General features: G+C 42.8%; 2 long non-coding RNA genes across 2 annotated transcripts; both read right to left on the minus strand.

Annotated features, from left to right (window-relative positions):
- Window positions 1-12,719: 12,719 nt before the first annotated feature.
- LOC143836804 (uncharacterized) lies at window positions 12,720-61,823 on the minus strand. Its single transcript, XR_013230752.1, has 3 exons — window positions 61,756-61,823; window positions 59,663-59,753; window positions 12,720-12,852 (listed from the first exon to the last, which is right to left on the minus strand). It is a non-coding gene; the product is annotated as an uncharacterized LOC143836804 (long non-coding RNA).
- A 56,659-nt stretch (window positions 61,824-118,482) lies between these two features.
- LOC143836805 (uncharacterized) lies at window positions 118,483-129,832 on the minus strand. The gene is made up of 4 exons (XR_013230753.1): window positions 129,727-129,832; window positions 124,298-124,358; window positions 119,927-119,994; window positions 118,483-118,584 (listed from the first exon to the last, which is right to left on the minus strand). It is a non-coding gene; the product is annotated as an uncharacterized LOC143836805 (long non-coding RNA).
- Window positions 129,833-144,179: the final 14,347 nt, after the last annotated feature.

Below are 144,179 nucleotides of genomic sequence, written 5' to 3' on the forward strand. Positions count from 1 at the left end.
GGCAGCAAGGCTTCTTAGTCAGTCTTGTCTCTTCCTCAGAGAACCATAGAGAGAAGACCTCAGTGCTGACATTTTGTCATTGCTTATCCCCCTGAAATTGTATCATACAGCTACAATTAACCAGGTACACTTATTGTACTTGTATCTTTATAACATTAAGGTAAACTGACTGGGCAGCCAGGATTGGTGAGTGTACACTTGGAAGCAAATGATTCCTAAAATTACTTCCTTCACTGCACTTTGTGTGAGGAACTCTGTTCTCTCAGCTGGTTTAGATTAACAGAGAATTACAGCTCACTTCAATGCAATTACATCTAATGAGGTGCACATGGAAACTACTGGGGCCACCTTGTAACCACATTATATGGGCTGTGCTAGTTGATATTTTAATCAATTGGTTTGACCTTTGCTAGGTTCTTCAAGTTGGAGTTCAAAGCCAAGCTAGCTAGTTACCTGATCAGACTGAGAGGAAAGACATTAGCCACTGGATTAACCACCAATAGACACTTGCAAGGAATGTATGCCAGTGTTAAGCACAGGAATGCTGGCAAGAACAGGCCTATAAACCACAGTCTAAAATCTCCTCCCCTCCTTCTCCTAGTGTTGCCCAGCAACTAAAGGGATCTTCACAAAGGGGACCTATGGGGGCGCTGTCTGCAGCTATGATAGCACTGACATCACAACACAGAAAACACCAGCTTTCAAGTTTTTCTCCTGATGCCAATCCAAGTAGTACCAGGCAAAGATGGGCACCAAGAGAATTAGGGTCTGTGAGCCCTAATTCACCACCTCTATTTTTTTGGGTGGGGTGGGGGGAGAACATCTAGTCTGAATAAGAGTTCAAGTGAACTCAAAAGCTTGCACAATATTTTATGTCTTTTTGATTTGTCCTTACAAGAGATATTATATAGACTGTACTTCCCTAGACTGCCTTTGTAAACAAAAATCTTTGTAAAGGCTCTGATGTGATTGGCTGTTTTATAAACCAATTAAAACAATGCAATTCTTCCCCTCCCCCCCTTGAGATATTATTATTTGCATTCTAACATGTTTACTACAGAAATAATCTGAGGCAATTCTGGGAGCAGGAGTGACATTTTACCAAAAGCAGAACTTGGTAGTAGGTGCCAGATTGCCTTGTTGTAAATGAATTTTAACATTGATTTCAATGACATTTCTGAGATTATGCAGACTTCCTAAATGGCCTGTCTAACTGAAACTCAGTTTTGTTTTGCTGCAGAGTAAGGAAGAGAGAGGAAGAAATATTACTCACCATCATTTCATGCAGGAATTCATGGTTTCTGATTGTGTGGGAGGCCCAGCAAAAACATACATGCACGAACACATACACATACACACATATATACATATATCCAGTATGTCACTGTGCATTCAGTGGTTTGTATCTCAGACCCACAGAAGTGCAGTTACATCTCCTATTCCCCAAAGAAAGCTGATGGAAAGGGTCAGAGGAGCCTCATGGACAAAATTTAAGGGGGCACCAGGAGCAGAAAAGCCTCTTGTGGCGCAGAGTGGTAAGGCAGCAGAAATCTTGTCTGAAAGCTCCGCCCATGAGGCTGGGAGTTCAATCCCAGCAGCCAGCTCAAGGTTGACTCAGCCTTCCATCCTTCCGAGGTTGGTAAAATGAGTACCCAGGTTGCAGGGGGGTAAACGGTAATGACTGGGGAAGGCACTGGCAAACCACCCCGTATTGAGTCTGCCATGAAAACGCTAGAGGGCGTCACCCCAAGGGTCAGACATGACTCGGTGCTTGCACAGGGGATACCTTTACCTTTAGGAGCAGAAAAGGAACAAAATTGAAGCTCTGCTGGAGACAATGTTGTGAAGTAAAATATAAGTGCTGTCTTATAGATTATTCACAAGTTGCCATTACTTGCTGTTGTAACGGAGAGAGAAACATATATGAGTACTCCAGCACCTTGAATATCCAACCAGGAGTGTAAGTAGTTGCCCTATGGATTTAACCTTAATGTCTGACTGATGGTTTTCATTTTCAAATATTTTATTATTTCAGTTCTGGTTTGATTTTCTGAATTTGGTATTTGCCCTTGGCTGATGGCCAGCATTTGTATGTCAATAGCGTACATATGAAAACCATCACATTAGACTATATTTAATTATGTTTGCAACCTGTGTGCCATTCACAACTAATAATATAAACTTTGACCCAAGGTGTGTAGTTCCTAGCAGAAAATGTCTAATCTGTTTGCCTCAGGGTGTTCTAACAGTTATTCTCACACAGATATTTTGCACATAGGATCGCAAACACCTGACCTTGGAATTAATTCCTTCTGTAGCTAGGATAACTTCAGCAAATGCAACTTTTCTTATCTGTGTAGTAGTAACAAAACCAAATCTTTCCTTGTCACAATTCTACTAAAAGAACCAGAATTCTCAAGGGATCAAAAATTGGGAAGCCTATTCAGACTTTTCAAGAGCAGTGTCTGGTATCTGCTGAAAAATATCTTTGTCCTGCAAAACAGGATGCTGAGCTAAATAGAATATTGGCCTGATGCAACAGTGCTGCTCTTATGTTCTTGTTTTTTATATCCCTTCATCTATAAAATCAGTAAATATATGTCAATGAGGGAATAGTAAAACACAATAACCTACTCATGTTTTTTTTTAACCTGACCAGCTCTTTAGTCATCTTCTGTCTTTAATAATTGTCATAGAATCATAGAATCATAGAGTTGGAAGGGGCCATACAGGCCATCTAGTCCAACCCCTGCTCAACGCAGGATCAGCCCTAAGCATCCTAAAGCATCCAAGAAAAGTGTGTATCCAACCTTTGCTTGAAGACTGCCAGTGAGGGGGAGCTCACCACCTCCTTAGGCAGCCTATTCCACTGCTGAACTACTCTGACTGTGAAAAACTTTTTCCTGATATTTAGCTTATATCGTTGTACTTGAAGTTTAAACCCATTACTGCATGTCCTCTCCTCTGCAGCCAACAGAAACAGCATCCTGCCCTCCTCCAAGTGACAACCTTTCAAATACTTAAAGAGGGCTATCATGTCCCCTCTCAACCTCCTTTTCTCCAGGCTGAACATTCCCAAGTCCCTCAACCTATCTTCATAGGGCTTGGTCCCTTGGCCCCAGATCATCTTCGTCGCTCTCCTCTGTACCCTTTCAATTTTATCTACGTCCTTCTTGAAGTGAGGCCTCCAGAACTGCACACAGTACTCCAGGTGTGGTCTGACCAGTGCCGTATACAATGGGACTATGACATCTTGTGATTTTGATGTGATGCCCCTGTTGATACAGCTTTAGTAGCCCTGGTGAATTTCTTGCATCATGGGATGGACAGAGGGAATTATAATATCTTAATTGTCTTGTATCTCTCAGACTTGTTTCTAGTATCCCTGATAGATAAGATAGATAGATCCTCCTTTGGGTCTTATCTGGACCTTAGAAACTGTATGTTCTCATTGGGAGGGCCTGCAGTTCTTTTTCCCTTGTGACAAAACAATTGACCTTTGAACAGTGATAAACTAGGGCTTCCCCTCTGTCTCTAGCTGGTGCAGGAAGATACATTTTTTTCTGAGAGAGACAGGCAAATTTTGTGCTACTTAGAGAAGCATAGAAGATTCTAAAAGGGCTACATTTTGGCCAATAGGAGGGCCTAGCTGAAGCAGGAAATGATACAGAAAATTTGGGGGTGTTTTTTATTTTTGTCAAGCTGCCCCACTGTCTGAGGCTGAATGGATGGCAAACCTAAAAGACCCAAAGACCCAGCTTGGTGTAGTGATTAAAAGTGGCAGCTTCTAATCTGGAGAGCCAGGATTGGTTTCCCACTCCTCCACAGCTGGGTGACCTTGGGTGACTGTGACCTTGTCAACTTGTCTCAGTCCTGTTAAAGTTCTTATCACAGAGCAGTTCTGTCAGCACTCTCCCAGCCTAGCCTTCCTTATAGGGTGTCTGTTGTAGGGAGAGGACGGGAAGGTGAATGTAAACTGCCTTGAGATTCCTTTGGGTAGTGGAAAGTAGGGTATAAAAACCAAGTCTTCTTCCAGACATGCTATCAAAACTTTGTAATTGAAAGTCTATCCCTTTGGCAGATTCATTTCTCTCCCTTTAGTTCTGTCTTCCACCAGCAGATGAAGTCTTGCGGAGATGGGGTTTGGCATGCTTCCAATAACTGTTATTAATTTTGGTATTTGTCTCCCCAGGAACCCTATTTGGACAGAACAGTGGCACAGAAATACTTAAAATAAATAAATAATAATTTAGTAGTTAAGAATTCACATCTCATCACTACATACTGAAAGTGCCAGTAGTTTCTTATGTACATATTAAAGGTAGGCGAGTCTGTCTGGCATTCAGTTTGTTTACTGGTTGCTTTTTCACATCCAAACCTCAATCTTACAGTTTTCCCTACAGACAATTTCATGGCAACTTCTTGGATGTGTGAAGTTGCATTCAGATAAATATCTAGCATAGTGACGCTAGTACAGCTCTTGAGTAGGCAAAGTTTTCCCTGCATGATTACTAGTTGAAGGCTCAAATGCATCTCAGAGAAGAGTCTGACACAACACAGATTTGAAATATTTACCAAAAATTGGGGAAATCTTATCTTGATAATTGACTTCAGCATGGAAGAACATTCAGTTTACTGACATGCAGGCAGGCGATCTTGGCTTCAATAAAGATGCGGAGACTCTTCTTTGATTTAATGGCATAACTTGGCCACCGTTTATTTATTAAACCTAGGAGCGTTGATTTGGCATAGCAAGGAGCCTGTGGCCATAGTCAGCCAACCACACCACCCCATTTTAATGATCCTGGCAGCCCCAAAGGAATCCCTTCTTATCTCCCAGCCTAGAGCCCAAGGTCCTTTGCCTCCTGAGTTCCTTTGCCACCAGAATCTTTCCTCAGGGAAGTGTCCAACTCAAGGTACTTCTGGGGGCGTGCACCACCACTAGGCCACCTTGAGCCATGCGGCTGTGTGAGCCCCATGCCTGCCCACTGGGGGCAGGCCTACTCACACCCAGCCGCCTCTTAGAAGGCCCCTAAGCTTGGGAGTTCAGGATGCAGGCTGGACCTCGCCCAAAACACAGGCTTCCCCTATGCCATCCCGCAAGCTGTGATAGCAATAAATGCAAAAGACAACCTTAACAGCACAACATGATACATCATACAGTAAACCACGCTCACTAATTCCCCTTAACCTCAGGGCGGGAAGGCGGGACAACCTCTGTTGCCAGCAGCACAAGCTAAAGTGACTGGGCCAGTGCATGTGGCACTATTTAATGCCTGGTTTCAGCCCTGCCCTGATGCGAATGTGTCAGGGCGCCTTTGGGACATGCGAGCTGCACATCCCCTCTTTGTGCCTTTCTCATGTGCCTGCGCCACCGGTCAATGGGGTGGCTCTGGTAAGACAGGCTGCTTATTACCACGCCAAAGACTCCTGCTATAGCAGCATCAGTACGGTAGTTATTTCTCTGTATACACCACCAGCACCTTTAAAATCTGATAGGATCATCTCCCAAGGCCCAGTATTTGTACTTGAAGCACCTAATCCTATACCCAGTAAGTTTGGCCCTAATCAGTCACAGATGGGAGCCCCATGTGAATCGCTCAACTCCCTCGAAAAGGAAGAACATTACTTGAAAATAAATTATCAAAGCTCTCAGAATAGGTTTTTCCATGCCGCACCTTTTAAAAGGCGATGACTCAAATGTATATTTCAACAGGAATTATGTATGAATTCCTGCCCATGAATCATAATAAGGAACAATGCTTTTCTTTAGCTGAGAATATTTTAAACTTCCTTTTGTTTACTAAGCCCATATTTTTTAAAAAAAGATTAATATCTTAAGGACAATAGACAACTTAACTACATTGGCTTACGATCAAAATGATAAGAGCACAGCAATTTTTCTACATTAGTTTTTGACTTTGTATGGAGTCCCAAGCTAAACCAAAATTTTTAATTCACTATATTTACATCATTGTATGTTATAAGAACCAAATATTGATCTCATTCTGCATACTGGCTTGTGTTTTTAAATCCATTTAAGAAATAGAATGAAACTGGGTTCCCCTGCTTGTGTATGCTAATATATGTGGCTGGGGAGATCACCCCCATGCCGTCATTGAAGAAGCAGCAGGGCGGGAAGAGGACGCTCTACATCCTTGGAGAGGGGAAAGGCGAAGGGCGGTGTGCGCGAGGAGCAAGGGAAGCGTGTGCTCCTGTGGTGCCTTATTGAAGGCGCTGGCTGTGTCACACTGCCCTCTTTCCCCATCCCTCCTGCCGAGCCGCGAGCAGCTTGCTACCAGCCGCCCTCCCTGTTATTGTTTGCTGGTTTTTAAGACACAACATGTTTGGTTTGTATTTGATATGGAATTATTGTTAAAAATCTGTCATAGCTTTGGGGGGCGGCTAGGGCACAGGCAAAGAGCCTAAGGGACAGGTTTGTGAGTGAAACGGAAAGCTATACTGTAATTTTGAGAGCAATCTTCCAGATATTCCCGCAGGAGAAGTTCTATTAATTGCAATTGGGGCTGGTGAAAGAACATTGTGGAAGCCTTCTCATCATGAACAGAATGATGCTCCATGGAATTGCCAGCATACTTATAGTATGGTTGAAATTTCAACCATACTATAAGTATGCTTGCTTGTTTGTATATTATATTTGTTTTCTGACTTGCAGAAGACTTACTGCTCATTGTTAATGAGTATTCCTGTTTGGTTATTGCAATGAACCATATTTGAAACATGGAAGTATGTAAGCAAATTAAATCTATTTGACATTTATATGAATAATGAGAACAACCAGACATAGGGTTAAAATATTTTTATGAAAGCTCTAAAGGTGCAGATTTCGGGAGAGAAGTGAGTATTTTTGATGCCTTGAAAAGAACCTATGATGAATTTAGAACAGGAGATTCAATTCTCTGTATTCCTGATTTCAAGGGTTGGCTGGACAGTGAAAATAACTCAGGAACAAACCACGTTGAGTCGCTCTTGCTGCCATATAAGCCACCACTACAGGCCACTCAGCTTAGTGGGGGCAACAGTGGTCATTGACCCACCATTATATCCTCTGAGGTGTGATATTAGTGATTCTGGAACTGTTGGTAAAAGTCCAGGATCAGGTCTCAGAATGACTTCCATTTGAAGAACAAGGAAGGGATAGCTCTCACCTTATGCAAAGTTGGAGGGAGCCATTGTTGCCACTGGAAGCCAGCTAAGCCTGCCCCAGGTAGGGCAGGTGCAACTGGTGACAAGAGCCTGTTTTTCTGTTTCTTTCTTTTTGGCAGTGGGATCATGGAGAGTTGGAGGGGCCCTAAGCATGGGGCCTGGGCCAGCTGCTCTAGTTGCCCATTGGGGAACCACTCTTGCCTCTACTAGCAAACTGGCAGGAATACATAACAAGGCAATGTATGAGCTGACACCCATTAACATTATCTTGGAATGGTCTGAGTGAAGTTGCCTTGGAGACCCTGGCAGAGTTGTTGGGCTCGGCTCTTGTTGCTTCTTGTTGCCAGTAGCCCTGTACCGCAGCAACCCACCTGGAAATTTCCTTGTAAATTAGATGTGCAGTCTGCACCTTGTTTGCATTTTCTTCAATCTAGATTCACACATTTTGCAACTGGGATAACTTGTGAACATGTTTATTATTGTTATAATATTATTACTGTTACTGTTACCTCGTACATGTGTTAATTGTATCCTTTCCTGTTTTCTGTAAACCGCCTTGAGCCCTTGGGGAGGGCAGTATATAAATATAATAATAAAATAAATAAATAAATAAATTTTTATATATTGACTTTCTCAGGTTATTCGAGAAGCACAGACTAAGACTCTGAAAGCACTGTGCAAGCATATGAGGAGGATGGATTGCAATATGCATGCAGGAAGAAAAAGCTGGAGGTGATTGAGGAGAGATAGAATGCAGAAGACCTGCTATTTCCATAACCACCCTTTGCCTTTTGCCGATATTAGTAGTTGCTGTCCATAGAAGTTCAAGCAATAACTATAGCAACAAGTCCAAATGATATATATTTGTTCCAGTTTGGAATGAATACTGAAATTTTAATCCAGATTTTATATATACTGTGTGTGTATTATGTACTATGCCTGATTAAATACTAATACCCTGTGTGCTGATTAAAGCTATGCAGATTTTTAGAGCCCTTGTCTATTTAAAAAAAAAAAATTCTGGAGCATCTTTTTCAAACCACTGCCAGAAGCATGGAATTAGATGGACTTCATGGACTTTTGGATTTCGTTATGATATTTTCTATTTTTTAAAAAATTGTATATCCCTATTGTTTGGGATTAAATGCTTCTGTTTCACAGGCTGCATATTTTACATAACATTGCAAACATATGGAATTTAATGTTTTGTATTTTCATAGTCTGAATACAGATTGTACTGGATTTTGTATGAATTAGGCTAGATTACTATATTCAAATAGAAAGGCTGATTGGAATTTGAAGTAATTATTGCCATTTCCTTCATTTTTTCTGAGGAAATGAAGTCAAGTACCATCTGTTTCCTGGTACACAATAGTCATGAAGGCACTGGGAAGACAAGCTTTTAATAACTTCCTTTAAAACGTTTAAAAAAATCTTTCACATCAACACTACAGTTTGTTTTGTGTAGAAATAATACACAATCTGTTGAAAAGCTAAGAAAATAGCCACAAAATGTCCATGCATAGAGTTTAACTAGTTGAGTTGCAAAGCCATAGCAATTACTAACAATTTCCATAACAATTACTAGTTAAAATTAGTCATTATAAGGGCTGTGTGAGTACTGAGTTCATCCTACTTTTCCCTAGTAACATCTGATAAATACAGTATGTGGTAGATGTCATTGTGACCGGTGTTCCATAACCTCACTGTGATTCATTTTTGGCTGCAAAGGATGATGGCGCCATGGTCGCTTTTATTAGATATAATTAGAGAAACATGAGTCTATACTACCACCTATGCAAATAATACCAAGTTAGGAGGGCTTTAGTTTGTCAAAATGTTGATCCAGTTATACTGGTAAAAAAAAATGAGTTTCAGTACCCTGCATCATGCTACAAACAGTTATGTAGCGTCTAAGAGTTGTCATATGCAGTTAGTCATTTGAAACAACAATTAGTTGTACATTCACATCTGAATCATCAGCTGCATCCAGTCACTTCAGTAAAGACGTACGCATTGTGATATGCATGCAAATATTCATCCAAGTGTGATACACATTGACTGGACATAGCTGCTAAGAGTTACTAGGAAACACTTTCTCCCAGTCCTCAACCTAAATGAAAGCACACAACACACTTCACCCAGATTCATGAACCCACAAGGCTCCAGGATTTTGTCCTATTGGTCTCCCCCTCTTGGCAGCTCCATGACTATACCCATGGATTCCTCTAATACTCTTGCGCACTATGTTTGACACCTTTCCTACCTGTTCCATTCCTTCTGAGAATGAATAAAGACAAATTTTTATCAACTGGAGTGTTTTAAATGTCCCCCCAACTCATTTGCATAGCACAAAACACATCAGAATGATTGCCTCACTGATCTAAACAACATTGTACTCAGGATTCTGACCTAAAATGGCATAGATAAAAAATGAATCTTTTTTTTTAAGCTGTCACAATTACTTTTGTTGTGTTATGATTCTCATTATTTTGTTTACATGATTTGTCTTTAAAACTAGTCATAATAAACTAATACATCAGGAACATTTGCTCGATATTTTGTTTGAAACCCAATTAAAACAAAAAAGCACAACAGCGCATTACAATATAAATTTGACATGTAGTTTTCCTTCAGGAGATATTCAGTTTTTAGTTTTCAGCAAATCCCTTAGAAGCTTTAGGGTTCTTAGGATGCCAGGAGTCAATTTTGAACAATTTTGCAGTTTTCTACAGGGAATCTTAATTCAAACTCAACAAAACACTGAAAGAGGTAGTGCTGTGGGCTACTTAGTTTCTTCAAAGGCACATCAACAGGGGATCCCAGATGGATGGAAGCAAGATGTAAATAAAACGTGTCATCTTGCAAATAAGCAGTAAATAAGACAAATAACTTAACATTTCAACACATTGTTTTGCTAAATGAAGAGGATTTCTATATTCTATCACAGCAAATCTGGGCTTCTCTTCTGAAAAATGTCACTAGTAACCAAAACTGCATTCACAAGACTAGCAATATTATCAGTGTGGGATTTCATGATGGGATAGCAGCTTCTACAGTGCTAGCAATCAGTATAAGATCACTATGACATCACAACATGTACTTCACAAAATTAAATCATATACTGACCTTTTACCAAGACAAGCAAAAACATTTGAGGAACATTGTCCTAAATGTTTTATGGATCATGCATGCAGGTATTTGATTCTATACTACCCACTCTTCCTTTCAGATGTTCACAGAAGCACTATTGCATCATCTACAATGATTAAAAGTGCCATTTGAGAGTTTCACTATCTGGATCACCAAAATTAGCATATATTCTTCCATAATGTAGTCCACTCCATTAATCTCTGGTATGTACAATGGTGCTGGTGCCACGATCAGAAACTATTAAAGACAGTATTAAATATGAACTTGCATGATGTCCCTAGCTGAGTTCCACTGTAGCTAAATGGGAGATTCTAGAGTCACACAAATGATCTTTGTTTTATTCCTGAAATCTTTAGGATACTTACTTTCCTGCAAATTGTAATAATGTCAGATATGCAGCATTTTGACTTGAGTGAAGTGGTGTAAAAAAAGAAAAAGAAAAAGTTGCACACATAGCATTTCCACAACCTTTTGAGACACTGGTTTGCCAAGCAGTGGTTGGTAATAGCAGTAACAGAATTATAAGAATTAGTATGTGAAGGTCACCTAGTACTTGACCCTCAAAGTGTGATCCCACTAGATTAGTTTGCATCACATTCTGTTTTAAAAAGCCAGATTTTGGTTTCTTTCTGTGCTAATGAAGGAATAATTCTTATTCTTGATAATAAACTTTATAAAAGATCCTCTGATATAAAAATCAACTTGACTGATAGATTCAGAGGTGGAGATGTTTCATTGCTTGGCCAATGCAAAGTTTTATATAATTTTAAGGTGTGCCTAGGAAAATCAAAAGAAGTCTCTACGAGAAGGATCCAATGATGTACACAGCCTATTCAGCCCTTGGGACAGGTGGGTGAATGGAGCTTGGTGATGCAGGGGGTCTGCCTCCTCCTTCCTCACTGTTTACCATCAGTGCATACCTGGCGCCCCACCCGCTGTGCCCCCTGGAGGACACTGGAGGAGATTATTTGAAAAACATCAAGAAGTTCTTATTCTATATTAAATAAACATCTCCTCCAATAACCCCTGTAGGATATACTTTACATGCCCTTGAATTATGCACATTATAGATCTTGGATATTCTAACATCCTTTTCCACCCTCGACAGAAGTTTCAAGAATCCATTTTTCCTGCCTGCCCGCCCAGCTGTTTCTGGCTTCTCATTCATCTCTGGCTTGTTGCCAGGTGCAGCCTGTCGCCCAGCCCCTAGCTGTCAAGCCCTAAAGCTGTTGCTGGGGCTTTTCTGCATGTGATCTTGGCCTTCTCCTTTCCCTATTTCATCAGTGCTGGGGCAAGGCTATCCTGGATTCTCTCCTGGAGTATGTGGGTATGGGGTTGGGGCTGTTTGGTTCTGATGATCAAAAGTGGCCATTAATTAGGCACCCCAACCACATACAGCTACTATTTAGAGCAATTTTCAAATGGAGTTTCTCTCAGAATAGAAATTGATTGGAATGCCATAGTGGGTAGAGTGCTGGTCCAAGATCTCAAAGACCCAAGTTTGAATACCCACTTTGCTTTGGAAGTCTACTTGGTGACTTGGGCCAGTCACTTACTCTCAGACCTACACTGGTTCTGCACTTACTTTGTTTTTTACCGTTGTTGATCCTGCTGAATTCAGATTTATTGGAACATGGGTGTTCCTCCTTCCTATCCTCTGAATTGAAACAGAACGTTCTCTGCACTATTGGGGAAGCTTAGAGCAGGGAGGGGAGTTGTGGACATCAGGTTGCTTATTTATGTTTCTTTTCCTGAATGAGCGAGGGGGGCTGGCATTAAAGGACAGTGGTTTATTTCTTGACTTTTGATTTCAAGCCAGAGAAAGCCGGGGAGTACAAGGTGCAGTACAAGGCTGCTTGTGTCTCTTTTTTCCTGTACTGGGGGAGAGGGGGGTAGAGGCTGCAGCAGCCTCACAGAGAATGAGGCAAATCTCTGCTGAGAGCAGTATGAACTTCTGGAACTCAGAGCCCCAAATGGGGGCAAAAATAAGTCTTGGGAGGGAAGACTTGCAACCTGGAAGTCTTTGAACTGATGCACTGGTCAACCAGGGAAGACTGCTTTGCTATGTCAGCACTGGAGGCACAGGGCAGGAAGTTAATCCGGCAAAATGCAGAAGATCTACACTTATACTAGGGGCTTTCAAAGCTGGGTTTTCAAATATAGAGACTTATATCCACTCCTGGATATCACAGGGGAAAGGTAGGGTCACCACAGAGCAATCATAGATATTGCAGAGGGAAAATTTAAAGCGCCCAAAATCAAAATGGAAATAAAATACAGTGCAGAGGGAAAGAGTTCATTCAGGCTGGGACAGGATAAAAAGCCAAGTGCAAACTCTACCCTGATCTGCCTCACAGAGGCTTTTGTGAGGAGACTAAAATAGAGGAGACTGGTGTAAACTGTTTTGAGTTTCCATTGTAGAGAAAGTGCAGTAAAATGAAGTAGAATAAATGAAAATGAATTACTGTACCTGAAACTGCTTGAATAGTGCTTTCACATGTTCTTTGGATTCTCTTAACTTTGCAGTGCCACCTGGAATTAGGAAAATGGAACAAATAAGATTCACTCCCAAGAATCTTGTTCCTCCTCAAGAGAACAATGATCATGGTCCCAATAGTAGATTATCATTGCCTTGGTGATTGCTAGAATAGAGCAGGTTCATTCTGTTTCTGCACTATATATTGCCAACAATGCATCCTGTGTTCTTTGAAATTACACTTAGAAATGGAATAACTACCACATGCCTCTATGCAAGAACAGCCCAATCTCCCTTTTCTAGCTGTGCATACAAGGTCAGATGGAGAAAATAATGGTTCTGGCCCTCCATCAATTGTTCTGCAAAGTTGTTCACAAAAGCTTCTGAGTTTAGGATATCCCGTTTCTTTATGAACACCACTTCCCACCTCATCCCTAGTCTCATCTATCAATTGCTGCAGAAACCAAAGGAGTCTCGAAGATCCAACTTTCTTTTAGTTCTTCCCTCCTTGTTTGCCTCTTCTCTTTCTCCTCTGGTGCTGGCCCAGGAAAGTATGTTAGTAGACATACTTTCAAGTGGGTAGCCAGGTTGGTCTGAAGTAGCTCAACAAAAAAGCTGTTTTAGCAAAGAATTATCATACAGCATATTATGGCATAATTTGGATATTATGACACGGTCTAATAATTTGCCATGAAATTACCTTTGCTTTATATCTGCACTTTTATTATCCTTGTTCCATTTTGTCTGAAGAAGTGTGCCTGCACACAAAAGCTCACACTTTGAATAAATTTTTGTTGGTCTTAAAGGTGCTATTGGACACAAGTAGACATACTTGTTTGTGCAAGACCACAATGACCTTGGTATTCTTTTTGGAGGATCAAAAGATGTACAAGAATCACAGGCATAAGGCTCAGAAAAAAAGAAAATATATATTCTTAAAAGAAATAGATTACATTACACCTATACAAGGAAATAATACTCTAAATCCACAGCAATGCAACATTTCCTATTTGCATTATTCTTATTATTTTTTGCACTAAACGGTTAAAACTAGAATCTGTCAAACATTTTTCTGTGTAATGCATTGGAGTTCCACCCCCCCCCCCTTCAACATTTCTTACAAACCAAGCCCCTGGGGCTGATGGCTATTTAGCTGATGTCTTAATAACTTCCTCTGGCAATTGCAAATTCCAGCTTATCACTAGATCATAGAGTTTGGAATAGTTTCAGAGGAGATAATGAACAGAAGATTTTTAGCTTGACATATAGATTGTTTTTACTAATCCTAGCTGTGCCTTACCTTCCAGAAATGGTGCCTGTTGGTGACTAAATAATTCTGCTATGTGTAACAAGAAATCCATTTAAATAAATATAACTAAATCACCACCTCCGGTGCATGTGATAAGCAAAACAGAAGGTGCATGCTGTATACTGTACCACTCATCTAAAGATGCCAGTTTATCAGTGTTTTTAAACAGTAGAACCTCATGCTGTTTAGCTAGGCTTTTGGCTGCTTTGTTCATTTCTCCTTAGGAAATGCAATCATCCCTTTTATTTCTGAATTTGTATATATCTCTCCGAGGCGAACAGTATAACCATCATTTAACCTGGCCCATTTTTGCAGGGCTTTTCCAGTCTGCTGATCGGTCTGTTAGAAAAGTCAATTTTCCACTGCATTTTACCCAAAGTTTAGGTAAAATAGAGTCCACTGCTTTTTACCATTACATGATGTTGGCTCTGCTTGGGGCAGTGGAACCTTATAAGTTGTGATGACAGTTACTTGATTTCCACTGTTAAAACATAATTTATTAATGCAACCATAATTTTAAGCCCTGACCTGAATAGTCCAGGCTAAACCAATCTCATTACATCTTGGAAACTAAGTAGGGTTGTCCTGGCAAGTATCTGAATGGGAGACCTCCAAGGAATACCAGGGTCATGATTTGGAGGCAAGCAATGGCAAACCAGCTCTAAAGGTTTTTTGCCTTGAAAACCCCATAGGGTCACCATGAATCAGCTGTGACTTTATAGCACTTTCCACCAACATGAAGCTGATCAGTAGAAGGAATATGACCACATGTACAAGATTTATTTAAATCTCTCTAAAGATATGGTTGTCAATATTTAGTCATATCCAACAGGGACATAACCCTACTGAGTAGGAATATGAAGATGGGCACAAGTTTGATTCTCAGTGCCTAGATCACCAGGGTAGGAAGTACAGTTAGCCTATTGTAACTTTTAGGACATAACTGGTGACCCACCTCCATTTTTGTAGAGTGAGTTCTTGAAGTGCAACTCCTTTTAACATGATTGGAAGGCCCTGACTCTGGTCAGGATCATAGTAGTGCAGAGGGAGGATTTCTACTTCTTCCGCCTCTGTTTTAAAATTCCAAAATGACATCAGGGAACATATAATTGAATAACATACCAGGACCATTTTGGGCTTCTCTTTCCCTGTCATCATGGTGCCAACTAGAATTCAGACAATGGGGGGAAGCAAAAAATAATTCATCAATGAGAACTCACTCTACAGTGTTGAGATGCATCCACAGAACGAATCTAGAGATTTTGCCTCATCTAATTTGGCCCTTAGAGTATGCTGTTACTGCCCATTTGCACTGGGAGAATACCCTACTCCTACTCTTTACAGACCAACACTGGATATCTAACCTACAGGCTGATTACCCTTCAGGACTCCTCTCAATAAACATGCCTTGCTATTTATATGGTAGCAATGATAATGTATGTCAAAAAGACATAACCAAAGAACTTTTTCATTTCCTCTTACTAGGGTAACCCCATGTGGTTTTACTTACCTTTCTTTGAAGTATGCAAAAATTCAGTTTGGTTTGTTTCTAAAGGTTCATCATTCATATGAAACACGGTGCACAGCTGTCCTGTTCCTGCTCAGTTTGACACTCTACAACCTCTAAATTATCATCCTTGTTATAGATTTAGCTGTCAACTGGAGCAAACGTGACAAAAGTTGCAGTCATTCACCTCCAATCCATTCTTCTCATGCAACAAAAACTTTCCCTGTGTTTTCCATGTTTTTCTCTCTCTAGTCTTTCTACTGCAGTGGCTCCCATAGCCTGTCTGTGCTACTGTTGGAGTAAGAGCCCAAAGCATCTGTAAAAGGTCTGCCCCAATTCTGTGTTTTACTGCCATTGCACAAAACAGCAAACAGTGAAATGTACAAGTTTTGATTTCCCTTTCTTGAAGAGATGCCAGAGATGAACCCACAGAAAAGATGAGTGTGCTGCCTTGCTGTGAATTTAAAGCTCCCTTCTCATTTCACCAAAAGGTTCTGTAGCACCTCAGACTAAGGTTTAAGAAGTAAAGTTGAATATACAACATTTGTCCATAGCAAATGGCCTGGGAACTCCTCTGTTTCAAGATGTTGACATTAATGGCTGAGAGATCCTTCATTAGTACTTCAAAGAGAATTTTATGCTTGCTGTTGGAAGAGGGCAGATGGCATACAAGGGGGAAATCCAAAAGGAAATGTTCAGATTACAGCTAGTGGAGCTCAGTCGTGTGTGTGTCTGTGTGTGTGTCTGTGTGCGCATTTTTGAGGTTCTGACAAATTCTCTGTGTGCACAAAAATAATTCCAAATGCCTCAGCTTCAAAAGATTCTTGGGGAGGGGGAAAATTGGCATTTGAAACAGCAGGTTTGGTTGTGCAATTGCACACTGAAAAAGATGTGGCTCATCCTCACTTGGCAGCAGAATGTGTAATGGCTAATGACATATGGGCCACCCTCTTCAAAAGGAGTGAAAGACATATGGGTTGGGTGGAAAGAATCCATTCTGAGGGATGCAATGATGGCTCCATTCCTGTCAGTCTGACTGGATTATGACTGTGGGGGTTTCCATCCCCCAGTCTCACAATGTAAAAATTTTATGCACTATGGTTAGTGGCTAAAGCCATCATTCTTAGAAATATTCCCTGTGACTAAAGTAAGCGATGAGTTACAGTCCATGCTTCTTGCAAAGCCACATAGCCATAACTCTCAAGCACAATGCTGTTCACAATGATGGATAGTCCACATTTCATTTTCATATTTTAAAGAAGACTTGCCTTCCCTCATTGGCATTACCTGTACATAACTCTTAATATTTGGAATGCAAGTGAGACTTCTCCAAAAGTGAGATTTCCTCCATGCTGAGTGATATATTAGGAGCAGATTCACAGTTTTTCTCTAATCCAAAACTGACTTTGCACCTTCAAATTTTATCAGGTAGTAGCCTGGGTTTGTGCAATGGCTGGTATGGATGGCAATTCTTGCCATTTTGGCCTTCCAGCTAGCCTGACAACTAAAGTACTAGGACAAGGATCTAGACTTCCTCCAACTGAGAAAGTAATTTCTCATCTCCCTGCAAAGCTTGGAATGCTTAGGTATACTCATTTGTTTTAGGGGTCCCTCTCACCCAACTTACTTAAGGAAGCAAGAAGAGACATTCACAAACATAAGAAAGGTTAATCTAATCCACAGTGGCCAACCCAATATCCCCAGATGACTTTAACACTGGGTGAGGAATCGAAGCCTCCCCCTGCTGCCATCACCTCCACCAGCAACTGATATTTGGAGTCACACTGCCTCTCAACAGAGGGAAATGACCTTACCATTCCCACCAGTGCAATCTGACAATCTTCCTTTGGGTAGGGCAGCCAGACCAAGGCTGGCAACCAGTGGGAGTTTGGGACAGGTGACCTACCAGTTCTAGTGTCCCCTGGCATCATGACATCACTTGCCATTGTGAAGTGAAAGCAATATTAATGTGTTGAGGCAACATTTTACTGTGAGAGTGTTGGTCCAGCGCATTGGAATCACCAGTTTTTTCCTGCCCCACTAGAAAGTAGAGGCTTTGGACAACTTACCCTTGAAACAGAAGAGCTCTATACTTTACATACACAGGCAAGGAAACCACCTCCAGCCACCATGGGTCAATTATTGTAATAGCCTTAATAAGGGACCGCAGGTATGGCGATAAGTGGCAGACTATTGTCATATAGTCCCCCATTAGGAAAACTAGGCTGAAAGCACATGACTGGTGCGAAGTCACCTAGTAAGCATCATGGCTGAGCAGGGATCTGAACTTCCTAGCATGACACTTTCACCAGTATATCACACTGATTCTAATCATTCTTGATGGGCATGTTGCCAGTTCAGTTATAAGCATAGTGCTGCAAATGGAAATCCGGGTTGAAAAGGGCATCCAGTCTGGACTTGTAAGCAGCTTAGAAATGAAATTATAAGAATGGAAAGCAAACATTTAATTTCATCAGCACTCTGAATAAAGATCTCTATAGAATAGAGCTATTAAGCAATATTGGTGGGGGGATTAAAGGATGGCATTTGAAGACACATGAAAAAGCAATTGCATGAAGAGGAGCACGGTTCCCAAGTGCTAAAGTGGCCCTATGGCTAACACAAGAGAAAGACAACGATAATGTGGGGCCACTTCTAGGGGAATGCATATAGAGCTGGCAAGTGCCAGAGTTTCACAGAGCAAATGAGGAGCAAATAGTCTCACATTACATTTTGGGCAAATGGTCTCACAATTATAAACAAATTAGGCAGGAGACATAATTATGAAGAGTAAATTCATATTAGCTGTTAAAGCTTTCTGGTTTCATTATGCTGTGTATGGTCAGGAAACAAAATGATGGGAACTGGATGGGTGGAGAAGAAAGACATAATGTCACAGAAGGTGAAAGCAGCTGATACACTCCCATAACCCTGAATACAACACTTGCAAAGTGGGAAATGATTGGTGGCAATTTGGTAGTCAGGCCAGGAAATGGGAGAGGACTTGACCTGTTTCTTCATTTCAAACATCAATACCAGGGAATTACACTGGCCTTTCCCAAGTTCTATAGTAGTAGTCCATCAGAAGAGGAAGAAATGCATACTCTTCTCCATTTCATCTCTTGTAATAACAGGAGTAACAATAAAATGATCATTTTTGAATATTTAAAGCATTTAACTACCTCAACCATTCTTATGACAATCCTGTAAGAGATGTCATTATGTATTTTAGTAAGTTTTATGCTACTTTTTTGTCCAATATAGGGTTTGCAAGGGAGCTTACAACAATTATACATCATTTAAAAATCTGTTTATCAATATTAAAACTTTGTTATATGAATCAACCAAAGAATTCAATAATAGATAACATGGGGTCATCACACAGCCAACACACACGGAGAGATGCTTTCCAGAATAGGGAAGTTTTGAATTTTGTGTTGGAGACTTGTAAAGATGATCCCAAACATATCTCAGAAAGGGAATTCTACAACAAAGTTTAAAGAACCTTCCTATGAGTCCTTACAACTTAATTCAAAATAAAGTGTGTTCCCACTAGAATAGTTCCCTCATAGATTTCAAGGCTCAGACAGGTTAATAATATAGAATGGGTTTCTTTGAACTTAAACTTTGAATTTAAACCACGTAACACTTAGTGTTAAAAGCAGCATGTAGGATCCTAGAAGCAAATGGGAAGCTGGTGCAGCTATAAGAGAAATATATGCTTATTACAATGGGTTCCATTAAGGACCCTGGCTGCTTTGTTTTGTATGAGATAAAAGCTTCAGATCTGCCTTCAAAGGCAGCTCCAGGGAAGATGTGTTGCAAATCTGTATATTTCCATCTAAGTCCAAATGCCACCAAAATGAGTTCATGGCAAGATCTGAATTGGATGTGTTCTGATATGCTAGTCTACAAGATCTCTTCCACTATCAAAAACAGATGGAATAATCATTTCACAAATCATTACTAAAAACTGGCAACATTTGTACTACTTCCAGTGCTTTCAGTAAGTTTAGATATTTTCCCACTAGATTTTTCCCTCTCCAGTCTAAAATGATGGACAGGCAACAATACTATCCTTTTCCTGTGCCCAGTCATAAACAGCAACCCCATAAACCTGCCTGCATGGATTTTTTCTCTTCACCTTTTCAATAAAAGGTGAGCCAGATGATGTGTTAAAGTGACTTAATGCTGAATAACAGAAACTTGCCATGTAACACAAGTTAACACATATATAAGAACAAAAAGTTTGTTTTTTGTTTTCAAGTTAACACATATATAACATTTCAAGTTAACACATTTATAACATATAACATATAGACATTTCAAGTTAACACATATAAAAACAAAAAGTTTGGTTCATCTGCTGCTGTTAGTTGGATGTTTGCTATGTGATCCTTCCCCCCAAAAAAAGATTTTACATTGCATTCAGGGCATTTCAAAAAGAAGGAATGTATGCATTTGTTATTGATTCTTTCAGTTTGTGAAATGAAATGGTCTGAATTTTCCAGTACTTTGAAATTTGGCACAACTCTCCTTCTCTGCTTGCATCCCATAAACCACAGGCAAAAAGAATCTTTCCCATGAAACAAAGATGCAGTGAAGTTTAAAAAGGAAACAAATTATACTGGGCTGCAACACTTCATTGAAGAAAGAGCTCACGCTCCATACAATGCATTGCAGCTGGTCTGTTTTACTGGGCATGATCTGAGAACTGTCATAATGCTGAATATATACTGAAATGCAGGTGAGCATATGGAGTTCTCTTACCCTGAGTCTTACTTATGTCCACCTTGCCCATAACCATGCACTCTTACCAACACCAGCAATACTAAGGAATGGTCAGAGGTCTCCGAATGCTACTGGGGACCTTTCAATTGAAGAAGACAATGATTTCATTTACAAGTTGGATGCATTGCATACAAATCCTATGCCTACTACCTATGAGCAGTCTATACCCGTCTCCTACGTCAAACCCAACAGTATAACTTTTTTGTCATTGTGAGATCATCGATGAAAATAGAAACATGTCTTCTGAAACCAAAAGCATTGTAGTTGAGGAAAGTTCTGTACTAGACCGTTCAGATGAAGCAGTTCAATCATTGTTGTTGTTGTTGTTGTTGTTAGCTGCGAAGTCATGTCTGACCCATCGTGACCCCATGGACAATGATCATCCAGGCCTTTATGTCCTCTACCATTCCCCAGAGTCCATTTAAGCTCGCACCAACTGCTTCAGTGACTCCATCCAGCCATCCTAACTCAGCGTACGAGTACCAAAGTTACTGTGTGATAAGGCAAACCTTGACCACATGAATTCACTAAGTAAAAAACCGAAAAGATTGAAACTTCTGGCACTCAATGATATATATGATAAGGTTTTCCAAAGATGTACTATTACTGCTGCTGCTGCTGCTGCTGCTGCTGCTGCTGCTTCTACTACTACTACTAGTTTTCCTGTGGTCACAAACTCCAGAAGTTTATAACGGTTTTACAGAATCAAAAATTCAAAACTCTTATGAACTTCTGTGTGTGTGTGTGTATATATATATATCTTATATAAAGTAGTTTTATACGCCAGCATATATATATACATTATTTGCTGGCGTATAAGACTACTTTTCCCCCCGGAAAAATATGCCTCCAAGTGGGGGGGTCGTCCTATACGCCGGGTGCACTTCAGTTGGGATAGACATAGTTGCCCATATTGGCCAATAGTACTGTATTTTGAGTGGAAATGTTGGGGGGTCGGCAAATACGGTATATATATATATACACATATATACACATACACACACACACACACCAGGAAGAAATATAAATCCCACTGAATCTTGGATAACTCCTTTGTAACTGAATTCCCAGAAACACTTAATGGAATTTCAAGGATGAATTAAAACCGACAACAAATTATTTGCTATAATGTTTTGTAAAAGTGGGACAACTGTGAGCTAAAACAAATAATTTATTGAAATGTATTAGACGTTGCTGGTTTTTAGCCCCTCAGTAGCCTTTGGGACTGATTCAACAGCCACATACATTGCACCAAACCCTTTAGTGTACATGAGACTGCTACACAGAAGGCAGCCATTGGCTTTTCCTCTTGTGTATTCAACAGCAAGATAATGAGGCTTCTGGATTTTTCCTGCAGTTTTTCTGATGCTGGAAAGGTCATATTAGCTATTCATCAGTATTGGTTTTGGGTTGAGCCCAAGTTCCAGATGATTTAACAGATCATAAACCTTTTATACTGGAAGGTGGCAGAATAAACTCTAAAGAGATGGATGGTGTTTCTTATATTATGCCAAAGAATCCTCTGTTTTGTGTAAAATACAACACAGCTAAAAAATGTCTACTGTAAACTTTAAAATGGAGCCAGAATATTCTGTCTGAGGGAAAGCAGACCAATCTAGATCTTTGCAGGAAGTCTGAAATTATGTTTCAGGGAACTGTACAGAAGGTTGTATAATAAGGTGAAACAAGATGCCTCACAGCCTGTATAAGAAAGGATGGTCAAACAAGACTATACAGCAGTTTCAAACCTACTTTTAAAACTCATATGGATGGCTTAAAATATATGATAGATATCACTAAATGGCACTGAGAGCCAAAGTTTCATAGTGGTTAGAGCAGGGGTAGGCAATATTTGCCAAAATATAGACCTAAGAATTTCATACTGTATAAATAAATATCTGATATGTTTACATGTTCAAGTGCTTATTGCAATGAACATAAAAAAGAGATAAAACTTCAATAATAAAAGAAATAAGATCCATGACATTTGTTCTTTTCGATTTTTAAATCAAGATCGAAAGATGTGACAGCAGATGTGCCATAGAGTCACCAAGAGTCCGACATGACTGAATGGCTAACATCATCATAAGTGTAACATCATAAGTGTAAAGTTCTACATCTGGGTCAGAAAAATGAAAAACATGCCTACTGGATGGGGGATACGCTTCTAGGTAACACTGTGTGTGAACGAGACCTTGCCTGTTAAACAATTCCAAACACCTCAAAACAAAGTACCCTTAAGTTTTGGAACAGTGTGATTTTATTTTATTTCATTTAGTCATTATTAATTCATGCATTTAACATATTTATATCAACTTGTAACCTACCACGAGCTGGCCTTGGGAGTGGCAAGAATTTTTTTTTAAATAATAACAACAACAATGATAATGATAATATGCTATCTCTTTAGAGTGTACGTGATTAGCAACACTACTACAAGCTTCAGAGACACTGACTGCTGCCCACAGCCTCAGACCAGGTTGGTGGTCATTTCACCTGGGGATCCTCCTGGTACAAAGTGCCAGAATCACTATTGCCTACAGAGGTCTCTGGGAAGCTTTTCAATCCCCATGCCCTGACACCTCCATGCCTTCCAACCAAACTGTTTCTTGATTCTCCAGAGTTATCTTGAAGGCTAATGTCCTTGGTCCCTACTGCCCTGGCAGGTATGCATCTCTAAGAGTTCTAGGGCTGGGCATTTCTCCTGGCTACATTCTTTAAATCCTCCTTCCTTCCTTCCTTCCTTCCTTCCTTCCTTCCTTCCTTCCTTCCTTCCTTCCTTCCTTCCTTCCTTCCTTCCTTCCTTCCTTCCTTCCTTCCTTCCTTCCGTCCGTCCGTCCGTCCGTCCGTCCGTCCTTCCTTCCTTGGCTCTTTCCTTCAGCAGGAGAGCTCAGCTGTCATCTTGGACTGCCCTGCTGATTCAACCAGGCGGCTTGCTTTCCCAACTAGGTGCTGTGACCTTCTGCCTGTAGCTCCAGCACCTCTTCCTTCACCCCTCCCCCATTTTCCTTTGTCTCTGGCTGCCTTTTGACCATTCTGCACTCAGAATGATCACCACCTTCCTGCTGGCATCCCCACATTCCTTCTGGACCAGGCCTGTTTTCTTACAGCTGTGTTCTCAGAAGGGTTGCCAACTCTAAATTGGGAAATAATAGGAGACATTGGAGGTGGAGCAGGGAATAGGCAGGATTTGGGATGGGGAGGACCTCAGTGGAGTATTTTTGATTGTCCAAAGAAGAGGAAAAAGAGGAAGAGGAAGAGTTGGTTCTTATATGCAACTTTTCTCTATCCAAAGGAATCTCAAAACAGCTTACAGTCGCCTTCCCTTTCCTTTCCCCACAACAGACATCCTATGAGGTAGGTGAGGCTGAGAGAGCCCTGATATTACTGCTTGGTCAGAACAGCCCTATCAGTGCTGTGGCAAGCCCAAGGTCACCCAGCTGGCTGCCTTTGGAGGAGGATCAGGGAATCAAACCCGGCTCACCATATTAGAAGTTTGCTCTCCTAACCACTACACCAAGCTGGCTCTCTAAAGTGTCCCTGATTAGTGTCCCTGGTTTATGGAGTCTACTCTCCAAAGCTTCTATGTTCTCCAGGGAAACTGACGTCTTTAGTCTGGAGATTAGCTAGAATTTCAGGGGATCCCTAAGTCCCACCTGGGGATTGGCATCCCTAGAACCTGTCAGGATTGGCATCCCTAGAACCTGTCACCAATGACTATGGAGCCCGGAAGAGCCATGTGAATGGCCACAGACACAAACTCATAAGAGTCTACTAACAAAGAACAATAACACAGAGATTAAAAAGGCAGCCAAATATGCCCAGTTTAACCTCCACTGAATGCCATTTGAAATAGAACTGTCTTGCACGCCTTTCTAAATCTAGCAACTGTTTTCTGTGCCTACTTACATAGACCATTCCAAAGGAATTCACTTACCATGGAGAAATCCCATGACCTAGCTTTTGTTGTATGGATAGTTCTAAAAGAGGGCACCACCAGGAAAAGGTTATTTGAGGAATGCAGCTGGCTCATAGGAGTACACTGAGAAATGTGGTTCAGTGAGGGCCTTAGGCCAAGGAAGGCTTTCAAGATAATAACCTGCACTTTCTATTGGGCCCAGAAGCAAAGCTTAAAAGTGTGCAGTCTCTGACCTGAAAAGGTAAGGGTAGATTTGAACATTTTTATTATTTCTTTTAGTCCCTGAAACCATAGCTTTTTAAACTTCTTATTTGGAACATTTTTGAATGCCACCTTTCCACTTTCTTTAGGGGACTAACAAAATGAAGAAACAAAGTAATAAAGAGAGGTTAAAAGAGAGGCAATAAAACCATGCCAGCACAAAAAAAATAGGCCTTAAAATTATAAGCACTCTGTTTTCTTAAGCTGCTGATCATCATTCCCATACACATTGAAGTCATCATTATCAATGTCATCACGGAGGTAGCAATAATAAAGCAGCTCTCTGAAGCCAGCCTAAATAAGTGAATAGGTTTTGCAAACAGCTGTTCTGAGACTCAATAGGTAAGTTGGCCTAAGGCATAGAACATCCTCTTTCATCTATCGAGGAGTTAGACTGCAGTTCATTCTCTGAAGGAACAAACCATCTGTTTGCTTTGGTGAGGCTTAAACAGGGATTCAAATAAAAAAGCACAATGATGTTGCTAGACCTAAACCCTATTGAAGAGGTGAAAGGGGGGGGGGGAGAGAAGTAGAGTAAAGTGGTGTTTGTAAAAAGCCACAATTAACTATCACAGTTCCAAAGGACCTGTGATGCAATCTTCCATGAGGACTATGGTTGAAGTCAGGCAGTTAAACACCCTATGTACTTTTGATAGCATCCTAGAGCATCTCTTAAATCTTAGATCTGAGGAAAATGCACAGTTCTACATTCATGCTGTTAGAAAATGGTATACATTCCAAGCTCTTTTTACAGGGCATGTGAAGGAACAAATATTAAACTCTCTGGCTGTATCTGCACAGAGCATTTTTTTTCTGCTTTCGATTCTGCTGAATTCAGATCAATCTGAACCCAAGTCTTTATGCTTCCCCCCCCTGACTTGAAACAGAAGCCATCTGCATGAGGCTGTGAGTGAGTGAGCAAGCGGGCAGGCAGGGATGCCGAGATGAGCGGAGATGAGGACCCCTGATTTTATCCTCCAGAATTACGACGATATGCTGATCTCTCAGCATCCCCTATCTCACAGGGTCTGAATCTGCAAGCGGGTGGGTGGGCAAGTGAATGAGAGGGCAGGGGCAGTGGGTGGGCATTTTAGGGGGGGGGAGCCAAGACAAGCAGAGATGAGACAACAGCAGTTTCTCACAGAATGAGGCACTTCTGCTGTGAGAAGTGGAGCACAGTAATCTTAAACTTGCAACCAGGGACTAGGAATTCTTTGAACTGGCACCCAGCCAATCAGGGACAGACTGCCTTGTTCCAGCATTCGAGCCACAAGGCAGCAACAAATTATTTTGGGGAAAGCAGGCAGCTGCACGCTTACTCATGCCGTTTTTTCAAATATCGAGGATTATATCCACTCCAGGATATTGCAGGGGAAAGGTAGGGTCACCCCAGATCAATCATGCTTGTTGCAGATGAAAAATTTAAATCTCCCAAAATCAAAATGGAAATCACATTTATTGTAATCGGCAGGGATTGAATTGGCCTGGGATAAAAGCTCCATGCAGATTCAGCCTCTGTGAGTCCAGCACACAAGCCATATCAATAAAGTTATCATCAGACATACAGTAGCATACCAAGGCCAAGGTAGAAGGTGCATTCCACTCCGTGTTCAGCTTGATGAAAGCCCTTAAAATGGGGTGCTTGAAGCCAATGTCATGCAAATCAAATCAAATTTATTTAATACAGCACTGCAGCCAGATAAAACATATATCAAGGAACACTGCACAGGCCAATGTCATGCTACATCCAGTCAAAAGTTATTTTTAAAATGCAGTGTGGACTGCAGCCACTAGGGGAATTCTGAATGTAGCAAAAAGCACTCTAGAATTCATTATGCATGGCAGCAGCCATGCTGGGCTGCTTCCGGGCATTGTGCTAGGACACTATGCCCCGACACTTCCCGTGTATGCACAGGGAGGGAATCCCCCAGTGTATATGGCTGCCCTGGTGTAGCACGTGCATGCTTGCAAAACGGCAGGACTAGAAAGCCCAGCATGCTGCCTGAAGGCAGCAGCATTGGAGTGGGGAGCAGGGGGAATGGGGGCCCCATCGCACAAAGGTGGGGAGTGGCATGCTGCTTTCCTGCCAATGTGGGGGTGGGGGGAGACCCCGGGCAGCTCCGCAGCTCCACATAGCTGATAGGGGCATGTGGTGCCCCTGCATGGACACCGTAGGTCGGGAGAAGGGCTGGGCTGAAAGGTCCAGCTCTGCTGATTATGCACAGCACTGGCCCGACCCAGCCCCCACTTATGCCTGCGGCATCCTAGGGAATGTTGAAAATTCTGTGTTCCCTTGTGGTGGGTTTTCCGGGGTACTGCACTGGGCCAGGGCTGGGGGGGGGCAGCATCATGTATTATCAGAGCTGTTCTGCTGCCACCATCCTAGGGTTCCTACCCTGTGCATAATCGGTCCAGGATCAACAAGGTCAGCTTCCTCTTCTGCAAGACTGAAGCTAACTTGCCTAATTGATCATACAACCAAGCCAGCATATAGATACCTGCTGCATAAATTTCCAGCCTGCAGATTGTTTTCACCATTAGTCTAGCCTTTCTCTCTTCCTTTCCTTCATATAATCATAGAGTTGGAAGGGCCATCTAGTCCAACCCCCTGCTCAACGCAGGATCAGACCAAAGCATCCTAAAGCATCCAAGAAAAGTATGTATCCAACCTTTGCTTGAAGACTGCCAGTGAGGGGGAGTACTTAAATTGCATCTTGTTCTCATTTGCCCATTTTTCTGTTGTGTTCAGATCTCATTGAACTCTGTCTCTATCTTCTGGAGTATTTGCCAGTCCTCCCAATTTGGTGTCATCTGCAAACTTGATGAGTAGTCCCTCCACCCCCTCAACTAGATCATTAATAAATATGTTAAAAAGTACGGGGCCGAGCACCAAGCCCTGAGGTACCCCGCTACTCACCTCTCTCCAGTCTGATGAAACACCATTGACAACAACTCTTTGAGTGCGGTTCTCTAACCAATTCCCTATCCACCTAACTATCTGAAAATCCAGATTGCAGTCCTTCAACGTATCCATCAGAACATCATGGGGAACCTTATCAAAAGCTTTACTAAAATCCAAGTAAACGACATCAACCGAATTTCCACGATCCAGCAAACCTGTTACTTGGTCAAAAAAGGAAACCAGGTTGGTCTGACAGGACATGTTGGAGACAAATCCATGCTGACTTCCTTGGATCACCAAATTGTCCTCCAGATGTTTGCAGATTGTTCCCTTTAATATCTGTTCCATTATCTTCCCCACAACAGAGGTCAGACTCACTGGTCTGTAGTTTCCCGGGTCATCTTTCCTCCCTTTTTTGAAGATCGGAATAACGTTTGCTCTCTTCCAGTCCTCCGGGACATCTCCAGTCCTTAAAGAGGTCCTGAACATGATGGACAAAGGCTGTGCAAGTTCTCTGGAAAGTTCTTTGAGCACTCTTGGGTGCATTTCATCCGGACCAGGGGATTTGAACTCATCCAGTGCAGCTAAATGCCTCTCGACAACCTCTCTATCCATGTTAACCTGCCACCCAGACACTATCATTTGGCTACTGCCATCTCTAGATGTGCCTAAACCCTTTGACCTGTGGGAAAAAACAGATGTAAAATAGGCACTAAGCCTTTCTGCTTTCTCTGCATCATCCATTAGAGTTTGTCCATCCGCACCCAACAATGGGCCTATTGCCTCCTTTACTTTACGTTTGCTCCTCACATAACTGAAAAATCGTTTCTTGTTACAATGGGGTTCCCTGGCCTATCTTAGCTCACTCTCAGCTTTGGCCTTTCTGATGATTGATCTATAGTGCCTAGTAACCTGTAGGTACTCTTCTTTAGAGCTCTGTCCTTCCCTCCATTTCCTGAACATTTTCCTTTTCTTTCTTAGTTCCTCTTGAAGTTCTCTGTTCATCCAAACAGGCTTCTTAGAGCTCCTGCAGTGTTTTCGTCTTTCTGAAATTTGGAACCCAGCTTAGCCAAATCTTGCCAAGTATAATTAGGGTGTTGCAGCAAGATAAAACAACCTTTCTCTCTCTCTCTTTTTCTCTTTTTTTCCATACCTTTGCCATTTATTTATCTTAACCTTTTCTCTGTCCCTGTCTTTATTTGTACTTCTTGGTTTCAAGATCTTCTCATTACTATCCTGCTTGATGACAGAATGTATTTAAGAGTAGTGCAGTAGCAAATCTTTGTTAATATTATAGATAGAAGACAGTGGGTTTTCTGGGCACTGTATATTGCTCTGGTTTTGCTGGTCTTCCAACCCCTCCCCCCAAAAAAATCCATTGGATCTCAGTTGGCTTAGACTGGAGTAACTCTCATGATTTTACTCTGGAAGTATGAGGAAATAGCAACAGAAATACAAGGTAAGTAAATTTTGGCCTCATTTTGGCCTCATTGACAAGGTTGTCTCAACTCATGGGAATGAGATTTCCACCTCTTGGCTAACTAAAATGATAATTTTTCTTTAGATGTCAAAAGTCAGGACAGAGTGGGGCAGAATTCCCATAAGAAAACTCTAGCTGAGCATTTATAAGATTCAACTGGTTTCCTAGGGTTTTGAGGGCAGAAAACTATTTTCATGGAAATCCATTCATTCCTAGGCTTCTGTCAATATTTCTCACAGATAATTGGTGCCCTTAAAATGATTTTATCCCTGTGATAATTTTATATATTCTGCCTTTCTACCTTAGTGACAGAATCCATTTTAGGCAACTGTAGTTTCTATGCATATAGGGAAGGAGCAAGTGATTGCAAAGAGTCTCCCCAAAAAATTCCCCTTTGATTCTCTTGAACAATTTTCACTGGACAGGTGAAAGTATTTTTTCTTAATATAGTATATAGAAAACTCTTTTTCTCCTACTACACCTGTTGAGAACAGCCTTATCACCTATAATTATCTGAATTTACATTTCAGAGTCCCTACAAACATCCTGATTTTAATAATCAAATTACATGTTCTTCAGTGTTCATCTATTTTCCATATTTTATCTTCTGATAAAAAATAGCCCATCAAATCAAGGTAAATCTGTAATCTGTAACAATTAATAAAGCCAGTGAGGGGTGGAAGGAGGTGCTTGGACTCCTTGGATTGGTGCCTAAACACCAATCAGGAAGGCTGCCTCGGCTTTCCTGTCCCTGATTGTACATCTGTCCATCAAATGGCCTATCAGGAGGAATGCCCCATCCCTTGTTGCATCCTTCTCAAACTTCTTCCACATGGAAGAAGTGCCAAACCTCTCTACTGTGCTGATGCCAAGAGGGGAGCCAGGTGGTGAGCAAACTGGGAGGGAGGAAGGGGGGCCCTAGTACCATGGTTGCCTAGCCAGTGTCTGTAGCCTGAGAGGGATGGGAGACCCATTCCTGGACTCACCAACATGTGTGTAGGGGCTGGGTTGGGAGGTCTTGCAGCTGGTGGGTGGGAGCTGACAGGGAAGGGGAGGCAAGGCAAGCCTCAGCCTAGTCACATGAGGACTTGAGAGAGTGGGGGACCCGCAATGCCAGCTGCCTTCCTGCATGTCACTTGCACCCACCTCCAAAACCTGTGCTCAGGTGGCTGCGTGGGCCAGCCAGGCTCTTCCCTGATGGCAGGAGGGCAACTGGGCCAGCGAGTGGGAGTTTTTTTGGGGGGACTACCCAGGCCTTGCCCATGCTGCCTTTAAGTCTCCCACTTGGGTGGCTGTGCGGGAGGGAAGGGGAACAGCCCGACCTCAACCACACCACCTTTAAGAGTCCTGCTCGAGTGGCTGCACATGTCAGTGAGGGGGGAACAGCTAGGTCTCACCTGTGCCACCTTTAAGCCTCCCTCTTGAATGGCCACACGTGTGGGTGGGATGGGAAGAACCACCAGGCCTCACCCACGCCACCTTCAGGATTCCCACTTGGCTGGCCATGCTGGCCAGCAGGAGGGGTGCCACCGGGTACAAGGGGGGGGGGACAGCTCCAGCATTGCCTCCTGTCCCTTTCCTCCCTTCCTTCCCTCCTCCCTTCTTCAACCCTCTTCCTTCCTTCCTTCCTTCCTTCCTTCCTTCCTTCCTTCCTTCCTTCCTTCCTTCCTTCCTCCCTCCCTCCCTCCCTCCCCACCTGGAGATCTTAGCACCCGGTGTATTCTCAGGTACAATGGGCTTTGCCCCTAGTTAATATTATAAAATCTTCTCACAATATTATCTTTTTTCTATGACTCATCTGTGGTTGTTGTTTTTTTTTGCAAGCTTCACAACTTCTATTACTGTGTCAGTTTTGTTGTATGCTCCATTGTGTTACTGTACAACTTACATTTATACTTTAAAGGAAAGATATATCCATTCAGAATCTAGTCTAGATCAAGTGGGGAAAATGAATGAAAAATATAGCATAATGCTTTACTTAACTGGAAAAACATGGAGACTGGCCAGTTGGATAAAAAGATCTTTAACTTTTGAGATCAGTTTTGTTCCTAAAGTTTGCTTTTTAAAAAACCAAGCTTGCATGATTACCAAAGATATGCATCTAAGGAGATATGATCTAAGATCATTGAAATTATGAGAACCTGCAAAGAATGGTATACAGCAGTTGTTTTTACAATGTTCAGGCTTATATAGCTAGAAGCCTGATTTCCCCAAACCAAGATCTTAATTATATGTGATAATTTGCAATGTACTTGTTGATTGAAATAAACTGTAGGATGTTCAAAGTCCATCAAAATCTCAACAAGAACAATCTTAATGGCCCACAGACTGGAAATGCTCAATCCACATTCCATTTCCAAAATCAAGAGATATCAAAGACTGCAGTAACTATTGGACAATCATACTAATTTGTCATGTGAGTAAAGTGATGCTCAAAGTCTTACAACAATATATGGAATGAGAATTGCCAAATATTAAAGTTGAGTTCAGAAAAGGAAGAAGCACTGGAGATAATGTTGCTAATTAAGGTTGGTCAGTTTCAGAAGAAAATCAGGTTGTGTTTCATAGGTTACAGCAAAGCTTTTGACTGTGTGGGTCCTGAAAAGCTATGGTTGGTTCTAAAAGAAATGCCACAGCATCTGATTACTTTGATGTGTTACCTTTACTTTGGACACAAGGCTACTGTTAGGATGGAATATGGAGAAACAAATATTTTATTTCGCTATCAGGAAAGATGGCTAGATTTAGATGAAGGCTGAGTGAAAATTGGAAGAGGAGACATTAACAATTTGAGATATACAAATGATATCACATATCTGGCAGAAAATGGTGAAGACTTGAACAACTACTGACAAATGTTAAAGCAGAAAGTACCAAAGTAGCATGACAGCTGAAATTTAAGGAGACAAAAGCAATGATTACTGATGAAATAGATGATGAAGAAACTGAAATTGCTAAAGATTTTTTTTTTGGTTCATCATTGACCAAAAGGGGGACTGCAACCAGGAAATCAGGAGAACATTGAGTCTGGATAGGACAGACATGAGGGGGCTAGAAAAGATCTGCAAGGGTAAGGATGTTATGGTTAAGGATGTGTTGCTGCTGGCCAAGATATAGATAATTCATACTGTAGTATGGATGTGAAGGATGGACAATGAGAAAAGCTGAGAGGAATACAGTTGATTCATTTGAAACATCCTGTTGGAGGATAGTTTTACAGATACTATGGACTACCAAAAAAGACAAAAAAGTAAGTTCCAAACTATTAGTTACCACCTTACCACCCTTCTAGCTTTAGCTCAGGTTCCGAATCAGCAAACTAATGCAGTTTCATAGCTACCCATCTAAGGATCCAGAAAGGTTGACAAGACAGGACCATCACAAGACCATCTCAATCCTCAGCCACCTTGGAAGTAGGAGGAGTGGGGATAGGGTGAGGAAAGGCCTTTTGATATCTTAATAGGATGTGAGGGCGATCTGGCTGCGACATCTATCACCCCATTGATCACCAGGGTTGATTTGGCTGATCTGGTTGGCTAGGCGGGTGTCCTCTACCTCTCTCACCACTCCATGTGTGTCCCTACCGAAGCTACGTGCTCAGTGGAAGAGGGTGACCATCCTAGATTAAAGGAGTGTACCGTTCTACGGTCAAGGGTATACGTTGATATCTTAATACATGCGACTCCTAAGGGGTAGAGTTAGAGAGATGACTTCATTTTCCCTTCATTCATTGTTTACTTTGTCATTCTGGAGAGTGCAAATTCCCATCCCTGTAGCATATTCCCAGTATCCCAACACAATTTGCTGGTCCAATCTCTTCTTATCAGTCTTGAAACTGCAGGTGTTCCCACAGGTCCTGGGGTCTTTATGCTTCCTCAGCAATCAACAGCTCATTTTATGAATTTCCAATGATGAATTTCAGGCTATCCATGCCTCCCTTCACCCTACTGTTACACAGGGCAAAACAAAATTGAAGCCTTCTGTGATAAAAATCCATTTGGACAGGCTCTAGACAAGTTGCCCTCTTGAATTAACACTTTCTTTCAATATAAAGAACTGCTTTCCTAACGTTTACAACTACTTGTGGTTAGATATTCCTTATGGACCGATTATGCATGGCCGTGGCTGCTCTGGGCCACCACCAATTCTTAGCAGTGGGGCAGCATGTATGTATGTATGGGGGATGATGTTCCCCAGTGCACATGATCTTCCCAGGAGTTGTATGTGTGTATGCATAACTCTGGAGCACATTGCAGTGGCATAAGGAGGGGTGGGGAGCACGGGGGTCCTACCACACGATGGTGGGAGAGCGGCATGCTGCTCTCCCACCAATGAAGGGGAGTGGGTGAAAATGCCATGTTTGTCTCCATAGTACCACAAAGCTGAATGGGGTATTTTGTATCCCACAGGCAGGGGAGGAGCTGGGCCTAAATGACCTGGTTCTTCGTACTCACAGGCCTGGCCCAGCATGGGCTCCAATAATGCCCACAGTAAGTAAGGGAATGCTGTAAAATCAGCATTCCTTTTCTGCAGTGCATCAGAGGCCCTAACAAGGGCAAAAGCTGGAAGGGGTCAGGCTTCAAGTGACATTGCACTTTTGTGGGTATTTGCCCTGCTGACATTTAAGCACTGGCCTGGCACATCCATCCGATGCATAATTGGTCATGGAATGCAAAACAATCAGTTGGTGCTGTATTGTTGCAGTCTCAGAAAAAGGTCACAATGTCTGATAGCCAACTACATAGAGTCAGGGTCTGAAATCTATTTTGTTCAAAAATGAAGGTATTAAGTGAGCCAATTCAGAGCCAAAAATGTAGCAACATTTTTGTAACAAATGGGATCTATTTTTCCCACCTGAGAAGACCAAAACAAGTCAATTAAGCTATTAGTTGTTTATATTTTGAAATGTATCAGCTCAGGGCTACTCCACAAGCCAACTGTACACAATTCAGAGAATAAGAATCCTGAGGCAGATATGATTTATGAAACTGGTATTCAGTCTTTATTGATCAGGCATTGATCACAGCAAGTGGACGGGGCAGGACATGGTAAAAGACACCTACAAATAATATGTAGATAAAAGCCAGGAAAGACTACAGGCTTGGACTGTCAAGAGAGTGTGCAATGACATTCACCAGATGTTCCATATATGTAAACTACAGAGACAAAATCAAAAGGAACCTCTGTGGCAAGAACAGCTAATAACTGTCTTAAAAGAATTTGTAAAAGGGTAGGGCCTACAAGACTATGTACTACACCCCTCCCTTGCCAATCCATGTAAGCAGTGAATACACAATTTAAAATAAATCTCTGCACAAACAATTTGGCATTTAGCTAGATAATTAAAACATCTGAATGCTTTGCTTGAGCTAATACACATTCCTCTTCCATTGCTTGGACATTAGAATAGTTGTTGTTTCTCAAACACAAAGTTTCTGATATTGCAGCCAAATTTTCCTGCAGTAAGATTTAAGAATTCAGAGCCTGATCTTCTGCACAATTCACTGAAAATACCAGTTGTAAAGGTATAACATCCCAATGGGGAAAATGCAGATAATCCCTCCAAAATACATACCAGTTGAAGCCAATCTGTCTGAAAAAATGCAGTGTAGAAGCTCTGTATGTTATTCTGTCAATAGTAAAGGATCCTAAACTATCCTAATATCTCTTATTCAGTTCTGTCAAGCTTCACAGTAAGATATTTGATATATTTAGGCATCTAGGGTAATATTGTACTAAGAAATACTATTTATATGCTTGAGTGTATGTTCTATTTAAGATAAAGATTCTAGTTATGATATGCAATTCAAAACATAAGTGTTTCTCGGACCAAACATATTAACATCTGGAGACAGAGAAGCTAGACACATAACAACAGCCCCCCAGCCTGTTGAAACTAATAGTTCAAGCACTGCAGGATTGCCAACTTCTAGGTGATCATTGCTCCTGGAGGAAATTGAAACTTTAGAGGGTATAGACTATTGCCTCACATCCTCATCAAGCTCCCTGAACTTTCCAAATTCTTCCCTTCTCAGACATTGCCCACAAATGTCCAGGAATGTCCTAACATGGAGGCGGAAACCCTAAGCATAAGTCACATATTAAAAAATCAGTTCCCAAGTTCTTGCAGTCATCTAAGACATAGACTTTATAATGGATTCTCTGCAAGAAAGGTGATGAGGGCTGAGGTCATCCCTACCTCTTTCCCTACCAAGCTGGGCCATGGGAGCTACTACAGAGCAAAACAAATGAGTAGCAAGAATTTGAGCTGAGTGGCTTCTTATGTGGCCCTCTCTATCTTTGGATCCCCCTCTCCATGTTTTGAGGTGAGTGTATCATTCCCCAAGCAACCTGGCAAATGAGCCCCTAGCCTCCCCAGCTGGGTAAGCTGTGCTCCTATATGCACCTTTCTTAGAGAGGCCCTGAACCCCAGGGAGTCCAATCACACATTGGTCTCCCTGCCAACAGGCTCCATCCCATGCAAACTCACAGCTCTGACAAATTATTGAATGTGAAACATCCACCTCAAACTCTGAACAATGCTGTGTGGGTGGGTGGGTGGGGGAGCTGCTGCTTTGGCATCCCAGGTGAAGAGGGTGGGACCCATACATGTGGTGCCTTAAACAGGTCCTGCGGGTCCTGGTGTGCACTATATACTCTGTGCGCTGCATTCCCACAGCACACTCCCATAGCAGGCCTGAGACACTCACGTCCATCTCCCAGCAGGCCCTCTGCAACGTCAATGCTTGTCTGCAGTAAGTCTCATCCAGATATTTGTTTAATAAATAAATAATGTGACATTCGATCATGCATATAATACTTTGCCACAGATTCAGTTTAATGCTTACAGAAGGGAAAGTAACAATCTGTTTAGAACCTGAAGTGATATTTCCCTGAAGAAGCCTGACGCACAATGCTTTGGGGCATCTTTCCCGACAAGCACCATTTCTTTCTAATTTTTTCATTGTACTTGATGGAGCTCTTTTCTTCTATGATTGTACATGCAAATGTATGCAGTATGTCCACATGTGCTCAGGAGGATAAATATCAACAAGAACTTTGACACAACTGCACATTCATTTGCATTAAGATTGGTGGAGGGGTTTTTTTTGGGGGGGGAAGAAGAAGAAGAAGAAGAAGAAGAAGAAGAAGAAGAAGAAGAAGAAGAAGAAGAAGAAGAAGAAGAGTTGGTTCTTATATGCGGCTTTTCTCTACCAGAAGGAGGCTCAAAGTGGCTTACAGTCGCCTTCCCTTTCCTCTCCCCACAACAGACACCCTGTGTGGTGGGTGAGTCTGAGAGAGCCCTGATATTACTGCTTGGTCAGAACAGCTTTATCAGTGCCATGGCGAGGCCAAGGTCACCCAGCTAGCTGCATTTGGGGGACTGCAGAATCGAACCCAGCTTGCCAGATTAGAAGTCTGCACTCCTAACCACTACACCAAGCTGGGTTTTACTAGTACCCATGTATACAGTGATAACATACAGAGGAAAGAAGATACATATGAACTGACAAATAAAAACTGCAGTAAAGAGATGCAACTAAAAATATTGTAAGGATATCTGAATATGCATTGAGCCACTGTGAGCCAGCTGTGCTGGGAATGGTGGCATATAAATGTATACGCATCAATAAATAAATTACTAGGAAAGCTATTTTAATCCCGCTTGTATCCTGTAACAAATTCCCCATTTCCACTGGTTTCTTTTACAGCATTTAGTGCCATGTTTACACTATTTTATTATGTTTTTGTCATTTTATACCCTTTTACTCAACCAATGAATGTGAACGTCAGTATTTCATGTTGTTAATATTGTTAGGGAAAAGAATGGCTGCACTTGAATTGCAAGTGAAGAAAACTAATTAAAGAAATGTTCAGTTCAAAACAGAGTTGTCACCAAATGAGGCAACTTCCCTTAATAAGTAGATGAAAAGAGAGAGAGAATTCCTAATGTCTTGGATCCTGTCCAGAATTTGGGAGCAAATTCAGAAGATGTGCACTTCAGGAGCATTGAAAGCCAGTACATCAGTGTCAGTAATTCTTTGATTTCTACTTCCAAAATGAGAGGTGATGTTGAAGGCAACCAAAGTCAGGGTGCTTTCATTAGTGGCATCTCATTAGTGGCCCTTCCCCCTTGAAGCTCACCAATTGCCTACTTTACTCTTCTTTAGGCAACAGTGCTTAAAAGTTTCCTTTTACCCTGGCTTTTAATTAAACAGGGCTGCCAAATTACAACTGATCCCCAGACCTCACAAGTCACTTCCCTTGGAGAAAATGGCTGCTTGAGACAATGAAATCAATGGCATCATATACTGCTGAGCTCTCTCCCATCTCAAGACCCAACTGCCAGCAAGCTGCACCTCAAAAGTCTCCAAGAACTTCTTCACCCAGAGTTGGCAACCCAGTCTTTAAATAATGTTTTTACAGCCTGCTTCAGCTGAGCACTGTTTAGTAAGACATGTTTTTATGCTAGAGGTATTTGAGTTTATTAATTATAACAATCACAATAATAACATTAAAGGAGGGTGAAACTGCAAAGAGCCTTAAACTCGTACTGAGACTCAGGTGTTGGGTGGATTTGTTAACAGTCATGATAGGAGGGGAGGGCTTGGGGGCCAATTGGAACACAATGGGTACTAGAGCTTGGGGATGGGAAGAAGAAGGGGAGGGTTGTCCCACATGCAAGGGCATGGGGATGAAGGGTTTTTTGGGGGGTTGGGGGGTTGTGGTGGTGTGGTGGCAAATGGAGGTGCAGAGGATGGTGGGGAGGGAGCTGGGGGCTGGGTGCAGAGGATGATGGGGAGGGATTTTACAGAGAGGGGGACAGCAGGGCAGGGCAGGGCAGGACAGGGCACCGTGTGGCTGCCAAGGTGCCTGTCTTGGGGGCCATGGCAGCATTTTGTTGGAGAAAGGGATCCGGGACCTGGCTGCGTTAGCTGTGTTGCAGGTGAGCATAGTTGGGGAAGGTTTTTTTTAATGAGAGCAGGCTGGTGCATGTCGCACTATTTATAGCCTACCTCATTGCCTGTGTGCGACATACCAAGCGACCGTCCATCCTTTACGTGCTGCCGGCATATCACCCCTCTGTGCCTCTTCTCTGGTGCCTGCTCCTCTGCCCATCAATGGGCAGCCTTGGTAAGTCAATGCCTTCTTTTCTCGGCCTGCAGGCATATCTCAGAGCAGGTGGGAGGCGGCATGGCGGCATATGCTGACGGTCTACATGTCAGGAGGATGGGAGGGATGGCCTAGTGGCCGGTCTGCCTCAGGGTCCAGAAGAGGGGGAGGGCAGTGGTTGGGGGTGGGGCAGGAGCTCCCCCTCAGAGAAGACACAGGCTGGCTTCCCTAAGTTCTGTAGGCAGGAGCCTCTTACCCCTTTTATTTAGATGCTCACGGGTAAAGATGTTTTACTTTGCAATTCACCTCAAACAATTTCTCTGGGGGTGCAGCATAAATCCTTAAAAAAATAGTTTTCAAAACTAGGTTATATCAGCAGAGAGATGGGAGTGTAGGCAGAGTAACAAGAGCAGTGTTGCCTGGTCAAGAGAAATCCAAAGCTATACTTGATCATATAATATCTCCCTCCAACTTATCTTTAGAAAGAAGTGGATGTGTAGATATATCAGGGAATACTGTGGTCATTTAAAAATTAATTAATTATTCAATGTTTACCCCATCAGTCTCAACAATGACTCATGGCAGGTTACAACAGTATACATAAAACCCTTATTAAAGCCCCCATTAAAACACAACCTACAAAAGACAAGTAGGAATTATCCTACCTCCCCACCCAGCCAATATATCCAGGTAACCTTCCTCCTTAGGGTATGGGGTTTGCCAATGTTCTGCCACTGCTTGTGGAGGGGCCCCTTGGTCTTCCAGACTCTGGCATCTAATACAGACCTGGCAGAAGAGCTCTATTTTGCAGGCCCTGCAGAACTCTGACAGCTCTGTCAGGGCCCTTAGCTCTCCTAGGAGCTCATTCCAACAGGTCAGGGCCAGGACCAAAATGGCCCTGGCATTAGCCAAGGCCAGACACACTTCCCTTGGGCCAGGGCTCACCAACAAGTTAGCACCTGCAGAGCAAAGAACCTGGGGAGGGGCATAGGGAGATAAGTAGTCCCTCAGATAGGTGGGGCCCAAACCATGGATCATCTTAAAGGTTATAGCCAAAACTTTGAACTTGATCTTGGCTACATCTGGCAACCAGTGCAGCTGTGTCAGCACTGGCAGGATATGGGCCCTCCAAGATGTACCCTTGAGGATCCTAGCAGCTGCATTCTGTATCAGCTGCAATTTCCAGGTCAAGGACAAGGGTAGACCCACATAGAGTGAGTTACAGAAGTCCAGTATAGAGGTGGCCATTGCATGAATCACAGTGGCCAAACAATCCAAGTGCAGGTAGGGTGCTAGTAGCCTTGCTTGAAGATGACTGTTCTATGGTATATTGTCTGCCTTCTGTGTTGCACCAAAGTCACTGCTTATGTTTCCCATATGACTGTCATGAAATATTCTCTAAACTGGTTGTTTTAGAAAAACAGATTTGATTTTATCTAATTTACTGTATCTTGTTGTTGTGACTGAACAGCAGCAAAAACACATTGTGTGGCAATCATAAAACTGAGAACATTTGGATAATTTTACTGCTTGAAAAATGCAATGCTTTGAATATCCAGGCATAGGAAATCATACTTTAAAAAATCCCTCTCTTCATGCAAAAGCTGGGACTTATTTTGGCAAGATTCAAAGCCTTGCAGTCATCATCAAATTCCAGGCTTATACAGTTGAGAAGTCTCTTACCATCCCCTTCAGGATTTCTCTAACTCTTGTCAAACAAGCCTATCTCTAAGAAAAAGTAGTCAAACATCACTCAACTTCTGCACAGTAAATGCTAAAACTCTTCCCATATGTTAAAGAATCATTGCATTTTCAATATTTCCTACTTTTGCTTTAAAGAATGACTTGTTGGGGTTATATGCTGAGAAAACATTGAACTGAAATTATCTAAATCTCCACTACAAACAAGGAACAAACAAACAAAACCATCCCACCCTTTACTAGTGTCAGGGCAGGAAGCTTCAGGACCAGTGGAAATCTATACCCCTGCCTGCACTTTGACTAGTGGGCAGAGGCTCTTACAGGGAAAAGGTGAAGAATGGATGAAAGTGACTCTGCTGTGGAATTTCAGACCTTGCTGCTGTCTCTCTCTATATTCTCCAGTTTACTTTGGCCTGTAGTCACCAGGCAGAGTGAATGGGAACATCCATAAGCAGCTCCAGAAAACATTTTAAAAAACAAACATAGCATGCTGTACAGAAATACAGAAATTAAAAAGCAACAATGGAGGACTTCTACTACATTAGTGCTAGTCTGGCATTCAGGTATTTCTGAATTCCAAAATCTGAGCAGATATTCAGATAATTTTAGAAGCATTCTTTAACTCCCTTTGCTAATTGGCAACACTGTATAGTGCAATTGATCCAGAATAGTCCATACAAGTGTTTATTGGGTGATGTTTGAACAATGCCCACAATTAATTTCTAGTATGAGACAAGAGAAATTCACCTTTAAAAATGCATATGCAGAGTCAAAATTACTCTTAGAACATGCCATGATGTTTATTTCTCACATTCTGAAAGCTATTGCCAATACAAAAAAAAGGCTGTTATCAAGGATTTAGGCAAGGAAACCACTATCATGACACAAATTCAGAACCCAGTTACTTTTATATGGATGATAGCCATTTCAAGTGAAGTCTGACAGGCTGAAATATTTTGGTGTGGCTTTTTCCTTTTGGGTTTGTGTCAATCTACAATAGTACAATTTGGTAACATGCATGAAGAAAGAAATGACAAAGCTTACAAAGATACCAAAGAATCATGACAAAGAATGGCATTCTAGGAGCAAGTTGCAACAGACAGTCATTTATACGCTAATGCTGGAAGCCACAATGGAAAGTTTGGTTTCAAAATAAAATGAATTAAGATATAATTTGAAATTATGGTTGAATTAAAATGACATAGCCAATTGATCATCTGAGTACAGTACACTTAAAGTTAATTGGGTTAAGAGGGTTAGGGTTCATCAAATCTAAATCTGAAGTTATTTTCCCAATCACAGTTTAGAGAAACCCTGTTCATTAAACATATCCAGAATGATAGCAGTGCCCATAAAAGAGGAGTGTACTATTCCCCTGACCTATACATGATCATTGAAACTCGAAGGACAACACAGTATTAGGATGGGGACTGATATTGCTTACCTGTTAAAAAGGGAACAGAGAATATGAACTGGAAAGGAAAGAGGAAAAAAACATTCCTCCATGTAATCTGTAAGGCCCATTATGCACGGCTGCCAAAACGGTGATTTGGGTCACATGGAAAACGCGGAGGGGGAAGACGCGAACCACACCGGTTATGCACGGGACGGGGCGCAACGGCGGCAAAACCCAGAGTAACCGATTATGCACACGGCGATCCCAGCACCACTTCTGGTTGTGCCCCGTCTCCCAGAAGCTGCACTTTCTTCCGCGTTTCGCTAACGCGGCTTTTTCGGCGGCATGCACCGAAGCTGCAGCCGGTTGCAGCCAGCACCGTGCGTTATCGGTGATTAGTCGCCGCCATTTCACCCCGAATGTGCGTTATTCCCCCCGTGCATAATGGGTCTAAGTGGAACTACCAAGTCCAACCAGTCGTTAAGGATTTATTACCTCACACCCATGTTCTGGAGACAGTTTTGTGATGGAGAAACAAGAACAAAAAGAGTTGGTTCTTAAATGACACTATTCTCTACCCGAAGGAGCCTCAAAGCGGTTTATGATCACCTTCTCTTTCCTCTCCCCACAACAGACACTCTATGAGGTAGGTGAGGCTGAGAGAGCCCTGATATAATTGTTCGGTCAGAACAGCTTTCAGTCCTCACCAAGGATGTGCCTACAAGATAAATTTCAAACGTATTTATATTGCCTGGGTACAACTATGTCAGATAATTTTTTTTTTTACTATGTGTTGTGGATCTGCCTGCCAGCAACTCCTTGGATGATGATGAGATGGAGGAAGCTCCGCCTTCAGATGCAGTAGGGAGACTCAACAGACAAGATGGAGACTCTGCCAGGTTCAGACGGGGAATTTCAGGCTGGAGTCAGTGTGCCGCACCCTCAGTACTACAGCCTGGGATCTGAAGCTGAAGCTGAGACCCTGCAGCTATCAGTCTTACCTCCAGGGTCTGAAGAGTCCTTGGAACACCACAGAAGGCAGGAGTGATGCCATAGTGTGCTTCCGGCAGCCCAGCACCAGACAGCTTTTGCCTATGAGCTGGCGCCATTTCAGGATCAGGACTTCCAGCTGACTTGCACATGTCCCTGGATGACCCAGCCATTGATTACTTGCACCTGCCCCTTAATGATTCTTGATAAAAGCAATTTGTTCACAACTCTTGTGTGCTGTGATCTAGATTTCTGTGTGCTTGACCTTCTGGACCATGATCTGGATTGTGCTCTTTAGCTTTGTCCTCCTTATCTGAAACTTGGATTTTGGAATAGCTGTGCTTTGACCTTGGATTGGGTTTGGACTACATTTATTGCCTCTTGCCCCTATGTGCCTCCCTGAAACCAGACACTATAATAAACGATTGCTTTAAAATAGTTTATCATGGAATTCTTAAAAAGGGGATGACCATTGGGCCATGACCTAGTACTATGACTGATGGTTGTTAAACCAGTAAGGAGTGGTGATTACAATCACTGTATTCAAATTCATGGTATATGGAAATGGAGATTTCCTCAGAAAATCCGTGATACTCCCATTTATCAAACTTCTCAAAAATTAAAGATTACTCAAAAGGAAGCTGCAAGGGAGAATAAAAGAGATCAGATATGTTCAGTTAATTTAGAGTTTACTTATAACCATTCTAGGGCAGAGTTTGCACTTACTTTGTTTATTCCATTGTCAATAGTGTTGAATTCAGATCGATTTGAACTCGGGTCTTCCTCTCCCCCCCCCAATTGAAACAGGAAAGTGTTCTGCACGTGGTTAGGGTAGTTCAGAAGTGGGGGAGGAGCCAAGCCTCTTTCTTTCTTTTCTTGAAGGAGGGAGGGAGAGGAGCCAAGCAGGGAGCCTCTTTCTTTTCCTGGGGGGGGGGGAGGATCGAAGAAGGCAGAGGAGGGAGGGGAAAAAAACCCAAGACTGACAGAAGTTGAGAGAAATTAGGGGCTTCTCCTTTAAGGCAAACTTGTCACATGAGCACCTTTGGCCAATCAGGGTGTCTCTACCACAGAGGACAGCCCAGATTCAAAACAGCCTGCTTTCTCAATTCGATTCTTAAAATATTGAGCATTAAAAGTACTCTAAGATATTGCACAATAAAGGTAGGATCAGTCCGGATCAATCCTTCTTGCTGCAGAAGGAAAATTTAAATCGCTCAAAATCAAAACGGAAATTGCATTTTGTGTAGCGGGCAGGGACTGAATCGACCTGGAATTGGAATAAAAGCTCCATGCAGTTTACACCCAGGAAAACCTCACACAGAGTGTACACAATAGATTATCAAAAAGACAAACAAGTCAAAGAGCATGCCAGCATGGTTAACAAGCTGAGTCAAGCAAATTAAAGGACATATTTTAAAGGTTCAAGGGCTGCCTAAAAAAGGCACATATTCTGGGAAACCAGCAAGCAAACCTCCCCACACCCACACTCAGGGAACACACTGCTCAGTATGTTGTGGCAAATTCTAAACAATTCTTTAAATACATCAGAACCACTAAGCCAGGCAGGGAGGTATTCTGGACAATTAGATGATAACGGATACAAAAGGATTACAAAGTAATATAAGGAGATTACTGGGGAATTCTTCATGGGAAATGTTAGACAGGTACCTGCCCCTGAACTAATTTTGAAGGATGGGGTCGGAAGAACTCAGTCAAAGGTGATAGATGAAGTCAAGGGTTGATTGACAATTAAAATGGGGGGAAATATCAAGTCCATAAACAGCAAGTTGTTGTTTAGAACCACTTTTGGATTGTTATTGTTGTATATTGACTATTTATTTATTTATTTTATTTATTTATTTAGATTTATATACCGCCCTCCCCGAAGGCTCAGGGCGGTTTACATTAAAACTAATCAACGATACATGAAACAGTCTTCGTTAAAACATACAGTAAATAATAACAGTGGTTGTAACCATATAACAGAATAATGTAACAGTATAACAGTATAATAAAATAATATAACGTTGTATGTTGACTCATTCCATGTATCCCCCTATGATGTTGTATGTAAATCGCCCTGAGCCATATGGAAGGGCGGTATAGAAAACAAATTAATTAATTAATTAATTAATTAATTAATAGTAAGTAAATAAATCAGAGACTTGTTAGTGCTTATCAAAAGCATCTGACTAGCCACTTTAGAGAGCAGGGCATCAAACCAATGGCTTCATGGTGTGATCTCAGGGAGCTATCTTTATGGAGTGTTACCAGTTATTTCTTCATTTGCACTGGTAGAAGCAGTATGAAACCTTTGTCATGTGAAAAATATGCAGTTCACCATAATGGACTGAGAACTGGAGAATTGTAATTAATCTAAGGATTATGATTGTACTATGAATTAACTCAAATATTATGTAAATATCTGGCTCATTGTACTGGAAATACACAGCAATGTGATATACAAAAAGCAAACCCCATTTCAGAATTCTAAGGAACAATTGTTCTCTTCCATTGGCTCACTGTCAAAATTCCTACAAAAATTCAAATTTAAGCTAGTATATACATGTTCTTTCTGTGGTCGCATCTAGCTTTCTGTCTGCTGATGTACAATTTGGACTTTTTCCACTCAGACACTAGCATTTGTAATGGGAACATTCCCTTGTCTCTTTCTTTTTGCTGTTCTTCCAAAATAAAGATTCCAATTCTTACATAGTTTAGATTATTCTTAATGTTAACCCTGTTTGACAAATCTTCCTATGAGCTTCAACTGTGAATGGCCAAAGGCCAAGTGATTGTCAAATGGACTTTGACACTAGATTAAAAATTAAATCTATTTCTAATATTTTATGGCATATATACATTCCCTATCCCATTCCACACACACACAAAACTTTTGACTACTACTGACAGAGAATGGAACTACAAAGTGGTGTTTCCTTAAGTTTTAAAAGGAAAGAGGAAGGGAGAGAATCTCTTCCAAAACCATATTAGAGATCTTTGTTTCAAAACAGAAATACTTTTATGCATGCCTTTTGTGAATTAGAAATAATAGGTACATTTGCCCTCCCCCTCTTATCATACCAGCCACTCAGAAATATGCTTTCATTTTTAAACTTAAAGGGCAAGAAAAGCCCTGTCAGCTTGTCAGATTGTTGTTGGATTTTGGTTTGTTTATGTTCCTCTTCCATTGTGAATTTTTGGGGGCTTTTTGCATGCCTTCAAAATAGCACAATGGTTGCCAATTGAAAACGCTACTGATTTGCTGTTTTGCACAACATTGTCGACAATCTGCCACACACCTGAAACCAATCTGCAAAAAGCGCTTCCTTGTAGCGCTTTCAGGGAAATCCCCAAAAGTGGATTCACCCTCCGGAAAGCGATACACTCCTGCAACCAATCTGCAACACTAGCGAAAAAGACCTGTGCGTTAACATTGTTGCGGTTTCTACAAAGTCCCTCCCCCTGGCTCTCTTCTCTGATCTTCCGGCGAAGCGATCGCCATTTTTTTTTCTCCGAGCGAGCGGGGATAAACGCACCAGCGAGCCTCTTTCAGTTTAGAGGCTTCCCCGGCTTCAGTCCCTCCCCTTCAGTAACTAAGCACACTTCAGTCACTAAGCACACTACTAAGCAGTCACTTTATTTTTTACACATTCATTCAGCCGAAAATCGGGCCTGTGAGAGGGGGGGGAGTTTTTTTTTTCACTCGGAGGGAGCGTGGCAACGATCAAACGACAGCTCAAACACACCAGGCAGCTGGATGGGTCTCTCCGTTGCAACGAATTAACACAGATTCGTTACAATGGGTCTGTTTTTTTTAAAAAAACCTTTCTTAAAGGGAAAGGGGCTGTTTGGGAGCATGCTAACGGCTGCCCATTGGCTGCTTGACGGCCAGGGGCGGGACGAGCTCGGCAATAGCGCTTCCTTTCTAGCGATTTCTGCCGAGACCGGAAGCCTGTGGGAAACGCTACAAAACGCAACTGGATTCCACTACAAAGGCAGGTATGCATAACGACGAATTCCACTATTTTAAATGGCGATTTTTCATTCAGTGACCAATTTGCTACAAAGATCCCGGTGCGTAAAGCCCCTCAGGTTTCTCTAGGGCCTATTATGCACGGCCGCTGAAACGGTGGTATGGAGAACGAGGAGGAGGAAGAAGTGAAGCAAACCGATTATGCACGGGATGGAACACAACGGCGGCAAAACCCAGAGTATCCGATTATGCACGCAGATACTCCGGAGCCGCTTCTGGTTGCGCCCTGGTCCCAGGAAGCTCCACTTTCTTCCACATCTCGCTAATGTGGCTTTTTCGGCGGCATACGTTGACTCTGCACCCGGTTGCCGCCTGCAGTGTGCATAATTGGTGATTTTAGCCGCCACCATTCCACCCCGAATGCAGACTTTCCACTCCGTGCATAATGGGCCTAGGTGGGAACAGTAGGAACAACCACAGGAGGCAGTACCTTTCTGAGCCAATATCTGTGTATCAGACATAGGAATGTTTTATAAGGTTCATCAATACCTTTTAATACAATGATCAGAAAACTGGGAGTAATTTGACAGTCAAGTGATTAACAGCTTCCATAGCAAACAATCCACTTGGATATTGAGTGGAAATGGGGTAATTAAATGTAAATGACCAACGGATTTCTTTCATTTTAGGAAGAGAGATAAAACATAAGGTTATTTGTCAGCTTCATTTCCTCTTGCAGGAAGGAAAAGCAGAATTTAAATCTGTCACTAAAGCTCCCAAGCACTTGAAAATACAAAGTTTGATCTCCCCAAATAAGAGTAAAGAGCAACTCACATTCTGAAATGTTAACTTCCTGTGTCAAAGAATTATGAGGCTTTGAACGGTAGCTAACAAGCCTGGAGTTGAAAGGTGATAAACCACCTGCACTTTCTTAACCCCCCCTCCCCAAACCACGTAACTAATTATGAACTGGGACATCGTATGGATTAATACTTCAGAAAAATGGAACTAGGTGGCAACAGATTTCCCTACAAACTTGAAGGAAGTTTTAAACATAAAAAACCCAACCTAATATGTTGTTCACAACATTCTCTAAGGACAGAACATTTAGAATTCGGAGTGAGTGACTGAAAGATGTGAATAAGGCATACTTCTCTATCCCTTACACCTGTTTAATACTGTGAGTTTTAATTTAAAAAGCGAAGTCAAATTATCTATCCAGAATGGATATAATTTGAACATGCATGTTATCACAATGTTATGCTTTGGCTGTCCTCGCCTCAAAAGTATTTTCTGGATGAAAGGGGGAAAGTCAGCTTACAAGAAATAGATAGCCTCTCTGGTAAGGATGAACACATTCAATATCTCAGAAAAGTATATACTTCTCTGGCTAAGGAAAGGATAGGAATGCTGTGAATTATTTGAACACAATTAACAATTAAATTTGCTTTGTCTGATGGCCACAATCCCCCCCCCCCCCCAGATTTGAATACTGGGATGAATTCTTTGCAAAATGGTTTGGAGCTTTTTAATAGCTTACTAAAATTTGGTTTCTTGAGGACATGAAGGCAGCCAATTTTAGTAATCCTTGCTCATGACACAACTAGCTTCCTAGTAGAAACTAAAAAGTGCAAGGAAAGGCTTTTTCAATCTTCCATTAATATAAATATATGGTATTATTTTTTTATATGTCTCAATCAAGATGTACTTGGAGATTCTTGAGTTAGGTGGAATGGTGACATAGATATTTGTTGTTTTAATGAGCCAGCTTGGTGTAGGAATGCAGACATCTAATCTGGCAAACCAGATTTGATTCTGTGCTCCCCCACATGCAACCAGCTGGGTGACCATGGGCTCGCCGCACCATAGATAAAGCTGTTCTGACCGAGCAGTAATATCAGGGCTCTCTCAGCTCTACCTACCTCACAGGGTGTCTGTTGTGGGGAGAGACAAGGGAAGGCAAATGTAAGCTGCTTTGAGACTCCTTCAGGTAGAGAAAAGTGGCATATAAGAACCAGCTCTCTCAGCCTCACCTACCTCATAGGATGTCTGTTGTGGGAAGAGGAAAGGGAAGGCAATTGTAAGCTATTTTGAGACTCCTCTGGATAGAGAAGCATATAAGAACCAACTCTTCTTCTACTACTTCATCTGGGGAAATTTAACTTTTGAGTCCGCTAGAAGGGGTTAAGGGGGTGGGTATTCTTGATAAGGAAGAAAAGGTGTCATCTCCCCAGAGGGAGTACAGGACCTGAAGCTGCAGGGAGACGTACTCTCCCCTCAGAAACACTCCTTACGTATACATATACATACACATACACACACATTTTAGGTAAAGAATTCTACTGTCCTCTGCATCTTGATGCATTTTATCTTGAGAATACGAAGCCACCAGAGACTTCTGTGAAGAATAGAAGACCCCTCAACACAGAACATAGCTGCCAGTTGGTGCTTCTTCAAGGAACTGCCTAGACAGAAGTAAAAAAGACTGAGGCCCTGGTCTGCCCAAATACAACGATCCTGAATTATTATGTGTTGATTGTTGTTGAATATGTTTAACTATTGTTTCAAATATGATATATTCTGAAATTGGTTTATAGCTATTTTCATAGATGCAAGTATCACAAAGTGGGATCATGCTGTCATAGATGTGAACTCTCTCCCTTCCTCAATAAAAAGAAAATATTTTTGATATCGCTGCTTAAACTGAACAGGTTACAGAAGGAAACCTACTCCCATAATGCTTTGCAGAATTATTCAAACATAAAATTCTCCAATCCAAGCAAATCAGTCGCTATGACCACAAGGATTACATAAAAGAACAGTGAATGGTAGGATTTTTAATGTGTTATTTCCCCATAGTTTACATGATTGATGATGAATTTATCTCTGTGTTTTGGTAGCAGAGGAAAGAAGTATGAGGAACAGAATGCAGTGGGGGGGGGGAGCGCCACTGGGCTGTGTGACAATGCATATGCATGAAAGCCGACTGTGATATACTGTGGTACACAAGAAGTACAGCAAAACTTCAGTCAGCTGCAATTGAGTCAGACTCATGAGCAGTCAAAATGACCAACAAAATTTTCCTGCTTTATCATGCCTGGTGATCAAGCCGTGATCCAAAACATAGTATTCCAGAAAAGTGTTCACCCAGTGTATGGAATATGAAATTAAGAAACCTTACAAAGTCTATCTCTACTAAATGGTGTATCAATGAGTTCTACAAAAAATTTGGACATAAAATGGAAAAATGATAGATAATTACTAATGCATTAGAAGCAAAGTCATGTAATTTCTAACCTACTCATTATTATTTAATTTTTAGACCACCCTTTTCCAAATAGGTCTCAGGGCGGTTTACAACATAAACAGTTAAAACACAATAAAATCCCCATAAAAACCCCAATTTACATCAACAACAAGTCACATATAACATATAAGCGGCGGCGGTCACAATTCTGATCGTATTTACCCTACTTCCCCCCAAGTTCAGACTGGTGAGGAGAATAATATTCAGAAGATGGTGGTGCCAATGCAATAGATCTAACAATGATCTCAGTGTTAGAGATCTCAATATTGGAGGGGATCCTCTGATGTATTAGTGGGAGACCTGCCCTGGCCTCAACCATATGCCTGGCGCAAGAGCTCTATCCTGCAGGCCCTGCAAAAAGCTGGTAGATCCTGCAGGGCCCTTAGCTCTTCTGGGAGCTCATTCCACCAGGTTTGGGCCAGGACTGAAAAGGCCCTGGCCTGGGTCAAGGCCAGGTGAACATCCCGTGGGCCCGGGACAACCAGTAAATTCATACCCGCAGAGTAGAGTGCTCTGCGGGGGGCATAAGCAACCAAGTGGTCCCACAGGTAGATGGGACCCAGGCCACGTATAGCCTTAAAGGTCAATACCAATACCTTGAATCTGATTCGGAAACAGACTGGTAACCAGTGCAGATGACGAAGCACCAGCTGAAAGTGGGCCCTCAAAGGTGTTCTAGTGAGGACTCTGGCAGCTGCGTTTTAGACCAGCTGTAGCTTCCAAGTCAAAGACAAGGGAAGGCCTGCATAGAGCGAGCTACAGAAGTCTAATCTGGAAGTGACCGTTGCATGGATCACTGTGGCCAGGTGTTCCGAGGACAGGTAGGGCGCTAGTAGCCGAGCTTGGCGAAGATGGAAAAATGCCATCCGAGCAACATCGGTGACCTGAGCCTCCATAGAGAGGGAGGCATCAAATGTCACCCCCAAATTCCTGGCAACTGGTGCAGGTGTTAATTGCACCCCGTTCAGGCATGGGAGGTGTGCTTCCTGGTCCTGCCCTCTTCTGCCCAGCCACAGGACCTCTTGGTGGGGTTGAGTTTCAGGCGACTCTGCCTGAGCCAACTAGCTACCGCTTTCAAACAGCTGGCAAATATATCCGGGGTGGAGTCTGGCCGTCTGTCCATTAGGAAGTAGAGCTGGGTGTCATCTGCATATTGGTTGCATCCCAGCCCATAGCCCCGGACCAGTTGGGCTAGAGGGCGCATATAGATGTTAAAAAGTGTGGGGGAGAGTATCGCCTCCTGCGGCATCCCACAAGGGAGCTCACAAGGGCTTGACATATTCTCCCCTATCACAACCCTCTGCATCCGGTTCTGGAGAAAGGAGACCAGCCATTGAAGCACAGTCCCCCTTATTCCAGCTTTGGCGAGGCGGTGTACCAATAACTCGTGGTCGACCACATCAAATGCGGCCGACAGATCTAGAAGCATGCGAATGGCAGAGGCGCCCCAATCCAGCTGGTGCTGGATATCATCCATGAGGGCGACCAGCACGGTCTCCACCCCGTGGCCAGGGTGGATGCCAGACTGGTATGAGTTTTTTTTTTTTATAATTTTATTATTTATTATTATATGAAGCATTTACAGAAAAATTAAGAAAAAAGCGACCAGCTGATATGGTTTGCCATCCTCTTTTAACATACATATTCAGTTCCCATCACATATTATTTCTAATCTAGAAGTTTTTACCATTTTTCTTAGCAAAGTGATTGTTAATACATATGACAATATGATCTATTATAAGAATATATTCTGTTATTATCTTAAATGATATAAGGTCAGTCCCCTTCATAAATTGGCCCTGACCTAAGAGTTACTGCTGCCGTCTTGTTAATACCTATGAAGTATAGTTTGTCATCCTCTTTTAGCATACATATTGGCATACATATTCAGTTCCCATCACATATTGATCCTGATCTAGAAGTTATTACCATCTTTCTTAGCAGAGTAGTTGTTGATACATATGAGAGTATAATCTATTATATGGATATATTCTATTATTGCCTTAGATGATATAAAGTCAGTTCCCTTCATATATTGGTCCTGTCCTAAAAGTTACTGTTGCTGTCTTCCCCACAGGAAACCAGGAGAATACTCCACTGTTGTACTCATCCTTCAGGTGGTCGCATAAAATGAAATTGTGTTTTTTTCCATAGTAGAGTGTTTCTGATTGTCCTTCTGTCAGGGCCAAAGAAGTCTCTTACTTGATTCTTGCTTGCAGTCGTCTTTGAGTAGGCTCTGTATACTTTATCTATCTGGATCTCTCTGGTCGCTCAGAAATATCTCCTGATAGCTTCCTGGGTGCTGTCGCTTTTGAATAGACTCTTTTTATTTTGGTGATCCAAATCACTTCCTGCTTTAAATAGACTTCCAGGTTTTCGGTGCTTTCCTTCCTTAAATCTGTTTTCCCAAGTTCTTCAAAGGTACTTTGAGTTTTTACATCTCTAGCTCACTCCCCCTCCTGTTGATTAACTTCCAAACATTGAATTTTCATTTGATTTATTGTTGGCTGAGCTGCGTCATCAGCTGCTCTCTCCAGACCATGGGCTCCGTCCAAAAGCTCCCCCTTAATCCCACGGATTTCCTTTTCCAGCTTATTGACTGCTTTCAGTATCTTTGAGTTTCCTTCGCATAACAAATGGAAAAGCTGTGCCTTAGTTAATTCTTCCATAGTTCTAGGCAGTCACAAACTATAAACAGAAAGTCTCGTGAGGTCTCGCGGGAGCACGAGCGACCCCAAATTATCACTTTGTCGATCTCCGTATCAAGTCAGCTTCCCCCACTGAACTTTCACCAACAAATCTTCAAAGCTCTCTCTTTGTTTGGTTAGTGGGTATAATTAGCTGGGAGTCTCTCACTCGACGAAAGAGGGAAATCACTTGTAAATTGGTTGAGGAGGGGGGGGGGGGAAAGAGCTTGTGGGAAAAGAAAAGGAAAAGCCAGAAAGCTTTCAATCCTTACTGTTGTAAACTTCAGCTCCTGTCAGTCTGGTAAAAGATGGTCTGGGAAGAATGTAGGGTCAGCTGGTCGTTTCAAGCTTAGAAAGTTGTTTGCGACAAGGGCGCCATCGTGACCTTGAGCACACGCCGCTGTTGATCCGGAGAGCTCGGTCTCCCTACCTCCCCACGGATCTGTAGGACCCTCAGGATGCCGTTCCCGGTTCCTGGGGCGACCAGCGAGCAGATTTGCGTATCTGCTCAGGTCTGCCAGGTGCAGATGCTCCTGACCCTCGGCAAGGCTTAAGAGCTGGATAGAAGTCCAGCAATTACGGCGCCATCTTCAGTCGACTCCTCAGACTGGTATGAGTTGAGGGCTGAAGTTTCATCCAAGAAACCTAGGAGTTGGTCTGCCGCAGCCCGCTCTAGCACCTTACCCAGGAACACCAAGTACAAAACTAGGCGGTAACTGGCGGGGTTCTGTGGGTCCAATGATGGCTTTTTTCAGTAAAGGGCGTACCACTGCTTCCTTGAGCCCCTTGGGAAACTCTCCAGATGTTAAGGAGAGGTTTACAATCTCCCTCAACATTGTGGTGAAAATATTATTGGCAGGTAAAAGGCCAGTATGGCGGGAAGAATACGCAACTCCATTTGTTCAGCATATAACAGGCCACAGTGTTTATTCAAAAACATCTCCCAATGGAGGGTTGACGCAGCATAAGGATGAGCCTGACCTATGCAGTGAACACACTGCCAGCCTGAGTCAGCGCACATCAGAGCCTGTCATCCAGTTCCCCGCTGGGACTACGTGACCCCCTTGCTGGACTCACTAACTGGGAGATAGCCCAGGTAGGGGCCCAAAGGGTGCGAACCTCCTTGGATACCCCCAGGGCCATCTGGTCATTCAACAAGCTGCGATGACCTGCCCTGCTGGGCAGACCCCAGCTTGTTGCCGACCACCCCTTTACGGAGGCCCCAAGCCCCTCGGAGAGGCCGATCGCACCCCGGCTCCCTTTAACAGGGTCATTCCCATATGCCTACCCGCTGTGACGAAATTAACAATAATACCGGTAAAACATCAAATAACAGGGAGGCTGGGAGGGTTATTTGCCTGCCTAGCCGCGAGTGGAGGGAAGCCAGGGGCTGAGCTTAACCCAGCCCTATGGCCCCGCCCCTCGCAGCGCGACGAACCCTCGAGCGGCCGAGCAAGCCACTCTCTTCCCGCCTGCCCTTCCCCCGCCAACGGGTGGCTACGGGTAAGTCCCACCGCCTATTATGAGAATTTCAGAAATATCAATATTGCCAAACTGGGCTATGTGGGGAAGAATCATCTGATGTTAATCCTTAACAGAGGGTCCTTCTCTGTTAAGATGCTATGTAGAACCATCATCTTCTACCTTGTCTCCTCCTTAATGCTATCAGTCCAATGCCACCGTACTGATGGCTGGATGTGTTTCTGCCATGTCATTTGAAAGACCAGTTGGGTTGCAACTATGGAATAGCACAACCATCTGCTATAAGTCATCTCTATGCTCAATGGCAGAGGCTCTTGTTTTAACATCCTAGCCCAGCATTTGGAATGCAAAATGTTAACAAAAAATTGTAAAACAAATCAGAACTTGAGCCAACCTTTACCTTTTACAAGGCTCTCAAGGCATTCAAAATGCCATCAGCCTTCTCAAGGTTTCACAAACACTGTCCTGTTTCTGAAAATCACATGTTTTTGTAGGTCACTATTTAATTTGAATGGCTCGAGCAACCTATAAAACACAGTTAAGATGTGCTATTGTTATAAATCTTGACAACACTAAGAAAGGTAACCTTTACTTTTATTTTTACTACTTGTTCAAATTGAAAAACTTTATTCAAATGTCAAATTCTCTAAACAACCCCTTTCAAGGAAAGCCAAGACACACCACTCAACGATGCTGTGAATGAGAATGGTCTTATAAAATGTGCTGCCTCATGTAAGGGATAGCCCAGAAGCATCAATGACAGAAAAAATGAACAGATGCATAGCTGTTTTTTAAAAAATCTAAAACAGTACACTCCGGATTGTCTACCTGATCTATAACATGCAAGCTGTATTTCATCCTATCATCCATACTGTAAGTAAAGCACCAACTGTTAATTCCTCCATTGTTTCAAACTTCATGCCTGGATTAATATTCTAAGTAAACAATTAATGACCAGTCACATGTCCAATCATGCCTGCTGTGCCATAATGAAAGTGACACTGATTGTCTTCTCATTTTTATTAATATATTTACTTGGATCTTTATACCACCCATTCTTTACAGCTCTTGAAGTTAACAGTTTTGATATCACTGGATGGTGGGGGAGAATCCCTTTAGAAAACAGTTCTGCCATTCCATGCCCTACCCTTTTGTTCCCCTAGTTACCACTTTCTGCCAGCATCATTCTTCTTCTGCCCTTACTGTCTTCAAACTAATTTGTTCAAAGTGCTGCTTAATTTAGGCTGTGACAACCTAAGTAATTTGTCATTGGTCTCCGATTTCATCAGATGCCATAGCTGTCAACAAAAGAGCCATGTGGTCTGCCACAGCATATCAGGTGTAACAGAACAGGAATAGGGGCACATGAACTCTGAGAGCAAAGGAGGCAAAGGACATTAAGCCAACAAGACTGCCACTGAAAGTTTGTCATGCGACTTAAGATACCTCTCAAAGTAGGAGGCTTTAGGAGCCTCTTGACAACAAATGCAAAATTAGATAAAGCAGTTCTGGCTCAGTCTTAGTCATAACTTTGTGCACAATGTGCTAGCTGAATAATATGAAATAAAACAGGAGTCCGGTGACATCTTAAAAACTTACAAAATTTATTTCACCATAAGCTTTCTGGAGTTGTGTCTGATGTTGTGAGCTGTGATTCATGAAAGCTCATGCTGGCATAATTTTTTTCCCTTCGTCTTTAAGGTGCCACCAGACTCCTGTTTTATTTTGCTGCTACAGACTAAACAATGGCCACACATATGGAATGACTGTATGAAATAGCTATTGAAGATGATCTATGGAAGGTTATGTTTTTTATCACTTCCAACGGAAAGGAAAAGTATATCTATTTCTATAATTAATTACATTTATTCAGAGCACTATGAAACTTTAGAGTCACTTCAAAAACACATTTTTTTTCATTGTTTCGAGCCAGCTCTGCAAAGAGAGGCCTTCGAAGAACCATCAAAGTGCAAGCCACCAAACAGACATTTTAAAAATGACAGCTCTTTGCAGCAGCTCTGTAACCTAAACAAAATATGTATTTGGGGATACTTGGCAGCAGCTATTCTTTTTCCAATAAAATTTTCCAAAAATCTGCTCTCAGTTAATATGGAAGCCTCTCCAGAGAACTTCAAAATGGGACCATCATCTGGATTAAGCAATGGATCCCAAACATGCCTTTTTAAAGAAGTTGCACAGGCAAGCCATAGCTTTTAACTAACTTATATTTAGACTCTGTGGGAGAGTGTACATGCTTCCCTGCCAAGTGGGATTTTATAAACTCTCCTTGTCGCAACATTATGAAGCCATAAATAATGCTCGAAATCCATCCCTATGCCCACTGGATGCTTGTTCCTCTCGCTCTCTGGCTCAGCTCAGGATGCCTGGCAGTTTCTGTTCAAGCAAGGCCAATAACCAGAACAGCAGAAGGGGTTGCAGGTCAAGACCGTGATTCATTGGCAGCACGGCAAGAAGCCTGCACATTGCCTGCCTGCCTCCATTACTCTTGGCACTTGCCTGCCCTGTCAGTTGTGATTTCCATACACACTAAGTTTGTCTGAAATGTAAAATATATGCTGGGAGATTCTTCTCTCTCCTTGCTGCAGACTCAGTAACATGACATGTTGCTGACTAAGGGCCAAAGTGATTCAGTGGCCTGAATTGAATGTTGTCATATACGGGGAAGTGTCCAACTAAAATCTGTGCCAGAAGAAAGAACTGCTGAGAAAGATGACGTTTGCTTCAGTTCTGAGGGTGGGGTGGGGAGCAATTTTTCATTCCACAGTATGCATCTTAGATATACAATTTGATTGTTCACTTGCAGCCCACTCAGTGGCTTACTGCTGCCAAGTCAAACTCTGAATGCAGACCAATTCACTTAGTCTAGAAACAGAACTTCTGTGGAAAGTATCTTGATCATTCCATTATGCATCTGAATTGAAGTACAATATTGTAAGGAAGTAAGTGGGGAAAAGATGACTGTGTTTGCAGGACTGTATGCACAAGGCAGATTAGGCAAGTGAAACCTTTGCAGCTCCTAAACTGGGAAGCTACTTGGACACCTAAAAAGATCTGTTACTTACTTATGGAAACAGATGGGACAATTGACACATGAGGCACATAGTCTGAAGTGCTTCTACCACAGCACATCTCAGTCTTCACAGGCAACACCATAGGCTTGATCTAAAGTTCCAACCTGGACATTTTACAGATGTTTTTAAAACAGATTCTATGATTCTAGATGTTCGTTCACAGACAATAGCTGATGGTAGGATGGTTAACATAACTACAAGCTAGTCTACTTCAGGACTTCCCTTCCTAGAGATACCACAATTCAGTTTTATACTTGAAAGTAGAATCTTTTTTGCCACCTGTTCCCTGTACAAGATTACAAAATTGTATTTCCTGATATCAACATTGATGACTTTCATATAAATGAACGTATGAATGACGCAAAATACTGGTAAAATGCTGTATAATAAAAACACCATTAAAGAAACCAACAAAACATGGAATAAAAGAAACCAACAAAATGGGAAAATATCAGGAAAGGCAGGCTATAAATATTTGAATAAATAAATAACACTAGCCACTAATTTATTTTTTGCTCATTGGCTTGGTTTCAGGCGACTCAGCATAGCATAGTGGTTAAGAGTGTCAGACAGGTTGCTGGAAGACCCTAAGCTCAAATCCCCACTCATGTCATGGAAGCTTGGTGGGTGACCTTTGGCCAGTCATAATCTCTTAGATTAACTATGGGCTAGCTGGTTTAGGAGCGACAGCATAGAAATCAAATGATTGAATGAACAAACAAACATTGTTGTAAGGATAAAATGGGAGAAAGGAATCAGTTATAAGCTACTTTGGGTCACCATCAGAAAGAAAGGTGGAATATAAATGCATGAAATAAATATTAAATGCATTGTGATCTACGATGTAACAGCAATAAGATGTTATTGTACTGTGGGCAGTTAAATGGAAAATGTGTTAGAAATATTTCAGATAAGTAAGGACATTTAGTAGAGAGTCAAGAGCTACAGTAGTTGAAACAAAATATTTTCTCTATGTCCACATGTTTAGAAAGACATTTTTGAGCCACTTGCAGGTGCCAAGCAGAGATGCTTAGCAAAACATTACCTGTGGACAGGCTTAAGCAGCTGCTGAATGATTGGCAATGGGAACAGATGCTGGTCTTCTGCTGAACTGGCAGTGATGGCAAGGGAAGGAGGGGAGGCACCAGTGGAGCAGGACTGGAGTGGGAGAGACTTGGCATCTTACTGAGCAGCAGTACTGATACATGTGAAAAATGCCTTGAGAAACAGAATAAGGCACTTCAGAAGCAGCAAACAACTTGCTGAGGGCCGTCTGTCTGTTTGCAATCAGTGAGCAGGGACTGAGCTGAGTCAATAGGTGTTTGGGCATCTCCAATTAAAATATTGTTACATTTTTGGAGGGAAACAAGTGCTTTTGGAGTATGAGCAGCAAGAGTGGATGAAATTTAAAAGGTTCGTAATAATAACGTACAAAAACAAAGAGAAACGAAAAAGAGCATATGCATACAATCCTAAATTATAAGTGGAACACAAATGCCTATTGGGATGATACCATTCAGCAGGAAAACAGATAAAGCATCCTATTTATATGACATCCCTGCTAGGATTATAGTTTATAGATCCCTCTGTCTTCTGCTACCCCTCCTGCTTTTCACTGTGAGGAAACTGAAACCAGATAGAGAGGTGTCAGGAAAACGTAAGACTAGAAGTGTTCTGGTTGCGAGTAAATGACTGGGTGAAATGATGTTATCAGAGTATTTATAGTATTAAAAATCTGGCAAAATTTGCATCAGATCATGATTAGTACAATTCTGACTGGATTCATGAGAGGAATGGGAAGGCGACTGTAAGCCACTTTGAGCCTCCTTCGGGTAGGGAAAAGAGGCATATAAGAACCAACTCTTCTTCTTCTTCTTCTTCTTCTTCTTCTTCTTCTTCTGTATACACTGATATACTTTCATATAGACATAACCAATGCTGGCCTTTCTTAACATGTATTTCTAAACATGTGGACATAGAGCATCCTGTTTTAAGCATTGCAGGTGGAGACAAATGACATGTGTATGCCTTTAACCCAGAAAATAAATTTTCTCTGTGACTTGAAACAGTTAGCAATTAATCCTGTTCCCCCAGTTTTATCTGCCTGATTGCTTTATTTCAGCATGCACCCGTGGAAAGGCAAACCCTATCACCTCTGATGGACATTTATTTGTTTAGCATTTACATCTCTTTTTTGGTGATCCTATTGATAAGTTCACTGCGGCCTTTATTCAGATTTAATTATCACCACTCAGGATTAATGCTTCATTTTATTGCACGAATGCAACCTTAATACTAGATGTAAATTTGGTTCAATAACAGCTGTACCTGGCTGCTTTAATTAATCTGTCTAACCTGAACATGCTGCTTCAGATTTATAAAGATCAATCTCAACTACCCCTAGAATGCTCATAACAATTGGCTGTTCTATCACATGAACATGCTTTTTGTTGTGCCGGATATGGACTAAATGCTGTAATGTGCATGGACCCAGACGTTCTTTCATGAGAGCACTTTCCTAACTTGAACTGGACTCAGACAGTATCATGCTGATAGATTCTATTGCTTTGGGATTTTATCCACTCACCGTGGAATATATATTTCAGATTTGGTCAAATGATTTAGACAAACTGTATTTGGAATGAAGCAACATTCTATCTTGTAACAGCCTGTTCCTCAAAGCACTGCCACCTGTCAACACTCCTACCCAGTCAGTCTGTATAATCCAGAGTATAATGTGGAACCCTCTGGAAAAAGTGGGCAACACAAATGGTGCAATGGATGAATCAGCCCAAAGGAGTGAAATTTGCCTCTGTGTCCTTCACCAAAGGTAAGGGAGATGGGAGTCTATTAGGAGATTGCTTTCTAATGCAAGTGTCATCTTTTTTACAATCAAAAAACAGGAATTAACTGTAAGTATAGTGGTTGACAAAACAGAGGCATGTCTCCTACCTTAGGCTGGAGAAATTTTTTGTCTAAGGAGTCTTCTTCCATCTTAAGCATCTGTTTTATTCACAGAAGATCCAGTTTCAAACCTGAGAATCTCCAGATGAAAGAGTCACATTAAGAACCTGGAGAGCTGCTTGCTACTAGTCAGAGTAGACAGTACTGACCCTGTTAAAACTATGTCTGACACAGTATAAGGTAGGTCTATGAGTTCAAGCATTTCTTTCACTGAAGGAAGGTCCAAAATCACCTAGTGAACTTCGCTGCCAGTAAAAATTAGATGTGCACCTTAAAGATACCTTAAAGAAGAGACTGCTTTAAAAGAAAATGACACCACGAAAAAAAGGATGGTTCAAAATGAATTAAAAGAAAATGAGTCAGCCCATAGACCATATGCAGTCATATGCACAGATGGATGCGACAACATGCTCACATTTTCTTTATCCAACAAGTCAGGGCATCCAATATTAGGCTGTAGAAACTGTATAACTTATGTCTAGAGTTCTAAATTGTGATTTTTTTTCCTGTTGAAAGCCTTTCCAAAATTGAAAATGTTATGGCTAGATATATTAAAATAACCTTGCAAAACTTCTTAAGGGAGTTTCTATATGTGTGCATTTGTGTGAATATGATGATTATTCATTGAGGAGTTCTAAGCAAGTTGATTTGTGTCCCCCCCCCAGGCATAAAGGCAGTGTCAGATTTAGATTAAGAAGAGGCCCTAGGCTATTCCAATTGTGAGCCCCGCTCCAATCCCCTGCCTGCCCTCACAACTAAAGGAAGATGGAAAAGTCAAGAGGATTAAAAAAAAAACTGAGTGAAGATATGGATGATGATGGGTGTGTAAAATTCTACAGTTCACAATTCCTTCTCTAAAATACATAAGATTTTACACACTCTAGTGATTGAAATTTTAAAAAGCATAAATGTTAAAATTAAACCTTTGTAATAACCTAACTTAGTGAACATTTTGTGGAATAAGCAGGATTTTTTTAGCGAAATGAAATTGTGTGTCTACTGCTATTTTCTTTTTTTAAATCCTTAAGCTTACAAATTTTATAACCTGGGAAATGTTAGCAAGATGATATTGATGACCTGACAGTGACAATGTGACATAGATCCTACTTTATGTTGTCATTAAACAGTTGGTTTAAAAATACACATTAAGAAATAAGCTCCTATAATCATATATACTAAAAATAAAAAAGGGTTTTTTGCCTTCCTCATAGCAAAATCTGTTAAAAGTTCATCAAAATTAGTTTGTTTAAGTTTGTCACTTTAAATGTACTGACTGCTCAGTATTAACAATAGTGACAAAGACTCCCCAACGGTCACTGGATGCTCCATACCCCTGAAAGGCCTGGCCGGAGCAGGAGGTAGATGCCTGTGTGCCCGGCAAGCCAGGTTTGCCCAGAGCATGGGAACGCTGGGGAGAGAGCATGACTGGGTGGGCACAGAGGAGGGGTTATGGTAGTGCCTTTAAAAGGGGGAAGCATGTGGTGTTCTGACCTCTTTCCCCCTTTGTGCAGTCCGAGGCACATCCACCCGACCCACCCTACTTTTTTAGAGGTTGGAGTGTAGTGTTTACTGGTTTTCATCACAGCTTGTGGGCATGAGGCATGGGTTGCATCCATTTGTGGGGAGGCCGAGCTTGTATGCTGAACTCCCCAGATGGAGGAGGTCTCCCTATGGGACCAAGTGGCTGCAGCGCTGCTGGAGCCTACTTATGGAAGGGGCCTGTGAGCAGTCAGCTCACATTTCCAGGTGACAAGGAAATCCAACAGAGACTAACACCCAATGGGTTCCTACTATAAGTCACCTCACAAAAATTGGGGCAGCCTGCTGAGAGGTGGGATCCATCCATGCCACTCTACGCTTGGTTACGTTAATAAAGTTGTGGTCAATTTATGGTAAAATGTATGTTGTTGCCAGAGTCCTCTCTTGGATGTGGGGAAATTCCCCCCGTACCAGACAACCTCCCTTGAGACATTGTAGCCCGTAATAAATGTTTAATTCTTTTACATCTTGAAAAGGACCTCTCTCCCAAAAAGTTAGTGACCATATAAAAACAAACTCTTCTTCATCATCCAGGCACTTACCATTCACTGGTCCTCAAATGATGCTCACACAAGATAGCAGCTGTACAGGCCTCATATTGCTGACAAATTGCAAATCTTCATAACTCTATTTTCTGAGGAAGAGGTATGGTGAACAAAAGTGCGTTAATGAGTGACATTTCTGGTAACTCAATAATTACCTTTTTCTATTCCTGGATGTGTCATTTGAGTCTCTGACACTTCCATAGGTTTTATTTTTGGATGTGGATTTGAGACATAATCAGATGTTTCAGCATGTTGCAGCATAATCACCATAATAGCTAATGTAGTTGATTGAGTTGTACAGTTGTTTTTTTGGAGGCAATTCTTTGGGAGAGCATGCTGGAAACCATCCATGTCACATGACACTCTTATTTGTTATGTTCCACTGAGGACCCTAAATGGTGACTTATTTTGTTTTCTCTTGAATGAAGGATTCAGTATTGTCAGTAGCATGTATGACAAACACTTGAATTTTTCAGCATTTTTACCAACTGTAAATTAAGATAATCAACAATTCAGCTTTCTGTCTTTTATCCACAAGGACAAGGGCACAATGGAGGTCACTCCCCTGGAACAAGGCACCTTGTATCTACAGTCAGCAGCAATCACATAGGGTGTAGAACTGCTGAGTAGGTTAGAAAAAAATGAGGTTCCCCTGAGAAGAAGTCACAAGTGGTCTGCAATTGGGAGAGGAGGGGAATGACCTGCTCACTAAATGATGACCCTGAATGAAAAGGCATGTTCAGTTCCAGTTAATAAAAGGCACTGTAGCCTTTGCTTCCTTAGCTGCAACTGGCAATTGACAATTTCTCTCTCGACAGTTGCAGTTCTGTGGATGTTGATCTTTTCATCTGATATATCAAAAGATGCCCAACTTAATTGTAGCTCGACACATACGAAGTACGTTTCCTCACTGACTGACAGGCTCTCAAAGACTGTCACTTATAAAGTGCATCACATGCATTTCCTGACTCTGACAGTGCACACAATTTGTGAACACTGCAGTTTTTTGTCGTAAGAGTAGTCCAAAAGTGGCACTCTGTCTTTATCAAATAACAGCAAGGGATGTATTTGCTGTTAGGACTTCACCTCAGCTGTTTGAAATATTGTTTCACATAAGTCCACATGTGACCGTCACAGATAAATGGTTATCTTAATAAATGGATGATAAGAAAAGAGAATTACTTCAAGATCTTAGCAACTGACCAGAAATATAGTGCAAGGCTAATTAAATATTACATTTAAATATGTACATTTAAATAGTATAAACATAATAATTGAACATTTTAAAATTAAATAAAATATAAACCCCAGCAAAGGGCTCCTCCACATCCTTGAGGACCACAACACCCACCATACCGGGGAGCAGAGGCAGCTGCCTGGCTTCCTTGACATTACCCTCTTCATCACCTGCCATCTCCCTCCAAGAAAATCAAGTCCACGTGTTGCAAAGGCTCCACCAGATGTCGGGTCTGGAGACCCTGCTATGCCATGCATTTCAAGAATGTATAGGAATTGTCCAGGCTATTTCAAATCATTAATGGATCTTTTTATTTCTTCTTTTTATAAAAATTCAATTAATGGAGCAGTGAAAACATTAAGAAAATACAAAGGATCACAATCACTGAGGAGGTTTGGGAAAACAGGATATTATTTACCTAGGAACCCGTTTTGGTTGTGATTTATGATTTTGGATGATTTACAAAGTTCTGAATTATTATAAAAAGAAGAAATAAAAAGATCCATTAATGATTTGAAATAGCCTGGACAATTCCTATACATTTTGTTTGGACTGGAGTTACCAAAAGGAATTGACGGTTCGTTTGTAGTTTATGCATTTAAAGAATGACTGTTCTGGCAGCTACTGCTCATCTTAGAGGAGGTAGGGAGCAAAGATGATCCACAATCCACAGGTCTGCTACAACTAGCATCACATCTATAGACTAGACATTTATTGGTGCAACTACAGGGCATCTTCATTGACTGATCCAAATCGTAGAGTGGGACAGACTCCAAGCACCCTGACCCACAGTTGTGCCCTGAACACCACCCAAGGAGGATGTTCCCATCAAAAGAGGGTATTAACACCCCAGTAGCTTCAATCATTCCCTCTACCCAAGCAGTTATCCCAGTTACATTTTCCTGGGAGTCCACTTCATTGCATGACATTGACCATGATGGACAGCTCTGGAAAAACTCACACCAACTCACCACAGGTCTTGGTTGTGGAAGCTAGAATTGTGGGAGAGCAGCAGTAAATCTCATAAAAGGAGAATGAGAGAGGCAGAGGTGGATGGCTATGGAAAGCCAGATGGATTCCCAGTTCTTGCTTACCTGTCAGTTAGGGGCTGTCCTGCTGAGCTGAGCGTATGGAGAGTGGGGTACATATTATTATTATTATTATTATTATTATTATTATTATTATTATTATTATTATTATTATTATTATTATTATTTCGATTTATTTCCCGCCACTCCCAAATGGCTCGCGGCGGGTTACAATATCTTAAAAAACCCATTAAAACTCCCATTAAAAGACTTTAAAATGTCACAACATGGCAGCACAATAATAAGATCCCCTTCCTACCCCCATTCCTAAAAAAGGGGGGGGTGGAGGAGAAGGAGGTCAACGATGTTCAAGAAGCCCGGGGGAGAGCAGTCGATGTACCCCGGCAGCCCCAGCCTCAACCATAGACCTGGCGGAAGAGCTGCGTCTTGCAGGCCCTGCGGAATGTTAAAGGGTCCCGCAGGGCCCGCAGCTCACCCGGGAGCTCATTCCACCAGGTGGGGGCCAGGACCGAAAAGGCCCTGGCCCTGGTCGAGGCTAGGCGTGCTTCCCTAGGGCCGGGAACGACCAGAAGATTCTCACTCGCAGAGCGCAGAGCCCTGCGGGGGGCATAGGGCACTAGGCGGTCCCTCAGGTATGTGGGTCCCAGCCCGCGTAAAGCCTTAAAGGTTAGAACCAGAACCTTGAACCGGATCCGGACAGCAATTGGTAACCAGTGCAGCTGCCTCAGCACAGGCTGGATGTGGGCCCTCCAAGGTGTGCCGGTGAGGACCCTAGCGGCTGCATTTTGTACCAGCTGGAGTTTCCGGATCAGAGACAGGGATAGGCCCGCGTAGAGCGAGTTACAGAAATCTAATCTGGAGGTGACCGTTGCATGGATCACAGTGGCCAGGTGTTCGGGGGACAGGTAGGGCGCTAGTAGCCGGGCTTGGCAAAGATGGAAAAATGCCTGGCCGGCTACTTTCCTGACCTGCGCCTCCATAGTCAGGGAGGCATCAATGGTCACACCCAAGTTTCTGGCCTGGGACGCGATGGTAAGATGCGCCCCTGCCAGGGTGGGTAAATGCGCTTCCTGTTCCCGCCCCCTACTTCCCAGCCACAGGACCTCCGTCTTGGAGGGGTTGAGTTTCAGGCGACTCTGCTCAAACCATTCTGTCACTGCTTCCAAACATCTGGCGAATGGTTCCGGGGGGGAGTCTGGGTGGCCGTCCATGAGGAGATAGAGCTGGGTGTCATCAGCGTACTGATGGCAGCCCAACCCAAAACTCCGTACCAGCTGGGCCAGAGGGCGCATGAAGATGTTAAATAGTGTGGGGGAGAGAACCGCGCCCTGTGGGACCCCACAAGGGAGTCCATAAGGGCGCGAGAGCTCATCCCCCACTGCAACCCTCTGGGTCCGGTTCTGGAGGAAGGAGCGTATCCAGCGCAAGGCTGTACCCCGTATCCCCGTACCGGCGAGGCGGTGGCCCAATATCTCATGGTCCACGGTGTCGAAAGCAGCCGACAGATCCAGAAGGACCAGCATGGCTGACCCGCCTCTATCCAGCTGGCGACGGAGATCATCCAGCAAAGCGACCAACACCGTCTCCACCCCGTGGCCAGGGCGGAAGCCAGACTGATATGGATCGAGTGCCGAAGTTTCATCCAAGAAAGCTAGGAGCTGGTCCGCCGCAGCCCTTTCCACCACCTTGCCCAGGAACACTAGGTTCGACACCGGGCGGTAGTTGGCAGGGTCCTGCGGGTCCAGCGTTGATTTTTTCAGGAGAGGGCGAACCACTGCCTCCTTCAGCCGCTCGGGGAATTCCCCGGAACTCAGGGAAAGGTTGATAATATCCCTGAGTTGGCCTCCTATCCCCTCTCCGCTCCCCTTGAGAAGCCAAGAGGGACAGGGATCAAGGGGGCAGGTGGTCGCCCTGACCGACCCCAGCAACTTGTCCACTTCGGAAGAAGAGAGCCGTCTGAAGCCATCAAACCTCGCTGCCAAAGACGGCCAACAGGTCTCCAGTTCATTTACTGTATTAATTGTGACAGGAAGGTCATGGCGAAGCGACAAGACTTTATCCGCAAAAAAGCTCGCTAATGCCTCACAGCCAAGTGCCAATTGACTAATATTTTGGCGCCCCTGAAGGGCGGTAAGGGATCTAACTACCCTAAATAATTGGGCCGGGCGAGAGCTTGCGGACGCGATTTCCGTGGCGAAGAACTCTCGCTTCGCCACTTTCACCGCCATCTCATACGCCCTCATAAGCGTGCGATAAGATGTTCTTGCAGCTTCGTCGCGAGTCTTCCGCCACACTCGCTCTAGTCGTCTCACCTCCCTCTTCTTTTCCCGGAGCACCCCCGTGTACCAGGGGGCCCGTTTGAGTCGAGGGCAGAGAGGACGCTTAGGGGCAATATCATCTATAGCGGCTGTCAGACGGGACTGCCAGTCCTCTACTAACGCCGCCAGTGAGTTGCCAGGAGGCATCGGGCCCCGCAGAGCATTCCGGAAACCAATTGGATCCATGAGTCTCCGCGGGCGGGCAAAAGTGCGCCCGCCGCCCAACTGGGGAGGGGGTGGCATCCCAAGCCGGGCCCGCAGGGCATAGTGGTCTGACCATGGCACGGCCAAAGCTGGCTCCAGAACCACCTCTATCCCGGCACCGAAAATCAAGTCAAGCGTGTGGCCGGCGTGATGAGTGGGACCGGCAACAAATTGCGAGAGCCCTAGTGTCGCCATGGATGACACCAGGTCCCCACCAAGTCCTGAAGTGGGCGAGTCCGCATGGACATTGAAGTCACCCAGGATTAAGAGCCTAGGGAACTGCAACGCCCAGGCGGCCGCCGCCTCCAGCAGGCGGGGCAGGGCATCTGGTGGCGCGTTGGGCGGACGGTATACCAGCCAGATGGTCGCGCTCTCGACCGAGTCCCACCCAATACCGACACACTCCACTCCACTGATTTCCGGCACCGGGAGAGCCCTGCAGGCAAGAGTCTCCCGGGCCAGGATTGCCACCCCCCCTCCCCTCTTATGGGTCCGAGATTGGTGTAGGACCGAGAATCCTGGGGGGGCCAGTTCTTTCAAGGCCACCGACTCCCCCTCCCTCACCCAGGTCTCGGTCACGCAAGCAAGGTCCGCCCCCGACTCTGCAAAGAAGTGCTGCAGAGTGGAGGTCTTGTTCTTAATCGACCTTGCATTGCACAGGACCAAGATCGGACCCTCCCTAGCCTCCACCCTCACAGCCCTGGGGATGGGACGGAGGTTAGAAGGGGATCGAGCACACCCAGGGCGCCGGCCGTGTCTCCACCGCCAGGTCCTATGCGGGACACCAGTGCTCCCACCCCTTCTCTTGTCCAACCTCCTCCCCCAGCCATAGCGCCCCTGGCCCATGATCATTTGGATCCCGGCCCCAGCATCTGCCATCTCTCCCAGGCGACCCTCCCTCTCCATGTGCCCCCCTCGAGAGAGGACGTCAATCCTAACTCCTATGCTAAGTCCCGCCTCCTCCCCAGCTGCACTAACCCTCCCTAACCCTCCCGACCCCACTAACTCTGTCACCACCCTCCCCCCTCCCCCACCCTAATCTAACAGCTGGAGAGGTGGGCAGCACTGTAGGGGTGAGATCCCGCCTATCTCAGGGGTTCTCTCTGCCCCCCAGCTCATCCCCACCTAATTCAGCTGAACCTAGCTCCCAATTATCATTCCTCTCTCAATGATGTTCACTAACACCTTCCTATCACCTCAGGAGAGGGCCTAGGCCACAACAGCAAGAAAAGAGCAAAAAAAAGAATTTGAGATGAAATTCGGCCTTCTGCCACCAGATGGTGCAAGGGAGGCGAGCACTAAAACTCAGAATCCCTGCTCTGGCCAATATCTCAGTCACCACTGGGTGGCGCCCAAGAGACATGATTCTCCACTCCTCCAGTTTCGGCTGAGTTCTTAAAGCAGCAGCACCCCAGTCCTCCTCGTCCTCTAGGTTACCATCCAACCGGGGAAGGAACCGCCCGGGACTCCAGCAGTCGAACCGCGCGCAGAGGGGCCGGCCCAAGTGGCCTCTCACTGTCCGCGGGATGAACCTCTGCCGCAACCACTGGACTCCAGCCCCAAGGGTTTGCCGCAGCCGTGATTTTTCAGCCCCACCAGCAAGCTTCAGCCTGGGGCCCGGGTAGGGGGATGATTCTGTTGCTGTGCCGCTAACTTCAACCTGGTAGGTGCTCGATCTTCTGCCCCTCCTCACCCTAAGCCAGGCGGGGGGGGACCCGCTGGGGAGCGCTGGGTCTGAAGCACGCTGAAAAATGCCGAGACACAGAGGAGGAGCAAGCAATCCAAAGGGGGGGCATAGGAACTCCCGCAGGGACCCTCGGCATTGGGGCCCCCGCCGCGGCCTGCGCAAATGCGCCCCCCGGCTCACGTTGGTCTCCTTCCCCTTGCAATGATGACTCTCGCCGGGGAGGCATCCAACGCAAGTCCGGTGCTGGAACTGGCGCGTGCGGCCGCCACAGCCCTTCTCCTTCAGGTCCCTTTTTCTTCCGTTCTGCTGCCGATAAGCATCAGGCTGCTCTCCCAAGAGAGGGGGGAAGGAAAAAACTAACCCCCAGCCCCCAAAAACAGCAAGGAGCGCTCATAGTCCAATGACCAGGCGGAGCTCTAAGCCCCGGCGTCTGGTCGAGCCGCCATGTTTTACAATTACGAGCAGTCTGTAATGAGACATATTAGAGCCACAGGGGAGATTTTGTTCTTCCTCTTGGCAGGGAGTATTAAGTGCTCATCCAGTAGTGCTAAGTGCCCATTCTGGTCTTTTTCTGCTTCTGAAGCACATACCACACACTCTAGCTATACACAGCAGAGAACTCTAGGACAATCCCATGCAGTCTTCCCTACCTAAAGAGTTTTTGGGCATTCTGTCAGAGTTATCAGCAGGCCAGTGTGCATGTGTATAGGTGGTGGTCAGTCATAATTTTGCTTTGCATAGGCTATGCCATCTTTTTTTGATGGTGTAACTTTTTACTGCTGTTGGGGGGCATTCCCATGCTGGAATGGTTTAAGGAGCCTACCAGCTCCCACCTTGCTCCCAGCCCACCCGCTTCCACTGTGATGCTGTGCCAACACAAATTTTATTTGTGCTGCTATTTCTGCAAGATATACCAACATATCAGTCAGCTTCCTGAATTCTCCCCACAACCAGGAATGCTCTGCCAGTCTTATATGATTACAATTCACACATTTTAAAACAGTTGTTGTGACAGTGCCATATACCAATCATCATTCAAACAACTGATATAACAGGTCACCATGCTAATAAGACTTTTTCCTTGGTGTGTGAAAAATGAATCTAGCTAATAGTTACCATTCAAAAATTAATTGCCAGGAAACCTGTGACTTATTTATGCTCTCTTCCTTGCAACCCTTCCCTTACACAAATATATCACATTATAGCACATGGAGTCATGGTCAATGTGGGATAGATTGTGTGACCAAATATAGTGCTGCATAGGAAATGATCTTACAGTGTAAGATCCTATTTGTTAAGAAGGAAAATATTCAGAAATTTCTATTGGTTATATGTGACTTATACAACTATTAATAAATTGTATCAGAATGGTGATCAGAATCATACAGTGTTGGAAGAGAGCACAAGTCCACCCCCCCCCCCCACACACACACCTTTTCAGGGACTTAAAAATCACACAAACCTCACAGGTAGTCATCCAATCTCCTTCAAAAACATCCAAGGAAGGAGACTCCATCACCCTCTAAGTCAGCATATTCCACCTATGAACAGCCCTCACTATGAAAAAAGCTTTCTAATATTTAAGTTGAACTTCCTTTCCTATAATTTGAATCCATGGCTCCTAGTCCTTGTGTCTGAACATGTCCTAACTTCTCAATATCCTTCTTGGACTGCAGCACCCAGTATAGGACACAATGTTCCAACTGAGGTCTAACCAATGTGGAATAGAGTGATATAACTTCTCTTGCCCTAGATTCTAATGCAGCTGAAAATTGCATTACCCTTTTTAGCTAATCATTTGCCCAGAACATTTCTGAGAGCAATGAATAACCGTTTATGCACTGGGCACAAATCGAAGACGGATGAGGTACACCGGGTCAAATGCTCGCCCATGTGGGTACAGGAAGAGGTGGGGCAACCAGACATGAATAAAACTCCAGCCTGTAGCCCAGCCTCCAATGCATAAACGGTTAATGGGAGTATTTGTGCATTTGTGTACTTTCCTTTTGAAGGGGGAAAGCTTCCCCCTTCTGCCTAACCATTGGCTGACAGAGAGGTCACAGAAAAGCCCCATCTAATCTAATTTAAAATATTGCTGTGGCTAGCTTTGCTGCTGGAGGGAAGATGCAGCCAAGCCATGCGTGTCTCTTCTCCACCACTCTGAACAACCACAGAAGGTTGCTGTAGAGATGAAACATATGAAGCTAACTGCACAGGATTGTTGTGTACGTGAAAGTGTTGCGTGGGTTCTTTTGCCTCCTGTTTCATCTGCACAACTTCTGTAATTGTGAGTTCCTGCATTGACTACATGATTCTGGAAGACCCTTCCAACTCTGTGATTCTATGATTTTAACTCTGTGCAGTAGGCCTCAAGTCTTTCATTTCCACAACAACCTCTGTGGGAGGCCTCAAATGTTTCTTTTATACAACAACCCTGTCCACCCTCCAAAGCAGCTTATTACTGTCTGAAGATTAGCTATAATTCCAGGAGATCCCCAGGCCTGGAGGTTGGCTATCTCTGGGTTGGAAATATTCCTTGAGGTTTAGAGGTGGGGACTCAAAACACTGCAATGCTTCAGAGTCGACCCTGATCTTTATAGTCTAGAGATAAGCAATGATAGTAGAAACGATGGTAGAGGCAGGCTGAGGTTGGAGTAGAGTGGCACAACATTTTAAATTTTTTTTGCACAAACAGACAGATGAGCAAGTGTCCTGCGAGTCTGGAAAATGCAGGAAGATCTAAATAAGGAATATTTAGACCCTGTACCTATAAATGGTAAATAAACAACTGAACAAGAGACATAAGGATTGGAGAATGATAGGAACGGGCCGTGCTAGCCCGTTCTGTAATGGGCTCCCGAACCAAGCAGAGGGCCAGGAGCAGAAGCACCTGGCAGACCTGAGCGAGGTGCGCAAATCTCGCTTGCTGGTCGCCCCAGGAGCCGGGAACGGCATCCTGAGGGTCCTACAGATCCGTGGAGACAAAGTTCTCCAGATCATCGCTGCTTGTGCTTGGGGCCTTGATGGCACCGCTGTCGAAAATAACTTTCTAATCCTGAAACGACCAGCCACATAAAACCCTGATTTCTTCTCAGGCTATCTCTTCTCAGCTTGAACAATCAACACAAGGAGCGGCAGTCTGGTGAATTACCAGCATAAAGACTGTAAGTTCTCTGTTCACTTTCTCTTTCTTTAAAGCCAGGCATTAGCCCCCCTTCTCCCCCCCAACCAACTCACAAGGGAATTCTTTCTTCAGACGGGAGGCAAGCTAGTTAAATACACTCAATTAAAATAAACAAAAGAAAGAGCTTAAGATCTTAGGACGGAGAGCCCAGCAGGAGTTGTTGACATGGAGATTGACTATCTGATAACTCCTGAACTCCTGAACTCTCACAAGATGCCCTGTCCGTGATTTGTGACTATATGGTGGTGTATGTATTCTGAGGAGTTGATGAATACTGCAATGGAAAACCTAGCCAATGCACAGATGTATTGCCTACTATGCAAGGGCAACTCAGAGATATTGGAAGTAGTCAAAAAGGTTGAAAAGGAGATTCAGGAACACCAAGAAAGAGCTCTCAGTCAGAATCGATAGTTTGAAAAAAGTAGTTGACGAAAACACAACTCAGCTGGTAACACACCAAACGAGAATCCAACATCTGGAAGTTAATCAACAGGAATGGGAGAGACTGGTGGAAGACAAATTTGAAGTCCTGGAAGCAGAATCCAAAGCTAGGAAACTAAAAATCAAAGGCGTTTTGGAAGAATTTGGGAAAACAGACCTGAGAAAGGAAATCACCAAAAGCTTGGAAGATTATTCAGAGGAGGAAGAGATCCGGATTGACAAAGTATACAGAGTTTATTCAAAGGCGGCCACACACAAGAAACAACCAAGAGGCATCTTTGTAAGCTTTGACAGCAAAGGCTGTAAGAAACAATCTACTCAAAAAGCATTGGGAGATGCTGCTGAAATTGACGGATCAAGAAGCACAAATCCTTCAAGACTTACCAGCAGATACATTATGGAAAAGAGCACAATTCCATGTTTTGCGACCACCTGAAGAATATGATGAACAGTGGAGCAATTACCTGGACTTTCTTAAGAAAGATAGCAGTAACTTTTAAGGTAAAGGTAAAGGTATCCCCTGTGCAAGCACCGAGTCATGTCTGACCCTTGGGGTGACGCCCTCCAGCGTTTTCATGGCAGACTCAATACGGGGTGGTTTGCCAGTGCCTTCCCCAGTCATTACCGTTTACCCCCCAGCAAGCTGGGTACTCATTTTACCGACCTCGGAAGGATGGAAGGCTGAGTCAACCTTGAGCCGGCTGCTGGGATCGAACTCCCAGCCTCAATGGGCAAAGCTTTCAGACGGCTGCCTTACCACTCTGCGCCACAAGAGGCTCATTAACTTTTAGGTTAGGGTTAATATGCGATCGGAACTGACTATATATTTCTTAAGATAATATCAGACTATATTCTCATATGTATCAATAATTACTTTGCTAGCTAGTCGTTCTTTTCTTTTTTCATCGTTCTGTAAACACTTTATATATAATAAAAATAAAAATTAATATAAAAAAGAGACATAGGGATTGAAGCAACTTCTCAAGCCTGGCCTCTTCTGACTCTGCAGACCTTAGGTCTAATTCGAGGGTCTCTCCTTCTAGATTATGCAGCAGTCCCTGTCTCCATATACCTGCCTCTGTAGCCCATGCTGGGGGTCCTTTTTAGGGGGTCTCTCAGATACCCCTGGCTCAGACCCAGCCACACTGATGTCATGCCCTCTGCCGCCATCAGTTCCGCATCAAGTTGGCTTTCGCCATGACAATACCTGTTGGAAGAGGAAAGCAAACAGCCCAGATGGAATTCAACTGCTGCAGGCAAGCCGGTAAGATTTTCCTCACTCCCTGCTGCACTTTATAAAAAGTTACATATTTTGTTTTGTTGTGTATGAATTGTTGGCAGTATCAGGACTTTTAATGTCAATTTATGTATATTCATATATCACATTTTGTAAGCAGGATCCTTGTAAATATATATTCTGCATTAAATCCAATTTGCTTCCTCAGTCACAATGGCTCAAATAACAATCTAAAGGATCATGGCAAAGTTTTGCTATCAACTGTCAGCAGGTCCGGCCCTAAACAGATGGAAAACCTGGATGGAAAATGTAATCATATTAAAGGTCTTTGGAAGGGCAGCAAGGTAAAAGGGGGGAAATAACCATATGCTAGATGCAAATCTTTTTTTTCTGCTAAGGGAGATCACTTCTTACACTGGATTCTCATGTACCAGAAAGTAATCTTTTGATTTCTCATGTGTTTCTCAACTTGACCTCATAAACATAGTGCTTTGTGAAGCTATAAGATACTTGTACAATTTTTGTAATACATTTCATTATCATAGGTATCCTCGTGCTGAAATCTCTTCTGGGAATGATCGCTTGACTAGAAAATATAACTTTTCATCAATGCTGGGCCACAAGGAGGCCCCTGAGCAACTGGATATGAGACAATCATAACTTAATGAGGATTTTCCAAAAAACTGACCACTTTCATCCTTTCATAAATATTCCCAAATTATCCTGAAAAGTGTAGAGGGACCTTTACAGTGCAATCTTAAACAGAATTTCACCCTTCTCAGTCTATTGACTTTAATGGTCTTAGAAGACTTACAACTACATTTAGGACTGCGCTGATAATGGAAAAAATAGTGAATATCTCCCCTGAATTTTGAGTCAGCCTTGTTTATTTTTAAATCAAGCAGCAGTTCTCTCACAGCTAGGTTGCTACTTGTTTTATTTTCTATGGAAGTTATATAAACCATCCAACCCTTCGTAGTTGCATTGCATTCCTATAGCTATAAATATATGAAAACTCAGTTTATTAGATCTTATATTTTGGGAATGGATTATGAAGTATTAATTTAGCTTTGCTGCATGGTAAGAGGGTGCTAAATTAAAAATATACTACTCCCCTGTGAAGCAACCATGTGAAATCTACAATATCTATTGTTTTTGTGCAATCTCCAGAAAGAGGTGGGGGGGGGGATGGTGACCTTGTATCTCTTTTGTAAGGACTGGGGAACTAAAAGAAGATCAAGTGATTACTGGACTGATGACCTAGCATCCAAGCTCACACTGTAAAGTGTCTCAGCTGTCCCTTAACAAGGATGTATTCAGAACAGCTTTACAATGGTGCTATTGATTTTTATGGCTAAGCCTTAAAAAGACTGGAATATAAAGAAACGTAAATGAATCATATGCTTATAAAAATGCTTCTTCTAAATCTGAATCTCCTGCTGGTGCTATTGGTCTTGAGTTTTCTAAAGTGTCAGATAATAGTGATATTGACAGTCAAAGATACCTGGAGTGACAGGCAAAAGAGAGGCTTCTACCAGTCTAGGAGATAATAGCTTTCCTGTGCATGTGAATTTTATGGACTGCTCTTTTCTGTTGATTATAAAGGGGTTAACTGTTTGTGCTCTGACATTTTCCATTATTTGGCTCCACAAGTAGTTGTATAAAATGTTCCCTTTCACATTTAACAGAAGAAGCTGCAACTCTCTCAGCTTTAAGATACTTCTGTTTATTGATTGAACTTAAGGCTTTTATCTGGCCTTCAGCTTTGGTATTTTGATCATAGAGGCACAGAACAAAATGCATGTCAGTTCCTTCTTTCTGGACAACTTTTTTTTCAATGAGCTCCCATTCTCGGAGCTTGAAAACCATGCAAGTAGAATTTTGGCCATCCTGCCGATCACCTGGACAACTAAAAGAAACCAATCAGATGTCCCATATGAACATCCATCTGTCCCAACTCTCAAACTGGGACACCTTGATGAGTGCTTGAAGAAAACTGTTTTCTAGTTACTAAGTGTCATTTAGAAGCATTAACATTCCATATATCAAAGGTTTAAGTTCCTCCAGATATACCATTTTAGACTAAGCCTAATATACTCATAGATACCAAGCCTGCAATACCTATAACAAAACAGACAAAAATCATTCAGGTTGTTGGCAGATTTTAAACTTGCAAAGAGCAGCAAAGCACCAAACTGCTTAAAATAATAAAACAGCTTTATATGACGAGAAACAACTTGGTATAGGAAGCGATAGAGAGGAATTCCTGTCTATCTGTCCTTATCTGTTGTTCATTCTCTCTTTCTGTTGGCAAGCAGGAAGGAAGTGTGCTCAAAGAAGCACAAAGTCTTCAAATGAGCCAATCAGGAGGAGAATATTTGAAAAATGTCAGGAAGTTCCAAATCTATGTTAAATAATCTATGTCAAATACTCATCTCTTACAATGCCCCATGTAGGACATTCTTCATATGTTTTTGAATCATGCACTCTACAGGTCTTCTGTTTTTTAAAACACTCCTTTTCAAGATCTAGTGTCCTTTAGGTTCATCTTCTGTAAAGGTTCTGGGATTCTTCTTAGAAAACCCATCTGCATCCTGCTGTTCTCTTGCCTGGAGGCAGGACTATGAATCTCCACGTTTGGTCCTTAATCAGAGCTTCAGTTTTCTGCAGTTTTCTTCCACTTTTCTGCTTGAATAGGTTAGATAGGAGATCTTTTTTGGTGGTACAACCATATTTGCACTAGCTCAGTGGTTCTTAACCTGGGGGTCGGAACCCCTTTGGGGGTCGAATGATCCTTTCATAGAAGTTGCGGCAAGGCAAGTAGCTTGGGCGGGAGGGGGTGCTGCCACTGTTGCTGCTCCTCCTGCAGGTGCCCGTGCTTGGCCACCAGCCACTCCAGCACAAGAGGCTGAACTGAACTGAGAAACCCCGGGAAAAAACAATTTATATACAATCATGAACAATGGATCTTCACACCATTGGTCCGTCTCAGTTTAATTTCTGTGAAAGAACACTTGCACGATGTTATGGTTGGGGGTCAAAGGGTCACAGCATTAGGAAGGTTGAGAACCACTGCTCTAGTTGATTTTCTGACTTCCCCTCTGGTTGTTGGGATTCTCATGTTGCTTCATCTACAAAGTTAAGGGTGATCTGTTGCACTACATCTGGCTGCTGCATTCTGTTTTCTTCCATCAGTGTGTGTGTGTGTGTGTGTGTGTGTATGGTAAAAAAGGTAAAGGTATCCCCTGTGCAAGCACTGGGTCATGTCTGACCTTGGGGGGTGGTTTGCCAGTGCCTTCCCCAGTCATTACCGTTTACCCCCCAGCAAGCTGGGTACTTTTACTGACCTCGGAAGGATGGAAGGCTGAGTAAACCTTGAGCCGGCTGCTGAGATTGAACTCCCAGCCTCATGGGCAGAGCTTTCAGATTGCATGTCCGCTGCCTTACCACTCTGCACCACAAGAGGCTCTCTCCCTCTCTCTGTGTGTATATATATATGGTAGCTGCTGGACATAGTGGAAGAGAGCAACGTGCCTTATATGCGTTGTGCTTCCATCTGTCAATCAATCCAGGGTGTAAACTGCACAGAGCTTTTATTCCAACCCCAGATCGATTCAGTCTCTGCCCTCTACACAGAATGCGATTTCCATTTGGATTTGGGGCGATTTAAAATTTCCTTCTGCAGCAAGAAGGATTGATCCGGAGTGACCCTACCTTTATTGTGTGATATCTTGGAGTGATTTTAATGCTCAATATATTTTAAAATCTGGATTGGGAAACCAAGCTCCGTGGTAGAGAACCTCTGATAGGCCACACCTGGTCATGTGACAAGCTTGCCTTAAAGGAGAAGCCCCTAATTTCTCTCAACTTCTGTCCGTCCTGGATTTTTTCTCCCTTCTCTGCCTTTTTCGATCTTCTCCCCCCCCCTCCAAGAAAAGAAAGAGGCTCCCTGCTTGGCTCCTCTCCCCCCCTTCAAGAAAAGAAAGAAAGAGCCTTGGCTCCCCCCCCTTCTGAACTACCCTAACCACGTGCAGAAGACTTTCCTGTTTCAATGGGGAGGGGGAGGAGAGGAAGACCCGAGTTCAAATAGATCTGAATTCAACAGGATTAACAATGGAATAAACAAAGTAAATGCAGACTCTGCCCAGGCAACCAATCCCCTTTCTCCAAACTTTAAAGTTCCCATGATGTCCTCTATTTTTTAAAAAATTCACATTTCTATGTTGCAATGCCTATGCATGGAAATAGATGCACAGTGCTTTTTGAACACCACCCCTTATGGGATCATGAGCCCTTTGATACATTTAAAAATTAATATAATTCCTGATTTTTTTGGGGGGGGGAGAAAACTTTCAAGAGGCACGCTTTGTGTTTGAAAAAAAAACTTTTATTTCTGGCATCGCCTGCATGCGTGTCTGCCTATTCATTGTTCCAGTTGTTGTTAGTTGCAAAGTCGTGTCCAACCCATTGTGACCCCATGTACAAGGATCTTCCAGGCCTTCCTGTCCTCTACCATTCCCCGGAGTCCATTTAAACTCGCACCAACTACTTCAGTGAATCCATCCAGCTACCTCATTCTCTGTCGTCCCCTTCTTCTTTTGCCCTCAATCGCTCCCAGCATTAGGCTCTTCTCCAGGAAGTCCTTACTTCTCATGAGGTGGCCATAGTATTTGAGTTTCATCTTCAGGATCTGACCTTCTAAGGAGCAGTCAGGGCTGATCTCCTCTAGGACTGACCGGTTTTTTTGCCTTGCAGTCCAAGGGACTCGCAAGAGTCTTCTCCAGCACCAGAGTTCAAAAGCCTCAATTCTTTGATGCTCGGCCTTCCTTATGGTCCAACTTTCACAGCCATACATTGCAACTGGGAAGAACATAGCCTTGACTAAACACACTTTTGTTGGCAGGGTGATGTCTCTGCTTTTTAGGATGCTTTCCTCCCCAGGAGCAAGCATCTTTTAATTTCTTTGCTGCAGTCTCCATCTGCAGTGATCTTGGAGCCCAGTGAGTTAGGAGCCCAGTAAAGTGTCCATTGTTCCAGTAAGTTAGCCATTTTTTAAAAAAGAAATTCCTCCACTGGTAGCCTGCTGGTTGCAGTGCTAAATAGGTTGGTGAATCCACTTTATGCTATTCCCGAACTCGCACTTTAAAATGGAGGATGTAGCGAGCAATTTGCTGCCCAGACACTGGATTTACGTGATGTATGCGGAGCAGCCAGAATATAACAACTAGAATCACAGAATAATAGAGTTGGAAGAGATCTCCTGGGTCATCTAGTCATCACAACCCTATCGCTCATCCACTGCCATCTGCCACCTCTTGAACATTTACTGAATCAGCCTCTCCATCAGATGGCTATCTAGCCTCTGTTTAAAAATTTCCAAAGATGGAGAACCCACCACCTTCCGAGGAAGCCTATTCCACTGAGAAACCGCTCTGTCAGGAACTTCTTCCTGATGTTTAGGTGGAATTTCTTTTGAATTTCATCCCATTGATTCTGATCCATCCCTCTGGGGCAAGAGAGAACAACTCTGCTCCATTCTCTATATGGCAGACTTTTAAATACTTAAAGATGGTTATCAGATTCCCTTTCAGTCGTCTCCTCTCCAGGCTAAACAGACCAAACTTCCCCAACCTTTCCTCATACGTCTTGGTCTCCAAACCCCTCATCATCTTTGTTGCCTTCCTCTGAACACACTCCAGTTTGTCTACATCCCTCTCCAAATGTGATACCCATAAGTGAACACAGTACTCCAAGTGAGTACTACATTAGGTAAGAATTTCACTATATTTACCGGGTGTGGAGAAGCCCTATGTTAAATATACTTCTCCTCTGATGCCCCTGTAGTACATTTTACTTTCCTGTTTATATTGTTTGTGAAAATGTGTGTGTGTATATATATTATATATTCCAAAATCAATATACACAGGAAAGTAAAATTACAACTACATCTTATACAAATCCTTATCCATTGTTGTTCCTCTATATATTTCTGAAACAGCCTAGGGGGTGGGACGTGTCTGGCTGTCCAAGTCGGAGTAGGGCCAATCAGGGTGCAGCCAGCTTTCTCCTGATTGACCCTGCCCCTGCGGCTCCCACCCTCCGGCCTTGGACTCTAGTCTCTTTGCTCTCAGACACCTCAGTGCCTGTAGACAACAGCAGGTGAGAGGGCCCTGGGCAAAGGGTTGTGGTCGAGGGCTTGGTAACGAGGGCCTCCTGGCCTGCTGACTGCCTGCTAAGCAGCTCTGTCTTGGGCCTGCTAACGGGCTGCTGTTGATTTGGCTGCAAGCTGCGGCCCAAAGCCAACTTAAGCTGCCTGGCCAGGGGCCAGTGGAGGGGACCCTTTCGGGGCCGTTCTTAGGAACAGGGTTTGAAACTAGTAATACAACTAATCGTCCAATCCCATCCCCCACCGCAATCCATTGCCTATAGGTATTTTCCAGATGAGTATTTTTTTTTAACCTGAATAAATCCACAATTTTTACTCATCTGTTTCTGTAAGGAAAGAACATATTTCTTGCAAAGAAGGAATATTACTTTTTTCTTTTCTGCATTCGAGCTTTAATGTTATATCATGTGGAATACGCATTGTTCCCCTTGAGTCTATTCATCTACAGAGATTACAACTGCTGTGCAACATGTGGCTGTATTAATATCATTATCCCCAACAGAATTAGCAATGAGCATTACAACTCTCACTCCATGAGCACACCATTGTGTGAGCTTTTAAAGTTTTATTTTTAAATTTCTTTAGAGACTGGATGGTTCCAACCACAGAATGAATCCATTCCTTAAAGCTGCAGACACTAGTCTGACAACCACCTAACCATGTATGCTAATAGCAAAGTCAGCTGAATCTGGTGCTTAAATCTGGTGACTGGAACTATCAATAGACAAGGCAGATCTTTCTATAAACCTGCTACATTCCCCAGATTTGCAGAAATATCAGAAATCAGAATAAAATATCCAATAGGAAGATTTTAAAAAATCCCTCAAAATGATAAAAGGAACACATGTAGCTTTAAAAAATAGATTCAACCACAGCATTCCAGCCTTGGTTTCTCTGAGCAAAAGGCAGGGAGCATAGATTTTCCAGGCCTGCTTTGACCTTTGAGGGAGGACTTGTTGAAGCCTTGCCTGGCAGCAAACACTGGGTGACTAAATACCACCTGACTCAACTAGGCCCGGTTGCTTGCTACTGTTTTAGAGCAGCCACCCTATTAAAGCCACTGTGATGTAGCAGTTAGCATGTCAGAGATGGGGCAGGTTGGTAAATGTTTGAGAAGGAGACAAGGAAAGGGCATTGCCAGGAGGAGGAAAAGAGAAAATAGTGTAAGGAAGTGGATACAGGGTAAAGTGATGTACCTGCAAAAGTTCTTAAGGATTCCCTGCCTTGTATTTGGCCCAGTGGCCAACATCACACAACTGAGCTATAGCTTTCCTACCTAGAGGCTGCTGAGGTGGTAGTGGGAAAGCTAGACAGGATGGCAGATAATGGTCAGTTGGGTGCTGGTTGGGAAACAATAGGAAGCAGGAAAAGGAGTGAGGCTGTGGGGGCTTTCATGGAAGGTAACAAGGAAATAGTGCAGAAGGGGAAAATAATATGCCACCCCCAAGTCCTTGTGCATTAACTCTTGTGCTTTAAGAATAGCAAAAGCAATAAATAATTACAATGCTGTTGTTTACTCCAGCATCAATCCTTAGCCATTTCATTCTTGTTTGTTTTTTAAACCTTATTTGAATACTATTTGTGGCTCTCTACAATGCTGGATCACACATCTCTTATGATGATTCCTTTTAATAACGACAAACATTTGTGGTTATTAATAGAGTGTTTCTCTTACTTTTCACTTTGCCTTCTTTACTCCTACTGAATGCTGAAAGTCAGATTATAAACCCCATAAAGCCTTTATTAAATCCAACTGCTTTCCTGGAACATTAGAAAGAAATACCAGTTTTTAAAAAAGAAATAGAAGAAAGTCAGAATATCACAGCCTGGTTACTTGAATTCCTGTCTTTTGTAAAAAAGTTAGAAAACGTTATTAAAGATAGAGGCATATAAAAGAACAAGCTTTGCTGAAGAAGACTCAGCATGGCTTCTGGCAACAAATACCTCAAACAAACTTTGGGTGTTCTTTGAAGGTGTCAACAAGCATTTGGATACAGATGATCTGCTAGGCAGTATGTACTTAGACTTCCAAGAAAGCTTCTCATAGTGCCTCATCAAAGAATCCTGAACAAACTTAGTAATCACGGGAAAACACATAAGGACATGACTTTTAAGGATAGAAAAGTGATTCAAAAGGAATTAGAGAGTGTGAATAACTTCTCACAAGTAACTCCATATTGACTTTTTACCCTGCTTATGAACTTCACAGAGGCAACTAATTGGCCTCTATAGGGAAACAGAAAGACCGTTTCCACCTTGTTTTAGCCTCTGTGTTTTGGATTTTGATTGGATGCTGCAAGTTGAAATTTGCTTGCCTCATTTGGGCTTTCCACCCCACATTTTCCAGGCTGTGATTCGCCATATGCTTTCCATATCATCAGGAGGAGGCAGTCTCCCATGATGCTTTGCTCCCTTCCGCTTTCCCTTTTTTTTCTTTTTTTCCCTGCAAAATGGTGCCTGCTTGCTCCTTTCTTTTAATTGCACCCCTTCATTTCACTATCCTGTCCTTGTTTGCCTCCCTTCTATGCCTAAGGTTTTTTTTTTTAAGGTCATGGCATTAAAACATTGCTGCATTGTAATGTGAAACACAGCTTTTAAAAAAATATTAGGTGCAGGGAAAGCGTTGGGGATAATTTAGGTGATGGCTGCTGGTGGGGGCAATGACAGCATGCTTCTGAGAAGCCAAGCTGCAATTAGAGAGGTGCTTGAGATGAAGGCCTGAGACCATTTGCCTGCACCATTGCCTCTGGCCTTTTCTCCAGTGCCACAGTGTCATCACAGATCAGAAGCTGGAGGCAGCAGCGCATGCCTGCCTTTGCCTCAGGCATTTTGCTGATCACAGCTTCGCTTTTTGGGAGTGCACTATCATTGCCCCCAGTAGCAGTTGTCACCTGGATGGTCCCCAACACTTTCACTGTTCATAATAAAAAACAACAACAACAGTATTTTGCATTACGATTTAGCAGTGTTGTAACACGATAATCTTGGTTAAAAAAAAAAAAACACCTGGGGGGAAGGCAATTAAGAGTTTAGAGTGGTGAAATGAAGGGGCATAATTGAAAGAAAGGTTCCAGCAGGTACCACTTGTTTTGGATAGTCTCTGAATTATGCTCCCCAGATGCACAGCAGGTAGAAGAGGGGAACATTAGGGCACCTTTCCCTCAGGAGAGGGAGGAAGGATGGTGCTGAGGAAAGGGGCATGGCCAAAGTGGTGGGTGAAGAGAAAAAAAAAACCTTATTGTATACATTTCCACATTGAGCAGCCTGAATTAGACCATATTAGACCTCGCTTGAAAAAATGAAATCTAGTTTCCTGGGGATTCCTTTGCTGCAGGGCAAGTGAGGGGGCAATTTGGGTGTATACCTGAAGAAGTAGATTTTAGTGTGAAAATGAATGAAAAAGTTGACCCTTTAAAAATGCAAATCAGAACCATATTGCTAGTGTAGAAACAGTCTGGGCATTTCTGCACTTTGAAAAAAATAGCGTTACACCAGTGAAATGGCATAGCGCCAAATATTATCATGCCTCCAGACGTTCCTCACCTTCTGGCCCTCTCGCTTTCATCTGCCACCTTCTTGCACTTCTTTCACTCCACAAGTGCTGCTTGAAATGGTGGAAGAGAGCAACACACTTTACACGCAACTGTATTCCGCCTGTCAATCAAGCCAGGCAGCTAATCCATTTTCTCAGTGTTTTAAAGGGCCCACAATGCCCACTAATTTTCTTTTTAAAAGTAAAACTTCTCAACTGAAATGCCTATATATCTAATCATAGATACATAGCACTTTTTATAATGCCACCCCTTATGGAATCACGAGTCTAGAATCTTTAAAAAATTAATCTCATTCCTGATTTTTATTGGGGAGGGGGGACTTTAGAGAGGCATGCTTTGTGTGACAACTTTGGGAGGAAATTCTTTTTTGCTTTGCATGCCTATTCATTGCTCCAGGCAGTTTGCTCTAAAAAAACAAAACAAAAAAAACCCATCCCTGGGAGAAGGGAGAGTGAGGCGAGTGCGAGGACAGGACATTGAAGGCAGAGATAGCGCTTCTTCGCCTCAATAAATTTCTTTAGTGTGTGGTCTTGCTGGTTGCTCTCCTGTAGCTCACATTTTTTTAGGCTGGGGGATCTACTTTATGCGATTCTCCAACTAGCACTTCAATGTTGCTTGAGGTTTGCTTGAGGTTTGCTGGATGGACACAGGAGGTTGGTGATGTGGTGCAAAATGCCCAAAATATGGCATCTTCATAAGGTTAGCATTTGACTATATTTATCAAATGCAGAATTGCCCTCAAAGTTGGACTAGTGGGCCTTTTTCTGACTCAGTAGATTAGCTCTGGGGTATTCATGCATTTTCTTAAAACAGCTTGTGCATTAAAGGGTAATATAAATGACAAACAGCTATATGGATGCTTCTCTACAATGAAATTATATACATGGACAGAATAATGCCCTACCCACCATAAAATAAAGATGGCCCAAAGTGTGGGTTAAATAAAGTCTATTAAGCTATTCCAAACTATGCAAAAACAAACTTCAGTATTCAGTGTAGTATAGTGTCCTTAAAAGGCTGACCATGAGACTTGCTAGTGTTTGGGCAGTTCTACCCTGGATCCAAGCTCTCTACAGGTACTGGCTACATCTTGCTTCTCCTTGCCTGCACTAATCTTATTCAAGCAGATGCTGTCAATCAAGTCCATCTTCTTACACTGCACAGAATAAAGGATAATGTGCCACACTGAGGGTTTCATCTTCCCTATGCTCCTAGGACTGTACAACCATGAGTGGGAGGACCCTCCCATCCCATCCCTAGCATTCTCACCAATCCAATTTAATAAAAAGCCTGATCCCATGCTTAATTGTGCCAAACCTAGTTAGGGCCAAACCAAGCCATAAGGACTAGGCCTATTTAAATTAAGTCTCTAAAGAAACAGCAACAAAAAGTAGGCAAAAAAGAGTACCCATGAAGCCAAACAATGCTTGGGTGGAGACAGATGGGGTAAGCAACTAGTCTCTTTTAATTATTTCTTTTCACAATTGGGAAAGTGTCTGCAATTAATTACTAACCTTAGCATTTTTATTTCTCCAATGTTTTTGTGAATTACAAATGAACCCACATGACTGAGTAGCCTTTTTAGCACAGGTTTATCATCTCTAGCCATTAGAGGTCCTAGGAGGAGCGGGGCCTCACTAAGCAGCTAAGGGAACACAGAAAATATCCACATTCTCTTAAAGTGGGGCAACAGGGGCTTAAAGTTTGCCAGGCCTAGGAGCAGGCCAGCCTGATGGTGATGTGATATGGAAGTGGGGATTAGTCCCACTGCCATATGACCACCCTCCCAGGTTGTTCCTTCAAGCTGATTTGGCCTCTGACTCGCAGCCCTATATTTTGTACCTGAAATGTATTTGCATTGCTGTCTCTAGTTCCATATTCTACATTCAGGTTGTACTCACTAATCTGAATCCAGAGCCAGCTAATCTAGTTCCTGTGAAGGCTGCCAGCCAACAAGTGAAACAAAAATACCATTACCCTTTAATAGAGCCTAAATGGTATGTTGTTTACCAGGTGACATTATTCTCTTCTATGCCATAAAAATATTCACCTACCTATTTCCATATATTAAGCCTCTATTAAAGAGAGAGGGCATTTCCCCCCATGTAGGTTGTTGAAAACTCTAGTCACTGGATAATGGATGGGGAAGGACATTGGAGAGGAATAGCGGTGTTGCTCAGAAGTGTATGTTTTGTTGTTTGGAAAGGCTCTTGGAGAAGGAAGAGACATGCTGCTTATCTAATAAGAACTGAAAGGCAGGAAGACAGAATGTCACAGTTTGCATTTTCTCACTAATTGCCAATACCATTTGCCAGAAACTTGTAAATAGAAACCAAGGCCATCAAAGTAAAATGAAAATCACCAAGCTAATGAGAGGATGGAAAAGTAGGTAGACAGTCTCACAGTCATATCCAAAATGCTCTGATGCTTTCCAGTTGCTTCTGAATTTCTGGGGAGAGAGATAAAGAATAGATCTTTCACATAGGGCCATAGTTCATAGTTCGTAGCATTGAAAAAATAAACTTCTCTTAGAGAGCTTCAGAAAAATCTGTACTAACACTGCTGAACATTTGGTCTTAACATGGTGTTTTTTTCTTCATTTTGTATACTATGGGACATAATACTAATAAATGTCTTCCCAATTCTCAAACTTTAAATATGTAAGAAGTCTGGCTTGCTGGTGTGGAGCCAGGCATACAATACAACCCACCAGGTGGGCCTCTTTTGGTAAGAAAAACTAATGCAGTTTGATGAATCGAAAACTGGCTTAATAGGCTTCGTGCCAATGCTGGCAATCATGAATGATTAGAGATATTGAGGCTGAATCAATCTTCACCTAATGAATATTTCAAGAAAGGCAATTATACGAGATGATGCTAAAAGGGGATTTCACAGAAACATTCTGCTGCCAAGGGCTGCCAAGAGCTGCCTCAGATCCGCTCATGGCTTACTTGGAGGAAACTTTGGTGCTTGAGCCATTCCAGTCTAGCTTCCAGCCTAGCCATGGGGTAGAGATGGTTTGGTCACCCTTATGGATCTCTGGCACCAGCTGTATAGGGATGGGTCGTTGCTCCTTGTGTTGCCAGATCTGTCAGGGGCATTTGATGTTGTTGACCACGAGTTGTTAGCCCACTGCCTTGCCAGGACCAGAATATGAAGGACAGCCTTGCAATGGCTGGTTTCCTTTACCCAGAACTGCACACCGAGGGATGCAGTGGGAAAGGAGCAATCACTCAGTTAACAACATTTGTATGGAGTCCCACAAAGGGCAGTCCTCTCTCTCATGTTGTTTAACATCTACATGTGACCTCTAGCCCAGCTGGTGTGGAGTTTTTGGCTGGGCTGTCATCAATATGCAAATGACGGCCAGCTCTATCTCCAAATGGTTGGCCAGCGGAACTCACCTCAAGATACGTTAATCAGTTGTTTGGAAGCAGTGATGGTATGGCTCAAGCAGAGTCATATGAAATACAACCCTTCAAGACTGAGTTCCTGTAGCTGGGGCAGAAAGGGCCAGGTGGTGTGTCTCCCTTGCCTGGATAGGGTGCAGCTCCCTTTCTATGGAGGCTCAGGTCACAAAGGTAGCCAAGAATGTATTTTTCCATTTTTGCCAAGCAAGGGTACTTGAATAAACTCTGGCCCCAGAACACCAAGCCACAGTGATCCATGCAATGGTCACCTCCAGATTAGACTCCTGCAAATCGTTATATGTGGACCTCCACTTATCCTTGACCCAGAAATTGCAGCTGGTCCAAAATGCAGCTGTGTGGGTTCTCTCAAAAAAATCATGGAGAACCCATATCCAACTGGTGATGTGGCAGCTGCATTGTTTGCCAGTTGTATTCTGGATCAAGTTTAAGATTTGGGTTTTGACCATTAAGGCCCAGCATGGTCTGGGCCCAGCATACCTGCAGAACCGTCTGTCTCCTTATGCCCCTAGCAGAGGTTTACACTCTGCAAATCAGAACAGGTTGGTAGTCCCAGGCCCACATGAGGTAAGCATAGTCTCAATCAAGGCCAGGGCCTTTTCAATGCTAGCCTTGGCCTGGTGGAATGAGCTCCAAGGAGAGCTAAGGGCCCTGTTGGAGCTCTTACAGTTCCGTAGAACCTGTAAAATGAAGCTCTTCTGCCAGGCATTTGGTTGAGCCCGGGTGGTAGAACATCAACTGGTACCTCCTCTGAGCACCCCACCATAGATCTGAGGTGGCATATGTAATCCACTGCATACAGGAAGGGATGGGTGGGTGAGATTCAGTTGGGTGTGTTGTGTTCTGGCTGGCCACCTCAAGGTGGCTGGCCAGGAGTTGTGGGTTATATGTTTAATAAATATAAGCATAAACATTCCTTTCATACATTTGTGGGCCTGTTGACTCCTGAGACTCTACACTTGCCAGAATTCTAGAGCTTGTCTTGCAGACATAGTTTCTAGAATAAAGAGCAATGAAACTATCTGGAAAATAGCCTCTGCATCCCAGACATGCAAGAACTTGGAATATTTTACACTCTTAAAGAAATAAAGAAAACCAGTTCTCTGCCAAGTTACTAGTCTCTAAGGAGGGCATCCAGCCTTCTCAATTCCTGGTAAATAGATGGGGAAGAAATGGAGATAGTGACAGATTTTATTTTCCTGGGCTCCAAGATCACTGCAGATGGGGACTGCAGCAAAGAAATTAAAAGACGCTTGCTCCTGGGGAGGAAAGCTATGGCAAATCTAGACAGCATCCTAAAAAGCAGAGACATCATCCTGCCAACAAAAGTGCGTTTAGTCAAGGCTATGGTATTCCCAGTTGCAATGTATGGCTGCGAAAGTTGGACCATAAGGAAGGCCGAGCATCAAAGAATTGAGGCTTTTGAACTCTGGTGCTGGAGAAGACTCTTGCGAGTCCCTTGAACTGCAAGGCGAACAAACCGGTCAGTCCTAGAGGAGATCAGCCCTGACTGCTCCTTAGAAGGCCAGATCCTGAAGATGAAACTCAAATACTTTGGCCACCTCATGAGAAGGAAGGACTCCTTGGAGAAGAACCTAATGCTGGGAGCGATCGAGAGCAAAAGAAGAAGGGGACAACAGAGAATGAGGTGGCTGGATGGAGTCACTGAAGCAGTAGGTGCAAACTTAAATGGACTCCGGGGAATGGTAGTGGACAGGAAGGCCTGGAGGATCATTGTCCATGGGGTCGCGATGGGTCGGACACGACTTCGCACCTAACAATAACAAAGGAGGATAAAGAAGAAGAGCTGTTTTTTATACTCCACTTTTTTTTTGTTAGTTAATTTTTCCAGAAACGTAAACTGCTTTAGCCAACTTCACCAGTTACCCACTGAAACTCTTTCAGCATTCTTCCAATTTGTGGCAATCACCATTCTGGCTGCCACAATGAGAAAATTAACCAAAGTTTTGTTCTTATACTGAGAAATACCATCCACAAAGATATTAAGTAGAACTAATTGAATTGAAGGCATTAATTTCTCTTTTACATTTTTTCCAATTTTTATAAAAATTTCACCCCAAAACAATATTATTATAGGGCACTCCCACCACATATGAATAAAAATTTCCTTCATCCCACAGCCCCTTCAACAATTTTTATCTCTTGATTTCATCAAATTGAAGATTCCCCTTTGGGTGTAATACCATCTTTGTATAACTTTTAACCTACGCTAATGGAACTTTCTTGTTCATTGATAACTTCTTATAATTCTGGCTCCCACATTTTTTAATGGTTGGGAAGTTGCATATTGCTGATTTAATAGTATATTATATAACTTTGATATTAATTTACCCTCAATTTTACCTATATTATATCAATTGGATCTTGTTCTTCCTTTCTTTTTTTTTTTTAAAGTTAAGATTTGATGTTTCATGAACCACTTACAGCTTTCAGGTAAGCTTCCTTCATAGCCTAAAACCTCACCATCTTGTTATACCAATTTATATATGTTTTTTAAAGAATTGGGTTGCCAAGGTATTCTACAGAACTCAATCCACAAGTTTTAAATGCTAAGAAATGTGGATGATACAGAATAGATGTTAGAGAATTCAGGAAATAAGTTATTTTCCCATTATTTTTTTCCCAATCTGATTCAGGCCATAAAGAGTTGACAAAGAATTTAAATTTAACTTTTTTTGCAAGAATATTGCTAAATAATATTTGAATACCATCTATTTCCTCCGAATTTCAGCTATCAATATCTGATCTGTTTATATTCCTTGATTCCTGTGGATTTCCCCCCCTGAAAAGTGACTTCAGGAAGGGGGGACTAATGGAACCAGAGAATCCCATACCGATATCCTTCTTCACTGTGTTAACTATTCCTGCCACCAATGTATAGTGTACAAACTGGAAATGCATGACAGTGCTTTTATAGCAGATACAACATGATTTAGATGCAAATGTAACTGTGTTTGAAGTACACTGTAATGGCTGGGCAACTGAATTATGGACCTGGAATCTCTGAATTCAAATTCTATCTCTGCAATAGACAAGTCATGAACTTTCACCCTCCAGCCTGCAATATAGTGATGGTGATGACCACCCTTTGAAGGGTTGATACTATTATTTGAAGGTCTGAAGTCAGGCCTACAGCTCAGGTACAGAGTGGGTATTTGCCATACACAAGGCCCCACCTTAAATCCACATCATATGCCCAGAAAATTTTTGGAACAGTTCCTGCCAGCTGGAATACACAATGTTGAACAAAGTAGACCAATAGTCACACTTGGTAGTTAGAAGTTTCATTATGTTAACAGTTTCAAGTTTCCAAAAATTTGGAAACTTATAACAAATAGCAGTATATAGCACTGTAGTACTCCTGCACAAATAACACAGGTTTTTTTGTTGTTGTTGTTGTTAATCCTTCACTTGCACACAAGCTGCCTTATGAGCTGGCTCATAATTCTGGGGGGAAAATAACATTTGTCAGTCTTTAAAAAAATCAAATGAATTGGTTTTCCATTCCTCTCTTTGTGACTTTATGTCTGTGCCATAAAATATATAGTATATGAATTGGAGCCAAGTTAATAACACTGTTGGAAACTTGCTTTTTGCCTTTCCGTGCCTTAAATGACAGATGCAACTTTGAACAGAGTATCTATAGACAAATATACACATAATCTACAAAGTGAATAGAAGTCACTCCAGCTTAGAATATAAAAATTCTGTGTATTAAAAATACTTTTTCTTCCACTATCAAGACTTCTTTGTTGCTCTCGAAGGCCAATCACACAAACTAACAGAGAGTAAAATAAAAATGTAAAAAACCCCACCAACTGCAGCTGGTCTCAACTTCCAGATGAATAGCTCAGCCAGCTGCAAAATCATGACTTCATCTGGTTTCCAGGGTCTTGCATAAGACTAGTTCTTGTTTGGAGACTGTTTTTAATCCATTAAGCTTTATAAATATAAAAAATAAACCCCCACTATATCAGCACTGTATGAACCCATGTTGCCAGGTTTATTGAAAAGCATTTACTTTTCAGTGTCTTTAAAAAAAATATCTTTGACATTCGTAGGATGGTTATATAGCATGAATTTGGGAAAGAACTTTAAAATGAACTTTAAAATCCTCATTTGGCCAGTATGTCAAACAATAGTAATTATGTATTTAATAGAAAGCAATGAAGTAGCAGTAAGAAAGAAATCATTAATGTAACTTCTGTATATTTACGTGTTTGGGGAATTCAATATCAAATCAGTTTGATCTGTGTGGTGATTACAGGGCAATGCAGACATTCATCAGAACTCAGTGATACAGCTTGTCATGGACTGGATCATAAAAGGGTCCTCCTTTCTTCCTGCTTCCTTTGCCTGAGGGGAGAAACACCTGCATGTGTGAGAAGGGACTTTAACTTTCCCAGCCTTCTCTTACTTCACTTGCTGCCACCACCTAAGCTGTGCCCAGTGCCCATTATTTCTCTACCTGTGTGTTTGTGTATTTTGCTTCACACACACACTCCTTCATAGTCAGTGAGCTGTCTGTATCCCAGTTCAGGGAGGATGTGTGTGTGATCTGTTGCATGGATGAGCAGCCAAGTGCCTTAAGTGAGAATTCTGACCACAGTCTCAAATCTTTAAACAATAAAAATCTTTATCAAAATAAAATATCAATGCAGTAGAGCAAAAGTCATTGGGAAACTATATCAAAACACTAGAGGGCAGGGGTAGTCAACCTGTGGTCCTCCAGATGTCCATGGACTACAATTCCCATGAGCCCCTGCCAGCAAACACTGGCAGGGGCTCATGGGAATTGTAGTCCATGGACATCTGGAGGACCACAGGTTGACTACCCCTGCTATAGGGCATTACAGAATTATGAAAATAAATCCAAGAAGGGGCTAAGGTGTATAGTTATTGACATTAACTTGGTATTCTCTTTCCTAGAATGGACTCACTCCTACTGGAACCTTGAAAGATAGAGGCTAGAGAAGGCAAACTTTGCTCCATTTCTGAACCATGGTTTGAGAATTTCTGACAGGGAGTAAGTACAACTTTTAACTCTCTGTGTTCCAGCTGTGAGATCCTTTCTCTAGTCAAATTAGGATGCATATTCCCTAGACCAGGGGTAGTCAACCTGTGGTCCTCCAGATGTTCTTGGACTACAATTCCCATGAGCCCTTGCCAGTGTTTGCTGGCAGGGGCTCATGGGAATTGTAGTCCAAGAACATCTGGAGGACCACAGGTTGACTACCCCTGCCCTAGACCTCCATGGCCTAATGCAGGATACCCAATTATGTATCCTGCCCTATCTTGTTTTTTTATTTTTCTCATCCTGACCATTTGCCTCTATGAGGAAACTCAGCCTACAGTCTGGTGAGTTTTATTCCTTCATTTCCAAGGAAGATTTTTCCCTCCTGACACCAGAGCTGCCCTGAATTTAATCAAAGCATTCAGCATATCTTCATCATAACATGTATAACTTCAGGGTACCAGTGAGAAGAGACTGAATATGGGAATGTTCCATCATGTCTGTTGCAAGCACATTGTAAGAAAAAAAGGACCTGGTAGGGAGATAGGAAGGCTGATTTCCCCCCTTGTAATATGATATTTCTGTACATGAAGGCTTTAAAAATAAATGGGGGGAGGGGAAGAGATAGAAACAAATGAACTTCAGTGTAGCACAGCCCAGGAAAAAATGCTGAGTGGACAACCTGAGCATGGGCATCAAGCAGAAACCATGGTGTACTGTTGAAGACTGTAAATGTGAACAAGATTTTCCATATTCAGGCAATGTTAAGCCTGACCATGTAGAAAATGCATGAATAATATAATCACTGGTATCTTCTTCTGTGTTTCATCACTTGGGCGGACGAGGTGCAGTGGGGAAAATGTTCCCTTGTCCGGACCCAGGAAGTGATGGGGCAACTTGCTCTGACTGAAACACCCGGTAGCAGCCCCTTGTGGTGCAGCCGGGGTCGAATAGGTTTAGTCTCTTATAGTGCGCTGATGCATATGAGCCCCCCAAAAGATGTTAGGTAAGTGGATCCTGGCATTATCACTAAGCAGTGGCTGTTCAAGGCCATGATGCTCCAAAGACTGGCCACTGTAAAATGATTTTAAATATAAACTATCTGTACACCGCCCGTGGCGCCGCGGGCGCCACGGACTAAATAATTTGTTAAGGGGCCTTGAGGTGGGCTTTGTCCGTGATGAGGAAGGGTCCGGATTGGACCCTTCCTCACGACAGACAATCGGAGGGACCAATCGGCAGGCGCAAAGCGCCTGCCGATTGGTCCCTCCGATTCCCAGCCCCAGCAACTGCAAGCCGCGCGCAGCGCGCCTCGCAGTTGCTCCCGGCCTGACGCGGCGAGAGGCGCAAAGCGCCTCTCACTGCGTCAGGCCGGACCCCAAGGGAGCCGCCGACGCAAACACAAGACTCCAGCCGCCGAGAAGCTGGAGAGAAAAAAAAAACACCTCCAGAGGAGCCTTTCGCAGCTCCAAGCCGGCGCCCAGGAGAGCCAGCAGAAAAAAAAACTCCTGTAGGAGCCCTTCGCAGCTCCAAGCCGGCGCCCAGGAGAGCCAGCAGAAAAAAAAACTCCTGTAGGAGCCCTTCGCAGCTCCAAGCCAGCACGCCCACGAGAGCCAGCAAAAAAAAAAACTCCTGTAGGAGCCTTTCGCAGCTCCAAGCCAGCACGCCCACGAGAGCCAGCAAAAAAAAAAACTCCTGTAGGAGCCCTTCGCAGCTCCAAGCCGGCGCCCAGGAGAGCCAGCAGAAAAAAAAACTCCTGTAGGAGCCCTTCGCAGCTCCAAGCCAGCACGCCCACGAGAGCCAGCAGAAAAACATTAACCCTGTAGGAGCCCTTCGCAGCTCCAAGCCGGCGCCCAGGAGAGCCAGCAGAAAAAAAAAACTCCTGTAGGAGCCCTTCGCAGCTCCAAGCCAGCACGCCCACGAGAGCCAGCAGAAAAACATTAACCCTGTAGGAGCCTTTTGCAGCTCCAAGCCGGCGCCCAGGAGAGCCAGCAGAAAAACATTAACCCTGTAGGAGCCTTTCGCAGCTCCAAGCCGGCACGCCCACGAGAGCCAGCAGAAAAAAAAATCCCCTGGAGGAGCCTTTCGCCGCTTCAAGCAGGCGCCCTGGGAGCCCCGGCAGCCGCCCACAGCGCAGCTGCTGGGTGCTCCCTGCCCTCATGGCCCCAGAACACAATGGAGCCGCCGGGAAAGCCGCAGAAGAACAAAAAAATGCAGAGGAGACGCCGCCCGCCTCCTCTTTCAGGTAGCCTGTCCCTCGCTCTGTCCCTCGCCTGCCGCTCGCTCTGGTCCCCACCTGCTAGCGCCCATTGTCTTCTTCAAACAATGGGCTTTTTTACTAGTTGCTTATAAAATATAACTCCAGTTATTCAAGCAGCACACAAGGAAAATGACATCAATATGCTTGAGCTTGAGCTATCAAAAGTCTGAACAAATGAAGGTGGCATTTAGGTAGACTTACACTGAAATGAAGCATTATAGGAAATAGGTGAGGAATAAGGGGACTCAAATATCCCAGATTCTAATAAAAGAGATTTCCCTATAATTCACTTATCTTCATGAATAATGAATTTCTAAAATTAAAGATGGACATGAAACAAATCATTAAATTCAAATAAGGTTTAATTCTATGGCATGTGTAATCTAAATCTGCATATATGGCTCAGATTCCTTGCTAACACATAATTGCATTCATACTTGGAAAAATACTTTCTAGACTAATATATATTAAAAAAATATTTGGACCATATGGTACCATAAGGAATATATGTCCCTAGGACCAAATAATTATTTTAAACCTGTTCATTTTTATATCCACAGCCCAAATGGATATATGGTGACTTAGTATGATCAGATCCTTCTCCTTTTTAATAGACTTGTTACTAAGACTTGTTACTACATTTTGGCAGTGGGTTTAATATACTTATTAAGGGAACAGTGAAACAATATAATCAATCACATTTTAGAGACATTCTATATTATTCGATGTAAAAGTATTGGAATAGCAAAACTCAGCAAAGGTGGGATAAGGTTTCATTAGTGTGAATGTGCAGTTAAGACTTACTACACAATTATTCTTAATAGGGCTGTGTGGTCTAATCTAATCTTAGCAGTTGTATTTGTTAAGTTTGTGCCAATTTATTTGACCTTATTTATTTTCACTGCGATTCACAGAAAGTAAAAAAAAAAGAGATTCTGCAACTATAGCTGGGCCTTCAGAACTTGAAATATAAAATAAGTGCTCATGGTATTGGGAAACTTATTTTAAAGAAGGAACAGAGGGTAGTGCAGTTATCCCTGAAGATCAGAGCAGAACAAAATGCAAACTGTGCCTCATACAAATTAATGCAATGTAGATGTATCCTGGTGGTAAAATATTAAAGAAGCCAAGCTGAAGGGCAAAGCAACACAGCAAATGGACTATGAATTGCGTATAAAGTTAATGATGGAGCCTGTCTCAAATGTACTCTGCAGCACAAAATAACAACGTTGGTACATTAACTTTGTGGGAGTGTGATGAAGGTTCCATAGCATCAAAGCCTCTAATTGCAAACATTGTCTTGAAGAAAATCACCCATGTAGGTTTACCTGAAAAGGGGGCTGTTTTGGAATGAAGCAGACACAGTAGTATTCCACAGCAGCTCTATACCAAAAAAATTTAAGGACAATTCACATGTGACTTGATGCACTGAAGGCTACACAATTTGCTAACCTGGTAGTCAGAGATTCAGTAATCATAGTAACCAAAGTGTATGGCAGAATCTACTTGGTACAGACCAAATTTTTTAGCATGATGCCTCTTCGGAACTTCAAGAGCCAATCTCTGTTCAGGGGCTTCAAAATAACATTATGATTGTGTGGTTGACCATCATATGATCCATAGAATCATGTGGTTTGGCTCACATACAGTATCTTTTTTTGTCCTGCGTGTCTCACTTTTACATTGGTACTGACCAGGAATGAGGACTTAAAAGGAAAAGAAAAGGAACCAATTTTTCTAATATAAACAAAGGCTGAGTTGTGGTTGCCTCTTAAAATCTGGTTAAAGCATTTACCTGAAAAAGAAATAGAAGCTTTTTATCATTTTATAAATCTAGCAACTTTTTTTTTGTAGGCAGAATGATCAATTGACCTTCAGATGTCTGTCAGGGAAAGTAACCATCTGAAAAAAAAATGCCAATTTTCTGTAAAAGCTTTAAAAGCACCAAAATTTATAAACATGAACATTGAACCATTGCACAAAACTCCTGATAATGCTGCATTATGTTTCTTCAATTGATCTATTAATACCAAAAGCAACTATTGTGAATATCAGAATATTATAGGGCATTTGTTTATAGGCAATTTAATTTTAGAAAGCATATCACCTGCAAATATTAGACTTACAAAAATGTGCTTCAGCTGTTCAAAATCTAACACATACTGGTCATTTCCAAATGAAGGTTCACAACAGAGTGATAACCTTCAGTAATGGAGGAATTTGTTCAGTATTGAAAGATCTTCTATACAATTATTGTAAAGTGCTGTAGATTATACAGTATGTATTGTTTCATTAACCTAACTAGTAATCAAGCCCGCTGTACCTGAAATACAGCGGGCGCTAGCGGGGCAGTGTGCGGCCCCGAGCCGGCAGGCCGCCGGCAAGGGAGCCATGGCGAGCCGCGCAGAGCGTGGCTGGCAATTGCTGGCATGCCGGCGGCCTGACGCGTCAGAGGTGCTTCGCGCCTCTCGATGCGTCAGGCGGCCGGGAAGGGAGCAACGGCCAGGCACAGCGAGGGAGGCACAGCCAGCCACACTCTGCACGGCTGGCAATTCCCGGCGTTCCGGTGGCCTGATGTGTCGGAGGCGCTTTGCGCCTGCCGATTGGGCCCTCCGATTGTCAGTCCGGAGGAAGGGGCCAATCGGCACTCTTCCTCATCCCGGACAGCGGCCACCCTAACTCCTCCCCCCCCAGCCCTTAGCGCATTATTTAGTCCGCAGCATCTATGGTGCCGCAGGCGGTGTTAAGATTGTAAAAATGGGACAATTGATATCTTGGGCTGCTTTTTGCTGACTTTGCCAGCCAGTGGGAGGAACCAATTGGCTGATAGCTCCAACCACAAACTTAAAAAATTGAAATACTTCAAATTCACTACATATTGTACAATCAATAAATAGTACTCCCTCTATTTCCATAGGCTTAAACTAGATGATAAAGAAAAAGATTTTCCACAGATGTTATTGTTCTGTTGTGGTTTCAAAGTTTTGAATCTGCAAAAGATGAACAAAGTGATCTTCTACCTGTCTGACAAAAAGGTACATCAAAGAGAAACCTTGAGGTTAACGGGGAATTTTCTTTGTATACAGTTAAAGGAAATAAAGAATCCATTACTTATGAAGTAATCCCTTTTCCTCCATTTTTGTGAATATTACTGGAGTTCAAGACGTTTCTATATTTAAAGTGGAAGGGACCTTGCTAGATGCTAAAACATATAGCCATCTTATATGGAAGAGTATCAGAAAATAAGAAGAGCTCTGCTAGAGCAGACCAATGTCCATTCAGTTCAACATTTTCTTTCCTACACTGGCCAGCCACTTCCCTTTGAGGTGTTTACCAAAAGGACTTGAACCACTTTCATTCTTTCTCCTTTTGCCCCTATAAACTGAGCTTCAGAAATATTCTACCTGAGAAAAATGAGGCTCCAATTCGCCATTATGGCCAACTGCTAGTCAATGAAAAATCTATTTTCAATCATTATCTAGTTCATTTTAAAATTATCTAAGTTAGTAGACATCACTAGAAGTTGTGGAGGTGAATTCCATAAATTGAAATATGCTTTGTGTATAGGAATATTTCTTTGTATCTCTCCTGAATATCTCTCCAGTTGGTCATTGGATGACCCTGAGTTGCAGTATTAGGAGATGGGATGGAAAAAATAAAGTTATCTCTGGCCACTTACTCTACATCATGCACATTTTTCAGTCCTCTATCATGGCCCCTTCCCAGTCATCATCTTTTTTCTATAGAATCATAGAATTATAGAATCATAGAATCATAGAGTTGGAAGGGGCCATACAGGCCATCTAGTCCAACCCCCTGCTCAACGCAGGATTAGCCCTAAGCATCCTAAAGGGGCTCAATTGTTTTAGCCATTCTCTTTGCTACAATCCCTCAGCCTTTTGTGACAAAGAAAGGATTATTGTGATATTATGCCTGTTCTTCTGCAGCCATGGAAAAACCAAACCTATGGGCTACAGAATGTCTTTGGAATCTGAAAATCTCTTAGAGAGAGATTGATCCTGATGCTGCTTGGAGTGCTGGATGGGGGAGCTGCGTCAGAGAGTTTGCAGAACCAGATATAGCTCTACAGCTGCTGAACTTATCTGTAATGAAATGCTATTCCAGAGTTGGATTACTGAGAGTGCCAAAGACATAAGCTGTGTAAATAACTATGATAGGTTCCCACATATTGGTTGTGTGTCGAATCTTGTTGATATGCAAGCACGTTACTCTATGAGGTGAAAAGCTGATCCCACTTTATGGATGTTCTAATTGACCTCTGTACTGAAAATTTCCCCATTGGTTTAGCTGCACTTATATGATGTTAATGTGAATACCACTTGTTCAAAGTGATTATTTAAATGAGCAAGCTTTTCACATTCCTTTGCTATCAGTGTGATTGGTTTTGGTATGACCCATTATGCACGGGGGGAATAACGCACATTCGGGGTGGAATGGCAGCAACTAAAATCACCGATAACGCATGGATCCGGCTGCAACCGGCCGCAGCTTCAGTGCATGCCAATGAAAAAGCCGCGTTAGCGAAACGCGGAAGAAAGCGCAGCTTCCAGGTGACCGGGGCGCAACCAGAAGCGGCGCCGGGATCGCCATGTGCATAATCGGTTACTCTGGGTTTTGCCGCCATCGCGCCCCATCCCATGCATAACCGGTGTGCTTCGTGTCTTCCCCCTCCGCATTTTCCATGTGACCCAAAATCACCATTTCGGTGGCCGTGCATAATGGGCCTATGAGAGACCAAACTTCCAATCCACTTTTAGCCATGACATTCATTGCATCACTGCTCCAGGTTAGGTTAGATTCATAGATTTGGCTCAGAGTCAGGGCCTGATAGAGATCACCCTTGTGGTTAACCCGAGAAGCTAAATCACTTCCTAATTTTATATGGATTGTAATGAGGGAAATGAGGCAAGAAATGAAAAACATTTGATACACTTCAAATGCTATAGAAATTTTTCTGTCTGAAAAGTCAGTCTCCCATTTATGTCACTTGCTCACACTGGCATACAATGTTCTTTCCATTCACTGTTTTTAAGATTGGTCAATGTGGCTTTTTAAATGAAAAGCACAAAGGTAGGAAAACAGGTAATACACAGAGAGGATCTCTACAAAGCATTTTAGAGTCTGCTTATTCTGAACTAGTTTTGGCAGTGCTGCTACTTAGGACCATGCTAGGCTTAGTAAAGAAATGGGTCTCATTCCCTCATCAAATCCTTGCCTGGAGCCAGACTATGCTGCACCAAGGGAATAATGATATCTCTACACCTCCTTTCCATGTGGCAATGTGCTACCATGAAGCAACCAAAGGAAACTGTTCTCCCAACCAGCAGATTTAACTTGGATGATGAACTGTGGAATCAGGACCCTGAACCACCATAAGATTTATGCACAATGAAGATGCATTACCTGCTACAAAGGGACCATGCCTTTCCTATGAGAAGATCTATTGCATGGGATGAGTGACATAACTGTATGTATAAAATATCTGTGTCATTGTATCACATTTTTATGAACTCTCAGAAAGACATGTGCAATAAAGGATGGTGTACATGTGCATGGGGAGAAAGGCAGTGCCCCTGTTTTTCACCTTGCTGTTTTTTGGAATGATTTGATTTAGATGCAGTTGGAATACACAAGAAGCAAAATTATTTCTGTTAGGACGATGAGCACCTTATGTATATAAGACACATTTGCTCAATCGTTACAATTATGAGGATCATGCATGTGCTTGAAAATGTGCATTTCCATAAAGGGGAATTCAGATAAGCAATTGTGTGGACAGTAAAGGGGAAAATACAATGGCCCAGCCCCAGACTGTAATATGACAACTAGTTCCCCATATTTCTTTGTCAGGCTTACTTTATGCTTAACTGTCGCAGCTTCTGAGAGGATACCTAATTCTGAGTCTTTAATTTGGGAGATTCAGATGACTACTATATGTCAGGATTTAATCTTGTTTGGCATTTTGATGGCAAAATATTGACTGTGTTTCAAGAAATTAGTCAAAAGGAAGCATTCTTTTTCTTAATACTTTTCTATCCACAAAAAGGTCAACACCTTTTAAAGCATTATTTGGAGCATTCCTCCAACAGAATTGTGTTGGCATTATGTGTCCTCAGTGACATGGTCAGAAAGCCAAATCTGATTTGCTATGTAGTGTTGCCATGTTATCCCTCAGTTGAAGATACCTGCTTGGTTGGTTGGTAGGTAGGTAGAAAAGGAGGACAAAGGCATGAAAAGGTGGTATAAAAATAGAGTCAACATAGAGCAGAAAAATATAGACCAAAAATATAGGATTTGGCAATGGAAACACTAGCTGAGCCATGTGATGGCTGTTAAAGGAGAAGGTGTTCCTTTAAGTTAAGACAAACTGGGGCAGTAAGTCAAGGTAACTTGTACAACTGGAGCTGAGGGTGGATCCAATTATTTGGGAAGAACTTAGGCTATAGGTAGGGAGGTCTTTGGAGGCAGATGAGGATATGACCTACAGCTGCTACAGGGAATGAGTCAATGGAAGTTGAGATGGGGACCCTAGGGGGAAGTGACCATGTCCTCATAGAATTCCTTTTGAGATGGGGAGCCAAGGAAGCTTGTAGCCAGACACGGATGTTGGATTTTCGTAGGGCAAACTTTAATAAACTCAGAGACATGATGAGTGTCATACAATGGACGAGAATGCTGGAAGGGAAGGGAGCATGTGAAGGGTGGGCGCTACTCAAACAAGAGCTATTGCATGCTCAATCAATGACTATCCCAGAAAGACGAAAACACTGCAGGAGCTCTAAGAAGCCTATTTGGATGAACAGAGAACTTCAAAAGGAACTAAGAAAGAAAAGGGAGATGTTCAGGAAATGGAGGGAAGGACAGAGCTCTAAAGAAGAGTACCTACAGATTACTAGGCACTGTAGATCAATCATCAGAAAGGCCAAAGCTGAGAGTGAGCTAAGATAGGCCAGGGAAGCCCATTGTAACAAGAAAAGATTTTTCATTTATTTGAGGAGCAAACGTAAGGTAAAGGAGGCAATAGGCCCACTGTTGGGTGCGGATGGACAAACTCTAACGGGGGATGCAGAGAAAGCAGAAAGGCTTAGTGCCTATTTTACATCTGTTTTTTCCCACAGGTCAAAGTGTTTAGGCACATCTAGAGATGGCCGTAGCCAAAGGATAGTGTCTAGGTGGCAGGTTAACATGGATAGAGAGGTTGTCGAGAGGCATTTAGCTGCACTGGATGAGTTCAAATCCCCTGGTCCGGATGAAATGCACCCGAGAGTGCTCAAAGAACTTTCCAGAGAACTTGCACAGCCCTTGTCCATCATCTTTGGGACCTCTTTAAGGACTGGAGATGTCCCGGAGGACTGGAAGAGAGCAAGCGTTATTCCAATCTTCAAAAAAGGGAGGAAGGATGACCCGGGAAACTACGGACCAGTGATTCTGACCCCTGTTGTGGGGAAGATAATGGAGCAGATATTAAAGGGAGCAATCTGCAAACATCTGGAGGACAATTTGGTGATCCAAGGAAGTCAGCATGGATTTGTCTCCAACAGGTCCTGCCAGACCAACCTGGTTTCCTTTTTTGACCAAGTAACAGGTTTGCTGGATCGGGGAAATTCGGTTGATGTCGTTTACTTGGATTTTAGTAAAGCTTTTGACAAGGTTCCCCATGATTTTCTGATGGATAAGTTGAAGGACTGCAATCTGGATTTTCAGATAGTTAAGTGGATAGGGAATTGGTTAGAGAACCGCACTCAAAGAGTTGTTGTCAATGGTGTTTCATCAGACTGGAGAGAGGTGAGTAGCGGGGTACCTCAGGGCTCGTTTGCTCGGCCCAGTACTTTTTAACATATTTATTAATGATCTAGATAAGGGGGTGGAGGGACTACTCATCAAGTTTGCAGATGACACCAAATTGGGAGGACTGGCAAATACTCTGGAAGATAGAGACAGAGTTCAATGAGATCTGAACACAATGGAAAAATGGGCAAATGAGAACAAGATGCAATTTAATAAAGATAAATGTCTGCATCTGGGTCAGAAAAATGAAAAACATGCCTACTGGATGGGGGATATGCTTCTAGGTAACACTGAGTGTGAACGAGACCTTGGGGTACTTGTGGATTGTAAACTAAACATGAGCAGGCAGTGTGATGCAGCGGTAAAAAAGGCAAATGCCATTTTGGGCTGTATCAACAGGAGCATCACATCAAAATCACAAGATGTCATAGTCCCCTTGTATAAGGCACTGGTCAGACCACACCTGGAGTACTGTGTGCAGTTCTGGAGGCCTCACTTCAAGAAGGACGTAGATAAAATTGAAAGGGTACAGAGGAGAGCGACGAAGATGATCTGGGGCCAAGGGACCAAGCCCTATGAAGATAGGTTGAGGGACTTGGGAATGTTCAGCCTGGAGAAAAGGAGGTTGAGAGGGGACATGATAGCCCTCTTTAAGTATTTGAAAGGTTGTCACTTGGAGGAGGGCAGGATGCTGTTTCTGTTGGCTGCAGAGGAGAGGACACGCAGTAATGGGTTTAAACTTCAAGTACAACGATATAGTCTAGATATCAGGAAGAAAATTTTCACAGTCAGAGTAGTTCAGCAGTGGAATAGGCTGCCTAAGGAGGTGGTGAGCTCCTCCTCATTGGCAGTCTTCAAGCAAAGGTTGGATGCACACTTTTCTTGGATGCTTTAGGATGCTTAGGGCTGATCCTGCGTTAAGCAGGGGGTTGGACTAGATGGCCTGTATGGCCCCTTCCAACTCTATGATTCTATGATTCTATGATTCTATGAGATAGCCAGATAGAAGTGAAGCAATATTGTCAAAACCTGAGGGACTGTTGTCTGGACCTTGGAGACATAATAAAAAGGGAATGTTGTTATGTTTAAATTTGTAGTCCAAGACACGACTGAGGAAGTCCAGCGATGAGATTCTGTCCTGCTTCCAGCCTGCTGCAATACTTCACTCTTGCAAGACCCCACCTACTGGCCCCAGCAGAGACTTGTGCCCACAGATTCCATACATATGGAATTTGATATCTTGATACTCAAAGGAAATTGATGCATTGACATTGAAACAGATTGTTACCTAGTCTTAGAACATTCATGGCTGTGTTTATTCTTCTTTTTCAAGGCCCAGCCAACTCTTGAGAAAAATGAATTAATAGGAAAGCAACAACACTAGTAGTTACAGCTATGGGTGCTCCTCATCCTGCATTCATTTACCTAGGTGGTGAGCCATGGACCAGCAGTGAAAATTGGGAGCAGTTGTATGATAGCTCATTGACTCATCTGCACACCTGGTTGCTTGGAGCATCTGCACATGATGCCTTGCCCCTGTTGAGGATCATGTCAGCCCAGACACAGATGAGTCCACCTGTGCTTCTGAGGCCCCAGCCGCTGCCTAATAGCACCTTTGACTGACACTAGGCATGTGGACTGCTATTCATACATGGCATGATATATATCTGAAACTGGATAACAATTATTTAAGCAGAGGATGTCTTGAAGGAGGAAAGATTTGAACAAAACCAGCAGATACTTAGTTAACAGCAGGCAGAATTGTTGACTACTCTTTGTTCATACAGATTATATGGAAATGTATGTATTACTCTAGGAATATGGCTATGTTCTTTAATGCTCCTCTGTCCATATTTGATTTCTTAATTCAGCTTTGCTGAGGACAAATCTAAGTACTGTCTACTTAAACCCCTAAAGGCTTTTCCAGATGCTGGGTTTCTTCATCCACTCTACACTTAAGCAGGAGACCAGCATGGAGATTGGTTGAGTGCAGATATCCCAACCACTTGCAAGCCAGATGTTAACTGTTTTAATCAATCCCCATGTCAGTTAACTGCCAACATGCTATGTACTAACATAAAAAAACACAGGTGAAGGGAAGAAGGCAAGTGATTTCCTGTCTTGTTTCAGCTAAGTTGTAAGCCCCTGGAGCCTTAAACAGGAATTGCCTGACAGTGGGTAGCAGGTAGGAAATTCTGTGCACCTGAGGCCAGGTCACGCTCTGTATTACATGAAGAACTCCCAGGGGAAGGTAAGATTGTTTCACCAATGGCTGAATCCCCTGTGGGTTCCAAAAAAAGTGTTGCTGGTTTGTTGAGTGCTCCAGGGGACAGCTGAGAACTGGTCTACAGCTGGGATGCCCTTTGTTAGTGAGTAGATTCCAAATATGGCCTCAGCTAGGATATTTCAAGGCAGTAAATAGACTTGCATGTTTTGTGACCTTGTAGAGCTATAGATTCCAATTACTTTCTTTAGGAGTCTGAGAGACAAGAAATATCTTTTTAAAGGCTATCCATAGTACTATGCCAAAAATTTATCCTAAAGGCTACCCAGAAGTAAACTGTAGTTGCACATGTTCCTTCCCAGGCCAAAATGATTGCAAAGGACAAGTGACTCCCCATGAGTATTATCTTAAAGAAGGCAGTGACATGACATCATCATACTTTTCAACCCCATTACATCAGATGCTACTTGAAAGGCCAGGTACTGCTTTGAGGGCTACTGCCCAGTTCAGTAATATCAGGGGAGAGTCCTCAGTGGGGGACAATGCCCTCCAAAGCAGCCATTTCCTCCAGGGAAACTGATCTCTGTAGTCTGGAGATCAGTTGTATAAGCAAGAGATGATGATGATGATATATTTATATCCCACCCTTCTCAGTTGACTCAGGGCAGATAGCAGCAGACTAACACAATATAAATATAAGTATATAATAATTAAACATATATATTTATATATACACACGCACTACCTATTTTGCATTTCCAGTCATCTAAGGGTTGAGCAGTGTTTAAACAGTGAGAATTAGATGGCTGTCAAGCAGGGAGGTCAGTTTTTCATGATCTTACTCCTGTCCTCAGCCATAGCCCAGGTGGAATAGCTCTGTTTTATGGGCCTTCCAGAACTGTTTAAGGTTCCACCTAGAGGTTGGCAACCCTGATGTATATTACAATCAGGGATTTTGTAATTCTGACTTGTTTCATTTCTTTCTCCATAAAGTAAAAAAAAAAGTCTCTTTTAAGGTGAAATGAATTTTTAAAAATGAATATTAAAAATGAATAAATCCTGTCATGTATCTGCTTTAACTAAACTGCTGTAACTAAATATTAGGGAGATGTGGCAGGAAATGGGCAGTGGCATTAGTCACACACTTGTGTTAATGGATAGTTTGGACCTCTTACCATGCAACCCTCTGCATAGTTACTTTATCCTAAACCCACTAAAATTAATGGACAGACCATACTTAGGGGACATTCCACACGACTTAACTGTAGCTAAAGTCTTACAGTTTGTAAACGCTATTATTTTGACATTCTGCATGACGTTGTCAACAATCCGCAAAACTCCCGCCAAACTCCAGCAACATTCAGAATTTTATTGCACTTCGGGGGAAATCGCAAATAGTGGGGCCCATTCCGCACAAGGACCAATGTTGCCAATTGGTTCCTGAAAGTGGAAACACTATTTTTAAAAGTGCAATTCGGCGTTATGCATACCTGCCTTTGTAGTGGAATCCAGTAGCGTTTCAATCATTTCCCACAGGTTTCCGGTCTAACCAAAAATTGCTAGAAAGTAAGTGATTTTTTCTGTGCTTTGTTCCACCCCTCGCCGTCAATCAAATGAACAGCCAATGGGCGGCCGCTATCATGCTCCCGAAAAGCCCCTTTCCCTTTAAGCACAGGTTTTTTAAAAAAAAGAAAAACACACGTTGTAATGAATATGCCTTGATTCCTTGATTCCTCCTAACGTAGAGACCCATCTAACTGGCAGCTGGCATGTGAGCTGCCGATTCATCGTTACCATGCTCCCCCGAGTGAAAAAAATTCCCCCCCGGGGGTGTGGCCAAGATGTCGTTCTGAGAGGGTTGCAGGGCATCTGCTCTGCTATCTCTGAAGCCTGACAGGGGTCAATCGCGCAAGCAATTGGCAGAAAAGAGGAGGGGTACGCAAACCCCACCTCATCTTTCTACCCAGGAAGTTCTTGGGGCCGTCTCCAATCCTTTAGGGAGTATATCTCCCTGGATTATAGGCTGTCAGCGTTTCAGGTCCAGAGGACGACTGCCATATTCTATCTCGGACTTTCTTTTCTCTCTTTAATCTTAAAGCATCTGCTTCAACCCTACACGACGATTTACTGCAAATGAACGCTGTGAACTGAGGGGAGGACATCGGCTGAATTCCAAAACATCATTTACTGCAAGTATCTCTCGTTTTTTTTTCTCCATCTCTCTTCCTGCATCAAAGCCCTTTGTTTACTCCCTCCTTTTACTCTGCTCTGCCCGAAGCCACCTCGTTATGAAGCAGGCTAATTCTCCTAACTAAGCAGAAGGACTCAAATCAGCTCTTACTGCAATTGTTTTGGTTTTCGGAGATAAGAGATAAGAGCGTGAATGGGAAGATCTCACGAGAATTCTGTTCCAGCACGAGAATATCTGCCTTACTGACTTCAATACGTCACATGCTTGTGCCAGGAACATCAGAGGATAAAACAGAGGACCTCTACTGGCCACTTGTAAAATTGTTTGAGGCTGGCTGTTGATTTTCAAGTCAAAAACATGTCTATGTTAAAAAGATTGGCTCATCTAATAGAGAAACAAACCCAAGATTTGAAAGTATTTACAGAAGGATTGCTCAAAAATATTTTCAAGGAGATCCAAGATGGCAAAGAAGAAGTCTCCAATAGGAATGATGGATCAATAACAGTGGCTGATGACAGCTTTAAACAAGGTGGAAAACCAACAGTAGAAGAGAAATCTGAAATTCTGGAGATGGAAAAGGGGATGTCGGAGTTCTGCAGCCCAGATAAAGACACCCTTTTTAAAAAGACATACAGCCATTTCAAAGCAACAGTGTACAAAAATCAATCAAAAGATATATGGATCTGCAGTGAAAGTAACCGATTTAAAGGAGCTCTTCGGGAAAAAAATTGTATTGATACTGGAGTCCAGGAGGTGCAACGGCCTCAAGATTTATCGATGCATATTCTGCGGGAAAGAGTACAATTGCACTTTCTACGCCAAAGGCCAATGGGACAGAATATAAGTCTTCGGGAACGACAAGATGTAGCAAGCCTCGATATGAGACCCCCTTAACAAGACCGAAAGCTCATATTGTTCTATGTTAAGCATTTAATCTAAACCTGGAAACTTTACTATTCTCTGTATTAATAACTTATATTGTATTCTGTATTCTATATTTCTATTTTTATGAAAAAGGGGAAGCAGTGGTTCTTTCTTTCTTGTTTCTTTTCTTCTGTAGGCATATAGGTAATATAATCATTAGTGCCGGAAATATAAAACGGGGTTCCCCCCCCCCATTATTCTTTCTTTATTAGTGTATTGCTATAGGGCCAAAGCTCACACTGATCAGTCAAAAATGTTTAATGTTAAGCTCTCAACTTAAATCTGAAAATATACCTTTCAGGATGGCTCTTAGAACGGGTCAAGTATAAATTGTTTTGTAGATGTATCTGTATTAAGGATAAAGAGAAGCTATGAAATCCTCTTGTAATTTTTATTTTGTACATCTTTAAGGCAAAGCCCTACTTTCTTTTCTCTTCATTAGGGTATTGATACAGGGCCAAAACTCATACTGTTCTACAAGAAATGTTTAATGTTAAGCATCTAACAAACCTAGAAATATCTGTCAGGACAGCTCTTAGATTGTGTCAAGCTGTTAACGTGAGGTCTACGATCTCTTAAGTAAGTTGATTATTAACAACTTCTCTTTTGTATATCTAAATAGGCCTCTTTTCTTAAATGTAGTGGAAATGTGGATGGCTCTTAGACTCAAACGTGAACAAGTTTATAAGCTTTGGGCAAAAGTTTATATCATTGTGTAGTTAATGTGGGGTTGTACATTTTCAAATGATGATTATATTTTATTGTTCTTTGTACTAATAACTCATACTGCATCTTATATTTCTATCTTTATGAAAATAAAAAAAAACTTGTATATAAAAAAAAATCCCCCCCCCCATGCATGGGCGCGATTTTCGGCCGAAAATAAAGGGAACTTGCAAATGGGGCTGTGTTGTGCTTGGTGACTTCAGGGGAGCTTTAAAGCAGCTCTGTGGAGGGACTATAGCCGGAGAAGCCTCACTGGGTGAATGAAGGCTCGCCGGTTCGTTGCTTTTTGCTCGCTCCGAGAAAAAAAAATGGCCATCACTTTGCCGGAAGTTCAGAGGAGAGAGCCAGGGGGAGGGACTTGGCTGGAACCACAACAATGGGAATGCACAGGTCTTTTTTGCTACTGTTGCAGATTGTTTGCAAGAGTGTAGCACTTTTCGGAGGGTGAATCCACTTTTCTGGATTCCCCTTTAAGCACTACAACAAATCGCTCTTTGCGGATCGGTTTCAGGAGTGTGGCAGATTGTGTGCGTCGTCGTGCATAACTGCAAATTAGTAGCGTTTGCAATTTGGAAGCCTTGTGCAACATTGAAGTCATGCGGAATGGCCCTGGATTCCCCCTGAAAAAAATGCTACACTCCTGAGTACAATCCGCAACACATCAGCAAAAGACATGTGCGTTCTCAAAATAGCAGTAGAAAGAATGTCCCATTAGCTCACAAAGGGATCCTCCCCATGCCAAATTCCCACCAGTTGGGACAATTATAATTGAACAAAATCTTTTTTTCACAACAGTAACAAAACAATTTTCAAACAATTTCTTCCAACTCATTCTTACTACAGCAAATTAATGTAACTAGGGAGGGCGGGTGGTTAACCTCATGCACGGGGAAGACTTGCCTCCTTCTCTGCTCCATATATAAAGAAAGGGGACATAGAGGAGGCAAACTGGCACTCCCTCTTTCCAGCAGCCCCCGCACTACCTTTGTCCCACCCAGGGAACCCTGGGACTTGAAGTCCTTCCGCTTACCAGTTCCTTTTAGAGCATTCCCCGCTGTGGCAAACACTTCTGGGGTAAGTCCCATTCACCATTTCCTTGTTTTGATTATGTCTTGTATGTTTCTTCATTTTTTCCAAATGCCTGCACTCTGCAGAAACTGCTGCCATTTTGATTTTAGTTCTTCCTACAGCCTGAGCTATATTTTCCTTCTTCTGATATGCTATTTTTAAAACATTGATCTAAATGAAGAAGACCTGAAGTACAAAATTGTTTGCTCAATGTGGGAGGAAAACTGTGTTTATTTTAGTCCGTGTGCATGTGTGTGTGCTTTATGGCTTGATTAGAATAAAGATTTTTTTAATACCAACTAACTGTAGAAATAACATCCAACACTTTGCAGAATGTGATGATAGGTGTTAACTGGCCTACAACCAAGACAATTGGAAGAGGGAAGGAGAGTTCAGTGAGAGTGTGCTGGTTGAGGTAAAAAAAAGAGGCCAAGCTACATGTTACACTCATTTTCCTGAGGGATTGGGAGAGGTGCAGGGACATATGCCAGATTGGGGATCAACAATGGAAGGAAAAAAGAAATCAGCTTTATGATATTTTCTAGCTTCCTCCCAGGAAGTGCTGAGAATTCTTATAGAGTTTGAATCCTTTTATATGATCAGTGTGTACATACAGCCAGGATCTAACCTCTGATCTCTTACAAAAGATGATGCAAACCATGTAGGTGAGACTGATGCTTTGTGTGTATCTTTCCATGAGTGGCTGCTGAACAAAGGAAAATATAAGTGACTAGGGACTAAGCCCATTGTACTTGTAAATACAATGGGCGCTAGGTGTGCTTTTGGGACTGGGGGGGAGGCTTCTTCCCCCGCCCCTGGCAGCGGTGCGGCCTTTCCCACCTCAAAAACTTGAGGAATATTTCCAACCCAGGGGTAGCCAACCTCCAGGTGGGGCCTGGAGAGCTCTTGGAATTACAGCTCATCTTCATAGTATAAAGATCAGCCCCCCAGGCAGAAAGGGCTACTTTGGACAGGGTTGTGGAAGAGAAAAAACATTTAAGGTCCCACATAGGTTGCTGTTGAATTGAAAGACTTGAGGCCTACTGCAAAGGGGTGTTGTGCAGATGAAACAGGAGACAAAAGAAACTCCACAACAGCATCCAGTTTTGTCTGCAGAATAACGCTGTGCAGTGGCCTCAAATCTGCAGAGAGTTGCGAAGAAGAAATACACATGGCTTGGCTGTATCTAATGCATAGCCAGAGCAGTATTTTAAGTGAGAAGGGGCTTTGTGGCCTCCCTGTCAGCCGTTTTGCAGAAAGAGAAATTCCCCCCCTCAAAAGGAATGCCCACCCCCATGTCCTGAGGCTCCCCTGCATTGCTCTTGGAAACACCTTAGGGGCTGTTAAAGGCTCCTTTGCAGCAGGCCTGCAGGGAGGCTCTCCAGTCCCCTGCCAGCTCTGTCAGGGTTCTGAGGCAAAGTTACAGTTGGACATGATAGTTAGGACAGTCTTGGGGTGAAAAGGGCTGGCACAGCCTGTCCAAGCCTCTGTTCTCATCCCCCTTGGCAGCCCTACTGACCTCCTCTCCTTGTGGTGGTTAGGAGCAGACTGGCAGCGATATCTCCAGATTGCCCCTGGCTGGGCTGACAGGATGGAACTCTGGTCTGTCCTGGGGGGGGGGCAATTGGAAGGCACTTCATGCCTTCCGATTGGCCCCTCCGATTGACAGTCCAGGGCCAAGGGGCCAATGGCCCCTGTTTCCTATCCTGGACTCAGCCCACCCCCCTTAGCCTTAGCAAATTATTTATACCGCTCCTTGAGCAGTTTACAGATAGTGATCTGTATAAACAACAGGGATCAGGAACCTTACAAAATTGTGATGGATGTTTGATTATACCGTGCTTAAAATGCCTCTTTTTTCTTCTTCATTGCTTTGAAGAATTGCTCACAATTCAAAATGAGAAGAAATGCATAGGTGCAGAAGCATTCCACTTAATGGCAAGCAGGGGCTGCTGCTAATTACATATGCTTGATTTTAATGCCTAAGCCATCATGAGGTATCTATTTTGAAAGTTAGCAGTAGGGGCTGCTGCTGGCATTGTTCCCTTGCCATCCTTCTCTTGTTCTCTGAAGTCAGAAATCCCCCCTTATATTTTCTGAAGGACCCAGCCTCTGGACTCACACAAATCTTGCTCAATTTCATTTTCTTCCTACTATACAAACTGAGTTTCCACTCAAAATAATACCCTGAAGGTTCTTCCATTATACTGAAATTGAAATGGACCAAGGAAAGTATTGGCTCAGAGGTGTGCACTTTCTGGGAACTATGGAATCAAATGTTTCTGGCTGTTGAGAGCTTGTCTCCAGTCAGGGAACAATCTGGTTCACATGTTAATTTTTATTCCTTTTTTTTCCCTGCAGAATTTTTTTTTCTTCAGAAAAATTTTCAATGGAAAGATGGATGTGGAGAGAAGAGATGTGTGGCAAAGTGCGGCAAAATGGTGTGCAACATATTAATGATCCAGTCCCAGGCATTTCATGTTTCATTCAAGGATGCAAACAGCAATTTGTGACCTGAATCAGAAGGTTATCAAGTATCACTGGAAGCAGTATATATTTGGACATTGACTAATCAAAGTGCAAACTGAGGGCCATTTCGCACGGCTTCAAAGTAGCAGAATGGTTGCTATTTGGAAACGCTACTAATTTGCCATAACCCACGACGTCGTAGACAATCTGCAACAATCCTGAAACCAATCAGCAAAAAGCGCTTCGTTGTGGCGCTTTCAGGGGAATCCAGAAAAGTGGATTCACCCTCCGGATAGCGATACACTCCTGCAACCAATCTGCAACAGTAGCGCTAAAGACCTGTGCGTTACCATTGTTGCTGGTTCTTCAAAGTCCCTTCCCCTGGCTCTCTCCTCCAAACTTCCGGCGAAGCGATCGCCATTTTTTTTTCTCCGAGCGAGCGGGGATAAACGCACCGGCGAGCCTCTTTCTGTTTAGAGGCTTCCCTGGCTTCAGTCCTTCACCTTTAGTCACTAAGCACAAACCACTGAAAAGCCCGTTTGCTGAAATAAAGTCCCTTTATTTTTTACAAATAAATTCAGCCGAAAATCGGGCCTGTGAGAGGGGGGGGGGATTTTTTTTTTATCACTCGAGGCAGCGTGCAAACGATCATACAATCAAACGACAGCTCACATTAGGCAGCTGGATGGGTCTCTCCGTAGCAACGAATCTACCTAGATTCGTTGCTATGGGTCGTTTTTTTTTTTAAACCTTTCTTAAAGGGAAAGGGGCTGTTTGGGAGCATGCTAACGGCTGCCCATTGGCTGCTTGACGGCCAGGGGCGGGACGAGCTTGGCAATAGCGCTTCCTTTCTAGCGATTTCTGCCGAGACCGGAAGCCTGTGGGAAACGCTAAAAAACGCAACTGATTCCACTACAAAGGCAGGTATGCATAACGACGAATTCCACTATTTTAAATGGCGATTTTTCATTCCGCAAACAATTTGCAACAAAGATCCCTGTGCGAAAAGGCCCCCAAAGTATTCTGTTTGGTAATATAATTAAATTAATCAAACATTTACAAAATGGTATGACTTTTAAGAAACCTTCAAGTCTCCCACAGGTTTGCTAAGTGTGATACTGGTCCAACGGCATTTTCTTAATTAAGAGTATCTTATTTGTGTCTGTCCTCCTGCAGGCATGTTGGACTTCCTGTGCCTCTTCTGCAAAGAGGGATTTTAGGGTGGAATCCTGAGTAAGTGCACTCAGAAATTAGATACATATTATTCAATTGGGGTTTACTCCCAAGAAATTATTATTATTATTATTATTATTATTATTATTATTATTATTATTATTATTATTATTATTATTTGGATTTATTACCCACCACGAGCTGTAAAAACAATACAATCCCCTAAAAACCCCTAAAACCAATAATTAAAAATACAGACTAGCAAAAAACAACGGCAACCAACAACCCACCTACCCCCGCTGGGGACCAGGGGAACAGCTGACCACCACAGATGGAATGTGTTGGAGTACTCCTCCTTTGGGGGGGGCATAGATCTTTTATTCCCCCTGGCCTCAACCGTAGACTCGGTGAAAGAACTCCATTTTTCAGGCCCTGCGGAAAGCCGAAAGCTCCTTAGGATTGCAATTCTCTATTGCCTATAAAATAAGCAATCTCTTCTATCTACATGAAATTTGTCTGGGAGGATCTCTTTGGTTATGGGTGCCATCCCTTTAAAATATCATTTCAATCAGATGGGGAAAACGCTAATAGCCAGAAACATATTTCCCATTGAAACCAATGAGAGAAAAACAGAATTGAATAACTAAAACAAATAGCTTTAATAACAAATTTAATGAAGCTGGGTGAATTTTTAAAAAAAATAAGAAAAAGAAAATGAAACCCTCCCAAAATGCATATCCCTGGCAAGTAGCTATAAAGAAACCTGAAAGCTTGCTGAGAGACTTTAGTAAACAGACTGTGGGTAGTTTAAATCCCACCCCCTACTAGCTGTGTTTGCAATAAGAGGAGTTCTGTGTGTGTTATTTTTTCTGGAGCTGTCTATGTCTGCATTTCTAACTACCCCCCTTTTGCTCCAAGGTCCCATCTCTGCTCCTGGATGCTGCTGAAGCTTCCCACAGAGGCTTGGGTATCTGCAGGAAGTACACTTGATTTTCTTTTTTCCCCTTCAATTTACAGGCTGCTGTCTTTCTTTGAGGATTTCTGATAGATCACTTTGAGGGAAAAGGTTTGGCTCCAATTATTCTCCACCCGGAAGCTGCACAGTCTTTGGCAGGGGTGAGAAAGTGGACTTTCATTCACTTTAAGAACACAGGCAGGAAAACCTGCATTTTAAGAGATTGTATAGCATGCCTTTAAATCTTGTTTTATAATGTTGGTTTATATGTGTGCCTAAATGATGTTCTTCAGGGCTCTCGCCTACATTATTCTAGACTCTGACCACAGTGCTAAATCCATGGACTTTCATAGAATTCAGTGGGACTGGTTCAAAACAAGTAGAGGGCAGCTTCCAAACTGCAACCAGTCTTAACTGAGGTAAAATGTTGCATTGCATACAGCTGGGCATTTTGACAAATTTAAAGCATCCCCTTTTCCCTACAGAACCTAAACCATGTACTTTCCTGTAAGATGTGTAAATTTTTCCTCATCTCTATGTATATATGTATATAGAAATATACCAAATTACTATGTAGAAATGTTGATGACCAGAACACTTTTAAATGCCCAGATTTTCTAAAATGCTTAGTGCCATTGTTGATTACTTAGCAAGCAGCCTCAAACAGAATGAAACTAAACTTGATTTTGAGAAACCCTTTCATTCCTTGTGATCAACAGAAAAGATCTGTGCTTTCTTTCAGAGTTAATTATGTTTCTTTCATTACTTTGCACCATGTGTTTTTGACTTCAGTCAATAAGTTACTCAAACCAGACAGTATTACTAAACGATATGTAAATGTTAGAGAAGCAGAACCTTAGATCCACAGTTTGGTGAACAAGGCCCTGTTTTGTTCACCTAAACAAATCCAGGCTCATATCTATAGGGGGTTATGGTTTGGATCAGACTTGCCATTTAGGAAAAAAATTCTTCCTGTCTGACTCCCAGCCACCTGAATTCTGGAACTGTTACAGACATAAGGTAGTAAATGATCCGGCAACATTCAGGATTGCTACGTGTCATCATGCCATTATAAGCATCACTCATCTAAGTCTGGGTTTCTTGGGGAGGGAAGTTTAAAAAAGCATTTCAGTGTGGATTGCACAGTTAATATTGAATTCACAGTTGACAAAAGACAGACTGGTTTTTTTTAAGTCATAAAACCAAACATTAAAACAAAAATTATGTCTTGAAGAGTATTTTAAGTACCTCTTTATAGATTTACATTATTTGCTCCAAGTTCATACCAGAAAGAAAATGTTTGCATAACAGGTAAAAGAAGAGGGTGGGAGAGAAGGGAGAAGTGTTGGTCGGGGGGAGCCAGATGGGACCTAATCTTTATTCCCTTGACAAACTCCCTAAATTATAACATTTGGCAAAGGGAACTTTTTAATATATATAATCACAAGTGATCCAATTAAGTTTGAATCCCTTGCTTTTATTTCTCCCAGTTTACAGATTTATTTAATGATCTATCCATGGTCTGGGTATCTGGTATGTTGATAAATTTACCCTCATGAAGTTGTGAAAGCAATTAATGTTCTCCTTAAATAAACTAATTCAAAGCCATAAAAGAACCATATTTTAAGTTGAGGGGAAAACAAGCTAAATGCATTTCCCAGCATTGTAGCAAACCACCTTAACAGTAAGTTAGAAAAACAATTTTCCAATTTAATGTCTTTCTTTAAAGAGAGAGAGAGAGAGAGAAAAGATCACCTCTCTCTTAGTTCTGTCAGTGAAAGTCTCACCTCACCAGCCCACTGCCATAGGCTAATAGCCTGGAACAAAGCTCATACTCAGAAATGTCAAACACAATGAAAAAAGAAGAATCAGAAGAGAGAAAGTTGACCATAGGTGCTCCTCTGAGGCTGAGTCTTTCATGCTCTACAGGCCTATGCACAGCAGCCACACCTCAGCTCAGAGAGCCAAATCGCAACAAGATGCAATAGAGGTGCCATCCATCAAAAGAAAACCTCTTGATGAACAGTCAAGTGCCAGTGCTTTTTGCCAGTCCAAGATAACAGTTTTATCAATAGAGCTTGGCTAGAAATAGCTAACAGTCTGAAAATGTTGAAAGATGGGGACCTGCCATTATTAAAGCTTCTGCCAACAGGGGACGGAACCCATGTGTCCCGTCTCATTTTAACAACAACAGTGACAACAGTGATAATAATAGAAGAATCTCAACATGCATCTCTGGGAATAAGATGGCAACTTCAATAGCAGCAGTAGTTGGGGGAAAGGAAGTTTGAAACATAAAGATGAAATATTCTAGGAACAGTACAAATGGTCAGGAAACTTCATAATTTAATTTTAACTCAGTGTTCTCAGTCCCTCTTACTCATCTGAAAGGCAGTTCTCACAGATTTTGCCTGATTCGGGATTTTAGAAATTTGATGCTATTACCTCACAACATCCCAAGGGTATCTCGCCTGTAAAAGTCTGTGATGAGATTGCTTATTTGGATGTTTTTATTCTCTGTTCTTTTACTGTGAGTTGTATTGTTTTGTTCTGTCTTCCTGTTCCCACATCTCTTCAGCATTTTTCTTAAGTTTTAACCTTTTTCTCAATTCATTAGGAATGCCAAATGGCAATGATTCAAAAGCCATTGGTCTCTTACAGTTTTTGTATCCAGCTCTACCTGCTGGTTAGACATTTTCTTCAGACTTTATGATGCTGCCCTAAAGTTGTGTTTTTAGGGTCTGTTTAATTTTTGCCTGTTTTCCCAAATTCCTTTGCAGTGTATTGACAATCATTTCACTCCTTCTCTAATATACAGATGTCAGAATCAAATTGAAAGCAGACACCTGATGGAAGCAGTCTTCCTATATTTCATCAAAAACTAATTGTAAAGAATACACAATAAAAAAATACACACAGATCCCAAGTGGAACACATTTACAAAAGAAAACCTTATTGTCAGAAAAGGAACAGTTCCACAGATTAATAAGCATGTAAATTATTTCTCTTTTTCGGCTTGACAATATATGACTAAAAATAAAATTTAAAAAACGACATCAAAATTACACAACAAAAAAATTCAGGCTAAATTTGGAGGTTGAGCAGGGTGGAACACAGACAGATTTCTAGAAAGAGTGGCTGAGATCTATCCAGCAGCCACCATTGACAAGGCAGTGGGCAGGCAGAATAGGACAGTGCTCACTGGTGGAGTGGCAGGGTGAGTGTTCATAGCACGGCCATGCTGCATCAGAAGAGGAGGTGGCACAGGCACGCAGCTCCTTAAAATGTGCCATGTGCATGGAACCTAGCCTCCCACAGCAGTTGAGCAAACTTCTTCCTGGCCACCCACCCTGTCATACCATATTGTTAAAATGGTGTTGAGATTGTTACTTTGTTATAATGGTTTAATGTATTTGATATACAAATTGTCACAGCTCGTGGGATGGCAAGGGATGGAGCCTGATCAGGGGAGAGAGACACCAGGTGGGAGAAAAAGGAATTCCCAGGTTAATGGGCCTCTTTAAGAGGCAGCAGATTTTGAGGGGGGCCAACCTAGCTGGGAAGGCCAAAAAGGTACTCATAGAGCCAGGTGAACTGGGTTGGGTCAAGGGAGGTCTACACCTCCTGAGGCACCCCATGATTCACTCCATTGGTTAAAATACCCAGCTGCAAAGGGACCTGTGGACCTGTCAGGTGACTGGGATAGGCTCACCAGGGCATCACTAGGGTTAGACATAATGGCCAGATGACACAAAAATTGGGTAGTCTCCCTCTCCCGGCCAACATTTCAGTGTTAAGGTTTAATAAAGCTGTGGCCTGATTCACCAAAACCCATGTATAAGTGTTCTCCTTTAGCTAAAATGCCCATCTGCAAGTCAAAGACATTTGAATCAGCAATATTTAAGTCAGGTTCAAACTGGACTTCTTCGCATTTCATCATTTACTTTTAGTCCATGTTTCTCCATGTAATTGTGGATTAAAAGTGGTTTACAAAATTATTCCTCCTCCCTCCCCCCCCCAAAAAAAACCAAACACAACAGAAAATAATAAAACCCAAGTTAACAAGAAATCTACCATCAACAAACTAATGTATGGGGAGAAGGGGCACAGAAGGTGGAAGCAGTTCTGCCCTTGATGGCAACTTTCTCTCCCCCAGCAGGCGGGTAGTCATTTGTAGTGGTTAGAGCAGGGGTAGTCAAACTGCGGCCCTCCAGATGTCCATGGACTACAATTCCCAGGAGCCCTTGCCAGCATTCGCCAGCGAATGCTGGCAAGGGCTCCTGGGAATTGTAGTCCATGGACATCTGGAGGGCCGCAGTTTGACTACCCCTGGGTTAGAGTATCAGACTAGGACCTGAAACAACATGGTTCAACTTCCTGCACTACCACATGAGATTACTAATTGTCCTGGAGTCTATTCCAGTCACTCAGCCCAACCTACCTCACAGATTCATTATTGTAAAAATAGAGCAGAGGAGGAAAACCAATGTGCTCAGCTGCCTTGGGTCCCAAAGAGGGAGCAAAACAGGATATCAATAATAAATAAAAGGCTAATTTCCCCCCTCCAGATATTTAAAGCCTGAATATGGCTGGGAGCATGAGCCAAAGGGCAAGAGTTTAAGGGCTCTTGGCTCTCGGCTCAAATATCTTGCTTACTGTTTTGCTGTTGGTTTAAACAAATACCTTATAAAGTCATATAAGGTTCTTTCCCCCTCCCCCAATGTGGTGTTGCATCCCCATCAGGGAGAACAGTGTGATAAATATATACTAAAAAAACAAATAAGTATCCATTGTTAAACACTAGAATTCCTTGTCGTCCATGGCTGAGATGAAAGTAAGATGAATTTCTTCAGGGCCACAGTTAGGGTGAGGTCAATGGATGCACCATTCCTCACAAAGCAAGAAACAATATTAACTAAAATGCGGGAGGAAGCTTGTAAAATTGTCACATGACTATTCCCAAATAATGAGATCTTGTTTTGCTATTATCTGTACCCATTCCCCATCTGACCTTAATGATCCCTTTGTGGATCTATGCTATCTAATGACGACTAGGAGGATTAGCAGGCTAATCAAGGTGGCACAATCTAATATAAGAATTGTTGTTAGATTTCTGTAACATCTTAGGCAAACACTAAAAATCACAAGGAAATCAGCCACAGGCCACATGGAAAATGTTATTAAATAGCTAGTGCTAGATTTGCATCTTCCATCTCTCAAATTTAGATTTGCAGAAGCCATCCCCAGCTGACATGCAGATATATCTTTAAAGAAGTTGTTGAACATTAGAGACAAGCTATTTTCTATTTGATTTCTTGAATGTGAGGCCCAAAGTCTAAATGCTGGCAAATACTAGCTATGAGTGCCTACCTTCTGGATGCATCCTCAGGCATCAGCATCATTATTCTTAGGGTTTGAAGTATAACAACTCAGAGCTTGGACCAAGGAGCTAAATAGGATACAGGTACTCATCACTCTTCAATATCCCTGAAGACAGAAAGGACCAGACAGTACGTTGATTCACAGATACATCTGATTTGTATTACAACAGTCTTGCTTCTCTTAGTAACCACAGGAGAAATGGGGCTGCTAGAGGAGACAACACTGATCAGAAAAACTTGCCAAGTTTTCAGATATCAAATAATTTTGTCCTAACTATATTGATTTTTAAAATACTAATAATGATAAGCTGGTGCAGCAACTACAAGGGTCACCCCAAAGAGTAAGAAGTTATTGATGCACGACTACTGCACGCACCTGTTTTTTTAATATGTCCAGTGATAAATCATTCATACAGAGAAACTGTACTTAACTCCAATGACAAAGGACATGAATCTCAGAAAAAAGGGAAAGGCTTTATGCATGAATTATAAGAGATGAATAATTAGAGCAAAATGATATGGTTGCATATGGTGTTACCTATAGCAAGCTCGGATTCCTAAATGGGGACAATTACCTTGTAAACATTGGCAAAAGGTCCTGCTGGTTACCCTCCTCTTGCTTGCCTAATTCCCCTCTACACTTTAAGGTAACAATGATGCAAGATTTTATAGTAAATATTTTAAAGTACAGGATTGAAGCTTGGACCCTAAGCCTTGTCTCCTTGCTTGCTGCAGAGGCAGTCCTCCACTGTACATTGCTTTCCTCTGGTACTAAGGTGGCTGTCTCTTCATTGCTAGACATTGATCTTCCATGAGCAGAAGCTCCACATGTCAAAATAGCATGCTCCAAAGCAGAAAAATCCCCCCATAGGTGGCATGCTGGCCAAGAACCAAGGCAACCTTTGTTTGAATTTTGATCAAGCTCTCTTGGTGACCTTTATTTAATTCTGGTTGGAGCAGGCAGTGAGCTATTGGGTTTCAACCCTTTATTGTTTATATATTTGTTCACCTAAACTGGCCTGGTGGAAGAGCTCCATCTTTCAGGCCCTACTTTGTGCCAGTCAGCAACTCTTTCCTACCTCTGAGGGATATTGTAAAGATGAAATGGGAAGGGCAGAATCTGAATGCTGCCACAAGCTCCTTTGATTGGACTGCCTAAAACATAGAGAAATTCAAGTTTAGCATTGCTGCTGATGCTTAAATCTTGGTCACAGTATGGTCCAGGCCCATTTAGCCTGGAAGTGCCATAAGGCAAGTCTGATTCTTTGAGCTGAATAGCTAAACTAAGCAAAAACCATATAGAGTAAAAGCAAATGATTCAACAGTAATTATCAGTAGCATGTAAGGTCGAACACCAAGGACCTTTCCACACAAGGACCAAAGTTGCTAAATGTTTTCAGTATGCAGAAACGCTATATTTAATAGTGGAATTTCGTCATTCTGCATACCTTTAATTCTAGTGGAATATTGAAGTCCCAGTAGCATTGTATTCATTCCCCACAGGTTTCCGGTCTCGCTGGAATCACAACAAAGGAAGAAATATTTTTCTGCGCTTCTTCTCACCCTGGCCATCAATCAAACAGAACAGCCAGTGGACTGTTGTGTTCATACTCCCGAAAAGCCCCTTTCCCTTTAAAAACTGTTTTTTAAAAACGTAAACACACCGGTTGCAGAAAGACCTTTTTTGCTGGCGTAGGAGCTGGTATTTACACACTCTTCAAGTAAAAAAAACACCCCCCCCCATGGGCGCGATTTGTGGCTAAATTATGGGCAGTGTCGAACAGGTGGTTGTATCGTGCTTGGGAACTTTAAAGATACTTGCAGTAGGGAGCTTTGTTTTACTGTTAATCACTTCTGGAGCTGGAGAAGCCTCGCTCGTTTATTGCTTTCACCGGTCTAAGGGGAAAAAATGGCGATCACATCTCCGGAAGCTCGGGGGTGAGAGCGAGGGAGGGACATTCTTTCTACCGCTATTTTGAGAATGCACATGTCTTTCGCTGATGTGTTGCAGCTTGTGCTCAGAAGTGTAGCGGGTTTTTCAGGGGGAATCCACTTTTCTGGATTTCCCCCTAAGTGCTATAAAATTCCAATTGTTGCAGGAGTTCGGCAGGAGTTTTGCAGTTTGCTTACAACATCATGCGGAACGCTAAATTCATAGCATTCACGAAAGGTAATACTTTGGCTACATTTAAGTCATGCGGAATGGCCCCAAGGATACACCTAGATAAAATGGGGAGGGGGGTGGTATGATCTGCTCTCTAACAGTGTCATCCTAAAACACTTTTCATCCAATTGAGTATGATTCTGTATAGACCTACTTAGGACTGATAGCTTACAATGCAATCTTTTTCAGAGGTCAAGTGGTTTCAGTAGGCCTAGACTAGAGTAACTCCGCTTAGGATTGCACAGTTAAAGTTTTATTTTTTAAAGAGCAGGACATATGGGATGACCTGAATCAGATTGGGAGGAGGCCAGGCCTGTAATTTTGTTTCTTGGGTTGCCAAACTCTTTCCCACTCTGCCCTGCTAGTGAGAATTTTATATACTGACAAAATGGGAAGCTTTCTCCTATCACTCTGGAATCTGACAAGGACAATTACCTGGGGGAGAGTCAATTCCTAAGAATTTCATCCTAATTGGATTCGAGGAAAGATACATGTATCTCATTAAAACCAATGGAAATAAACTCCTAATTGAACAACAGATAAATTTAGTAAACACAAATCAAGGTTGCTTAAAACAAAATCAACTATTAGTTTGTTGAAGGAAAAGCTTGAATTTTGTGACACATTAAAAGCAAATAGATTTATAAAAAATCAGCTTTCACAACTGCAAAACACTCTAAGGAACAAAGTTTATTTTAAAATGTGTTTTAAATAATGTCCCTTTAGCTCCTATAATTTTATCACTAAGAACACACCTTGGATACATACTGTGGAAAATATTATAATTCTTTGATGCAAGGATGCTAAATTTCAATAACATTAAAGATTTACGTTGAACTTGTGCTTTTGAGTGTGTGTGTGTATGTGTATAGGGAGAGTAACACAGCAATAGTGTACAACCTGATTAAAGGGTAGATAGAGGTTTATTTAGGATCTAATATACTTGACAGGAAAAAGGAGGTAGGAAACTACGGTATATCACTAGCTGAGAGAGAGGAGACTAAACAAATTCTGAGGAGGAATTATCCTAAGAGTGGCGATCTGGACACAGACAAAGAATGACACTTAACAGGAGAGAGAAAGGTCCTGGCCTCACTATCCTAATTGTCTTCTTATTGCCACTTTCAGGGTCATCCTTCTCCTCTTCTTTGATCACCAGACATTATATTTTCCAACAATATATAGAGTTATGAAACAAATTATTGCTTCAGGTTTGTGAAATCAATATGTATATCAGTATGATTAAAATAGACCTATAAATGCATGATCTCTGAAAGGTTCACTGAATTAATAACTTCTGTATTCATTACTGGGTACTTGAATTCTGCAGAGTTCTGCTAACTTTGTATCACCCTGTTAACCAACCAATAACTTTAGAATAATAAGCCAGATAAGTAACTTTTACAATACTTCAAAAAAGATCTTTTGAGTGATTAATGGATAAAAAGTAAATAAGGATTAAAATACTGAAGATATTAAGAAAGAGACCATTTGACATTTCTGATTTCACTTCATTGTCTCCAGGACCAGACACAGAGGGTTGTAGTGGGTGAGTTATCAGACACCTTTGCGCTCTATTGTGGGGTGCCACAGGGGGCAATACTCTTTCCCATGCTTTTTAACATCTATATATGCCCCCTAGCACAGTTGGTCCAGGGCTTTGGATTGGGTTGTCATCAAAATGTGGATGACACCCAGCTCTATCTCCTGATGGATGGATGGATGGATTCCCCCTTAGAAACATTTGCTAGCTGTTTGGAAGCTGTATCTGGATGGCTCAAGAAGAGTTGTCTGAAACTCAACCCCACCGAGAAGGAGGTCCTTTGGCTGTGTAGAAGGGGAGCAGGAAGCATGCCTTCCATGCCTGTATGGGGTGCAGCTTATGGCTGTGCCTGGGCCAGGAATTTGAGGGTGATCTTCAATGCCTCTTTATCTGTGGAGGCTCAGGTCATGAGAAGAGCTCAAGTGGCATTTTTTAATCTGCGCAGTGCAAGGCTTCTAGTACCCTACCTGACCTCAGACTATCTGGCCACGGTGATCCATGCAACAGTCACTTCCAGACTGGACTTCTATAACTCACTCTATGGTGGCCTTCCCTTGTCTCTGATCCAGAAACTATAGCTGGTGCAAAATGCAGCTGCCACGGTCCTCAGAAAGTCATCTTGGAGGGCTCCTGTCCAGCGCCTATGCTGAGGCAGCTGTATTGGCTGCCAATCAGCTTCCAGAGCAGGTGCAAGGTTTTGGTTCTTACCTTTAAGGCCTTTCTCAGCTTGGGTCCCATTTATATGACAGACCGCTTGTCTCCTTATGCCCCCACAGGGCCCTTTGCTCTGTGGGTAGGAATCTGCTGGTTGTCCCCAACCGCACCTGGCCTCAACCAGGGCGAGGGCCTTTTCATTCCTGGCCCCTACCTAGTGGAATGAGCTCCCAGAAGAGCTAAAGGCCCTGATGGAATTGTCAACATTCTGCAGGGCCTGTAAAACAGAGCTCTTCTGCCAGGTCTTTGGCTGAGGCCGGGCCAGGATGATTGACTCCCTCCCTACACAGGCCTATGGAAAAACTGTTGGCCCGGATACTCTCAGAAGCTACCTCCTGGAGGGCCGACGTTTGTGCTTGGGTGGGGTGGGGGAGTGGGAATGAAGGAATATCCTGTAGATATGTGTTTTTTCCACTATCTGGGTTTTTAAAGACTCGGTTGGATGTTGTTTTTTGTGAGGTTTTACATCTATGTAAACCATCACAAGCCAGCTGTGCTGGGAATGGCAGTCAAGAAATACAAGTAATAAAAAATAAAATAACTATTATAATCTATCAAAAATGGAATTGCATTAAAATCACATACAAGTCCAAAGATTACCATGTAGAATCCTGAGAAAGATATGATACCTAGTTTTGAGGAGGTTTTGAAATATGAAGTCATTAAGTGGAGCAACTAAGAACTATTACTTGAGTAAAATTAAGAAACATTTAAGATTATTTGTTGTGGCATATTTACAACACAATTTGTAAGGGGCGGCGCACTTGGCAAAAGGAGACAACTGACTCCCACACCAGCATAATTCAGAGTTACGCAGGCATAAGTGGCATTAACATCATCACAGGGCATGAGTGGTGCACTGAAGCTGTATGCTGGCAGAGTGACACTGCAAATCCCTATGCTAGCATCAATATGGTGTTCTGTGGGGCATAGCACCATTTAGGTGGCATCAAAAGCATTTCCAGCGGGAGATTGGTCCCCAATGCAGCCCATTTTTAGCCATGGTAATTCACTCTGCCACTCATAGCTGCAATCATGCCTATGGTAACCCAGCTAGCTCAGGACACTGACCAAGTGTGCACCCAATCTCACCTGTTCTCAGCACCTAATCATGCCCCCCCCCCCTACAAACAGTTCCAGGAGGTCACGCCACAACTCCAGAGTTAGAGTGACATGGAATGCTAACTGGCAGCTCCCTGCTGTGTGGACTTACAGCAAGCACACATAGTGGTGGGAAAAACCCAGACAGCATTACTGAATAATCACTTGGGGGTATAAACTACAGGGAGAGAAAATCCACACCGTGGCTGATCTCTCCCAGATTTCAGCCCACAAAGTTACATTAGGCCCTCCACCAGGATCCCATGAGGTGGGGGTCACAGTGTGAATATGTCTTACCTTATATTTTGCATTGTTCTTTTCTACATTTGTAAATGTTTGGTAACATGTAGCTTCTTTGCTAAAAAAAAAAAAAAGTGAAAGATTGTTTTCTGGATCAAAACTGCCTGAATACCAGGTTGCCAGTTCTTGGAATTATAGAATCATAGAATAATAGAGTTGGAAGGGGCCTCTTGGGTCATCTAGTCCAACCCCCTGTACTATGCAGGACACTTGCATCCCAATCGCTCATGTACTGTAAACTGCCACACCCTTAAGCCTTCACAGAATCAGCCTCTCTGTCAGATGGCTATCTAGCCTCTGTTTAAAAATGTTCACCACCTCCCAAGGAAGCCTGTTCCACTGAGAAACCACTCTAACCATCAGGAACTTCTTCCAGATGTTTAAATGGAATTTCTTTTGCATTTATTTCATCCCATAGGTTCTGGTGGATCCCTTTGGGACAAGAGAGGACAACTCTGCCCCATTCTTTACATGGCAGCCTTTTAAATACTTGAAGATGCTTATCAGATCCCCTCTCAATCATCTCCTCTCCAAGCTCCTTCAACCTTTCCTCATACATCTTGGTCTCCAAATCCTTCACCATCTTTTTTTTTTCACCTTTAATACCAACAAAGATTTATTCAAGGCGTGAGCTTTCAAGTGCAAGCATTCTTCCTCAGACTAAGAACTCCCTATATGACAGTGGGAATATAGAGCAAAAATTAATTGTGTTACATTAGCAAACTGTGTCGCACATCCAAATCCAAATCCAGCCATATGATAATTTTTTGCCAAAACATCCCATCAGTCCCCTGGAATTCAGTGGTAGTTTACAAAAACCTAAGAAAAATAAAACTTGTCCATGCCAGTGATCAAAGCTCCCACCTCACCGTTTGCTGCTGGCCCCATCTGTCTCCATATAAATGTGAAACATCCCTGCAAGGGATGACAACCATCTCATCCCAAGACCAGGGAGTTAAACTTGAAATTCTATTACATTACCAGAACAGTACACAATATTCCAAATGAGGCCATGTCATAGATTTATACAGGGGCATTGGGATCCTGGCTGATTGGTTTTCAGTTTCTTGCCTAATCCTAGCCTTTCACCATTTTTGTTGCCCTCCTCTGGACATGCTCCAGTTTGTCTACATGCCTCTTCAAGTGGGGTGCCCAAAACGGAACACAGAACTTCAAGAGAGGCTGAACCAGAGCAGAATAAATCGGTACCATCACCTCCTGTGATCTGGACACAATGCTTTGTTTGATACAGCCCCAAATCCCATTTGCCTTTTAAGCCACCACATCACACTGCTGACTCATAAATGGTCTACTAAGATGCCTAGATTATTTTCACACATACTACTGCCAAGACAAGTCTCCCCCATCTAATATTGGTGTATATGGGTTTTCCTACGTAAATTCAAAACATTTGTCCCTATTGAATTTTATTTTATTTAGCCCAGTTCTCAAGCCTATCAAGATCATCCTGTATTCTGATTCTCTCTTCTGTTGGGTTTGCTATCTCTCCCAGTTTAGTACTGTCTGCAAATTTATTAAGTACCCCCTCTAATCCCTCATCCAAATCATTTATAAATATGTTGAACAACAGAGGCCCCAGGACGGATCCCTGGGGCACTCCACCTGTCACTCTCCTCCAAGAGGATGCTGAACCATTAACAACTATCCTTTGGGTACGATCTGTCAACTACTTATCAATCCACCTGACAGAATTAGGATCCATATGGTATTTTACCAACGTGTCAACTAGAATATCATTGGATATCTTATCAAAATATTTACTGAAATCCAGATAAACTATGTCCACGGCATTCCCCTGATACAGTAAGGTAGTCACTTCCTCAAAAAAAAAAAAAAAAGAGATAAGGTTGAACTGACATGACTTGTTCTTGAAAAACCTGTGCTGAGTCTTAGAAATCACAGCTCTCTTTTCCAGCTGCTGAAGGACCAACGTTTTAAAAAAAATTTAAAGGACCAACTATTTGATGATTTGGTCCAAAATTTTACCAGCTACAGATGTCAAACTGACAGGTCGGTAGTTACTTGGATTTCCCTTTTTCCCTTTCTTGAAGATGGGGACAACATTCACCTGCTTCCAATCATCTAGCACCTCACCTGTTCTCCAAGAAGTGTCAAAAATAATGGACAGAGGTTCAGTCATTATGTCTGCAAGTTGTTTTAGCACACTTGGATGCAATTCATCTGGCTCAGAAGACTTTGTTTCACTTAAAGAAACTAGGTTATGGACTGTCCCCATGGTGATCATAGGCCAGCATCCCCATTCCCCCTATTGTGATATGTTTTTCCCACATTGACCACTATTTCCCTCACAAGAGAAGACTGAGGAGAAATAGGAGTTAAGCAGTTTAGGCAATGGGTGGTATAAAAATCCTAATAAATAAATAAACAAATAAAATGTGTTATAATTTCACTTTTTTGTCCTCACAGTGATCCTACAGAGTTACTATTCTTTTTCTTATTTGAAATATAACTAAAGAAGCCTTTTTTTGCTATGTTTAGCATTTCTTGCTATCCTAAGCTCATATTGAGCTTTAGCTTTTCTAACACTCTCCCTACAATCATTAGTTATTTATTTATACTCATTGTTGGTAATAAGGCCTTCCTTCCATTTCCTAAATGACACTTTTTAATTCCTCAAATAATTTGACAACTGCTTACGAGCCACCTGGGCTTCCTTAGGCTCCTTCCATCTTTTCTTCTCAAGGGAATTGTTTGTGACTGAGCCGTCAGTGATTCACTTTTAAGAAACTCCCAGCCTTCTCAGACTCCCTTCTCTTTAAGTCTTTCTGACCACGGGACTCTACCCAACATACCTTTAAGTATGTTAAAATCTGCTTTCCTGAAGTCTATATGTATGACTACATAAAGGTTTTCTTTTTCCCACAATTGAAAATTCCAAAATCACATGCTCACTACTACCAAGTGTGCCCACTACTACTTTATTGCCTTCTTTATTGTTTGCTATCAGCATCTACAAGTTGGAGTTGATAAATAAATTTTGAATTCAGCTTGATAACAGAGTTATTTTTTGACAAAGTTTCCCCCCTCTGCAACAAGAGATCACTGGCATTTTAACCCATATGGACTTGTTTATTGTTTTGCATATGAACAATAAGCAAGGTTCCCATTCACCTAACCTCTCCTGGGCCTACAACAGAGGTAAATGGACCATATTCGACAGAGCATCTTCCTCTCCAGCACTTAGCAGCTGAGGCGGCAAACTGTGGGCCCACAAATGCCCATGGATTCTGTGCAGCAGGCACATAGGTGTTTTGGGGCTTGTAAAAGGCAGCTGCTGGGGGAAGGAGTGATGGTGCTGTTTACTAAGCTGCTCACCTCACCAGTTGGCCTCCACCAGATGATAGCAGGTAATGGCAGTCAATGGAGTCCAAACTGAAGGGTGGAATGCTCAGTATGTGCATTCCCTTCCTAACAGCCCTGCTGCAGCATAACAACCATAGCAACATGTCCTGAGCCACTTCTCTGCCACTGGCAACCATGCCGAAAAGTCTTAGCTCTGCAATCGCTATCATCCATTTCCCGTTTAAAGGGACCACAGCATTATGAAAAACAGAACTGGTGGCAGGGAGTGGCTCTAAGGGACCTAAATATGCATAGCCCAGGCCAACACCCTCATCACTTTCGCTGGGTGACAAAATTTCTGATGACATTGGCAAATGAGGCATGGACACACTATTACAGTCAGCTTCAGCTTCAGATCCCAGGCTGCAGTACTGAGGGTGCGGCACACTGACTCCTGCCTGAAAGTCTGAACCTGGCAGAGTCTCCATCTTGTCTGTTGAGTCTCCCTACTGCAGCTGAGGGTGGAGCTTCATCATCATCCAAGGAGTTGTTGGCAGGCAGATGCACAACACATAGTTGTACCCAGGCAATATAAATATGTTTGAAATTTATCTTGTAGGCACATCCTTGGTCAGGACTGATAAAGCTGTTCTGACTGATCAGTGTTATCAGGGGTCTCTCAGCCTCACCTACCTCACAGGGTATCTGTTGTGGGGAGCATGATTTTTCCTATCCATGGACAAGACCCAAAAGACCTAATTTTAGAATGTTAACTATGTTAACAAACTGGCCCCTTTAAACAAGAAGAAGGGTTGGTTCATATATGCTGCTTTTCTCTACCTGAAAGAGTCTCAAAGTGGCTGACAATTGCCTTCCCTTTCCTCTCCCCACAACAGACACCCTGTGAGGTGGGTGAGGCAGAGAGAGCCCAGATATTACTGCTCGGTCAGAACAGCTTTATCAGTGCTGTTGTGAGCCCAAGGTCACCCACCTAGTTGCATGTGGATGAGTGGGGAATGAAAACTGACTTGCCAGATTAGAAGCCACTACTCCTAGCCACTACACTAAAGACTTTGGCTTTTCGGTCCTTTGACACTTATCCTCTGGGAAATCCCCAGGCAGTCAGAGAGGATAATCTGGAAGAAGCAATTTTGTGAGTTGTAACTTTCCTTCGTTGAAGTCTAAATTTCAAGGCTGCCTTGATCTGTCTGAGATATGACAATCAAAGATCACCTGTAATTCCCCAATTTTCCCATTTTCTCACAATCTATGTCATAGATTCCCATTATCTGAACAATTTGGCCCCTGACATGTTTGGATCTCTTTGTATTTATGGTCCTTTTAGCAGACAGCCTCATGTAAAATTATAAAGTCTTCCAGGAAAGTATATTTTATTTCAGATCTAATAATTAAATCAGGAGGGTCAATGAGCCTTAGTCAATTTCAGGTCATTATTAAGTGTTCCTTGAATACTTCATGGAGACAGCTGGAAATGCAGCCAGTATCATTTATCAGTAACCCAGTTAGTGGCTGGCTCATTTCCCTTTCTTGTGCTCTGTGTGTGTGTCCTTGTCCTCTGGGGGGGGGGGAGGACAAAAGAAAATACTCTTGGTCAAGCCCTGATAAATCAATAACTTAATGCAGTTAGTTACACTTACTTAGTGCAGTTAATACTGCGAGCTTTTAAGAGTTTCCTTGTATTTACTTCTTTATTCCCACATCAGCTGTTAAAGAACATTCTCATTTTCCACATCAAAGCCACAGGAGCTATTTTGTAGCACAAACCCAGCAGAGGAACACCAAAAGACAGAAGTGAATAAGCATGCAAACAGTGCTTGTTTAGCTTTGCCCATAGGATTTACATTTACATTTACCCTATTGAACGTCCTCGAATAATTTAACTGCTTCTCCCAGCACTGCAGAAAGAAAGCCCACTCTGTTCCCTGCCTCTTAAAATTGCATGTCCAAAGCAACTTCCCTTAAATTAAATGGCATTCAGCAAGTAGTAGAATAAAAAGAAGAACTGCAGACTTTCAGAACCAAAGCTATCATGCTACCTGAGCTGTGCCTCAAGCAAGAGTCCAGAAATGAATGGCTCTCACCTTGGTGTGTGGGAAAACAACTGTAAACAGCCCAGCTCAGTCAAATGAGATTTCTTATATGGGAGAGCAAACTAGCCCAGAATGTTGGATGAGCCCAACAGGCCTGCAAGTCTTAATGAGGAAATCAGCTTCAGGTGTTGCAAAAAAAAAAAAAAATCCCTGTTTTAGTTTGTGACAGGGATAAAATCAGCTTGTTTGCCACTCTATCTTGCCTTCAAACAGATAATGAAGTCAAAGACTTGCTCCTTCCAGAAGTCTTCAGTCAAATTCCAGTTCACTATAACATTGGAGTGTGGATACCTGGTCCAACTGGCATTAGTTTCGTCTCCATAAAACATGATTCTAAACTAGAACTAAACTACAGTTTGAAATGTGAGTTTGTAGAGAGGAAATTAACTGGCCATGGTGTTTTATTCTTGGATCATAACCAGATTAGATTATAGTAATGTGCTCTATGTGGAGTTGTCTATGAAAACTGTCTGGACATGTTAATAGTCCCAAATGCAACATCTAGTCTATTGCATTCCTAAGGGCAGTGTGAGAACCAAACAAGGAAGGAGGCAAAAGCAGAAAGAAAACTCCTCAACAGATTATTGGAGCAAAACAGGCCACAGCTTTATTCATTTATTCAGAACAAAATCACTGAGAAACCTGACTGTCAGCCAATGAACTGCATCCCATAGTGCATGCTGGGGAAAACCAGGAGTGACAAGAAGATGGTCCCATGAAGGCACAAGCCCATGAGAGGAATCTTTGCTACCTGGGAGTGGAGCTCAGCAACTGTTGGGCATACCAATAAATGACTTGACCCCCAAGGCCCCACTCAGGGGACCTCACCCAGGAAGGTATGCATACAGGAACACTTCCCCACAGCATGGATCCAGCCCAGTGACTAAAACTGCCACAAGAACTGGACATACACCTTGCTCCTGCCCAAAGTTCCTTGTGCTACAACCAAGAAAGGAGACTCTTGGACACCATGAAGTCATAAGTCATTACAGGACAAATGCACTGTGTCAGCCCTGTACAGAGTGGGCAATCAAAAAGAAATATCTGGGTGGCATGTTACTGAGCCACCCACTGACTCTACACACGAGCTGTGGCCTTGAATTTTTTTTCTTCCCTAAGTCCATCTTCTCACGAGTAACATCACCCCTCTAATTCCTCCTTTCCAACAGCTCTGACCAGAATCATTCAACCCAAAGATGCTGAAAATGCAAGTTTGCCAAAATGACCAATGTGAAGTCAACATTTTTAGGTCATTCTTTCCTAGCTGTACCACTAATGTGTCCAAGGGACCACTTGGTGTCAGCATACAATACTGTAGGCAAGAAGGCATCCCAATGCATACCCCCTGTCCCATCGGGATGACCAGCAGATGGTCATCCAGTCCCAACAAGGTCCCTCATCCTGAAGTGTAAGCATAGCAAGCCACTCAGTGCATGATATTGTGCCCAACAATCTAAATTGTCATGATGAGAAAGATGACAGGGGCTCATGGGAATAGTAGTCCATGGACATCTGGAGGACCATAGGTTGACTACCCCTGCCCTAAATGATTGTAGCTAGAGATCCTGAAGAACTATCTCATCCTGTACTGTCTATCCTGCCCAGTAAGATTTTCTTCCAGCCCTGATCTCTGCACTCTCATCTGCTGAGGTGATCTGGGCCATTAGCAGACAGGGTTTTTCCAGTGGTGACATCTGGCTTATGGAATACCTTCCTCCTTGAGACTCACATGGTGCTTACATTGACTTCCTTGAGGTACCAGACCAAAATATGTCTTCTTTGCCCACCTTTTGACTAAGGTGAACCATCTTTTTATAGTTGCTTATTGGTCTGCTTCTAGCGTTTACTGCAAATATCATCTCAGACGGCTCTACGTCACTTTATTACCGTTCATGCCGTTGCTTGTTTTTGATTTGTAGTTGTGACTTATACTGTTTCTATCATTGTATTGTATTGCTTTATTCTGTGAGCAGACGTGAACAGGTCTGTGGAGAAGCATCACATACATTTTCTTTTAAAAATATTTAAATAATAAATAATTATTTACTAACTAGATTTAAACCCCATTGTAGGTAATACAACAGGTGCTAGAATGGGGGGAGGTGGTGGCTTCCCGGCCCAAGGGGGAAAGGAAGGCACCCTTCATCCCCCTGGGCTTCCCATTGGGCTGGAAAGCCCTCCACCTGCCTCTGCGAGGTGGCTGGCAGGCTTCCTGGTGCAAAGGGGAAGGGAAGTCACTCCTGTTCCCCCTGGGCTTACCGTTGGACTGGGAAGTCATCCCCCACTCCCCTCTAAGCTTCCCAACCCAAAGGGGAAGGGAAGGCACCCCTCCCCAGCTGTCAAAGGCCTGCTGTAGTCCAGTGAAGCCTCAGGGGCTGCCTGTGAGGCCCTCCAAGTCTTGGGCAGGCCGCGGCAGGCAGGCAGGCCTCTCGCCCTCCCTCCCCCACACTGGCAAAGGCCTGGGGTGTCCTTCCAAAGCCTCCCTCAGGGGCTGCTTGTGTGGCTCTCTGAGCCTTGGGCAGTCCATGCTGGGCAGTCCCCTTGCCCACCCCCCTCACTCAGGAGGCCCACGTACTTCTGTCTCCATCAGCAGCCAGGGGCAGACTGGCTGCAATGTCATCAGATTGCCCTTGGCTGGGCTGGGGGAGGGGTGGGGCCCAAAGTCTAGACAGGCCCCAGCCACTCTCTGCCCATCTACCCCTTACCCTTTTATTTATACAGGACAAGCTGCTACAAATTAAACACCTGCATTCCAGTGTGGTTCTTGGGAAAGTGAAGTGGAAGGCCTCCTTCTGCTTACCCAAGAGTTTACTGAAGAGTTTGTGCACTGCCTTGCCCCAGTAGGAACACGTACAGCCAACCAGTTTGGTACTTCATGGACTCTTGCATGAGCTCTTGTGCAGGCATTTAGAGAGCAGGACTAATGGCTAGTCTTGTTCCTTTTACAGAACTTTGGATCCAACCCAGGACCTTTCTAGATGGGTTTTTTTTTTAATTCCTCACATTACTTTAATCCTGAAACCCACCCAATACAATTCACAAAACCAACATAAGACCGCAGTGTGGCAAGTGGGAGGAACATGAACTGATCTGTCTTTTCTGCATTTGTTTTTAATACCATTAATTCCAGATGTAATTGAAACTGTGTAAGCATAAACAATAGCTGTCAGAGGTTGCACTGTGGAACTGAGTTGATCTATCCTATGACAAAATGTTGTTTCCTTCACTAAAAAGGATCTGGTTACCTCCCCTCCCCCACTTTAAAAAAAATTGGCACAGCATGATCTCAGCTGCAGCTATACTCATTTGGTGAAATAACAACCTGACTCACCAAGTATATATTTAAAACTCTTATCTTGACTTGGCCATTCCTACCTCCTGCTCTTTGCATGGACCAAGTGTTATTCAATAACGAATACAACGGGCTTGCATTTAAAACCATTCGCTGCTTTCTAAATAGGGCCTGAGGCTTTGAATCCCCTGTGACCACTGCATTTGTTACTGGAATTTGCCATGATTTTATCCGTCTCCTTCTTGACTTCCACAGATGTTGTTCTAACCTGCATACCGAGGTTTCTTTTCAGGATTAACAATTGTGATTTTTGAACATCACTGTATGATTTTTTTTGGTTTTTCCTTCACCACTTTGATATTGGCAGGAGTCTATTCAAAGGAATGCTCTGTAGCCTTCATTAGGGGAGTCTGAGATGCTCGTAGACTCTGGGCATGCAGCCAGGGGGAATCATTTGGTGAAATATTCAAAGCTAAAAGTGCAACCGTCTCCTTTACGTTTGCATATGCTGGAGAAGGCTGTTGAGACCTGACGCTACAAGGAACAGGGCCTAGTCTGTTTGTTTCATTCTCCGTACTTCCAAAAGACTTGAATGCTTGTGTTTTTTTATTACATTATCTCTTTGCTGAAATGTTATGATGTATTGTGCCCTCTCTTCAAAGCCTTCAAGCAAAATGCACATGCGAAGTGTGCCTTTTATATTTATGCATTAGCTAATCATCTGAGCGAGTGAAAAGGAAACCAATGTGGGGAGGAGGTTTGTGTTAATAAGCATACTGCTTTTCAGAACATTTTACCTCTTAGGTACTCTTTGCCTGAGCTAAAGCAATAAGAAGGGGAATTCCAGTGCAGTCAGAGCAGGAGGGATTTTTCTTTTTATTAAAGTGGGGTTGACAGACTCCCTAGTTGAGGTGAGGGTCTCCCACTGCCAGGCCTTACTACCCCACTGCTGTTCAGCCATCTGGTAGGGAGAACTTATCCCCCAAAAGTGGGAGAGCCAGCCAGTGTGCAGTGATGAGTTTGTGTCATTGCTTACATGACCCAGAAATGGTATCATGATGCTGGGGATGTCGGGGCAAAGCTCTGGTATTTGGGCAAAAATTCTATGGTAGAAGCCAAATTTATCATAGAGTTTCTGCCTAAATATCAGCATGTCACCTGATGTTCCCTTGATGCCATCACTCGTGGGTCACGTAGGCAGTGATGTAGACATATTCTTTCTCATTGGCTGGTAAGTCCCTCCTATCCCCCACCAGTTGCCAGAAGGGGCCTGTCAACCTTATACTAAAGGATAAAATGCATGCCATCTGAACTGTGCAGCTACTGCAGTTTCTCATTTCTATCTATGTCTACCCCGTAATGATTAGTTTTAGGAGGTGGAAAAGCTGACCTCTTTTCATTTAGCATTCTTCCACCAAGGAGAGTGGAACAGTAGGGAACAGTTCTTCATATGCCCCGCAAGAAGCACCAGTCCTCCAAAGTGACTGGCTCATCTCACATCAGGCACCACACCAGCATTGTGGGAACAAGCCCATCTTTAAAAACTGGAACTTTAATAACCTCATTCCAATCCAGCATTTGACTGGCCAGGTGCCAAAATCAATTACATACTAGATTGGGGGCAATTCCCCAGTTTGAGCTCAGTCAGCTCCAAGTTGGACTTCATAGCCAAAGATTGGCCCCAGAACCTTTCCCAGAGGGTGGCACAGAACCAGTCAAAGTGTGTTAGTTCCAGGCCCTAAATTAATACAGAGCTATCCATCATTCTGCCACCCTTCCCTCCAAATGAGAGCCTATGAAGTGGACCTGGCCTGTTTGCAAATTCAAGGTATGCCCCTAGTCTTCCATGAAGTTCATCGCCTGCACCAAAAAATAATTAAGCTTCCCCACAGATCTGTCATAACTTGCAGGAAAGTCTCATGCCTCCATCAGCTGCACCAGGTTTCCTCTACTGGCCCCAGGGGGAGTGGCAACAAGTGTGACGGCAATGACAACAGGGTAAGCTGGACGAAGGAAGCGCTGAAGTGCCAGGTGTCACAGTTTCTTGAACCTGCTATGTGGCTCCTGACTCTTGGCTGAGCCAGGCAGACTCACCTAGCACTCATGTCAGTTCCAAGCCAGTCCATTTTGCTACCGCAGCTGGGTGGAAAAGAATTGAAATCCTGTGCAGCTCTTCCTGACCTGCACTGGACAACTGAAGGACACCCCGAGGTGACACTTCCCCAGATCTGCAACTACATGGGCTTGAGCCAAGCCTCTGCCAAACCCTCACTGAGGACATTAGCTGGTCTTTGGCATGGACATCCCAGAGCGCCTGGTGCAAGTAGTCACTGCTGGCCGTAATTGTCCCACTGGTGTCAGAGATCAGCATTTCTATAGTTCTGACCAGCAAAGGACCCCTGACTGCCTCTCCCTCCATGGGGGCAGCTCATGGCAGTTCCATGTCCCCCAGCATCAGGGGAAAGTCTTTGGTGATCAACGTAGCTTTCAGTTTGAATACAGTGGCTCACAGCACAGGTGAATGTTGTTTAGTTTTGGGTGGTTAAAGCATTATGTTGTGTACTGCAGTAATGTCCCCAGAAAAATAGGCAAGCTCAGAACTTAGGCAAAAAAGACTCTGAAGTTTATTTTCCAGGATCAGGAACATACAGGAGACATGGAAACTCAGGTTGTCCTTGAGATGCTTTGAATACAGATTACAGTAATCAAAGGTACTTGAGCGAGAGAGAGATCCTCCCATCGTTCAAGCAGGAAAGCACTTACCTTCAAAACAAGAATGCAAATCATAACTCTCACCTAGGAGTGAGAACACTAGCCTAACTAACCTTTGAATTCCAAGGCCACTTGGTCTTCAGATCTGGGAACACACAGTAGGGGGAGGAAGGCACAGGAATATTCCCGTGAAGGGGCTTATGGAACTTTGGTTCAACAAGTGGAAGAAACCATGGAATGGAGCCACGGGCTTCCTCACAATTAAGCAGGAGGTAGAAAATACAGAAGCAAGGAAAATGTCTTACGCAAACTAATGAAATACCAATGCTGAAAATGCTGGTGTGTTTCCTGGAGCCCTCTTGCTTCTTGGGGGGAAATTAAAGGGATCGTTAATGGAATGATATAAATACTTTCTCATGTTTCTGGTTTTGGGAACCTTACTTTGGGGCTGTGCAGAGAGCATAACTTTCCCCTTCTTTGGAAACTGAAACTTGAATCTGCAGGGAGCCAATACCCATTCAGAATGTGTTGCCTCTGATGTAGGATGAAAACTGACTTGGAAGCTCTCAATATTTTGTGACAGATCGAGTCTCAGATGCTAGCTATTTTGTGATAAGAGCTTACTATCCTTTCTTGAAATTCCCAGTGTTTCTACAGGTTCAATGAGATTGGGAACACCTATACAAAACCATCCCAGGAATGGGACAGTAGCAGCTATGTGCTGAAGTTAAACTGTAGTTTGGTCCTAATGAGGCTTTGGTAACAAAAAGCTTTGGTGATGGCCAGCTGTTGGACGTAATCTATGGAAGATGAACAGGCACTTCCACATGCTTTTCAAAGTACTTTGCTATTGTTTTTCACTGTGTAAAATAACAAAATACACTTGGCAAAAGGCTGTTCAAATGCATTAAAATTGGACTGAAAGTGCATTATTTCACCATGTACGAAAGAACCCCAAGAATCCACACCTTTGATATAAACTCTGGTTTATTGTCTCATCCAGGAATAGAACATGTTAACTAAAATATACATAAAGAAAAGCATCAAGAATTATAGTTTGTGTTTCCAACTTCCAACTTCCAAGTTACATTTCACTTTGAGAGGTATAGTAGTTAGAGAGTCAGAGTGTGATCTGGAAGATATGAGTTCATTTTCCATTGTATCATGGGAAGTTACTGGGTAACTTTGGGCAGTCACTCTCAATGAACCTAATCTACATTGCAGAATATTTGTTGAGAGGATAAAATTGTAGAGGGGAGAATGGAATTGTAAGCTACTTTGGGACTCTATTAGACAGAAAAGCAAATTGTAAATATCTAAATCTAAAAAAAAAGCAATTGCAAGCTGTGCCTTGAGCAACTGCAATTGAAGCTCAATCCAGTATTAGTTTGCAATACATAGAAAAATAGGTCATGTGAGAACACGGATTGTACAGCAAGTATTACTTCATTGGTGTACATGGTGCCTCGGCACCAGAGAGCTAAGAGTCCTCATTTAGAATGGCATGAAGAGATGAGGGAGAAGCAGATAGAGAGGTTAGCAAGGCTAACAGGGTGAATCAGGACAAAAATAATCATGGGAAGTTGTCAGTTCCAGATAATTTATAGTGGATTTTGATCTCATCCCAGTCTATGTAACCAGGTAACTGTTTATGAGCTCCTGCCTCTACCATGTGTCATGTAATTTGCTCCTGTTCTGCACTGAGGGAAAATTATATGCAGGATGAGTTGAGGTAGGACTGCATGAAGAGACTGCCATAAGGGCAACGTTTGAATTAAATGACTTTTGAGTGCCTTCCAGCCCTGAAATCTATGGCTCAGAAGCAACAGGGATCCACACAAGAGGAAATGAAAGCCTTCTGTTGTTCTGCTTTACAGATTATTGCTCAAATTTTCCTGCAATTGCAACTTAGTCAAAGATGTACAGTTGTACACCATGTGTATGGGATGTGGGGGGGGGGATCGGTCACCTTTGATGTGTTTTTCTTTACTCAACACTGTACATATTTTCATTTGCTTGTATTGGGGCTTCCATATGGTTCAGTGGGACTTGGGTTGCTATGGCTCTTTCAATATAGGTCTCCCTACCACATTTAAAAGCACAGTGGCATTCAATTATTTGTGGAGTTGTGGTATCTGTTAAAAAAAAACAAAGCACACAGTTTGCTTTCTTCTTTCTCTCTACAGCCGCTCTGGAAGGGAACAGATGAAGCTGCACTGTACCAAGTCAGACTATTGGTTTATCAAGGTCAGCATTATCTCTTGGCTGTATTTCCAAATGTGTTATAAATATCCTCTGCAACAACATCTCTTTAACAACTCTGTCTCAGGAGACTGAACATTAAACCACAGGTTCAGGCTGCTTATGCATTTCAGAGGGCATCCTACCATCTTTATTTCCAGTATAAAACAAAGACACTGTTGTTGTTGGATACATGGGCCAATTCCTCCCACCCACTGAAAGTACCGCTGGGCAGTTCAAGAGGATCCAGTGAACTAGAGAAACAAATTTGGAGGTGCCCAGTGGACAGCAACAAGGAGGGGGGGGGGTACTTTCTTGCCTCCTACCTGAGAGCCAGTTTGGTATAGTGGTTAGGAGTGCGGACTTCTAATCTGGCATGCCAGGTTCGATTCTGCGCTCCCCCACATGCAGCCAGCTGGGTGACCTTGGGCTCGCCACGGCACTGATAAAACTGTTCTGACCGGGCAGTGATATCAGCGCTCTCTCAGCCTCACCCACCTTACAGGGTGTCTGTTGTGGGGAGAGGAATAGGAAGGCGACTGTAAGCCGCTTTGAGCCTCCTTCGGGTAGGGAAAAGCGGCATATAAGAACCAGTTCTTCTTCTTCTTCTTCTTCTTCTTCTTCTTCTTCTTCTTCTTCGACTAGTTAGGCATTCGTGTTGAACAAAAAGCCCATGAGTCTGCAACCAATAGGAATGTTTTTCCAGGGTTGTTGTTTTAAAATTCTGTGCACAGCCAATTGTGTGTCATTTAGCTCTTTGAATATAAATGCAATATTTGGAATGCTTTCATCGTAATAATGCCCCAAAGCAAAATTTAATGTAGAAAAAAACAGTTTTGGGTGCAAGTCAGTGCAAGGAGTTGGCAAACGTTTATTCCTTTGCAGTATGACCACAGGTCGCCGGATCAATGATTCCTCCTATAAGGTTGGGTCAGTAGCAGTCTGAAGGGTGTTAGTTTAAGTACTGTCTTGGGCTGACTGCAGCATTAGTTATTTTACGAGTGACATGGGGCCTACGAGGAATGATGAAACTCATATCAATGAATTTAATGGCGAGGGATTAAAGCTCTTTGAAATGAATGTAAAACTGAGCATGAGCACTGCAAATAAAAGCAGAGGGGCTTCCTTAGCCTACACTTTGCATAGCTGCTGGCATCTGAATGTGGTGGAACAATAATACTTGAGAAGGCATTCAGGACCTATTAGAGCCAAAATTTACAATATAAAGATTAATTAAAGATTAAAGAGCTCTGTGCTCCACTGCCACCAACCAGCTAAGGATCCCTGGCCCTAAAGAAGTCCATCTGGTCTCAACCAGGGCCAGAGCATTCTCTGTTCTGGCCCCCACCTGGTGGAACGAGCTCCCGGAGGAGATCAGGGCCCTGACAGAGCTTAAACAGTTCTGTAGGGCCTGCAAAAAGGAGCTCTTCCGCCAGGCATTTGGCTGAGACCAGACGCAATCAACAGCGACTGAAGGGCCCCTACTGCCCGCCCCCTCAGAATTCACCAACATGCTATGGACCTGTTTGTATTGTTGCATAGTTGTATTGTCTATATTATTTATACTGTTACATTGTTATACAGTTACAATCATTAGTTATTATTGTAAAGTTATTCACATGTTTATAGATTGTTTTATGTACTGTTGTTTGTTCTTATGTAAACCGCCCTGAGCCCCCAAGGAGGGCGGCAAATAAATAAACAAACAAACAAACAAACAAATAAATAAATAAATTCTGCTGCCTTGGCCAGAAAATAAGAGCTCTGACTTTTACATAAGAATTTCAGACACTAATGTGCTCTGATGATGTTACTTTGTTTTTATGCCACAACTGTGGGTAGAGCTGCTAGGGTTGCTTTCACTGGAGTAATTCAGTGGTTAATCATACAATCACATGCTAAGTCTTAGAGTAACTTTGCATAGGATTGCACTCTAAGATAGTTCACTTTTCCCATGTTCACATGAAACATAAGATTCTTTATTTTTGCATTTTCTCCTGTCTCCTTGCATGAACATTCCCCATTCATCAGTACTACTTGTGCAGCAATAGCCTGGGATCAGTATCCAGCATGGCACAGCAGTTAGGGTATAAGTGGGATTTGGGGGAACAGCATTCAGATTTCCACTTTACCATGTAGTACACTGGGCTACTCTCTCTTTCTCAGCCTAGTCTTTCCTTGCAGGGTTGTTGTCTTGATGAAATGGGCACAGTAGAGCCACCTATGCCAGCCTGGCAGAAGGATGGTATAGAAATGTGGTAAGCTCATTAATATATACTATCAAAATTATGAACATTTTATATATAAAATATATTAAATGGATGCAGTGTGCATACCCTATACAAATACATCCACAACAGAGTCACCACAAATTACAAAAGCAAACCTAAATATTAGTAAATCTTAATAAGGAATGTTGAGCTGTATAATGTAGAAGAAGCATGTTAAAGACCTAGAAATCATATAGAAATGTTTTAGAATTTGCCAGGTTATAGTCTCCCCACACCCCCACACTGCCCACTCCTTTTGTATTCTCCTTTTGTCCTCACAATTGCATTATTTTCCTGCAGCAGATGGGATGAAAGAGGGAAAATAGCCAAACAACAGACCTATGAACTGGAGCTAGATGGGAGAGTTCAACTTTCTCTGTGTATGAGGTTAATTTGAGTGGGTTATTTTGTTTGTTTGTTTTTTGTTCCTAGGGTGAATTGAATAGCAGCTGCATTTTTCTGCAGAAAAATGAATGAATGAATGAATGAATGAATGAATTTGGCTGGTTTTTTATTAGTTAAAAAGCACATTCTCTCCTTTTACTGCTACTCCACATTTTCACACTATGTTCTCAAGTATCTTCTGTACAGAATGACGTTTGTTACAAAATCAGAACAGCAGTATCTTATCTTTATTATGCTAAACATTATAAAGTTGAAGTTGCCTGCAGCCAACTCACTCCCTACCTGATTGGTCGTGGAGGTGTGCTGCCAATAGGGAAATGCCACTAAGGCAGTGAGGGCCAATCAGTTCAAATTGCACCCTGTCAATTAGGGCCAAGCAATGCAAATTGCTTTCTGCCAGTAAGGAACAATCAGTTCAAATTGAACGCAGACAAGTTAATCCCTACCTGATTGGTCCTCCCTAGTAGTGTGCAGCCAATAGAGAGAGAACACTCTGCCAATGAGGGCAAATCAGTTAGAGCCAATTAGTTTAAATTGCATGCAGACAGTGCACTTCTTGACTGATTTGCCCTTCTGGGATGGGGGGGGTGCCACCAATAGGGAGAAATCACTCTTTCAATGAGGGCCAATTGTAGGGCTTATCTGTCCTCTTCCTGCTGCTTGCTGAGTGGAAGTGATGCTAGCCTCTTTGAAAGGCCCTGCTGCTGGTAAGTTATTCCATTCTCAGCCTCTTCTCACCCTCTATCTCCTCCACCAAGGGAGGGAACCCAGCTGCTTCCTTTAGCTCCTGTATTGGTCTCAGGTTTCAGTTCTGCTGGAAGGAAGCACAGGTGAGATGCAAGGGAAGGAAAGATAATCAGTATTTCAAAAACAAAATGTCAAGGAACAGACAGAATGCAATGAATACCTTAACTCTGTTCCGTGAGTCAAGGGTTCCTTTAAGCAGTCCAGGGGCATCAGCAGAAGGAGTAGGCCACAGGTTGTGTCCACAAAACAAGCCTCCAATCCTTAAATTAATATATGCTGTTAGCAGCCTCTCAGTCCTCATTCTGTGATGACTCCCAGTCTTCTGCAATCTGCAACTGTCTTACTAGCATGGTGTTGTGCCTTTTCGGCTGGAGCTGTCTTCCAGAAAATAGCTGGCATTGTTTAATTGACTCAGTCAGCCAGGTGAGCTGACAAGGCAGGGAGCTGCAGCTGGAGGATGGGCAGGAGAATGAGGACCTCCTGCAACAACTTTTGAATCTAAGCCCTGGTTTGTCTGAATCTCCATTCCCTCCTGATGGTCAGAACCTGTTTAACATCTCTCATCCATCTGAAGCTCTCATCCATCTGAAGCTCGGATGAAGCTAAGAACTCCTGGCAAGTCTTTTCCTCCAAGGAGTCCTCCCTAACAGGACCTGGGCTCAGAACACCTCCCCATGGCCTTGCAGATGGCCATTGGAGTGCTCTTTGCTTTCCCCCATCCTCTGTCTCCTCAGTAGGGCTAGGGGGATCCAGCTGCCTTCCTCACCCAGCCTGGCCCTTGGGAGATATAAGGGGTGGGTGGGAAGGAGGCAGGCCATCCCCTATGGTCTTCCTGAAGCACCCTGGCCTTTGGGAAAGGTGGGAGTGGGCAAGAAAGCATCAGCCCACCCCATGGCCTTGCCCACCCAGCCTGGCCTTAGGGAGATATAAAGAAAGGGGCAAGATGGAGGCAGCCCCCTACAGCCTTCCCTGCCTGGGCCAGCCTTTGGGAAATATGTGGGGGGAGAAAGATGGCAGCCCCCTCCCCCACAGCCCTTCTGGCCCTGTCTTTGGTAGATGTGGAGGGTAGGAAGGTGGAAGTTCCCTGGAGAGATAGAGTCTAAAGGCTTTCCTTGCTGCTGCCCCTAGCAGTGGTATTCAGAAGTGTGCTGCCTCTATAGATTGAGGCTCCCTACAGTTGTCATAATTTAGGCTTAAATTGAAGAAAGTAGGGAAAGCACTAGGCCACTCATGTATGAACTAAATCATATCCCCAACGAATGTACAGTAGAGGTGACAAATAGATTTAAGGAATTAGATCTGATAGACCGAATGCCTGAAGAACTATGGACAGAGATTCGCAACATTGTTCAAGAGGTAGCAACTAAAACCATCCCAAAGAATAAGAAGAAAGCAGAATTGCTGAGGAAGCTTTACAAATAGCTAAGGAGAGAAGGGAAGTGAAAGGCAAGGGAGAAAGATACACCTAATTGAATGCAGAATTCCAGAGAAAAGCTAGAAGAGATAAGAATGCCTTCTTAAATGAACAGTGCAAACAAATAGAAAAAAACAATAGAATGGGGAGGACCAGAGATCTTTTCAAGAAAATTGGAGATATGAAGAGAACGTTTCATGCAAAGATGGGTATGATTAAAGGACCAAAATGGTAGGGACCTCACAGAAGCAGAAATTTTAAAAAGGTGGCAAAATTATGCAGAAGAACTATACAAGAGCGAGCTTAACATCCCTGATAACCACGATTGGGTAGTTACTGACCTGGAGCCAGACATCCTGGAATGTGAAGTCAAATGGGCCTTAGGAAGTCTGAGCAACAATAAAGCTAGTGGTGGTGACAGCAATCCAGTTGAATTATTCAAAATGTTAAAAGACGATGCAGTAAAAGTGCTACACTCAATATGCCAGCTGATTTGGAAAACTCAACAATGGCTACAGGATTGGAAAAGGTCAGGGAGAAATATCAACAACCTCAGATGTGCAGATGATACCACTCTAATGGCAGAAAGTAAAGAGGAACTAAAGAGCTTGTTGATGCGGGTAAGGAGGAAAGTGCAAAAGTTGGCTTGAAACTCAACATCAAGAAGATCATGGTATCCAGCCCTCTCAATTCCTGGCAAACAGATGGGGAAGAAATGGAGATAGTGACAGATTTTATTTTCCTGGGCTCCAAGATGACTGCAGATGGGGACTGCAGCGAAGAAATTAAAAGACACTTCTCCTCGGGAAGAAAACTATGGCAAATCTAGACAGCATCCTAAAAAGCAGAGACATCACCCTGCCAACAAAAGTACGTCTAGTCAAGGCTATGGTATTCCCAGTTGCAATGTATGGCTGTGAAAGCTGGACCATAAGGAAGGCCGAGCGTCAAAGAATTGAGGCTTTTAAACTCTGGTGCTGGAGAAGACTCTTGTGGGTCCCTTGAACTGCAAGGAGAACAAACCGGTCAGTGCTAGAGGAGATCAGACCTGCCTGCTCCTTAGAAGGCCAGATCCTGAAGAGGAAACTCAAATACTTTGGCCACCTCATGAGAAAGAAGGACTCCCTGGAGAAGAGCCTAATGCTGGGAGCGATTGAGGGCAAAAGAAGAAGGGGACGACAGAGAATGAGGTGGCTGGATGGAGTCCCTGAACCAGTAGGGGCAAACCTAAATGGACTCCGGGGAATGGTAGAGGACAGGAAGGCCTGGAGGATCATTGTCCATGGGGTCGTGATGGGTCGGACACGACTTCGCACCTAACAACAACAACAACAGTTGTCATGACTCATCAAGTCTTTGTCTG

Source organism: Paroedura picta, chromosome 4 (assembly GCF_049243985.1).
Source record: "Paroedura picta isolate Pp20150507F chromosome 4, Ppicta_v3.0, whole genome shotgun sequence".
Classification (NCBI taxonomy): domain Eukaryota; kingdom Metazoa; phylum Chordata; class Lepidosauria; order Squamata; family Gekkonidae; genus Paroedura; species Paroedura picta.